Genomic DNA, 144,179 nt, shown 5'->3' with positions numbered 1-144,179 from the left:
CAACCTCCTTGCTTCTAGGGGAAGCCATGGGACCAATTTTTGCCAGTGGAATATGAGCTTTGGTTTTCTGTGAGCAGAGTACCCTCTCCATACTCTCTTCTGCCAGCTGAATGCAGATGACAGGGACGAGGCTTCAGGGAACAACAGAGCCACAACGTCAAGAGCCCATGTCCCTGAGTCATAACACGGAAGAAAATTAATTGCTGAAGAGGAGCACCTGCACTGTATTATTACATGAACAGGAAATAAACTGAGATGCTTGGGGCTTTGTTTCCACAGTCTAATACAGCTGTGTTGCCTCCCTTTCTTGCCTTGGATATAAAGAGCAGAATGAGAAGCTTAAAGCTTGAACCTCTCATGCCCTGGTAAGTTACCCAATGTTGTTAGGGGATTGTTGTAACTATCTCGATTTCACTCCTTCCCCACACCAACTACAGCTCCCTTGTTTTATTCAGCATAACAGAAAAACCAGAAGGTGTCATAAACCCAGAGTATGTTTGTAAACACAGTGTTTTCATGCCTTCTCAAAATTCTTGAAAATTCAGGAGGAAAAAACAGCAGAGCTCTGAGCCTAGTAGCACCTCTCATCTGTTAGCGGCCTCCATTCTAGTCCAACTTATGTTTAGATCTCACTTTCTATTTTATGCCTCCACCTGCTGAATCGCGGCCACCTTTGGTGTGAAACCCAGCACCTGTTTAATGGGCTCGTGAGAGATGACACAGCTGTTTTCAGTAGTAAGCAAAAGCGTAACACACCTGGGAAAAGACAGACAGACTGCAAAGGACAGAAGCTAGGAATTTGAAGAGTTCCCTATACTGCTACTCACTCGGGGACTGTGTCACTGATGTGGGCAACTGGGAGCCATCGCACGGGGCTCCTAAAGGGAGACACGTAGAATGCACCTGGAATTATCTGCCTGAGGGACAGAAGGAGAAAGCATTTACCCAAGAGTAACCATTCCTATTGGTCAAGAGTTGCCCTTTGGGTGGGTAAGACCCCTACACTTCCAGGTTTCACATTCATAAGGACCAATTGTAGGAGGTACACCATGCTCAGGTATCAAAGAGGCCCCATTAAAGGGAGGAGAGGATAGGAGAAGGGGTTCCAGCAGTGTCTGATAGAGACCTCAATGCTGGGAAACGCAGATGGGTCTTGAATCCATATCTTCTGGTACAATGTCGCTGCCCACATGCCCCTGCTCACTTGGGCTGGGGGAAAAAATGCAGGCCTGGGAGTTGGAATATTTCCCTCTGATTCTGGAATTGCTGCTACAGGCTACTTGACCTAGGCAAATCATTTAATATCTGGACCTCAGTTTCCTTATTTCTAACATAGGCATACTGGACTAACTCATTATTTCCCAACATGTGTCCAACGGTAATGTTGCAGAATGTCATTTAACAGGTAGAGCTGGGAAGAAAAGGTTTTCTGCCCAAACAAGATGGTAAATGGAACTAATGAAGTTATACAGGTTTCTTCACTAATGGCTATCTCAGAGTCTTTATCATATATATTACACAAGATCCTTTATTTGAAAAAACATCTCATAGAAGTAGGTTTTTATTCTAATATTTATTAAGCACTTACTGTCTGCCAGGAATCATGCCAAGAATTTATCATATTTTTAAAAATTCATTTATTTTTTAAAATATTTTATTTATTTGAGAGAGAGAGAGCACAAGCAGCCGGGCGGGAGGGGCAGAGGGAGAGGGAGAAGTAGGCTCCCAGCTGAGCAGGGAGTCTGGCGCAGGACTCAATCCCAGGACCCGACTCAGATCATGACCTGAGCCGAAGGCAGATGCTCAACCAACTAAGCCACCCAGGTGCCCAAAATTCATTTATATATTTATTTTTTTTAAGATTTTATTTATTTATTTGACAGAGAGAGAGACACAGGGAGAGAGGGAACACAAGCAGGGGGAGTGGGAGAGGGAGAAGCAGGCTTCCTGCTGAGCAGGGAGCCCGATGTGGGACTTGATCCCGGGACCCTGGGATCATGACCTGAGCTGAAGGCAGATGCTTAATGACTGAGCCACCCAGGCGCCCCCATTTATTTTTTAAAAACAGTATCTGTTGAGCTCCTGCTATGTGTATTACATGGTTCCTGGCACTGGATATACCTCCACGAATAAGACAAAGTCCTGATTTTTACTTGGAGGTAAGATAGAAGAAAGGCAATAAACAAATACATGAACAAAAAAATTGACATGCATCATTTCATCTTATTCTCACAACCACCAGTGAGACAGGAACTTGTAAAATTATGCCCATCTTATAAATAATAAGACTGAGGATTTGCGAGGGTAACATTTAAAATCATAGAGGTAGAAAGGACAGAACTAGGACTGTATCTGCATTAAAGTCTGCTTGAACTATGTTGACATCAGGTGCACAGCATTGGAATACTTGGTGTCCTGGGACTCTTACATACTTTGCCATTGATCCATGTTCAGCTCATGCCCATAACTGCTATGATCTCAACCACTCTGCTCTATTGTCTCTTCCACCATCCTGAAGGTCAGTGCCCTGCAAAATGCCAGTTTGAGAGACAACACACCAGATAGTCTGGAGGAAGGATCTTCCAGCCCTAATGAGACAAGCGCCAGCAGAAGATTTTGCTCAAACACACGGCAGAGATTCCGAACTCAAATGATTGAGAAGTGACAGTATTGCAAAGTACTGCATAAAGTATTGGGAGTTATGCCTTTCAACAACTCTGAATAGGCTTGCATTATTCTCTTCTTACCATAATAATTAATTTTTTTCTCTATAAAAAGTAAATGATGTTGTGGAAGTTCTTGCAACTTTAATAATCTAAGGAGTGACTTATCAGTGATAAGCTGATTTAAAAAGCATATACTTTATCTTGACAGCTTCCTTTGAAGAAAATAAAAAATCCAGGGCCTAATTCTAATGATCCTTCAGTCTGTGATATCACTATCAGAAATAATAAAGTAGGGAAAGGAGGATTATACTTTCTGTGTATGGCCTATTGAAATGGTCAGGATGGTTGAATATTAGAAATAAGAAATATCCTTTGAAGGTATGAACTATTTGTATGTAGATAACATTTTCTTAAGTGCTTTGCTATTTTTACCATTGAAAGACTTCTCTTAAAACTTCATCTAGATCTAATCTGACTAAAACTTCCCAGCCGAAAGGAATTTGAGAGAGTTATAGTTCACATAAAATCTTCACAGTAGATGGAAACATCTCTCTCTCTCTCTCTCTCTCTCTCTCACACACACACACACACACTATTATCTTTAGACAACAAAGTAATGGGATTTGAAAAATGGAAAAAAACAAAAACAAAACAGATTGCTTTTTTGGTAAATTTTCACAGTAAAGGGTCACAAACAATTATAACAACACAAGGTAATCTTAAAAAGATGGGACCTCAATCATCTGAAGCCTTTAGAACCACATCCCCACTGGCGTTGGGATCTAGGAAAAAATATCAGAGAATTGTAGAAGAATAGTGCCTTTTACTTCCACTGACATTCAGTGGGGTCATGCTCTTTAGGTGTGCACTAGGGAAAGGAAAGAGTAGAGAAAAAGGAGCAAGAGAGTCAATGTGTTGACCAACACCATCTGTTGTTATTGTTTTTAATATATCATTTAATAGGGATGAAGCAGGAATCATGTATCTTTGATTTCTAACTGAGATGCAAGTAAAGGTGACTTGAAATGTGTTGGAAGCTGTGCTGGGATAATATTAAAAGCCCTAACACTTATAGGACTCATCATTAACCCCTAAGGCAAGCCTCAAAAACTTCTCTACAAGAAAATATGGTCACCTATGAACAACCTCTTCTGAATAACCAAGGTTTCATCAAACGTGGAATAATTTTACAATATTCAAGTAGATGATCAAGGGAAATGCATCCTCTGTTCTAAACAGGTCATAACGGAAAACTAATTGCAGATGATTGTAAAAAGAAAAGGGCAGGGCATATGGATAGTAAGATATAGAAAAACACTTATGAAGCAAAGGCCATCTCATTAGGTCTTTGAAATTATTGATTCAGGATTCCTGGGCCCTGGTTAAGAGGAAGTAAATGTTAAGCTGTAATTCTCATCGTGCACAAGGAGGAGGCCATTTGCTACCTATACAAGAATTCTTTGGATACTCATGTAAAGTTGGAAAAAGAGAACAAACCCTTGCAAAAGAAACTTTTCCTGTCCTAGTAGAATAAAATCAGAACTGTAGCTGCTTTTTAGCAATTACTGGGATAGTAAAGGTCTGGTGTTCTATTTCAGAGGGGATTTGGTGCAATTATACCCCCTACACTTTGATCACTTTTATCCTTTCTACCTTGCTGTCACCAAGTTTAGCAGCCCCCCCGCCCCGCCGCCCCGGGGGTCAAAAGCCTACCTCTAGTCTGAGATAGCCTACTTTTTCATCAGGATGACACAAACAGAACACCTCCCACTCTACAAGCCTATAAAGGTGATCATTAAAAGGAACTACCCGTAATAGGTACAGGTGGCTAATTTTTCCCTTTATTAATCCATCAAACATATTGAGGAATTCTCATGTCTTTACCAGGCCTTGGGAACACCAAAGTGAATTATACCTTGTCTTCTTTGTAGAGCTTTCAGTTTAAGTAAGTGACAGATAAAGTCAGAGCAAACCACAATATGGTAGTTAATGGGGCAAATACAAAGTCAGGGAGCACAGAGAATCGATGTTTAAGAAGACCGTGGGAAGTCTGAAAGTTTCCCCAAGTTGCCAAGCAATAATGACTATGAAAAGATTTAAGTAAAAATTTTTCTTTATGTACCTTGTTCTCTTGGTGTCCAAACATACAGATCTCCTTTTGGAAGTCTACTATACTTCTTTTCCCTGAATGCTGCCAACTCTTGTGGTGGGTTGGATGACTGGCCCTGAGGACCTATATATTGGTGGCTTATTATGGAATGAATGTGTCTCCTCAAAATTCGTATGTTAGAGCCACACCCCACATGGTGATGGTATTAGGAGGTGGGGCCTTTGGAAGGTTATTTGGTTTAGATGAGGTCATAAGGATGGAGCCTACAGAAATGGGCTTAGTGCCCTTATATGAGTCACAAGAGAGATTATTTCCTCTCTAAGTTCTCTGCCATGTGAGGATACCACGAGAAGTCAGCAGTCTGCAACACAGAAGAGAGCTTTCAACTGAACCTGCCCATGCTGGCACCTTGATTATTGACTTGCTGCTTCAGAACTATGAGAAATAAATTTCAGTTTTTTATCAGCCAGCCAGTCTATGGTATTTTGTTTTAGGAGCCTGATCTGACTAGGACACGGCCTCTTGCTTACCTTCATTTAGTCTTACAGGTCACATTGATTACATGCTGTCTGAATCTTTTTCCAGGCTTGTTACAAAGGCAGTGCTGGGCACAGATCCAACTGAGGAGCTTGGCCTTCATTATTGTCTTTTAACCAAAGCACAATGTCAGCTTTGTCTCTTTTATTATGCTGATAGCCAGCACTAATCAAATTTAACATTTTTGTCTTTCTATTCATTTTCTATAGCTATCATTCCTCTGATACTTCATTACCTACTTCCTCAGAAGAAATAGTTTTTATTCAAGGTGGCAGGGGTGGTGGTGGAGAAGAAGCTGATTGCAAAAGATTTACCCAAGCAGAAATTCACATAAAATCAGTTAATATCAATTCAACAAAAATTGAAGTGTCTATTTTGTGCCAAGTAGAGGCAGTTTAAATTTGGGTTGTATAAACTGACACATATGCAAATAAATGAGTGGATGCAAAGCAATCTACAAATTTAATGCAATCCCTATCAAAATGCCAACAGCATTTTTCACAGAACTAGAACAATCCTAAAATTTGTATGGGACCACAAAAGACCCTGAATATCCAAAGCAATCTTGAAAAAAAAAACCTGAAACTATCAATTCCAGACTTCAAGTTAGATTACAGAGCTGTAGTAATCAAAACAGTATGGTACTGGCACAAAAATAGACACATAGATCAATGGAATAGAATAGAAAACCCAGAAATAAACCCATGATTATATGGTCAGTTAACCTTTGACAAAGGAGGAAAGAACATACAATGGGAAAAAGTCTCTTCAACAAACGGTTTTGGGAAAATTGGACTGGAACATGCAAAAGAATGAAACTGGACCACTTTCTTACACCACACACAAAAATAAACTCAAAATGGATTAAAGACATAAATGTGAGACCTGAAACCATAAAAATCCTAGAACAGAGGACAGGCAATAATGTTCTGACATCAGCCATAACAACTCTTTTCCTAGATGTGTCTCCTGAGGCAAGGGAAACAAAAACAAAAACAAACTATTAGGACTACATCAAAATAAAAAGTTTCTGCACAATGAAGGAAACAAACTTCTCCCTTACAGTAAGATACAACTTACTGTATGGGAGAAGATATTTGCAAATGATATTTCTGATAGTTAGTATCCAAAATATATAAAAAACTGATACAACACAACACTAAAAAAACAAATAATCTGATTAAAAATGGGCAGCAGACATGAACAGATATTTCTCCAAAGAAGACATACAGATGGCCAACAGACTCATGAAAAGATGCTCAATGTCACTATCATCAGGGAGATGCAAATCAAAATCACAATGAGGTATCACCTCACACCTGTCAGAATGGCTAAAATCAACAACACAAGAAGCAACAGGTGTTGGCGAGGATGTGGAGAAAGGGGAACCCTCATACACTGTTGGTGGGAAAGCAAACTGGCGCAGCCAGTCGGGAAAACAGTATGGAAGTTCCTCAAAAAGTTAAAAATAGAACCACCCTACAATCCAGCAATCACACTACTAGGTATTTACCCAAAAAATACAAAAATACCAATTCAAAATGATACATGCACCCCTATGTTTACAGCAGCATTATTTACAATTGCCAAATTCTGGAAGCAGCTCAAGTGTCTATGGATAAATGAATGGATAAAGAAGATGTGGTATATATATATATAATGGATTATTATTCAGCCATAAAGAAGTGAAATCTTGCTATTTGCAACAACATGGATGGAGCTAGAGAGTATAACACTAAACGAAATAAGTTAGAGAAAGACACATATCATATGATTTCACTCATATGTGGAATTTAAGAAACAGAACAAATGAGCAAAGAAAAAAAGAGGAGATAAACTAAGAAATAGACTCTTATTTGTTTCTTTGTTTAGAAAGCACATGAGTTGGGTGAGGAAGATGGGCAGAGGGAGAGGGAGAGAGAGAATCTTAAGCAGGCTCCACTCCCAGCACAGAGCCCCCTGCAGGGTCTGATCTCCTGACCCTGAGATCATGACCTGACCCAGAGACTTAACTGACTGAGCCACCCTAGACCCTTAACTACAGAGAAGATTTTCCTTATCATGATGAGCACTGAGTAATGTATAAATTGTTGAATCCGTGAAACTAATATAATACTGTATGTTACATTATACACCTGAGACTAACACTGTATGTTAACTGTACTGGTATTAAAATTTAAAAGTTAATTAAAATAAAGAAAGAAAATAAAGGAATGGAGGGTCAGATGGATGGATGGCTATGGATGGGAGAAAAGTCAAACAGATTCGGCACGTGCCTGTGCCCTCTAGAATCTCACCAATAGGAGAACAGTTCACACCCCTAGTCGGATATATATGCCCTAACTACAGTTGCCATGTTGTCTAAACCAAGACTGCCAAGTACTGCCGTGCTTATGTGGATAAACTGATAGAATATTTGGAACTGAGATTGCCGGAGAGCTAGGACTGAAGTTCACTTTACCTGCAACACAAAATAAAATCATAAAAGAACAAATTAATTCTGACCAGGAAAAGAGGGATGCCTACATAAAGGAGTCGGTATGTAGGAGGTCTCTGAACAGTGAGCGGGATTGGTCCATCAAGCAACCAAGAAGGACAAAGCTTTGGGACAGAAAGAATACTGTGAGCAAGGGCACAGAGCTGGTAAGCCCATTAATTAGCTGGAGGGTTGGGATTCTGCCCCGAGGTGCCGGGAGATGAAACTCAAGAGAGGGATTGGGGCTGACAGTGAGGGAGTGTTCGCTCCATAGAAAATGAGGAACCATTGATGAAGACGCACTTTAAACCTGACATGGGAAGGAGGGCAAGGGAGTCTGACAACACATCTTAAGCTCCAGAAGACCGAAAACCATGTCTTCTGGTTCAATTCAGTTCCACAAATAAACATTAGAGCTTGAAGGAAGATTAGAAGTGATCTAGTGTCTAGTCCAACATCCCTCAGTCCAAATGAGAAAAATTAATGACTTAAATGACTCACGTAACTACTCAAATGACTCATGCACTACTTAGTGATAAAAGCAAATTCTTGCTTTGCCACTTACTATCTCTGGTTTTAGGCAAATTATTAACCTTTCCAACTCTTAGTTTCCTCATCTGTAAGAGGATGGTTGTTATGATGATTCAGTGATAATATACGTAAAATGTTTAGTAACATGCCGGATATGTAGGAAGAACTCAATATTAACAAAACTTATGGTTAACAACAAAAATAATAACTGTTATCAAAGTTCCCTCATTCTGTCCAAAGCTCTTTTATATATGCCCATAGTGCCCAATCCTGACCAATCATCTGAATCACCCAGGGTGTTTTAGACAGTTATAAATTTCCTGGCCTACCCCAAACCTCCTGAATGTGAATCTTGAGGTGGTTAGGGAATCTGAACTTCTGAAAAGCTTTCTAGACGTTCCTGACAATAAGAACTAGGATTAAAAACAACTGGCCCTATTTACTGTTTTCAAAGTTTATTTGCTTAGTCTTTGGATAAGAACATGGAATTACTTCCCATGTTTCAGTCCTTTAACTGTAGGAGCTAGGGTTGGGGGAAACGGTATTGCACATAATGCTGGGATCCCAGGAGGTTAGAAACACACATCTGTGCTCTAAAGAAAGGAGGGGTTGGACGGCAAGATTGGAAATGGGATATTCATCACTGGTGGAAATGATTAATTATGCCCATTTTGCACATACATTTGCATGCCTCTTAATATAACATATGCAAATACATCTTTAATAGCATGACTTGTTTGCCAATGTTGAATGCTAACTGTAAATAATTTCCTTTTTTTGTAGTGTTTAGGAAACTTCAATATGGCACTTGCTGGCAGACAGTTGCTGTCTCCTGGATTTAGCAACATATTAAGTAATCATTTTAGAAACATTTTTCACTTACTACTAACAGAAGATGTCTAGATAATAATTTGTGAGATAGGTAGAGCAGGAATCATTTAAATTTATGGAAAATTGAAAAAATGTAACCTATAGTTTCCATTTTTTTCTTACTGTTTGCTAATACAGAGCAAAAATAAGCCATTAGGTGTTTCACCCCTTCTTTTAAGATCCCAGTTACTTTTTCTGATGATGTCACCAACAGCCAACAAAATACGGGCGATAGAATAAAGGAGAGAAAATAGCTATGGGCCCTGGCAATCAGTACCTGGAAATACTGATCACTGAATACCCCCTGTTGACATCCCCCTCTTCCTGCCCTCCTTTTCCCCACCCCCAGCTCTCAGTCTATTGTTTTCAGTCTGTAGAAGTTGGCAGAAACACTTGTTCAACCTGCAGATTCCTGGGGCCCCACTTCCAGAGTTTCCTCCTAGACACAGCGTGTATTTGGGGTGGGCCCAGAACTCCGCACTAAGGGCAATGACTTCTCCCCCTGGTCAACCCTGTGATTTTGATATGGACAGTCCTCAGGATTCACTTTGAAACATAGTGCCCTGGGTAATGTAGAATCTCAGTGTGGCTCCTGGACCAGTGGCACCACCATCCCCTGGGAGTTTATCAGAAATGCAGAGTCTCAGAACCCTCCAGCCTACGCAGTCAGAATGTGGATTTTAACAAGACCCCCAGGTGATTCATAGGCACACTCAAGTTTAAACAGCGCTGGTCTAGAGGAGGCATCTTCTTACCTCTTTGCATATGTGAACCTATTTGTTCCCCCCATAGCCTTACCCTCCTAAATTACCTGGGATTTCTGAGTTCTCAAGGTGGGTCCCCACATGAGTCAGAAACTCTGGTGGGGAGGGCCCACCAGTGTGTGTTCTAACAAGCCCTTTCATCCAGGTAATTCTGATACATACTAGAGTTTGAGAACCACCAGCATAGTTAATGTTACTGGCCTGCATTTAGAAATGAAGTTCACTGGAATACTCAGCGTCTTCTGCTGTGTGTAACAAATAGGCCAGTGTCATGTGATATAAGGCAAAACACACAGACTCTTGCTTCATATTGTCAATCCTCCAGAATCAGTTAATCCTGTAATATCTCCTACCTCCTACTTCACTGGTGAAGAGGATGTTTTGACAAATACAGGTGTCGGAGGTGATCTTCTCTGGTAGTAATTAATGAAATGTCAGGATCCGAGAAGAACCTGAGTAGCTGTGTTGTATAATGGTATCAGGGGATAAGTGGCTCAGACAGTTGAGTTTCAAATGAAAAATAACTTCCTGATCCCAAAACCTTAGAGGTTACAAATTAGTATTTTCTGCTTTCCGTCAGCTGATCCAACTGGAACAGCCTGAATGAAAATACCACGGTTGGATGATGCTCAAAAGAGAGCCCCTGAACATGAACTGGGGTGCAATGCGGTGGAAAGGTCAGGGAAATTATGACTGTGACACTGAGCAAGTCCATTTAAGCCGAGTGCATCCACCTTTGTTTCACTCTTATTTGGAACTTTCCAATAGATTGTTAAACTCAATGCCTAACCTAATACCAACTAGCTCTAACTTAGAGGTTTTTGTTTCCATCTTGCCCTGTTCTCCATGTCATCTGTCTTGGGCTCTCTCTGTCTCTGTCTCTCTGTCTCTCTCCCTGTCTCTGGTCTCTTCCTCTCCCTATCTCTTCCTCACTGCCTCTATGTCCTCTGCCTCTGACTCTCCCTAGCTTCCCATCCCAATCTCTTTAATGAAAAGATTCAGGATACCTCCCAGGGGATGGGGGCAGGGGGAGGAGTAGATTGCAATATGGACGAAAGCAGAGAGGCTGCCAATAAGGTTTTTGTTGGTACTGTTGATTACTTTTTCTGCTGTTGGAGACTTGCATGTTATCCTGTTATCTCTGCTCCCCCCCCCTTTTTTTAATTTGTGAGTGTTTGCCATAGATCATTATCATGATAGTTCTCGATGGGACTGGAGTACTAGTTTATCAAAATGTCAGCATAAAGACCAAAAGTCAAGCAAATTTGCTGCAATAAGGAGAGGCTGTAAATTTGCTGTCAGTTAAGAAATCCTCTTGAATTCAAAGTGCAAGCTTAGCTGAAAGCATTTTTTAATAATTGTGACTGAATGAGTGTGAGATTAACCCAGTGTGCATGCACTTTGATCTTGTGCCTTGTTAAATTTCTCAGTTTTAATAATTGGGGCCATTATTTATGCCATGATTTCAGGAGCTAGGCTATCAGGGACTGCCTAAAATATAAAATCAGTTTCATTTTGCTAATTTCATTTGTTGAAACGCACACTATCCCCCTTTTATTCATTTCGAATGTTAATGATGATGTACCCTGGAATAACTTTCTTCTTCAAGTCTTAACTATAGTTTGGTTGAAATACTGAACCATTTTAACATTGAAAATATTTGGCAAATAAGCCTGATAAGAGAAATTTTATGAAAGTCCTCATTGTGTTTTGGATATAAGCACAAAGAGAAGAAGCATGTGGAGAAAGACCTTTATCTCCTTGGAATTTTATGTTTTTCTGCAATACACAAAACAGTGGAGTCACAGCAGACAAAGAAGAAAGAAAGAAAGAAAGAAAGAAAGAAAGAAAGAAAGAAAGAAAGAAAGAAAGAAAGAAAGAAAGAAAGAAAGAAAGAAAGAGAAAGAAAGAAGAAAGAAAGAAAGAAAGAAAGAAGAAAGAAAGAAAGAAAGAAAGAAAGAAAGAAAAAGAAAGAAAGAAAGATTTCCTCAAATCTAATTATCAAAAAGCAATTCCTCTTGCTTGAGTATTTCAATCAACCCATCCCTGAAGCCACTTTCTCAATTCGCCTTCCTGTCTGATGTATGGATTTTTGTGCGTGTGTTATCATTTGGAGAAACCTCTTAGCATATGGTGGAAAAAATGCTGTTTCGCTAATTTTATGTTTTATTTCTTAATGACCTACTTCTCTGCAGCAGCTTTAGTGGAATGGTTTAAGCTCAGTCTGACTTTTTTGAGAGTCCTTTACTCTGTGGCAGTGACTCAGCTGGGATAGAGCCAAGATGTTTACATGACTGTGGTGGGGGAAGGGGGTGGTTACATCGCCTCGACTTTTGCCACTTTTGGAGAGAGCTTACAAATTGTACGCACTCAGAATAAGTGGCATCATTAGTGGGGGTAAAATGCCTTAAAGATATGGAGTTATTTAGAATTCTAGGATTCAGTGAAGAGAGTAAGATAAGGGCTCAGTTGTCTCAGAGAACTGGATCCAATAGTAGTGCTCAACTGTGACCTTGGGTAAATCACTTGACCTTAATTCTTTACCTTTAAATAAAGTGAATATATGCATTTTCCTTTTATTGAAATACTGCAAGTTATCAGGACAGTATTGGCCAAGCACAAAGAAATCTTTTTACTTTAAGACAATTATTTTAGGTGATGTTTTGCAAAAGACTGCTTAACACAGGCAGCTTCAACTTAAGATTCTGCAAATTGAAGGTGCTGTAAAGGATATTAGCTCCTAACTGAAGGGGTCATTGACAGAATAATTATTTCATTTCCCTATAAAGGAAGATAGGCTGGGCTCTTCGTAAATTTGGTCTTTTGAAACTAAAGTTGAAATTGTATGCATAATTTAATCAGTCAGTATTTTGTAGCCTAGATCAAATGATCTTGCTTACATTAATATTTCCATCAAATGTGAATACTCTTGGTGAATCAATAAAGCAAAACATAAGTACTCAATTGAGTTCTTCCTATGTAATCACTATGTTATGCATGGCTGGGTTTCCAGAACTTTGTGCTCCAAAGGTTTATATTTTATTAATTTTTTAAAAAGATTTATTTATTTATTTATTTGACAGAGAGAGAGAGACAGCGAAAGAGGGAACACAAGCAGGGGGAACAGCAGAGGGAGAGGGAGAAGCAGGCTTCCCGCGGAGCAGGGAGCCCGATGTGGGGCTCGATCCCAGGACCCTGGGACCATGACCCGAGCCGAAGGCAGATGCTTAACGACTGAGCCACCCAGGTGCCCTGGATGACCATTTTAATTGAAGACAAAAATCAGTGCCCATAAAACCATTAGGGACCACCCATAAGGAGGTATATAAAGAAATGTTATCTTGGACAAAGGAGATCTTGAGCTGAACCTGGTAGGCTAGAGTAAGGCAGAGAGTGGAAGAGAAGAGATGTTCTGGGCTGAGGGAGTAATAAACCAATGACATGAAGGCAAGAAGAGCCTGCTGCTATGTCTGAACAGTTAGGAGATCACCTTGATGGGTGCTGAAGAGTCCTGCTAGAGCTGAAGAGGAAAAAATACTGCTGGTGAGGGAAGGAGGGTGGGGTGAAGGCGGAACAGCTATCATGTACCAGGCACTTCACATGTGTAATACGACTTAATCCTCACAACCAACTGATGTATGGTTACTACTGTTATCCTCCTTTTATGTCCAGGAAACAGATTCAGGGAAGTTATGTAATTTCTCCCAAGGCTGTAACCTCGAAAATAGTGAGCCAAGCTTTAGAACCCAGGTAACTTTCCTCCAGATGCCATGGTTCTTAACCATATCACTCCACTGCAGTGGTCGAGAATGCAGATTCTGGTATCGTTGCTCTTCTGTCTTTGTTAGCTTATAACTATAGGCATCTATAAATTGAGGACAAGAAAAGTACATCATTTAAGATCATTGTGCTAGGATTATATAAGCTATTGCATGTGGAGCACCTAGCAGTGCCTGGTACATAATAAGGTCTCACTAAATCTTTGCCTATTGTTATTATATCAGAAACAGACTCAAAAGGCCGCCAAGTAGGTAGGAGTTGCTTGAGTAGGCATTAGGCAATTATTGCGGCTTCTTGAACTGGACATTCTGTTATAAAGGACAAAGGACAGGGGTGGCTCAGTCTAAAGAGCAGGTGACTCTTGATCTCAGGGTCATGAGTTCAAGCCTCACACTGGGTGTAGAGATTACTTAATAAATACTTAAATTACTTAAAAAATAAATATTTTTTAAATTTTTTAAAAAATAAAGGACAAAGGACAGAAGGGGAAAAAGGAAGGAAGACTGGAATCAAGGAGGCCTCCACAAACAGACATTCAACAGATGACAAAGTAAGATCTTATTTTTCCCCTAGACACAAAAGTAATAAATATTGATTGGGGATAATTTTTAAATTTCAAAAGAGGACAAGGAAGAAAATGAAAATCTCCCATAATACCATATCTAAGAGATAATCACCATCAGTATTTTGGTATATATCCATGCAGGTTTTTATGTTTTGTGTTTGTGTGTGTTAATTCACATTTTGAATTTATCATATTTACCTACAGTAAAAGTCACACTTTTGGTGTACTGGTCTATGAATTTTGGCTAACACACACTGTTGTGTGATAACCAGTACAATTAAGATATAGAACAATTCCATCACCCTAAAAATTTCCTTTTGCTGCCCGTACTCCTCCTACTGCCAACCATAGCCCCTGGTGACCACTAATCTGTTTTCTATTCCTATCATTTTGTCTTTTCTGGAATGTCATATAGTAGAATTATACAGGATTTAGCTACTTGAGTCTGCCTTTCCTCATATTTTAGAAAATGCAATCTAGTTACTCTTCGCATCCTCATAAAGAAAACAGCATAAGGCATTTCAGATTTATCCATGTGTGTATAAGTTGTTCATTTCTTTTTATTGCTAAGTAATATTTCACTCTATAGATGTACCAGAGTGTATTTTCATTCACCAAAAGGACATTTGAGTTGTCTACAGTTTTTAGCAATTGAAGAAAATCACTGGAAAATAAGTTCATTTCTCTTAGGTAATACCTAGAAATGGGTTAGCTGGATCATATGTTAAGTAAATGTTTATAGGAAGCCAAACTCTTTTTCAGAGTGGCTGTATCACATTTGCATGTCCACTAGCAAGTATAAGTGTTCTAGTTGCTCCACATCCTGACCAGCCCTCTGATCAGTATGATAAGGTTTTTTTAAGCCACCTAATAGGTATGTAGTGCTATATAATGGTGGTTTAATTTTTATTTCCTTATACTAATGTTGAGTATCTTTAGATGTGTTTTTTATCTTTCAATAGAGAAAATGCTATTTCTCCTTTTCCAAATATATACATTTTATTTCTTTTTATTGACTTATTGCATTGGCTAGGACCTTAAGTATGATGTTGAATAGGAGTGGTGAGAACAGATATCCTTACCTCGGTCCTGTTCTTAGGGAGAAGGTATTCATTCTTTTGCCATTGGGTATGATGTTAGCTGTAGGTTTTTTTGTAGATGCCCTTTATTAGTTTAAGGAATTTTCCTTCATTTTCTAACTTGCTAAAAGTATCATGAATAGATGTAGAATTTTATCAGACGCTTTTTTGTAAATATTGAGAATATCATATGATTTTTCTTCTTTAGTCTATTGACTGATTTTCTAATGTTGAACCAGCCTTGCATTCCCAGGATAAATCTCACCGGCCATAATATACTATCATATGTTACATATGTTGTTGTATTTAATTTACTTGCGTGCATATGTATATTTTTGAAAACAAAACAGAATGGCACCATATATACTCATTTGTAGTCTCTTTCTGAAAACTCATATTTTCTTTAAATGTAGAGAAAATGTACATGTTTGCAAAGTTCTTTCTGATTACTTCGAGACGTTCATTTTTATTCTATTTTCTCTTGGTGGAGGAATAAATAGTTTTTATGTGTATTTTGTTTCAGTTTAATTAAATTCAAAACCTGGAATGAGAAACTTCCAACCCACACAAACCAACTCTTAGCTGATAAACTTTGAAAACAACTATTCGCATCTTGACAAAATATGAAGAGAAAACTGCTCTAAGTTTGGAAGGCCATTATAAATGGTGAGAGCAAAGGGATGAACTTAGACCCCTGAAATGCAGCTACTCATCAGGGACCTAGGGAGTCCAAAATTTCTGTTGTATCATAGTTACCTTAAATAACCTGAATATACAACTGACAGCTCTGATGTTTCTGAAGTAAGTTATTTTTCTTTTATTAAACAACACTTGTATAGATAGATATAGATGTAGATATACCTATGCATATACATAGACTTGAAGAGAACATCGACAACTTTTTAATAAATTGTATTCTGAAGTGTTTTTGTTTTGTTTTATTTTGCTTGAGGTATATCTTCCCTGGACAAATAAGTTTTTAAGTTTTTTTAAAAAATAGAAATGTGAATGTTTTCTACTCCAGGAAAAAATGCTTTCAAGACTAATATGCTCTAGGAACCCACTTTAGGCCTACTTTTAGAACTCCAAAATCTGGGTTTTTTCCAAGTTTTCTTTTAGAAAATGCAATTTAGTTACTCTTCACATCCTCATAAAGAAAATGGCATTGCTTTATTTTATATGTGAGACAGAGTTCAAGATAATGGTAAATCTTGCCAAAGGCCTCAAGGACACTAAGTATGAACTTTGGGAGGAGCTATTTTTGGGTTTTGTTTTGCTTTACTGTCTCTCATTCCCAGTCTGGGTTAAGATGGGTCTGGGTCTCTCAAAATGTTTGCACGAGAGGATGAACTTCAATGTTTGCATCGTTTCCCCTGTTTTACACTCTCCTCGCATAGACCACAGCTGAGACTTTTAGAGAAAAGGCGCTTTGGGCAAGTCCAAAGTGGTATTGTCATGTTGCTACTGGAGCTGTCTGTGAGAGCCAAGAAAATAGGACAGAATAAAAAGGAAGTAAAATAAGTCATAGTGAAACTTTCTCCCTCAGAGGAAGGAAAGCAAACATTGAAATATTGCTTTTTCCTGGCTGCTTATTAAAGGGGAAATTTGTCTACTGTGCTGGAAGAGTCTTCTATTCATCGTTCTGTTGATGCAGAGCATCCAAGTCGAGGTTTGTTTTTGTATGCATCACCCATTCTGTTTCTTAAGGTGAACTCTACTGATAGTAAGTATTGAACAGATTCAGCATTTCTCTGGTTGCAAAAGATGTTGGTTTGTTTTAATCATTCAATAATTTATACAGACCAATTTCCCTAAACAGTCTAATTTGAACATGTTTTGCTGCAAAGTCTTCCCAAATTTCTGAAATATATGAAGTCGTTTATATGAGAGTGGAAGTCTTATTTTTGATATGCATCAGTTTGTTTGAAGTAAGATGCTATTTGGATATTTTATGGAGCTGACATAATTTTATCACCTTCAGGAATGTTTAGGTACAGGATATTATAAATTAATTAACTAATATGAAAACCTTGAATTTATAGGTATAGAATTGTAGTGCCACATTATGCAATTAAATACCCCACATTCTATTTTCACAAGTATAAGGTCATTGGTCTAAATTGCAATTATATAATTTCTGTTATGATTGTTGGTGATGGGTATAATTTTACTAGTTATTGCCTAAACAATGGAAGTTGGCTGGGACTCAAATTGCAACAAATGCTTTTCAAAGAAGCCATGCTTCCGTGTCCCTAAATGTATTCTCAATGCTTTTTTATATGAGAAGAGCAAGGAAACTGAATGCTTTTTTCTTTTGTCATTCATTATGATGGGCTGCAATTAATCATAAATATTGCACTGGGAGGTGTAGAAAGCTTTCTTTACTTTCCAGGATCATCTTTCTTGAACGGGATAGAAGGAAACCCTCCAGAGAAAAATAAATGATCATGTTTAGAGAAACATTACATTGACTGACTAATTGGAAGGATAGTGGAAAAATCCCACAGAAAATAGTCCGGAGCCTGTGACTTTTATAGTCAATACTCTTCTTAGACAGAGCAAACATTCTTTTTAATGGCATAAAAATCCATTTAAATTGAAAGTACCATCTGCCCAACCTTCTTATCTGACCACAAGGTCACGAATAACCATTGTCAGATAAGGAAATAATAAAAACGTTTTGTAAAACATAGGATAAACTTGTGTCTAAACAGTAAGAGTGTAATTACAAATTTGGACGTGCTGCCTTTTGAAAAGGCACTTGTACTTTTAGGCAACTAAATACTATATAATTTACTAAAACCTTCTTAGACTTTCCAACTTTTTCCAGTAATTTCTTTGTCTGTTTCAACCACAAGCTTTGAATAAATTGGTGATAAGAGAACTTGATCATTGTCATTCCAAAGGCATGAAGATCTGTGTGAGTGCAGATAACACAGAACCCTACAACTCAAAATAGAAAGGGAAGAGAATAGTGTGCACTATTCAGCTGTGCACCCTAACTCATAGAGATTGCACAGGTTCTTAGGATTTCTTAGCATCTCTACTGGGGCTGAGGAACTCACCAGCCCCTAGAGGTGAGTGGGGAGGTGTAAAGATCCATTGCCGAGGTGCTGCTGGGACATCCCAGGCTTAGAGTGGTCAACAAATTCCTTCCAAGGAACTCCTCTAAGCAGTGAGGTTTTCCCAGTCACAGTGACAGGAGTGAGAATTCAATCTCTCTTATGGCCACATCCCACAAATTCTAGGTAAAGAGTTGCCCCGTCTTCCCCAACGCCTTGCAAGGAGACTTGTCACTTGGAGTGTGTTCAAAGAAGCCATGCTTCCGTGTCCCTAAATGTATTCTCAATGCCAGTGACATTCCTATTGAAAGAATAACAGATTGTATAGGGCAAGTCTTCCATGCTAGTATCAGATTCCCAAATTAATAGTATGGTTTCTGAAGTATTGAATGAAATAAATTCCCTTTAGTACTGCACAATGTAGCATAAATAAAAATGTAAGTTCCTCATTTAAATCTCATTTGAACATTTTACACTGCTTACCTTAGAGATTGTCTCATTACCTTGGCAACTAATAACAGGTAGGCAGAAACAAGCTAACCACTGTAGAGCTGGACCTTGTGGAAACAAAAGAGGCCTTCTGGGAGGTGGTATATCATATTGTTTAAACATGTCAGATCTGAAACTCTGCTGCCTGGTTAAATTCTTAGCCCACCATTACCAGCTATGAATCCTTAAGCAAGTTGCTTAACTTCTTTGGACTTCAGTTTCCTCATTTGTAAAATGAAATATATAATTGTACACACTTCAAAGGATTATTATGAAGATTGACTGAGATCATTCGTGTCAAATTCTTGATAAATTTTAGCAGCCAGTAAGTATTTATCTACTTTGATATTCCTTCTTCTGGCCTTTCAGACACTGGGATTATTCAGAATTATTATTAGTTGGAATTATTATTGAAAATTATTTAGCCTACCCAGATTCTGAATGCCTAAACAATTCTAGAAAAAACTATTTACTCTTTAGGTACAAAAGAGACACATTTCCAGTAAAGGCCTATCTTTGTTTCTCTCAGCGTTGACAGGATATTCTTACACCATAATTATACCCAAAGTTACTGAAGTAGGCCCAGAGACTCTAAGAAATTAGGTAAATGCAAACTTTGCAGGCCAACTAGCATTCTGACAATTTCTGAAAATCATGATTGTAGCCATCCCTAGCCCAATAGGGACATACATACTCTTCTCATTTGTCTTGGTAGAGAGAGCCTTGGAGTTCCACTGGTCCCTTTCAGGCTCACAGAACTGTTTTCTTCATTTTAGAAGATGTATTGTATGGTGACTAACATAACATAATAAAATTTTTAAGAATTAAAAAAAAAAAAGAAGAAGTTGTAGTAAAATGTGAAGGGGGAAGATTCTTGAGCACCTACATAGCCTTGTGCCCACCTGGACTTCGATGGGTTGTCAGTGGTTTGGTTCTGGAGTTCCTATTTTGAGTTATGTGTGGATTAGAGGTTATTGGCTGGCATTTTTTAAAAGCCAGGACAAAAAAAGTTACTTTGGTTTTTTTAGGTCATAACATTTATGAATGTTATTAAAGATTAGTATGGAATATAAAAAAAATTGTTTTCCTTAGAATTCTTGACCTAAAAAAGTAACCTTTTCATTTTAACTCCTGAGTTTACCTTGCAATACAAGTAAATAGACTGTAGCAATGTTATACTCCTTAGCTGCAGCAGAAAACATTCTATCTTTCTTGGATGCCACAAAATCATAAACTGGAGAAGTCAAAGTCAATTTATGAACTCTCCAAGATCGTGCTAAAGAAATCGCTAGAAAATACATAGAAAAGGAGTATTTATCCTTACGATACACACAAAATAATCTCAGAACAATTCCCTAAGTGACTCTACTATGCTATACAGGCTATGTGAGATTATGAATGCAGTGAGTTTACTTAATATGATGCTTTTGGGAATGTGGTATAATTGAAAGCTTTGGAGATAAAACTAACATCAATAGAGTTGAAAAGTACGTTTTTAAAATAAGAGCTGTTAAATTATACTGCAAAATGCTGGAGAAAATATTACACATTATCTAAATGTGAAATTAATGTCTTCCTCAACATTGCTATAAGTAGTGCATCTCAACTTAGTTCATAATTGAGCAAATTGTTTCTTTTGTTTCTGGTGATTCAGATTTTTCCTATAATAATATACCTTTTCCTTATCTCTCTGTAATCAAGTTCTGTCACTAGACTAGGCTGAGCTAGCAAATTAATGCCTCCCAGGAAGGTGTTAAGAAGTCATGGAACAAGGAGGTAAATATCTGCATGATTTTCTGAAAGTGCCGCAAATTTGTCATGATTTTCCTTGGTGAGTTAGAACCATAGCCATTTCACTGGTGCTCCTCTTTCTCTTTTGTAACTTGTGTCTTCATTTATGTGACCCATTTCACTTGTTGAGCTTGTCTCCACGGACACTAACTATCCAATAAGCCACACTTTGGGCATTTTAGAGAGAGAGGGCACATGAGTGGCAGGGGAGGGACAGAAGGAGAGGGAGAGAGAATCTTAAGCAGGCTCCATGCCCAGTGCCAAGCCCCAGTGCTGGGCTCAGTCTCATGATCTTGAGATCATGACCTGAGCCGAAATCAAGAGTTGGTCACTTAACTGACTGAGCTACCCAGGAGCCCTCATGTCTGGGCACTTTAAAACAAGATATAAATCAGCAATTCTTCAACCTGTAGTTTCAATATCCACAAGTGTATTGATATAAATTAAGGGGTGTCTTTAGTTCTTTAAAAATAAGCCCAAAATAGCTCTGAACTTCAAGATGCTACTGAAAATTAGAATGAATAATGATTGTGTAACAACTTGCTTTCTAAGACTAGAAACACTATATACTTGAGGAATTCTTAGTACAGATGCAACTGCCTGATTGAAGAAATTGGTTGCTAAGCAAACAACTGAATTGTCTTAAAAATATAATTTAAGTAATACCTGCTTTCATTTTTGGATTCCATTCCCTTCCCCCAAACCCATGATATTTGGAGACACTGTGTTGATATAAAATTTATAAAGAAAATAGACTCTGCTTCTTTCATTTCACCGTTGAAATGTTTAGGCTTTATAGATCATTATCATTTTAAAAATTGGCTTGCTTCGGCCAAATGAAATCATAGATGTGTGATTTTAGAAACTCTCCTTTTTACAAATAAGGAAAAGAAGTCCCACAACATTTAAAGGCATTGTTTGAGTTTACCCAACTAGTTAGCAACAGAGTTTTCCACCAAGGCCTCTCTCACCAGTATTGTTTTTGTTTTGTTTTTCCCCCACTATACCAGACGACTACTACTATGGCATGGCTGAATCTATCTTATTTTTTTTTTAAGACTTTATTTATCTTTTTGACAGAGAGAGAGAGAGCCCAAGTAGGCAGAGTGGCAGGCAGAGGGAGACAGACAAGCGGGCTCCTCGCTGAGCAGAGAGCCCGATGCGGGGCTTGATCCCAGGACCCTGGGATCATGACCTGAGCCGAAGGCAGATGCTTAACCAACTGAGCCACCCAGGTGCCCCTCTATCTATCTTAGAATAAAGCACGTGACAAGGCAAGGGAATAGTAAACTGAGACTTGGCAGTTTGGGGTAAGGTTGATGACATTGTTTCTTAAAGTGTGGTCTAAGGACCACTTATATTAATTAACCTAGTTGCCTGGTAAAAATGTAGACTCTATCCAGGCCTATTGAAACTCCGTCTTCTGGGGATGGGACCCAGGAATATGCGGTTTAAGCAAGCTCTCTAGGTAATGTTTCTATACGCTACAAGTTGCATTCCATGCACCAGTGATACCCTACATGTTTCACTAGAATCTTATTTAGTATGTTTTAATTTGTCATAATAACATAATTATTCCCATGTGAGAAAGGTGGCATGTTTTGCAGTGGATTCTAAGGTGTAGTGCAGAGGAGTCCTGTGGTGAAAGGGAAGGGCTTTGAGTTTAGTTTCCAATCCAGGCTCTGCCATCTTGCTGTGTGGCACTGGGCCAGTTACTTAACTCTCTGAGCCTCCAGTTTTTCTTCTTTCAATAAGAATAATGCAGCCCTCACAGGATTGCTGAGAGATAATGGATATAAAATGCTTGGCAGGCACTGGGCCTAGTGTTTTCCATGCCTCTTCCCTCACCTTGCAAAGTGGCAATACACGAAATTCTACCTTGTTTCGGACCTAGCTACCATCTGTGGATTGTTCCTGTCCTTTGCCCCTCCCCCTCTCCTCTATGGTTTCCCACCTACCTTCTGGCTATTTCACTGTTCATTAGTCACCTCCACCAGGAAGAAAGGGAAAATAAGAAATTTGACTGAAAGCATCCATTTTCCTCAGATGTTATTACTTTTAGTAAAAGGTTTGGTTTGAGGGAAAGAGGCTGAATCACTGGCCAAAAGAACATTTTTTTGGTTTTCCGAGTTTAATTTACCTACTTTTTAGATCATTTCGGTTCCTGCTCTCATAAAGGATAACTTTACATGTCCTCATTAGAAAAAGTGATTTTAATCAACACTGCATGATAAAGGGACATTTCTACATGAATCATTTTGATTTGTTTTTTTAGGGTAACTGAGAAGATTTGGTTTAACAAAACTCATTAAGATCCTACCTAGAAGGAGCCGGAGTATGAAGTAGGTCAGATTCCATCTTCCTGGTCATGCCCTTCAGGCACTGCTGACAGGAGTTTTTAGCTTGACAGAAGTGGACTGTGTATCTATGGATTCCTAGTTTGCAGAGCTCCTCAGTACAGGACCTAAGGGTAAGTTGCCTGGCAGAGCCTGTGGTCGGGAGTCTTGATTTTCAGGTAAAATGCCCTCAGTTTTTCAACTTGTTTAGAGTTTTCCTCATGAAAGGCTCTGTATTGGGGCTTGGTGTCAGGTGCTTGGTATTAAGTGTTAGGTGCTTGGTGTTAGGCATCCACTAGTTGGAAAGGAGAGCACAGCCTCAGCTATGGGAACTGAGATTCCAGAGCTGGTGACCACACAGAGCATCACACAAAAGTGAGTGTAGCAATAAGGAAAATTTTTCTTGACCATGTTGGTATGTAGTCAGACTCCAGCAGGAGAGAGGGGTGAGGGGCAGGGGCGGGGGAGGGGGGAGTGTCAACTGTCTGGAGGCCTGGTGTTTTCGTCTCCCCATTCTTTTATATATATATAATTTACTTATTTATTTGAGAAAGACAGAGATAGTGAGAGAGAGTACAAGCGGGAAGGAGCGGGAGAAGCAGACTGCCCACAGAGCAGGGAGCCCGATGTGGGACTCGATCCCAGGACCCTGAGATCATGACCCGAGCCGAAGGCAGACGCTTAACCGACTGAGCCACTCAGGGGCCCTCGTCTCCCCATTCCTTACCCATTGCCGGGCTTGGGTCCTGACAGGACATCTGATATTGAACCCTGGCTGACAGATGATCTGGTTGAGATGTGTGGCCTGATGGAACCACTACCATGGCATCTTCTGGTGGCAGGTATTTTTGTCTCCTTTATCCACTGCTCTAATCCCACACCTGAAACCAGGTCTGGCATAGAGTAGGCACTCAGTATATATTTGTTGAATAAACGGATGAATTAATTATGAGAGTTAATAAATGTTTGTTGAAGAAAAGAAAGAAGAAGGGGGGAAATGGGAGAGGGAACTGGTAAGAGGATGATGGGTTGGTTGAGTCAACCTGATTATCTGAAGAGTACCTTTTTCAGATAAAAGAAGATACTTCTTTGGTCAAAGGCATATGAGATTCCTACTACTGGTAGACCCTCCAAATAGTTTTAGGGTCTATTCCTGATAGTACTAATGCTGGTGACTGGTTGGGTTGGGAAAATAACAAAAATGATGATGGATAACAACAGCAGTAGCAACTAACATTTATATAGCCCTTGCACCATGTGGATTATCTTTTCCAATCTGTTTGTAAAACTTGATGAATGATAGAACAAGTCTAATGGCACTTTGCCACAACAGTGTAAATATTTTATATCACATTTTGATATTATATGATAGCAAGGCCATTTAGTCACTGGAATGTGATGTTATAAACAGGGCCTAAGGGCAGCAGGCAAGTTTGGGTTTTCTAAAAAGATACCCTGTGTGTGTGTCTGTGTGTGTGTGTGTACATCTAAATGCCTAAAGCCTACTCAAAGTCATTTTAGTAATAACCTCAATTCTGGAAGTTGGGTTGCTAGGTAAAGCTAAGTGTCATTTTTACCTTAATACCACATCCTTTTATTCCGATCATAGTTTTCTGGGAAGTTTCCAAAACCACAAATGCAAATGACACATGCATCTTTAGAAAATTCCCTTTTAGGAGAATGGCAGTATGCCAACAAAGGTGAAGTATAGAGCATGCTTTTAAAAAGAGCCCCAACTAGGCCTGTATTTTATAGATTTGCTATGTGACCCTTATTTTGTTCTCTCTGCTGCTTTAACACTTTGGCTCTTGAAGGCACTTTATTTAAATTCGGTGAAGGCAAACTGAATGAATGGAACCATTAAATAAATTGTAGAGTCCTCGAGTGTGTCCTCTTTGAAGGGCCATGGGCTTTGGAGGAAGACAAACCTGAGTGGTGTGAATTCCACCTCTGCCAGTGATCATCTGTATGACCTTTGATAACTTTCTTAGCAACCAGAATTCTCCACAAAATAAAGAAGGAAATAACTTCTGAGGATTGTTGTAAGGATCAAGTGGTTAATATACGTAAAAATGCATAGCACATTAACATGGCATATACTTCTCTTATTACCTGGTCTCGTTAACCCCCCTCAGCATCCTGCACAGTGTAGACAGTTTGAATACCTGCACAGCCCAGAACTAGAGGAAATTAAGGAAAAAAAATCAGTTGTTCCTTTTGTGTCTTTCTCCTTTACTTTCACACAGAACACTTCACTTCTGATACTCTGGTCACCAAATGTTTGGGGTTTTTTCCCTACAACAAGCAATTCTCTGGGACATCAGCTGGGTGTCCTGTAATTTAACTCAGTTCTGACACAGTCTACTTGGAGACAATATTTAGATCCCACAGGTTAAGGGATAACTCCCACAAGACAGCTCCCACTTCAGATACCAGTCTCAAGTAGTAGGTCTCCCAGGTTACCCCAAACTTCTGTCTGACTTGTTTTCAAGTTGGAGCTTCCCACTACCCCCTCCTCGGGTTCAATTAATTTGCTAGAGCAGCTCACGGAACTCAGGGAAGCTCTTATATTTACCACTTTATTAAAGGATATGATAAAGGATACGGATAAATGGGGCACTTGGGTGGCTCAGTGGGTTAGGTGCCCAACTCTTGGTTTTGGCTTGGGTCATGATCTTGTGGTCGTGCCCTCAGCTCAGAGTCTGCTTGGGATTCTCTCCCTCTCCACCTGCCCTTCCCCCAGCTCTCTCTCTCCCTCTTTCTCAAATAAAATAAATAAATAAAATCTTTAAAAAAAATAAAGGATACAGATGAACAGCCAGCTGAAGAGATACTTAGGGTGAAGTCTGAGAGGATCCCAAATTCAGGAGTTTCTGTCACTGTGGACATGGGGTGCATCACCCTCCTGATGGGGATATGTTCACCATCCTGGAAGCTATCTGAACCCCATACTATTGGGATTGTGTGGAGGTTTCCTCATACAGGCATGATCAAATATTAACTCCATTTCGCACATCTCTCCCCTCTCTAGAGAAGTGGGGGTGGGGAGGGCTGAAACTTCCAAGCTTCTTTTTTTTTTTAAAGACTTTATTTATTTATTTGAGAGAGAGAGTACAAGCAGAGGGAGCATCAGGCAGAGGGAGAGGGAGAAGCAGGCTCCCCGTGGAGCAGAGAGCCCAATGTGGGGCTCAATCCCAGGACCTGGAATCATGACCTGAGCCGAAGGCAGATGCTTAACTGACTGAGCCACCCAGGTGCCCTAACTTCTAAGCTTCTAATCCTGGCTTAGTCTTTCTGGTAAGCAGCCCCTAACCAGGAGCCATCTAGGAGCCCACCCAGAGTCACCTCATTAGAACAAAAGATGCTCTCAGTGCTCTTGTCACTCAGGAATTTACAGAGGTTTTAGGAGCCCTGTGTCAGGGCCTGGGGACATAGAACAAATATGTATTTCTTATTATAAATCACGTACAAGCCTCAGGGCAGCCCATTCTTTCTCCCATACACTGTTGCAGTTACAGGTAGACATTGTACTCCAGCCCACTCTATGACAAAAGCATTATCTTAAACACACACACACACACACACACAATTTTTTATTCCACTCCCTTCTTAGCTTTCTGCTGCCTCCAGGATAAAGCCTAAGCTCCTTGTTCAAGCGTGTGAAACTTCCTCTCTAGCTCTAGGTCTGTTGACTCACTTCTTGCTGATCCTGATCTGTTTCTTCAACCTTGCCATGCCCTTTTACACCTCTGTGCCTTTGCATATCTTGTTTTTGTTTTTGTTTTTTTTCCAGCCTAGAATGACCTTCTAGAATGCATTCTTCTCCACCTAGGAAATATCCACTATTCCTTCTTTCAAGGTAAAGTTCACATGATATCTCCTCTATAAATCATCTCTGGACTGCCTGAAGCCATATCAGTCACTTTCCTTTATGCCTTTCTGGCTCCCATAGCTCTTTGTTTATATCTTTATTATAACAATGTCATGTAGTAATTAAAAATCAAAGACACATAACAATGCCACTTTCTGGTTGTGTGACTTTGGGCAAGTACTTAACCTCTATTAGCCTTGTTGTCTTCATTTGCAAAATGGAGATGATATTAGTGCCAACTGATGGAGTTATTTCAGATATTAAATGAGATAATCTATGTAAAGCACAGAATACAGTGCCTGGAACATGGTCTTTGTCTTTGTTAGACTGTGAGCCACTTCATTTTTATATCCCCACTACCTAAAACAAAGCCTGAAACATAGTAGGTATTTAATGTATGTTTGTTAGAAGAAAAGAAGGAAACAAGTTACCATTCATCCATTAACAAAGAAAACAATGTTAAACTGTATTTATGAAGAAGGCTCATTAACTGTCTTTTCTTTCACACTTTAGTTAATATTCTTGTATCCTGAAACCTTCAGTTTCAAACTCCAGCTATAAAATGCATGCTCTCTCCTCTCCCAAAAAAGTTTACTAGATGTAATATATAAAAATGACACAGCCTTGGGGTGCCCGGGTGGCTCAGGTGGTTAAGCGTCTGCCTTCGGTTCAGGTCATGATCCCAGGGTCCTGGGATCGAGCCCCGCATTGGGCTCCCTGCTTGGTGGGGGACCTGCTTCTCCCTCACCCTCTACTGTTCCCCCAGCTTGTGCTCTCTTGCTCTCTCCGTCAAATAAATAAAATCTTAAAAAAAAAAAAAAATGACACAGCCTAAAGTCTTCTAGGTATTTCTTAGCTATAGAAACTGAGCCAATACTGTCCCCAAAAAGAGAAGAAAAATTATCTCCTATTTTAAGAATACAAATAAACTGAAATTAAAGAAACTTGGTAAAATGGAAGTCAGATAGGCCATTCAATAGCAGTTCTAGAATCTTCCATTTCTGTATATAGTGTCAACACTTTTATTTCCAGGAAAATTCACTTGCCCAATTATCAATTCTTTTCTAATGAATTGTTAATCAAATAATACTATTGTCATCTACTTAAAATTCAATACCCAATTATTAAAAATGAACACTGTGTTTGGTTTTTTTTTTAAGATTTTATTTATCTATTTGACAGAGACAGAGATAGCGACAGCAGGAACACAAGCAAGGGGAGTGGGAGAGGGAGAAGCAAGCTTCCCGCCAAGCAGGGAGCTCAATGCGGGGCTCGATCCCAGGACCCTGGGATCATGACCCGAGCCGAAGGCAGACGCTTAATGACTGAGCCACCCAGGTGCCCCTGAACACTGTGTTTTACTGCAATGGTCTATTTTAGCCCACTTCTTTCTGTTCACTTAAAAGTTGAGCTTTGGCAGTGGGTAGCAAGATTTTTGAGTTCTGGTGCAGGAGCAGGTATTGACAAATCAATTAATCCAGCCAAGTTTATAATTCACCATTCATAGCACTGCTGATTATTTCTCAGATGCTTTGAAATTTTTTAACACTATTTTTTCTGCAATTTGAGTTCCTCATTTGCAAAAGAGAAGGTATAAATACTTATGTGAAAGTATGATTAAATTTGAAGGTTAAATGAAAAATGTATATAAAACATCTAATATGGTGCTTTGCGTGTAGTAGACACCCAGTAAGTGTTAGTTCTTTCTCATCAGGATTTTGTTTACAACACCATGTTTTTATTCAGATTGTCCTGTTTGCATATGGGTCTACCTTACTCTACTATAAACCCAAGCAAGGCAGGAATTATGTCATACTTATCTTTGGATCCTTAACACCCAACACACTGACCCCTTACAGGTGTTTAATACATAATTATGGAAGGCAGGAAGAAAGGATGGGAGGAGAAAAAAAAGAAGAAAGGGAAGAGAAAGGAACTAAATGCCATGAGTACCATGGGACAAAAATCCCTGTATAGTTATTCAAGTTATTGTGTTTTAAGTATTTATGTTTTACTATATTAATTCTAATAACTCTAAATTACCAGCATTATAAAGAGTATAGTTGAATACTCTTTGATACTTTTGAAATGAAAAAGACTGATACATATCTCCTTTTGTTTTATGGCATTTCATATGAACAAACATTACTGAATGAAAATTGCTTGTCAAAAATGTGACGAATGTGAGATGGGGCTGTGATTTTGATGGCATGTGTCACTTATGCCAGCAAAATGAGGAGCGTCACCATGTTTCAGGGCTCTTATGTGGCACTTAGAAAACCCTGCAGTCTGCAATCTACTCGTTCTGTGACCTAGTCAAGGTGATTTATCATAGATAAAAAGCATATGTTTCATGCCTTTTTAGTGACATGCTTGACACATATTACGAAATGATACAATCTGTACGGTATATAGTCACAGTGCATACCAATCAGAGATGTTATGCTTTGGGGTTACATAATTCACTGTTTGAAAATACCTTATCTGATATCAAGAAAAGAACAAGAAGCCGCTACCAAGATAGTTTTCAGTCTGCTCTAATAGACTTCTAGTACCCTTTCTCTGATGTGTACTGGGGCTCTTAACTTTCTTCACTTTAGGCTTTTTGTTGCATTGCTGTTCTTTTCTCTTGGTTAGCAGTTAGTAAATACTGTTCTCTTTTTAATTTTAAAAACGTTTTAATCATACCAGTGTCAACAACAGAAAAGCATAAGTAACAAATTCCTCTTTGCCATCTCCTTACTCCCTTTCCACTCATTCTATCTGCTTTCCTCCACAGATGGGCATCCTTCCCAACCTTTCCTATGTATCAAATGTATAGATACAGGTACTGTACATACACATACACTTTTGCACATGAATGGGATCCAGCTATATACATATGCTTTATTAAGTAACATACTTTTTTCACTTAATTTGTCTTGGAGATCTTTTCATGTTAGTACATGTAAACAGATCTCATTCTTTCTAATGGTTGCATAGTATTCCATACCATTGTTCTAACATAATTGATTTATCCATTCCTCTTTTAATCAGAATAAGTTTGTTTTCCCTTTTTTATAATATAAATAATATAGCCATGGACATTCTTGTCTATTTATCTCTCCATAGACAAGTCCTAGAAGTAGAATTGCCCGGTTAAAGAGCACACTCTCTTTTGATTGCCACTGAGAGCAATCTATTACAACAGTTAGTAACCATTGCTATTTTTTATTCTTCTCTGTTTTACAGGAGGTTGGAATTCTACCCTTTAACTGATCCTTCAAATATATTGAGATGTCAACACAAAGAAGATTTAGTTTCTTAAACAAGGGGGGAAAGGAAAGACTGTGCCACTAATGTTAATTTAATGAGGGAGTTTAATGATGTGATATTTGGGTTTTCACTGTAACAAGATTCATTTTAAAGTTGAATCCAGTTTTAGTTTTTTTAAAAGATTTTATTTATTTATTTGAGGCAGAGAGAGAGAGAGAGGGTGCACAAGTGGGGGTGAGGAGGGAGCAAGGGAGGGGGAGAAGCAGACTCCCCACTGAGCAGGGAGCCCTATGCAGGGCTCGATCCCAGGACCCTGAGATCATGACCTGAGCCGAAGGCAGATGCTTAGCCAGCTGAGCCACCCAGGTGCCCCTCAGCTTAAGTTTTATATTGATTTTATCATGTGCCACATCTAGGGAGATTTTAACTATTTAAATGGGTAGTCACGTAAAAAAAATTATCTCACGTCATAGATTTGAGGGGTGGGGCAGACAAATATGGGATGAAGTGCTTCTTAGCGTATTAGACAATTGCAGTCCAGTTCTACTGAAACCCTACAAAATGATTTCTGCTAAATTTAATGTACATTTTCTGTTTTGTTTTATTTCTGTCTTTGTGATGACCTGAATGTTTCCATTATTTCCCTTGAATTGAAGAAAGGGAAGCATCTAAGAATTCTGAATTTTTAAGTGTTAAAAATGAGGAATGTAGGCTACAGTTATATGGGTCATGTTTTGAGCTAACTTTTAAAAAGGTAATGGAGATTTCTATGAATGGGGATATATCACAGCCTCTCAAACGGGAGGTTATGAATAATGTTTAAAGAGGATTGAGGAGCTAGGGCTATATTGGATGATGGTTTTTATGGGTTGTTTGATGATGCCTCTTGGACTCCCTCCTGTTTTCTCCCAATTCCCTTCCATACCTATCCTGACTACTATAGTCACAAGCGAAAGTTGACCTTTCTTATCACTTTATTGTTAAGTTTGTGTTGCAGCTTCAAAAATCAGAAACTTTTAAGTGGAAAAGGAGTCCTTGGCCATTGATTCCTTTCTCTTGCCCTGAAGCAATAAAATTCTGAGCTGTAATCTAGTGTAAACACACGTCATCTGTCTTTCCAAAAGATTCCTATTGAGTTTCTTTCACCTTTTTTTGTAATTAAGAAAAGACGGTTGATGAGAATGGAATGATCAAATCAAACTCTTCCCTCTCTATGCCCTTTGCACATGTGCCCATTCCTTGGTCCTTTCTGACTCTACCCATCACTGCAGCTCCTTCTCCTCTTTCAAGCTCTGGTTGAAAGCCTTCCTTGCTACATCCTCACTCCCAGGGGAGAACATTCTTCTATCATGCTTATCACTATAATTTGAGAGGGTTCTGTTTGTCTCCCCTATTAAAGTGAGGATAGGGGATTTGTTTTTTTCTTCATATCTCTAGTACCAAACATAATATCCAGCACTCAATAAATGTTTATGAGTGAATGAATGAACTGACTGAATAAACCAATTGGGAAAATAGTCTGTCCTTAGATGTCATAAATGTATTTCGATCTAGAGGAAGAAAGATGGGTTAGCGGTCCCTCTCAAGTTTCTTCAGTCCATGTTAAAGCAATAATCATCTTACTTAGAATCTTTAAAGTCTTTGTGTAGGGGTGATAACCACTTACTTTGGAAAATGACTACTACATGATTTGGCGTTCATTAATGTGTCAAAAGCCATCATGACAGCATTTGTCCATCCATCATTTGGTAATCTCCTGGATTATTACTTAGCCAATGGAAGTGATTCCAGAGGTTTGTTGTAGAGACCTCTGATCATTTGGACTGGGCCAAACTAATTTATAAAAATTTTAATTTTCAGGGGCATTTGTACCAAGAAATATTCCAAAATTTGTGTGTGATTGTCTTTAGGTTTGATTGCCTTTTTTTTTTTTTTAATTTGTAAGTTGAGGGCAAGAATGACAAGACCTGTATCAAAACAAAATATGTTGTGAAAACTGCTAAACAGTGGTGTTTGGTAAACATGGTGTGTGCTTTTGTAAAAGTGACTAAACTGAAACAGGATTAGCAAAAATTTAGGGTTCAAGATTAGCATAGAAATTAATTTCTGAACAAGCATTTGGTCTTGTTTCATTTAATTGCTTCCTGTGTGATTATGTAAAGCTGAAATTAATTTCTGAACTTTTTTTTAGGCTTGAAACTATAGTCGTGTCTCTCAACTTTTTGTCTGTGTCTAGATTCCCATTTTGTGTCCTCCCATCATGCAGGGGCCAATCAAGAGCCGATTTTTAAAAACCCTTGTGAGTTTCTTTTTTTTTTTTTTAAGATTTTATTTACTTAGAGAGATATCGAGAGAGAGCTTGAGCAGGGGGAGGGGCAGGAACAGGGCAGAAGGAGAGGGAGAAGCAGACTCCCCACTGAGCAGGGAGCCCTACCCAGGGCTCCATCCCAGGGCCCTGGGATCATGACCTGAGCAACATGAGCAGAAGGCAGCCACTTACCCGACTGAGCTATCCAGGTGCCCCACCCTCATGAGTTTCTGAGCCATCCAGGTGCCCCACCCTTTTGCCCTTATTTATCTCATGCAGCACTTTCCAGACTGTATAGGAACCATTCCTTAATCAGTGTATTTTTGAGGAAGATCTTTACCCTGCCAAGCAATCCTGGGCAAGTTTTATGAAGAGACTGCTCAGCAGCCTTGAATTCGCAAGTGCTGAATCAAGAGTGCAAAGCTGGCTCCAGCTTGCAGAGTCAATTTCCCTGAATGCATCCAAATCCACACAGCAGAGTGACTCTGAATGTGGCCAACCCCTTCAGGGGCCTGCCATGTAGCCCTGTCATTCTACTCCATTCAGGATGAGGAGGATAAAAAGAAGGAAGAGTAGAGCTGACAGAAGTCTCAGGGCTACACTCCCTGGCTCTACAGAAGTTTTCTGGGTTTTAGTTCCTTGTGATTTAGGCTCTACTTTCCTCCTTTCCACTGACAGCTAAACCTCTGTCTCTTTATCATGTTTGTCTTGATGTGACCTCTTAGATTCTTACTCAGAATTTTTTATACCTGGGTGAAATGTAAACATAGTAAACCCTTGTTAGACTGGTACTGGTTTGTTCTGGACAGAGTTCTCTTGCTCCAAATTGAAAGCTACTCTTCTTCCAAGTCCATTAGGAGCTCAGCTGTGCTTAAAACATTGGCTACCCCAAGTTTTTTGAAGGAGAAATCTCTTTATTTTTAGACTTCCAGTATTCTAAAACAAAATGTTTTCCAGTAATGAGGCTTTAAAATGATGGTGCAATTACAAATAAAAGTTATTCCTATGGCTACCTAAAATATCCACTGAGAGTTCTAGGTGATCAAGAAGAGGAAGAGATATGTGCATGACACTTATATGTGCATGCTTGTATATAAGGGTGTATTCGTTTTGTATATAAACTTACTTCAGGAAAAACATAGAAGTGTAAAATAAACACTAAAAATAACACTAGAATCATATTACTGAAGAAAAGTAAACATATTGAATAGGTATATAAACATTAAAATGTGACTTGAAAAAAAATATATTTTTTAAAAAGTTGGGGGGGATGCCTGAGTGGCTCAGCCAGTTAAGCGTCTGTCTTGGGCTTGGGTCACGATCCCAGGGTCCTGGGATCGAGTCCCACTTTGGGCTCCTTGCTCAGCGGGGAGTCTACTTCTCCCTCTGCCTGCCACTCCCCCTGCTTGTGCTCGAGTTCTCTCTCTGTCTCTGGCAAATAAATAAATAAAATCTGTAAAAAATATATTTAAAAATGTGACTTGATATTTTAAAATTTAAAAGTGTATTTATTGAAATTTACTAAGGACAGCTCCTAATAGAATTCCACTAACTCATTCACTCTCAAAATTTTCCTGAAAATGCTATTTACAGAAGCAATAATATTAATTATTTTAAGGGAGAGTTTAGCTTCAACATTTGAGAACCATATAAACCCAGATATAGCTGCATTATAATCTTTTAATCAATTCCAATCAAATAGCATAAACTAGAAAAATACTGAGTTAATAGTCATCAGTAATTAAGACAGTGATAATTTTGGTGAAGAAAATCACCTACAGTGATTATTTCAATAACTTACTCATTACTGTGAAGAGAGCATAAACAGATTCTTTTTGCATTCTTTGCAGAAATAATCTCCTAATGACACCTCCATTGTAAACTATGTCATTGACTTACTACGTGATTCTTTGGACAGACTTCATAGTTTCCATCTATAATATAAGGATAAACATGTTGAAACCTAGTTTTGAAGATCTATTGACTAAATGAAATATGAAAAATAAAGCAGTATTTAAGAATAGGCAAGCTGGATATTTATAATGGGTTCACTAAACATAAACACATAGGAATATTGATAAATTTTTTATAAGAACAACTTCCCTAGCATGAAAAGCATATTAATAGTGCCACACATTGACATTTACATCCACGTGTGACATTTAAATCCAGTTGCATATGGTTGTTAAATAAAGGACCTGATATAATCAAGGAAGTTTTAGAGCTCAAAGGATTCTTAAAGAGCAGCTAGTCCAACATCCTTATTTTATGGATAAGAAAATTAAGGTTCAAAAAAGAGAAGACATTTACTCATGTGTTCAGGGAAGTAGTGCAGATCCAGATCTCCTTGGCTAGGGTTGGGTAGTTATTTCTCTTAGAGGCCTTTGAATATGTATGCCAAACACTGTCTGGAAACTTAACACATAGTGTCCCATAGGTACAATATTTCAAAGGTATATATGCCATTGGGATTAACAAAATACATTCATTTAAAAAAATGATAAAGGGCACCTGGGTGGCTCAGTCATTAGGCGTCTGCCTTTGGCTCAGGTCATGATCCCAGGGTCCTGGGATCGAGCTCCGCATGGGGCTCCCTGCTCTGTGGGAAGCCTGCTTCTCCCTCTCCCACTCCCACTGCTTGTGTTCCCTCTCTCACTTTGTCTCTCTCTGTCAAATAAATAAATAAAATCTTTTCAAAAAATGATAAAAAAATTGATGGTAGTTTTTTTTGGTTGTCATTTTGTATTTGTCTCATCAACAGATTCTCAAAATACAAAATATCACATGGAAATCATTGAAAATTTTTGAAGTGAATATGAAGTTTGGGAACCACAACACAATATCCCTTCTCCTCTCTATTAAAACTTGTAATGATTCGGGGTGCCTGGGTGGCTCAGTTGGTTAAGCGACTGCCTTCGGCTCAGGTCATGATCCTGGAGTCCTGGGATGGAGTCCTGCGTCGGGCTCCCTGCTCTGCAGGGAGCCTGCTTATCCCTCTGACCCTCCCCCCTCTGATGTGCTCTCTCTCTCTCTCATTCTCTCTGTCTCAAATAAATAAATAAAATCTTTAAAAAAAAAAAAACTTGTAATGATTCAAAATGTCACAAAAATTGGAAAGGGATAATGATTTCTTTATTTGTTACTATTATTAATACGAACTGAGGGAGCAGAGGACCAGTAGTATTGATGAAAACATGAGTCTGAGACTGATGAAACAATAGAAGACAATAGTAACTCTGATACTGGTATGTACCCCATGCCACTGGGGCATTAGTTACTATACGCTCATGTCAAATGAAAGGTAATCTCCTTGTTTTACACACATGTTAAGATACATGGAACATTTTATTTTAATGGCATTTTTCCCTTGAGAAGAGTACTATCATAGGAATATCTACCTAGCACTTCATCCTGACTTACCAGTGGCACCCCTGACTCTCTCTGTTGTTTTGTTTTTAAAGATTCATTTATTTACTTGAGAGAGAGAGTGCATGTGAGTGGGGGCAGGGAGAGGGAGAGAGAGAATCCCCAAGCAGACTCTCCGCTGAGCATGGAGCCCAACGCAGGGCTTGATCCCACAACCCATGAGATCATGACCTGAGTCAAAACCAAGAGTCAGAAAGTCAACCAACTGAGCCACCCAGGCACCCCCCCTCTCTCTGGTTTTTAAACATCTCTAGAGAAACCTGCAAAACCCTATGGGTACCTAATTTTGACAATCAGCACTGTCAGGTCTTTCTTCTTTTTAACCTTATGGCCGTGTAAGCTCATTTCCTTTTGTTTACTCTTCACTGCATTCTTTATATGCTTCAGAGTAGTTTTCCTTTTCTCAAGCAAAAGAATCCAAGTTACTTCAACTCTTATGGAGCCTATTTCCCACAAAGTAGCACACTCTAAAGTATTTGTATTGAATTGTGCTCTGCGAGTAGACGTGAGCAGCACATCCCTAGAACAAAACACTCTGCCATGAGTCTGCACAAAGGCAGGGTTTGAGAAAATATGCCAAGCCTTTCCCAGATGAAATGAGGACCCGGAACACAGCCCTTATTACAATTCAACAAACCAACTGCTCATTCACAGTCAGAATGTTCTCAGAGTCTCCTCTGCTATTATATTCTGTGGGTTCCATGCTCGCCTTGATGTATGCGCCTCATCCCCATTAACTTTAATGAGTTTTACCGCACATCAAAAGAGACTGACCCATGTATGTGGGGAGCTGCCTTACGCTTTATTTCTCAGGAAACAAGATGCCACAGGGGTAATCTTACGTGGGATAATAGCCAAGGTCTTACTTAAGGCCTCCTTCCTATAGCAGATTCTGTTCCTGTGTCTCTTTGCATTTGAAGTGGTTGGAGTCCAAATAAACTTTTGCATTTAAAAGAAAAACTAAGATTTTTAGGCTAAAAATTTGGCAACCCAGGAAAACATTTTTATTTAAATGATTTGAGAAAAACACACATTGTTAAAGAATTGTGCCTATTATTTGTATTGAATCAACTAATACATGTACAAAATGACATTTTTAACTCTTGAATTTTCTAGATGTGTTTAAAAGGGTTGGTGCTTTAAGTGTTTAACTATATTATAATTATTTTTCTATACTACTATTACTACTGGTCCTCCTTTTGCTACTATTAATATACTACCAAAAGGATTTGCTGAGTAAGAATTCTGCTTTGCTTATCTTAAAACACCTCCCTTTCTCAAAAAAAAAAAAAAAAACCCAAAAAACCTTCATTTCTCACTTTTTGGGGAATGTTCCTGCTAAAAGTTTAGTTACATTGAAGGAAATGGAAACACTATATGAAGGAGGGATGGCTTTTAAGAAATGGAATTTGTGGAATGCCCTTATTTTGGATGAGTTGCAGACTTCCAAATTCCACAGAAACCCAAATAAAAACAGTTATATGCCAGTTAAAACAAGACTTCACTCAGTCTTGGAACAGTCTGTATGTCATTTGGTGGTATGGCACTAACCTAAAGACTGTAAAAAACAAAGCCGCAAGACTACAAAATTGACAATAGAAGAGAAAAATGAGTTGATTCAAAGTGCCTCTAACATTCAGAATGTAAGCCTGAAAAATCCTACACAAAAGTAATTTGAGCAAGTTAGTTGGTTAACTTGATTAAGAAGAAATTATTGCCCATTCAAATTTGTCATTCTTCAGCAGTTTATCTATGTATTTATCTACCCACATACCCACTTACCTACCTACCTAGCTGTCTATGCTTGTCATGTTTAAAATGAGAAATTGCAAATGACGAAGCTATTATAGAATAATAGAGATTGAAAAACTTATTTGCTCTTTGTTAGAAGATGCAAACTATGGGCCTACTTCTAGGGCATGATACAATCCTGACATGAAAATGAGCTCATTGCAAATAGGAACCATGACTTTCATGTTTATATTTCTGATATGAACAATCTTTGGCACATAGTGGGTACAAATTGATGGTTGTTGAATGAGAGGATATATCAAAATAGTATTTCAAAGAGATAGTCTCCCTAAGTTTCAGAACACCCATTCATTGTATTCTGCCAGTCAGTAGAATTTTAAGAAATGTTGTGAATGAGAAGGTATAATTAGTATGTGCAGCATTAAAAAAAAATCCTCTATTTTAAATTCTAAGAAAGTATATAGATATATGAGAAAGTATATATGAGGAAGTATATAGGATGAACATATAAAAAAGTATATATGATGAAAATATTTCTCAGAAAATTACCCAGAGGTAGCTACTGTTAATATTTTTATATATATTTTCCCCGGGCTTAATACTTAATACTTAAATGTATTCATATGTTTTTTATATTTGAACAAATTTGGGATAATACTGAATCTTCAGAATACATCAAACTCCAAATATATTTCATATACAAAATAATAGGGAATAAACTAAAAATACCCTATAACCAACTTACAGTTAATATAATATCACTTTCAAATAATAAGAGTTCTCAGTCAAATTAAACTAAAAGCTAAAACCAAATAAGATTTGGATCAGTGACATAGGGCCAATGAGACTAAGGAGGTTCCTGGATCTCTAGATTGTCAGCATTCCTAAAGTGTTTCCTCTTTGTATGAAGACTCTTCTATTTTTAAAGGACATTTCATCTCAGTAACTTAGGGTATTTATTCTCTATGATTTAGGAGAGTTTGATAGGCAAGTCTTCCCTCTATGCTGCAGGTGTATGTGATAGCATCTGATCTAAAAATATCCTTGCAAATACCTATTATTGTGATGATTTAGCTAAAAATACTTACCTGAATGGTGGGCTGTGACAGCAGATCACAGCGACTTAACTGATGAGATGATGGGGGAAGGTGAAGAGTTTTACCCTAAGGTAAATTCAAAGAATTGTCAGCAGCCTGTTCCAATACAAGGTGAACATATAGAACACTGTCAAAGCCAGGGCTCTTTTATTAGAATTAGGATGACATTTGGGATGCGTACCACAATAACATGAACCCACAGGCCACACCGTGGATGTACACATAGTAAATCAGAAGGCAGGATTGGAACTGTAGTAGCCTCTTTTCTTTCTAATCCCTAAATCACTGTGGCACATGATTTCTTTGGGGCCAAGAAGTTGCCTTGCACTGCAAAATATTAAAAGGCATGGCAGTATTTTGAGGTATCAAATGAAAAGTTCACTTTGAAGTGCTGTAAAATTATACTCCTTTGGCTTAAAAGAGTTAACTCACTTTCAAAAATACTTATAACTGAAATTGAATTAGGCACCAAGGAGAAGAAGATTCGTTGTAGTTACTCACTTTTGATTGGAATGACTCAAAAGTCCTGCTCAAGGTTCACGTTATTGAGATCCTGGTTGTTCTGGATCAGGAAGCTCACTGTTTAATAATTCTTCACCCAGTTTTTCTGATAGAATGAATATTCTCTTTCTAACAACAAAATCAAATAGGATAACTGGCATGAAGCTATCCTGTTTGAATAAGGAGAAATTGGGAAAGAAAGCCTAGAAGACAATGTATTGCCAAATAAATAAACTGGCTGTAAGAATGCCCTAGAAGAGAAAGTATTTTACTCAATGACATTTTATCTTTTCCAACTTTTTGCAAGGAAGTGATTCTTGGGAAGTATTGGGAAATATTAAAATAAAGTCATTATTGCATTAAGAAAAAAATCTTAAAGATTGTTTTCGGAAAATTCAATCCAAGAATTTAAGATCCAATGAGGCTCAACTCAATTATAAGGCTAAGAGCCTAATTAAAAAATGGGCAAGAGCTGAATAGATATCTTATCAAAGAAGAGATACCAAAGGATAATAAGCACATAAGAAATGCTCAACATCATTTGTCATCAGGGAAATGTGAATTCAAACTATAATAAAACATTACTTCGTACCCACTAGAATGGCTATAATAAAAAAGACAGACAATAACAAGTATTGACAATCTAAATGTCAAGATAACTGATGAATGAATAAACAAAATGTGATATATCCATATAATCGAATACTAGTCAGTAATGAAAAAAGAAGGAATTATTGATGCATGCTAACATATGGATGCACCTCAAAAATGGAATAGCATGTAAAAGAAGCCAGTTGCACAGGACCACATAGTGTATGATTCCATTTATATTAAATGTCCAGAATAGGCAAATCCTGAGAGAAAGAAGATTAGTGGTTGTCTGGGGCTGAAGATGGAAATAGGATTGACTACCTGGACACAAGGGAGAAAAGACATAGATTGTTGGGACCCAGTATTGGCTACTTGGATGCTCTGGATTATACTGCTTGCGGGGTATGCAAAGTGATGAATACATTGTGGGAGTATAAAGAACTGTGGTCTTAGAAATCACAGGGTGACATTTTGGCAAAGAAGGTTAAGAGAAGATGACCTTGTAACAAGGATGGGGCAGGTGTGCTCTGGGAAATCCAGAGGTTCAAAGCTAATGAAATAGATTTTAGGAAGGAGTTTTAGATGAATGTAAATTAACTTAGTTTCATCAGGATGAAGGTTTTTTTTGTTTTTGTTTTTGTTTTTCTCTTTGTAGGGAGAGACGAAGTAATGGCCCTAGACAGAACCGATAAGGAAGCCTAGAGTAACAGCTTTGTCCTGGGTGTGGTGGTGGGTATGGGTGGGTGTTAAATTAAGTGTGAACCAGGAAAAAGTGAAGCCTGATTCCTGGACTAATCCTGCAAAATAATTTCAAACTTAATAATGTCAGAGTGGCAAAGGGACAATTTTGTGGATGCAGAAATTTCAGCTCAGGGAACTTCAATGACTTCTGAAGGTCACACAATAAGCAAAACCTGAGATACAAATTCAGGTCTCTTGACTCCCAGTTTGGCGGACTTTCTACTGCAGATGAATTTGTGCCCCAGCATTCCTTTGCACTGTAGTAAGACCATTTGGGCCTCTTCTTTAAACTGGTAATTGATTGTATTGTTTTGAGGAGGATGTAGTGAAGAGGAGTGCTACAAGATAAATGCCCAGACTTAAAACAGCAACCTTCAGTTCCCTGGGGTGATGGAAGCCAAAGGTAACCTAAGTATCAGCAAATCCACATAGGAAACCATCCAAATGGAATACATTTTATCATAATCCTTGTGGTCCAAAGGGGAATACCAGAGCATGTGGAAAGATCAGATCAGCATTACCAGCATTAGAGATACTATCTATTGTCTATACCTGAAAGCTTTTGAACAGAGTCTTAGTGTAGAAACAGGTTAAAAATAGAATCTGTGCCATGAGATCACCAGCAACATAGGCAATACTATTGGCAGGTTTACATAATTAAAAATAAAGTCATTAAATATAACAAAATGTATGTTCTTTGATATATTTTGGTCTGTAAGGCCTTAAAAAAAAAAAGTCATCAAAGACAGGCTACAATCCAGTGGTGGCAATAATATGTTTACCTAGACCATTTCGTTCCATTACATCAGAGATTGCTCAGATGGAACCAGTCAATGCCCAAGGTGGCCTGTAAAAGGCCCAAGAGATAATTAAGAGAGAAGGAAAAGCAGATAGAGATTCAAAAAGTAAAAAAGGAAGAAAGAAGAAACAATCTAAAGTAGGAGTAAGAGGGGGAAAAAGAGAGAAGAAAGGAAATAATAAAAGAGAAAAAATAGATTTATGTGATAGGCAGTTGCTTCAAGACAGTTTACCTCATCCTGCTTTATATATTTTATTTCTCCATTTTCAACACCACTATACTCCAAATTTTTATTGCACAAGAAATAATATGTTTGTTGTAAAAAATTAGAAAATACAGAAAAGCAAAAGGGAGAAAATTAATATTAGCTATAATCCGGCCATCTGGCTTAAATCTCTACTAACATGTTGGTCAGTAATATTGTCATCTTGTTTTCAATACATTTTCTTTCTACAAAAATGGAATCATATTACCTTTATTTCTTTGTAGCCTGATTTTTTTCCCCACAGAAATCAATATAGATATTTTTCTATCTCAAAAATCTATACTTTTAAAATATTTTAAATATTTGTCTGCATTTAAATGTAGTTTTACAAGAATTTGATCTACAGGACACATTATGAATTTTTGCTGCTTTACTTTTACTTTATTACCACGTTTGTAAAATCTCAGAATTTCTAATGTAAATACTTTTTAAGGAGAAAATAGAATTACTTGTGGGTACTAAAGCTAGAAATAAATGAAGCATATGCTATAGTCCTGTGCTAGACTGTGCTGAAGAGAGGGATTGGAAGCCTATTTGGGGAAAGAAGAATATTAATTAAAAAAAATTTTTTTTATTAACATATAATGTATTATTTGTTTCAGGGGTACAGGTCAGTGATTCATCAGTCTTACACAATTTACAGCCCTTACCATAACACATACCCTCCCCAATGTCCATCACCCAACCACTCCACCCCTCCCACACACCGCCCAACTCCAGCAACCCTCAGTTTTTTCCCAGAGATTAAGAATCTCTTATGGTTCATCTCCCTCTCCGGTTTCATCTTGTTTCATTTTTCCCTCCCTTCCCCTATGATCCTCTGTCTTGTTTCTCAATATCCACATATCAGTGAGATCATATGATACTTGTCTTGCTCTGATTTACTTATTTCGCTCAGCATAATACCCTCTAGTTCCATCCACGTCGTTGCAAATGGCAAGATTTCATTTTTTTGATGGCTGCATAATATTTCATGGTATATATATATATACCAAATCGAAACAAGAGTATTATTATTCATCACTATGTAATATATGTGTTTGAAAGAAGTTGTGTGTCCAATTAGAAAAACCACTTTATTATTTGAGAGGCTTTTTGAAGAAAATGCAGAAGCATGGATCGGCAAAGCAAACATTTATCATCTATTTACAGCTTATAATAATAGGGAAAAATAACAAAGCCTTAATTGTGAAGTGATTAGACAGCTTCTCATTGATTTCAGAAACTCTTAATCTGCACCAGTTCTTTACAATGTTCCCTGATGTTTCAGATCCACAGTTATTTTTGCTAGTGACTCATGTTTACCTTTTAGAGAGATGTGACGTGGAGAACTGTGGGTTGCGCTCAGGGAAGGACATCTAACTTTACTTTCACAGGCAAATTCAGGGATTTCTTCAAATGATTTGTATTTTCCAAAGTGATTATCTCAGCTAGTATTTCAAAATATAATCTAAAGCCTTCTGTTAGTAATAAATCCACAGAAATCCATAAAACCTAGAGTGTTTCATATTATTATTATCATCAAACATTCATTGAACTTTCTACTAGCCATGTTCTGGTTATTGTATAGGGCCAAACATTCATTTGCGATTCTTACCTAGCGGGGCTCACAATCCAAATGTGGCCTAAAGAGAGCAGGAATGAGGGGTATTCACAAAAATTATGTTCTTGTGGTTAAATAGTCAAGCAATACGAGTTCCTCTTTCGCATTGTAATGATTTACGAACGACAGTGGTAACAATCTCAAAGAGAGAATTCAGTTAGCAACCTCTGCAATTATTTTTTAGCTTCGTGGGGTTAACCTTATTAGGGTTGATTAAATTCAAGCTGTGATCTTTCATAAAAACTCAATGGAGGGTCCAGATGGCCCAATAATACCTCCTTTTGTGAGAGAAAATAACTTGAAGATTTTTGTCTAACGAAAGTATTTGTGCTGGTGGGACCTGAATGAATTGTTATCCCTTTAAAAGGAGTCTGCATTACAAATAATCTTTATAAAATACTAATTATTCAAAAATAGAGTTCTGCTTTCATTATTTCAGTTATGTCCTAGGACCAGAGTGGCAAGAACATGACATTTTGAAGCTAGACTCTGATACCATCTTTGGGATTTCTGTCTGAAAATACAATTCTGGAAAATCAACAGAACAAGGCTCTGTGGAATAAAATGCCAGGAAGGTCAATACATTACTTTCCTACTGTTCCAGTCCCATGCTCACAATTACCTTAACTCTGGTCAAAATATTTTCTACAGTAACAGCCAAAACATAATTAGCACCTTTTCTTCATGCTGAAAATATCATTGGTAGCCATATAACAAATTTGGAGAAAGTCTTTCAGCACCCAACTCAGTGAATGGTTACTGGGGTTATTGGGTGTATCACCATTTGCCTACTTGAGGGAATAGCACGCCATCTTACTCTGCCTTCTGTCCACCTGATAGTCCTCACTGTATCAGACAGGCAGAAAGAGAGAATTCTAGGCAGGAGGTGGGGGTTAGGTGGGAGGTAGAAATGAGTTGTGAAATTCAATAGGAAATTACACAATAAACAATTGTTCAGTGCTTTGGTTATTTAGCTAATTTGCCTTTGTTATTCTCCAACTTCTTTGTGTATTTTGTCTGTAATCAGGTGACATTCTGAAGTAGTTTGTTGTCCAGAAGCCTGTCTTGTATCAGACAGGCAAAAAGTATTGGTCAATTTTATTATAAATGCAAAGGCCCTTTGGCTTTTCATTTGTTCTTGGCTGAGGCTTTAAAAGCCAAAGTAGTTATGATTAGAGATTTCCAGCAGGGGGTGCAGCTGCTTCTAGAGGGTAAATTCTTTTGAAGCCAAATCACATCCAACATCTGAAATATTGTAGAGCTGGAATTTTGATAACATTTATGGCTGTCATCTCTTTTGATCCTAGAAAGTCCATGCATATTAATACTTTATTAGGATGTGTTAAAGAACTAGAAATTTGTGGAGAATATTTAAATTAAAAACTTAAAATGCCTGACCAAAATCTCATTCTGCTAATTTTTTCAAAGTAAATGACGAACAAAGCTTCGGGTAATTTTAATTATCCAGTACAGCAGATCAAGAGCTTAAATTTTTTATTTTAGATAAGAAGAGTAGATGATCTGAGAGAGCTTGGTAATAGTTACTCCATCTCTCCCTCTCTCTCTCTCTCTCTCTCTCTCTCTCTCGTGTGTGTGTGTGTGTGTGTGTGTGTGTGTGTGTAAAGAATACATTACTTATTTTTTCAAGATTTGTCCTTTTGGGTGGGGAGGGTGGGTGTTTAAAGCCATTTCTTTTTTTTTTTTTTTAAGATTTTATTTATTTATTTGACACGGAGAGAGAGAGACAGACAGCAGGAGAGGGAACATAAGCAGTGGGAGTGGGAGAGGGAGAAGCAGACTTCCCCTGGAGCAGGGAGCCCTACGTGGGACTCGATCCCAAGACTCTGGGATCATGACCTGAGCCGAAGGCAGACGCTTAATGACTGAGCCACCCAGGTGCCCCTCATGTTTAAAGCCATTTCTTTGAAGGCATGGTTCCTGATCAACTTTAAACGATGCCATCTTATTCTTTGTTTTTTGTTTTATTTTTTCCTCTTTATTGCCTTTTATTTGTAGATATCTGAGCATTTTCAAGCACAGGATTTTGGCCCCCGGTTCCCATGTTCACATTTTTATTTGTACATAAAAGTGTATGTTTTATTTTTTGAGAAGAGCAAGTAATATAAAAACAATAAAAATCTGTTAATTTTTTTCATACTGGTAAGCAGCTTTAGACTGTTAGTATTGATAAGGAGCAAAGTTTTAAAGTTCCAGACCCCTTAAGTCAAGATGGATGATGTGGGAGGACTAACAGTAATGTCAGCTACGAAAATTATCCTTTGAAAATCATGGCTTTGTTTGTTACATTTTCTGGGTCTTCATTATGAGAATATGACATTTCAAGTCTTGTTTTTCCTCCAGAATCATGTCTTGATTCTTTAGTATCATGTCGTTTTAAAGGAAGCATCATCGTATAAAGAAGGTGTAATTTTCACCTTATTTATATGATGATGCTTCCTTTAAAAGACCTGATTTATTTGACTTGGGTTTATGTTGATACATGTCCATGGTTATGAAATTTCTGATTATTTAGGAAGTAATTTTTAAAGTGTCTTTAGGGTGGACACTCTATAACACTTAACATTTCAAAGTTGTGACACTGAATCAGCTTACTGTATTTTTAAAGACTCTTAGTACAAAGGTCAAGAAATGCATTTAAATGCATGAGCTTTCCAACCTGCACAGGGGGTATGGGTACTTATGGCATTAGGACCTCACACTGATGGTTCCACTCCCTTTCCCCAATTTCTTCCTCTCCTTTTCTTCCTTCCTCTCTATATTTACTTTGATTGCAAGTTTTCTTTTGCATCCTTCCCTTGCCTATGGTTTGTAAATGAAAGAAAGAAGTGCCTACAGACCTTAACTACTTAACCTATTTGGTACCATTCAGATGCAAGAAAGTGGCTGGAGTAAGGAATTTCAGTGATGCCTTTTTAAAATTAGGGAGGAGTAAGAGACATAAAGAAATTAAACATGTCTCTTCTGCTTTGTCTATTAAGTTTACCTTTGAGAAATATGGACGGTAGAGGGGCAGGAGTGTAGAACCAACTTCTGCTGGAATATTGTGATAGATTTACTGACATATTTTCTGATTTTTACCAAAAGGCAGTTTTTGTTTTTTCTAGTTTACCAACAGGCCGTAAACGTACTTCTGGTTGGCAGCAGCTGCATCATTATAACACAAAAAAAGCAACCTTGGCTAACTTCAGTACCTTATGTAAGATAAGAAATAAAGAATAACTGGAACTTAAAAGATTTTTCATGTTAACTTTACTGATGATGAACTGTTTCCAAGGTAAGAAACAAATCTTTCCCCAAAGAGAAATTCTCCCCCAAATTACTTCTTTTAGACTTAACAAGTTGGGGTAGACTTATGTTTCTGCTCATTCTTTTATCTGCTGGCAACTAATTTTAAGACCTCTCTGTAAGACCGATTCTGATGACCTTGGGAAAGTCACAAGACATCAGTTTCTTCAATGGTAAAAAGAAAGGCATTTTTCTACCGTCCGTCTTTCCTCCACCTTTCAATACCAATGCTCGGAAAAGAAATACACCGAAAGCCCGGTGTACCCCCAAACTTGTAAAATTTCCATGTCTCAAAAAATACTGAATATACTTAAGGTAGGATAATAAAAGCCTGGTTCCTAAGGTTGGGCTGGTGTGAGCCGGCGTCTTTGGGGCCACCCTAAGCCCCTAAATCTTGGTATCTCGCTTAACTTCCATTAAGAACAAAATAAACCACGGGCCTGTCAGCGACCGTGCGGTGTGGACGGAGAAAGGGATTCTTGCTCCCTTGGAGTTTTGCCTTCTGGGTGAGCATGGCACCAGGTCCCGGGCGGGTGATGTCTGTAGTTGGCGAGCGATCCCCAGGCGGAAAACTGGCTGCATACGTAGGAGTAGACATGAGAGCATGTCCCCGCGAACAAGCTGGGACGCATATTTTTCTCCCTTGAATTCTTTAATGCTCAGAGACCGTAGGGGGGTTTATCGAGAATCTTTCGGTGCCCGTGCGATGTTTTGCAACGGCTAACACAATACCAGGTTCCTTTGCAGTATTGTGGTTTGCTCTCAGTTTCAGCCAGAAACCGGAACAGAAGGAAAGGGAGAAAGCAGGGAAGGTTCGGAGACGACCGCGCTCAGGGTTGCATGATCTGCAGCTGCTAAAGCGTGGAGGATGGGACGGAGGAGGAGAATACGGAGAAAGGGGAAAGCTGAGGAAAAATACTCACGCCAATGGGTAAAAGGGAAAAGGTGAGAAGGAATGGAGTAGGAGAGGGAACCAATGGGTGGGAGAGGCGGAGGAAGAAGGGGGAAGGGCAGAAGCCAATGGGGGAGCCCGGACGCGAGCGAGGACGCGGCCCCGCGCTTGCTCCCCTCCCTCCGGCCCGAGCGCTCGCGCCTTCCCAGGCTCCCCGGAGACGAGGGCAGGGGCGGGGCCCGGCCGGGCGCGCGGCGCGGGAGGAGCCGCGAGGTGAGGGCGGCGGGGGCGGGGAATTGTGGGGAGGACGGTGCGGGTGCGCGTGCGCGCGCGCGCGCGCCCCGTCGAGGCTGCGCCGCCGCTCCGCCCCCGGCCGGGTGTGTGGCTGCGCGCGCGCGCGTGCGTTCCGGCGGTGCGCGCCGGGAGAGATGCTGAGGTAAAGTTCGGGAGAGAGGGAGAGAGATCCGTCAGCGCGAGGGAGCCCGAGTGGCCGCCATTACTGAGCCCGGCGCGGCGGCGGGCACAGGGGAAGGGGGGAGGGACGGGGCCGCCGCTGGTGGCGGGAGGGAGGGTGGGAGGGTGGGTTACCCGGCCGCGGGAGCTGTAGGGCTTAAGGTTTCGGGGCGTGTGTGTTGGGAGGGCGGGCGGAGGTGGCTGAAGGGACGCGGCGCTTGGTGAGCGCGCCGGGGAAGAGAGGCGAGCAGAGAGTGGAGGAGGAGGCGGCGGCGGCGGGAGCGCTCCCCAGGAATGTCGCTGCCGCCGCCACCGCCGGCGCCGCTGCCGTTGAGGAGGAGACGGAGGAGACCGACGGTGTTAGGTAGGACCTTGAGATCCCCGCTCCTCTGGGCCTGCCCGCTCTCCCCCTCCCCGACCGGGACCCTCCCGCCACCGGCTGCCCCGCTCGGTAGCCGCCGCCGGTTGTAACCAGTTCAAGGCGCTGGGGCCCCGCAGCCACGGAGGGGAGCCTGGCGCCGCGCTCCGTCCTCGCAGGCCGAGCGGGGAGCGGCTGGCGCGGGGGGGATACGGTCGGCGTGAAGGGCAGAGAGGCCGGGGGAGGGGGCGCTTTCTCCACAGGTGACGCGGCCGGGGTCGGCGGAGGCCTGGTGGTGGCCGGGGATCGCGCCGGCCCCGCCAGGCGTCCGCTCTCGCCCGCCGCCCTCACTTGCCCTGCTCTCCGATGGTACGTGGGGAGGGAAGGTGGCGGTGTCTGTTGGCTGGGTTGCTGCTGTTAACGAGTTCCACCTGGAAGGGGGAGGGGGTGGGCGCATATTCGCGGAAACACAATCTTCGTTGCAAACTTAAGCGCCTTTCAAGGGGATCGGCCCTTTCACTTTTTCCCGATCTCCCCCACTCCTGCTTGGGTTCTCTTCAATTTCCCATCTGCTGCGAAAGCTCGGGGTAGGGTGTGAGAAGTTGCACTGCGCAACCAAAACCCGGAGTCTTATCGGTTGACTGCGGCTGGGTTGAGGCTTTGATACTGAGTTTTTGCGAGAATAACCTCTAGATTCTTCTTCTGTTTCCACTAAAGAAAAGTATCGGGGTGGGGGCGGGGAACCGCGCGGGAGCGCGCGCGCACTTATCCACACATAAATACTCCCTCACACCCTCCCTCTTCAGCGTTATTAGAAATGCGGGTGAGGTGGAGACTGGGTGTAGCTGGCGCCGAAAGGTGCTCGGAAGTAAAGGCAAACTATTAGGACGTTTGGTAAAATTCCGAGAGAGTTGTAGGGAGACGCTTACACTTTTGCCATATGATAGAAATCCAGTTTGGGCTCATGCTTAATAAATGGGAATTTTAAGTGTTTTAAACCTAGACCAAAATAGGCATATAGATTGTGTGTACGCCCATTTTTAAGTTTAAATTCCTAACGAAATTTTGCTTTATTTCCTCTGTGATAGATAGGAAACAGTACCATTTTTTAAAATAGTGAAGTGTAAAACGGTGGAATGCGTCGTTGTATTTACTGTTCTTTGCCTTTGCTGCCTTCTACAGGTGTTGAGGAGGGGTGTGGAGGGGAGGGTTTGCCGTCTTCATTTTAAACATCCAAAACCAATACTCAATTTCAAAGTGGGGGGGGGGGCAGTTATTTGCATTCAGTGCATTTGCATTCACTTCAGGAAGTATTTCTCAAAATCTCCATTTAAAATGGTTCTTTAAGCAAAAATTTGATCCAGATGCAACTATGTGGAAAAATACTTGGTTAAGATACATTAGCAAAATGTGTTTTGGAGATGTTTTACTGTCAATTCCAGTTTATTTGACTTCAGTATGATAAAACTGTATTCTTAATGAGTAGTGTTAGATATACATATTATGTAGGTAACCTACTGGACAGTTTGCAGATTAAGGTTTTATTTCCATTTTAAATTGCTTTCTCACTTTTGGCCTTTTCATCTATCCTTTTCAAATTGACTCTCGTTTCCCCTATCTGTAGTAGAGCAGAGGAAAAGAGTGTTAAGTGTGGATCACCAAAAACTTGCATAGGTCTTAAAGCACTTTATGAATAAACATACATGATTGAAAAGCTGGATATACCTGGGTATTTAACTCTCAAGAAAGGTGCTATTGGGCTGTTGATCTGATTGACTTAAAGCAGACTAGTTAGAAGGACACAGATGACTAGATAACAATTGATTTGGTTGTCCTGTGCAAGCTACTTTTTTTTAACCCTCCTCAGCATGTGTTGTTATTTTACCATTCTTTGTGTACGTTCCTTACAAAGGCTTTGGGGAATGGGTGGGTTACACTTCGCTATAAGAAAGAATTGTCACAGAAATCTGATTATCTTTGTCATTTTAAGTACCCCACCCCATTTAAATTACTTTAGCAATTTAAAAAATGTATTGCAAAATTAGTATCTTAAATTCACATCTCCAAAATGCTTTGAAATCCCTCCACACACATACACTTTTTTCTGTTTGAAAAGCATATTCAGTACACTTACTCTTTTGGAGAAAATAATTATTTTGACTTTGAAAGTTAAGATTTTTTTTTAAAGGAATAAAATATTGTATTTGCATTCTTTTTTTGGAATTGAAGTTGTGGTTAGAAAACAGTTTTGTGACTCAGTTTTTTAATACTGAAGGAAAAGTTCTGTCTCAATTCCACTAAACTTTTTTCAACATTAGCAGGTCTTAAGTAAGGTAAGTGTTACCTTTTAGTATGAAATGGCATAATAGAAAATTTCTTGGTGGCTACAGAGTAAGTTTCAAACTAGTTTCTATACAAATTATTTTAAAAACTCTGTAGAGCTGTAAGACCCCTGATTTTTTTCTTTGCACACCAAGAAGGTATGCAGGTAATATAATTTACTCAAGAAGTGTTATATGGTGTTAGGTTTTAATAATATCTGTGTTCCTAAAAAATGTTTGTAAAATACATTTAAAGTACACCAGGGGAGCTTGGTTTTCTATAATGAATGGTGAAGAAACCTTGATAAAGTGATCCATCATTTGGTGGCTTGAGTAATCAAGCTCCTGTTTGTTCAAATGAAGGCTGTAGTTAATCATTTTCTCAAACCAGGAACAACTATATTAGAAATTAAGAAAAATAGTTCAGTGCTAAGAATTTTTAAGTGTGAACTTTAATTTAATTGGTTTTAAAACTCTGTTGCTTGAACCACTTAACGGATTTTTCCTGGATGGCTTGAGACTTCCTCTGACAACCCAGCAGCTGCTTTTTTTGTTTGTTAAATGTATTGTACTTGAATATAAGAATTTCTTTGAAAAAAGAAATCTGCGCATAAAGGAAACTTTTAAAGCCTCTGCTTTGTAATTCATTAATTCGTATTACCTTTATTTAGCATTTACTGTGTGCCTGGCCGTGGAGATACCAAGATAGAGATTGTGTAGCTTGAGCTTTAGTTGAAGAGGTAGTAACTATAAAGGAGTGAATAAGTACGTACAAATACTAAAAAATGCAGAAAAGGTAACTATTTCTATCAGGTGCTCTTTGGGAATTATTTACAGAATAATCATTTGAATTTGGATGCATTAACTGCAAATAGGAGTTTGAATATAAGAGAGATGGTAAACAAGGTTGGTCTTTTTTTCACTGTATTTTGGAGGTTGACGGTCCACAATACCTTAGATTTGCAGTAAAAATAGATGTTAATGTTTGGTCATGTCTTTGTGTTTGACTCCTTAGAACTATTACTTGGGAATAAGAGTTATGTATAACTTCGTAATTTTAGGGTTAAAATATGATGTGTGTGTGTCAGTTGGTTAGATTCTCAAGCTTTTTTCATCATGAAGAGTTAATGGTAAAAGTAAATTTTCATTTTTCTAGCTTCACACTAGATTTAGCCTATTTTGTTCCTGAACAGTATTTTATTGAGCAGCTAGGGCACTGTGAATAATACAAGGAAATATAAAATATTACTCCCTTAGAAGAGCTTATAGCTTTGTTGGGGAGAGAGCTTGACAATTTAGGAATGGTTGGATACCAGCTCAAGATAGAGTAGAAGAGCCATATAGAAGGCAGGACATACTGATTTTTAAAATCAGTGTAAAGGAATTTAGATAAAGGAGATAAGATTTAGAAGTTGGGGAAGATTGCGATGAGTAAGAAGAAAGACAAGTAAGTTAATGACACTGTGGACCAAAAAGCACGGGGAAGTGAAGATAGATTGGCTGGTGAGGGGAAAATAGGTAAAAATTTAAGAGCATCACTTTGTACCTTTTGAGTGAAATTGAAAGATTTAGGGAAAAGTATTAACACAAGGTTAATAGAAGGAGTGTTGGTGAAATAATTCTTGTGTTACTCTTTATCTTCTTTGTTGTATTTGGCGTTACTAGCAACCTTGGAAAAACTTGTACATTGGTTGTTATAGTTTATTAATTTTCTTCCTGTTGATCATGTATTCTTCCTGATCCAAAATTTTGTTTCTTTCCATACTTACCTTTTCTTACCTTTTCAGAACCAAATAATAATTCTTTTTATTTACTTATTTTTATTTTGATTGCTTGGAGAACTAGTGGAAAATTAGCATTTCTATGATCTGGGGAATTGAAAGATCCAGATTTCTTCTTTATTAACTAAGTAACTAAATGTTTCTTATAAGAGTATTAAATGGTCTCTTAAATAATTTTAAGTTTATGATCTTGAAATTTATGTTACTGATTTTGATGTTGCCTCATTTCATTTCTATATTTTCATTTCTCTTTAGAAATACTGTCACCTGAAACTCAAGTGACACCACCATCTGTTGCTGAAACTGATTAGTTTTTCGTTAAGAAACATTGATTCATTTGTCTTTATTTCTTAAAATTAGCAGCCAGTCACCAAATTCTTTTTCTTGGATTTTTCTTTTCAATTCTGTGGTAGTTCAGGTGCTTTTAAGCCTCCAGGATTTGTCCATCCTTTGGGCTTTGTGCCTCAGCAAATCTAATTTTGTATTCCATTTCTAGCTTATAATGATTTCTTATTGCTTATTACAAGGTCTAACTCCTGCTTGTCCTTGAAGACCTCCTATAGTCATACCTTATATCTTCAGAAATAAACAAAATAGTAAGTCTACTTTTCAGCATGCAACTGTGCTCAACCACTCCACCTTAATCACACACCTGGAATGACTTTTTGAAATTCAAATCCAGTTTATTTTACAAAGTTGATTCAAATCCTTTATTCTCACTGAAACTTAATCTATTCCGGGGGTCTGCAGGTTATGGTCCTTGGACCAGATTGGCCTTCTGTCCTATTTCTGTATATGGCTTTTTAGATTTTGAAATGGTTGAAGATACAACTGAAAGAATAATATTTTGCAATATGTTAAAATAATATGAAATTCAAATTTGTGTTCATAAACACAACCACGGTCATTCATTAAGTATCGTGTATGGCTGTTTTGTGCTGTGACAGCAGAGTTGAATAGTTACTAACAGATACTGTATGAGATGCAAAGCCTAAAACATTTACTGTTTGGCCATTATACAGAAAAAGTTTTCCAAACCCTGATCTATTCCAACTTGCACTGATCTTTCATGTTTTTGAATTCTTACTGCATTTATCAGTTCCATGGTATAGCACATTGCCTTTGTCTTCTCAGTTATGGTGCCATAAAGTTTCTTTAAAAATTTGGGGGGAATTTATTTTGAGCCCTTTTTTTTTTTTTCTTTCAATCTATACCTTCTTTTTAGTCTATATGTGTTCCTGAGATTCTTATCCAACCTCTAATGTTCCCATCAAGAAAATTGTTAAGTCTTACCTAACGTATTTTGTATAATGAAAATAATGATTTTCCTCTGTTTTTTTGTTTGTTTTTTTGATTTTCCTCTGTTATAGCATTATAATCTTGAATGTCAAATCATGACCTTCCCCTTACTTCTCTGTTCTCCAGTGAGAAGACCTCAGATTCTGGAAGGGAGGTGAACCATATGCATAGCACTAGCTTAGTGGACTTCCCTATACTATACCTTTGTACCCTCAAAACCTCTGACATAAAGCTCAGATAGTAGCTAAGCACAGTAAATACTTAGTGGGTTGTTTACATAGGTTGATATAAATGGAATGACCTTTGGTTCTTCTGTTTTCATCACAGAGTGAGGACATGGTCTAGAAAGAGTTTAGAATAACTTCAAGGCTTTGGACATAACACGTTAGAAGATAGTTTTCATTAAATAATAGGGTAGTTAATCTGTTTGGAAATAATTTAGGTCATTGGCTTTTAAATATTTTATGCAGTGAAACTTTTTTTCAAACAATAAATACTTGAAATATCAAAAGATAAAAATGAATAAAAGCAGAATTGTCTTTGTTGAGTAGGGCTTGGGGTGCTCCCAAAGTACTGCCTACTTGGACCCTCCTGGAAGTACTTCCATTGAGCCTTCAGGCTTAACTAATTTGTCTTGACAAGACTTTTGGTCTTGAAAAAAAAAAAACCTCTGGACTTTTATATTAGAATATACTGCTGTACTGATAGTCTTTGGGCCCATAGCATTGTTGTAATTTTTAATTTTGACTACAAATACGACTTCAAGATTGCCTAGTGGTTTAGGATCTGAGTATGGAGATTGACCCATTTAGTCATCAAATATTTGAGTACCCACTGTGTATCAGGCGCTGTTCAGGGTGATGGGAATATGGTAAAACAAATAAACAACTACAACCAAAAAATAGAACAAAATCTCTATCCTAACATAGTTTAATCCTGAATCCTACCAAGATATGCTTTCAGGTTATTTAGTCACTATGTAAGTTGTTGAAATTTTTAATAGATTCTCTTTTCATTCACTTGATTATAGTTTTGTGTAAAGACCGGTTCATAGGAATGCTGTATTTAGCATTCCATTCAGCCTTAAGATTATGTGCTTATGTGGTAGAAAACTTGGTCAAAGACAATATTATGGAATATAATTGACTTTTCTACAGGTATTACATTGTTTTTACTTAGTTATCATGTATGTTAAAATGGCTTTTCTCTTCTAATTTTTCATAGCATTGATAAATTTGTTATTGAGAATGAACAGCATTAAGAAAAGTAATACTATATCAATATTGTACCATATTCATCTTTAGTAATTCATTTGATACTTTTATTAAGCTAGTGTAGATTGCCTGAAATTTTGAAATATATGAAATCTTCAGACTTGGATCTGTCTTTTCTCAAATATTTGTTTATATAGGGGATATTTTATTTGACTTAAAGAAGATGGAACATGTAACTACAAAGATCCTTCTGTGTAATTAGGTCTTGAAAGTGTAATTTCTTATAATATTTGTGATTCTAAAAAATGTTTCAAAAACAAAAACTAGATGGTTATTCTGGCTGAATATATTATAGATCATAGTCTTCATTCTGATGCTTAATTTTTGACTTTTTGGGACCTTGAAATGCATGTGCATTTCCTCCATTAATAGTTTTTTAAATTAATTAATTTATTTTAGCGAGAGCATGAAGGGGGGTGGGCAGAAGGAGGGAGAGAGAATCTTAAGCATACTCTGTGCTGAGCGCAGAGCCCGACTCGGGGGCTTGATCTCACTAACCTGAAGTCACTACCTGAGCTGAAACCAGTACGCTCAGCTGACTTGAGTCACCCGCACGCCCTTCCATTAATAGCTTTAGAAAACCTTTTAGATTAATATAGTACAGTGCTTATTTAGAAAACATAATGTGATTTCCTCTTTTTTTTTGGCCAAAGAATTAAGAACATTTTGATTTTAATATTTGTTAGGACTCATGGATTTATTGAGTAGCAAGTACATAGGAAGCACTCTTGGAGGCTTTTGAAATACATTGGTGAAATAAAAGATTTGTGCCTTTGTGGATCTTTATTAAATATGGTCTGGGGTGGGGAGAAGGATAGAGTTAATGACAAGTAATAAATAAGTTGTATAGTAACATAGGAATTAAGAGGCAAGGAGGGTTTTGGGGGTTATTAGGAAAAGTAAGTGTAAAGGCAGAGACGTGCTGAGGAACAGTGTTCCTCAGTGTGACTGGTGCAGAGTGAGAATGGGAGAATATATGAGAGTAGGTCAGAGAGCAAGATAGGGTTGGAGAAGATAGATCTTATAGTATTCCATAGAAAGGATTTGACTGTGACTTTTAGGAGCCCCTGGAAGGTTTTGGGCCTAAGAATGGGAAGCTCTGACTTAATGTTTAAAAGAAACTCTGGCTGCTCTGGTAGTAATAGACAGGGGAAGAGGAGCAGGAATGGAAGCAGGGAAACTAGTCTGGAAGCCTTTGGAATAATCTGGGGCCAGATATGATGGTGGATGGGGTCAGAATTAGAGCAATAAATGTAATGAGAAGTGATAAATTCTCCATATATTTTGAAGATAGGACCAACAGGAATTTCCTGACAAAGTATAGTAACTTTAAAGTATAGAATCTTAAAATTATAGCTTTTATTTATGAATGTAAGCTTTGTGAGAAGGTACAAAACAAATTTTGGTTTAAGTCCAGAATTACTAAGAATTGATTCTTCCTAGATTCCCTGTAGAACTTGAAAAATTTTCTTTCAGAAAGTCACTTCATGTTATTAAAACTCCATTAAAAGGAGCATGTTGTGTTTGAATGGTTTAGTCACATATCTTAGAAAACTCAGTCATAGATGGCTTCATTTTTAAGACAATTTTAGGGACCAGTCAACAGAATATTGGGCAGATAGTTGCCCTCTCCCTCCAATTCTCATCAACTGTAGTTCTACTCAAATTATACATTGTTGTTAATTTCTGGGAAGGCACTTAATCTAAACATTTCCTTCAAATGGTTGTAAGTTAAACTTAAAGGTAGAATGAGAAACTGCATTGCTGGGGCACCTGGGTGGTTCAGTTGGTTGAGAGTCAGCCTTTGGCTCAGGTCGTGATCCCTGGGGTCCTGGGATCGAGTCCCACATCAGGCTCTGTGCTCGGTGGGAGTTGGCTTCTCCCTCTAGCCCTGTCTTCCCTGCTCCTTCTCTCTCTCTAGCAAATAAATAAATAAAATCTTAAAAAGAAAAAAAAAGAAACCACATTGCAAACTGTTGAAAAGCAGTACTACTGCTTAAGAAAATAAAGATTGGTTATCCAGAGACTCCTTTTAACTGGATGGCTTTGAATAGATCATTGCTACTTTTGTCATGGTTTCTTCAAGGGTAAAAATAGGAGAAAATGAGAACAAGTTACATAAAAGTAAAGTCACATCAAAAATTGGAAAGTTGTATGGATCAACATAATCAAATATTATCATTAAACAAATTTGAAAGGAATTTTCAAATAAATCGAATAGCCTGCATATAGATATTGGCCATTAGTTTATTACTAGGAGCACACACAAAAAAGAGGGGATTTTTTTTTTTTTTTTTTTTTTATCAGTGCAGAAGAAAAACTACCTTGGTTAGTTAATGGACAGTAATTTTGACCTGGATGTTGAGGGCCAGTGGATAATTCATGTATGTATAAACTATCCAGGTGACTGAAATTAAATGCCCTTATAACCTGTTACAGCCAAACTCATGAAAGCTCTCTTTCTCCCATGAGGTGGTAATACCATACTCACCCAAACAAATAGCAAAATGTTTTTGAGGACAGGTGATGACAGTTTTTTCCCTAGTCTGTTGGTTTCTCAAGTTTTTTTAAACTCTGAAAACATTTTTTTTAAAATATTAAAGCTTTGGGAAAAAATTTTTAAAAGATCTTTTGAGTTAAGTAAACTTGTAAATCAGATAAAGCATGTACTGCTTTGATGATTGAGTTGGAGGGAGAGAGCAACTATTTGTCCAGTGTTCTTTTTTACCACCTGTAGGTGAAAGAATTTTCCACCACCATTTGAAAATCACTTTGTAGTGACTCATGACATAAGCTCTGGAGCTGATTTCAAAATAACCAGGAGATAGCCTTCCTGAAAGAAGAACATGGATGTTCCTCAGTGTCTAATTGGTAGTTTATTGTGAATTTGGTGTGAAAACCATAAATGTCACACAGAGTTACCTCATTTTTAATTTAAAGTTTAATATTCATGATTCAGAGCCTGCCACTATCAAATTTATTAGGATGTATGTTGAAACCTCAGTATTAAAATTTATCCTCAATATAATCGTTTTATTTCTCATTAGATAAAAAGCCTTCCAGAAAGGGTAATAACTTCATGCCTCCACTCATCTTCATTTAATTTTAAGGCCCTTTTCTTTCTGTAACTTTTAAAATACATTTTATGATGAGTGTTTTCATTTCTGCTTATACTCTATAACTTAAAATAGGTGTCTCAGTATTCTGAGGTATATGCTGTAGGAGAGCAGGAATGTTTCTTTTAATGTGTTTGGAATAAGCATATATGAGAAATGAATAAAGAAGTGACTGTTAAGGCAAGGGATTAGGTCTGTAGTTAAGAATTTTCTATAATACTCAGGTTCATAGGACTTTGTAATGTTAACTTTTCTATTAACTTTGTGTCTCTTAAACTGGAAGGCAGGGGACAGTCTTAACGTGTCTTTGAATTGCTCTTAGTTTTTAGAATAGATTTTTGTTTAATAAAGAGCTATATGTAGTGCTAGTGTTCATATTGTTTAACATGAAAATTCCCCAGAGTAATCACTAGGTATGTTTTCTTTTGATGTACATCTTAAAGCTTATTGTCTGCAGTTTTCTGCTTTTCTAGTAAGAAGGAAGGGTAGACCTTGTGTTTTACTGTGTTTTCACTTTTTTTCTTAATTGTTGTAGAATCATTGTGCTGTTTTCATGAACTAATTTCATTTTGCCTTTTTATCACTGTGTATGATTTTGTTATCCAGTTCATTCGCTTTGTTTTCTTATCAGTAAATACAAATATTCTTTCATGCAGTTTAGGTAAAGAAAGTTAAACGTGGTGCTAGGTGCAATTACCCAATTTAACCAGATTAAGATTTTTTAGAAGTTCTACTAATGAAAAAGAGTTAATAGGATTGGATGGGACTACCCTAATTTCTTTTACTTCTAATTATTGTGTATATTGCTGCCAGATAAATATTTTTAAGTCACAAGTCTGATCACGTCATTTTTTACAAAAAAAAATCTTTTGACAGCGGGGCACCTGGGTGGCTCAGATGGTTAAGTGTTTGCCTTCAGTTCAGGTCATGATCTCCAGGTCCTGGGATAGAGCCCTGCATCCAGGTCTCAGCTCAGCGGGGAGCCTGCTTCTCCCTCTCCTTTTGCCTCTCCCCCTGCTTGTGCTTCCTCTGTCTCTATTTCAAATGAATAAATAAAATCTTAAAAAAAAAATCTTTTGACAGCTTCACTGGTTCCAAGAATCAAACTAATACAGAATTCTAATACTTCTTAAACTCTTTTTGTTTGCTAGGCACTTAACATTTAAAAAGATGATTTAGTTCTTTAATTTGTATAGATAAGCAGCCCCATTTTATAGATGGGGGAAACCATGACACAAGTGGCTTCAATTTTACTGTTGTCAAAAACTCATAAATAACAGCTTTGAGGTTAGTTCTCTTTATTCATGGTTTTCTACTTGTGTTGCTCCTTCAACATGGGATTATTTTGTTGTGAAAGTGAATCTAATAATGCTTTGTTTGAATATCATATGGCAGGTATTACTAATATTTGTAGTTGAGGCTAATAGAATACACTTCAGAAATACAAAAGTAAATCTGAAATTTTAATTTTTAATATTATTTTACCAGAAATAATAGTCATAATTTTAAATTATAATAACAATTTCTTTAATCATTAGTTGTTAGTATAGTAAATGTATAATTTGAATAGGTGTTTACTTGCAGTTGAGGTCAGTGTAGAAGCCAGGTATTTGGGGGCAAATGATGGTTCCTTTCTTACCTCTTTATTTTTTTTTCTATGTTCTTTATTTTGTCTGGATTGAAGATAATTTTCACATATGTTGATGTACACGACTTGGTATTTTCCCTGTCTTGTGAAATTTTGATGTGGTAGAAATGATGAATTACTTTTAATTCAACCTCAAAAGAGTGTGAAGAATCTAAAAATAAAAACTTCTATAAAAGACTGATTGATTGCTTTCACGTAAATAACCTAAATTAAATTACATGCAACTCTTCAAGGTTATTTCATGTTGTTGGTATATCAAATATTTCTCAAAGATTGTCTCAAATATACAATCTCAAAATTCTTTAGCTTGGTGCTACTCAAAATGTGGTCCATGAGCTTTTTGTAATTACTCTTGAGAGGAAATGAATATAGAAATCAAGAACATTTAGAAATAGTTAGACAGTAATTTTATGTCTCTTGAATCTAATTGGGGTTTAGATTTTTTAAAAAATTTCATTTATTGGGTCTTGCAAATTTGGACTTGCAGATATGAAATAAAAATTGATCCTCCACCTTGATAGTTTGAGAAACATTGGTCTAGTTAAATACTCTCAATATTTGTATTAACTGTCCATGTCTGTTTTCCTGTTTGAAGTATTTGAATATTTTAAATTTGTTTTGGGGCATAAAATGTGATAGATTTCACAGGAGCGTGTTGAAACTTTATGAAAAATTTTATTTAATTGTAAAATCTTCCTAAATTTATATGAGATTCCGTATTAGGGAACAAGCTTTGAGGAACAGTGTAATAGAAAGGTTGTTTTTGAAAGTTGTGAGGGAGTCATTATGGCAACTAGTACATTTGATTATCACCAACATAGTCTAGTCACAGAAGGCAGGAAAATTGAGGGAGGGGGAAAGACTAGTTATTTCTTCAGACTTGTAGGAAGGACTAGAGACAAAATGTACATTTGGTTAGTTGGGGCTTATTTTAAATTTTCTGAGACATTACCTTAAATTATGTGTGTAGTTATTTTAATTGTTAGATTTGTTTTAAATTTTGAAGTCATCTTGCGTTTATAACAGTAAATCATTAACAGTCTTTATGGTGGTTTCCTAAAATACATGTAATATTTGTTGTTAATGTCCATAGTTCTTTCTTATGAATATCTTTAGTGTGTATATAATGTGAAGTGTAATTCGTGATTAAGTTTTGTCCTTTTTCTCCTCTTTCTAGGAAGATGATCCATATGATCTTGAAGACCTTTCTGCACAGAAATGAGGGAAATACAAAGAACCAAATATAGTTCTGAACTTTGGGATCTGTATTTTGAGATGATTTTATTTTCAGAATGAGAAGTATATCTGGCTTTCTTTATGAATGTAGAGACATGAGAAGAGAGTTATGATGGCAAAAAACAAAGAGCCTCGCCCCCCATCCTATACTATCAGTGTAGTTGGACTCTCTGGGACTGAAAAAGACAAAGGTAACTGTGGAGTTGGAAAGTCTTGTTTGTGCAATAGATTTGTACGCTCAAAAGCAGATGAATATTACCCAGAGCATACTTCTGTGCTTAGCACCATTGACTTCGGAGGACGAGTAGTAAACAATGATCACTTTTTGTATTGGGGTGACATAACACAAAATGGTGAAGATGGAGTAGAATGCAAAATTCATGTCATTGAACAAACAGAGTTCATTGATGACCAGACTTTCTTGCCTCATCGGAGTACGAATTTGCAACCATATATAAAACGTGCAGCTGCCTCTAAATTGCAGTCAGCAGAAAAACTAATGTACATTTGCACTGATCAGCTGGGCTTGGAACAAGACTTTGAACAGAAGCAAATGCCTGAAGGGAAGCTCAATGTAGACGGATTTTTACTGTGCATTGATGTGAGTCAGGGATGCAATAGGAAGTTTGATGATCAACTTAAATTTGTGAATAATCTTTTTGTCCAACTATCAAAATCAAAAAAACCTGTAATAATAGCAGCAACTAAATGTGATGAATGCGTGGATCATTATCTTAGAGAAGTTCAGGCATTTGCTTCAAACAAAAAGAACCTTCTCGTAGTGGAAACATCAGCACGATTTAATGTCAACATTGAGACATGTTTCACTGCACTGGTACAAATGTTGGATAAAACTCGTGGCAAGCCTAAAATTATTCCCTATCTGGATGCTTATAAAACACAGCGACAACTTGTTGTCACAGCAACAGATAAGTTTGAAAAACTTGTGCAGACTGTGAGAGATTATCATGCAACTTGGAAAACTGTTAGTAATAAATTAAAAAATCATCCTGATTATGAAGAATACATCAACTTAGAGGGAACAAGAAAGGCCAGAAATACATTTTCAAAACATATAGAACAACTTAAACAGGAACATATAAGAAAAAGGAGAGAAGAATATATAAATACTTTACCAAGAGCTTTTAACACTCTTTTGCCAAACCTAGAAGAGATTGAACATTTGAATTGGTCAGAAGCTTTGAAGTTAATGGAAAAGAGAGCAGATTTTCAGTTATGTTTTGTGGTGCTAGAAAAAACACCTTGGGATGAAACTGACCATATAGATAAAATTAATGATAGACGAATCCCATTTGACCTCCTGAGCACTTTAGAAGCTGAAAAAGTTTATCAGAACCATGTACAACATCTCATATCAGAGAAGAGAAGGGTAGAAATGAAGGAAAAATTCAAAAAGACTCTGGAAAAAATTCAGTTCATTTCACCTGGGCAGCCGTGGGAAGAAGTTATGTGCTTTGTTATGGAGGATGAAGCCTTCAAATATATCACTGAGGCTGATAGCAAAGAGGTGTATGGTAGGCATCAGCGAGAAATTGTTGAAAAAGCCAAAGAAGAGTTTCAGGAAATGCTTTTTGAGCACTCTGAACTTTTTTATGATTTAGATCTTAATGCAACACCTAGTTCAGATAAAATGAGTGAAATTCATACAGTTTTGAGTGAAGAACCTAGATATAAAGCTTTACAGAAACTTGCACCTGATAGGGAATCTCTTCTACTTAAGCACATAGGGTTTGTTTATCATCCCACTAAAGAAACCTGTCTTAGTGGCCAAAATTGTACAGACATTAAAGTGGAGCAGTTACTTGCTAGTAGTCTTTTGCAGTTGGATCATGGCCGCTTACGGTTGTATCATGATAGTACCAGTATAGATAAAGTTAACCTTTTCATTTTAGGGAAGGATGGCCTTGCTCAAGAACTAGCAAATGAGATAAGAACACAATCCACTGATGATGAGTATGCCTTAGATGGAAAAATTTATGAACTTGATCTTCGGCCAGTTGATGCCAAGTCGCCTTACTTCTTAAGTCAGTTGTGGACTGCCGCCTTTAAACCACATGGGTGCTTCTGTGTATTTAATTCCATTGAGTCATTGAATTTTATTGGGGAATTTATTGGAAAAATAAGAACTGAAGCTTCTCAGATCAGAAAAGATAAGTACATGGCTAATCTTCCATTTACTCTAATTCTGGCTAATCAGAGAGATTCTATGAGTAAGAATCTACCAATTCTCAGGCACCAAGGGCAACAATTGGCAAACAAGTTACAATGCCCTTTTGTAGATGTACCTCCTGGTACATATCCTCGTAAATTTAATGAAACCCAAATAAAGCAAGCTCTCAGAGGAGTATTAGAATCAGTTAAACATAATTTAGATGTGGTGAGTCCAGTTCCCATCAGTAAGGATGTATCAGAAGCTGACCTGAGAATTGTCATGTGTGCCATGTGTGGTGATCCCTTTAGTGTGGATCTTATTCTTTCACCCTTCCTTGATTCTCATTCTTGTAGTGCTGCTCAAGCTGGACAAAATAATTCCCTAATGCTTGATAAAATCATTGGTGAAAAAAGGAGGCGAATACAGATCACAATATTATCATACCATTCTTCAATTGGAGTAAGGAAAGATGAGCTGGTTCATGGGTATATATTAGTTTATTCTGCCAAACGGAAAGCGTCAATGGGAATGCTTCGAGCATTTTTATCAGAAGTTCAGGACACCATTCCTGTACAGCTGGTGGCAGTTACTGACAGCCAAGCAGATTTTTTTGAAAATGAGGCCATCAAGGAATTAATGACTGAAGGAGAACACATTGCAACTGAGATCACTGCTAAATTTACAGCACTGTATTCATTATCTCAGTATCATCGGCAAACTGAGGTCTTTACACTGTTTTTCAGTGATGTTCTAGAGAAAAAAAATATGATAGAAAATTCCTATTTATCTGATAATACAAGGGAATCAACCCATCAAAGTGAGGATGTTTTTCTACCATCTCCCAGAGACTGTTTTCCATATAACAACTACCCTGATTCAGATGATGATACAGAAGCACCGCCTCCTTATAGCCCGATTGGAGATGATGTACAGTTGCTTCCAACACCTAGTGACCGTTCTAGATACAGATTAGATTTAGAAGGAAATGAATATCCTATTCATAGCACCCCAAACTGTCATGACCATGAACGCAACCATAAAGTGCCTCCACCTATTAAACCTAAACCAGTTGTACCTAAGACAAATGTGAAAAAACTGGATCCAAACCTTGTAAAAACAATTGAAGCTGGTATCGGTAAAAATCCAAGAAAACAGACTTCCCGGGTGCCTTTGGCACATCCTGAAGATACGGATCCTTCAGATAATTATGCGGAACCCATTGACACAATTTTCAAACAGAAGGGCTATTCTGAAGAGGTGTATGTTGTCCCAGATGATAGTCAGACTCGCATTATTAAAATTCGAAACTCATTTGTAAATAACACCCAAGGAGATGAAGAAAATGGATTTTCTGATAGAATGTCGAAAAGTCATGGGGAAAGGAGGCCTTCAAAATACAAATATAAATCTAAAACCCTGTTTAGTAAAGCCAAGTCATACTATAGAAGAACACATTCAGATGCAAGTGATGATGAGGCTTTCACCACTTCTAAAACAAAAAGAAAAGGAAGACACCGTGGAAGTGAGGAAGATCCACTTCTTTCTCCTGTTGAAACTTGGAAAGGTGGTATTGATAATCCTGCAATCACTTCAGACCAGGAGTTAGATGATAAGAAAATGAAGAAGAAAACCCACAAAGTAAAAGAAGATAAAAAGGTAAGTTTAACTCATAGTAAGTGATGTTCATAAAGATGTTTGTTTTTGCTTTTTAAAATACGTATTTAAATTTTTTAAGATAATGAATTTGACATCATTGAGAACTTAGGATACCTTGTGTCATTCATTAAATATAATTAGCAACTCTTTAATTTTCTGAATATTTTGTGAGGGTGAATTATTTTCATTACTTTTTAAATTGCCTTTTACTTGTGCCTTATTTAGTGTAGAAGTTTGAATTCATATTCTTCAGTATAATCATTCTAGGTGAATATGTTTATTTTCCTAATAGAAACCCAGATATAGAGTGATTTTGCTTTTTTGTTTGTAAGCATTCCGTTTATATCTTTTTGCCTTCTTTGACCTATCAGTTTTGCAAAATTAATTTGATATACCTGTCTCATTCAAGGATATTAACAATATAGTCAAACTTATAATTTGTAATATTGGAAATTTACTAATAGTTCTAGGAATCTCTTTTGTGGATGGTGGTGTTTTGCCTAAAGACATGTAGAAAAGTTTCTGAAGTTTGAGTTGTAGCATTCTGACTAAATAGCAATATCTGTTTTCAGTAGATAGTAATTTACCTGATGGTATTAAGTACTAAAAACTTAAATATGTATGCTAAGTTGTATTTAATAATTTTCATTAGATCTTTATCACAGTGGTACTTTAGCACCTTCACTTCTAGTACTCTTTGACTCTTGAGTGTGCACAAACTTTGTTCAAGATATTTATGGTTTTAAGATGGCCTTCAGCAGACTTTTATTCTCTATATTGATAGTTTCTTCATCAGTTATGTCCATAGTTTTAATACGTTTACTACAGGTACTCTCAACACATGCTACTAGCTAAATATCTTTGGCATCTTTCATACTCAGCCTATTATCACTAGTCCTCCCTACACGTTTTATCACTGCCAAAAAAACTTGAGCATTTTTTCTCAATTTGCTTATGTTATTAATACTACTTACTGCTTATTAACGAAGATAAAGCATTGACAGTCATTCCATTTTAAATTGCTTTTGTGTGTGTGTTATTTTTCCATTTTTGATTGTAAGTCTACTTAATTGTTTTGGTAACTTTCTGTTAAAATTTCAACTTAGAGAATAGTTGCAGGAAGAGTAAAAGGAGCTTTTCTATACCCTTTACTGAGATTTACCAGCTCTTTACATTTTGCCCCTCTTCGTTGATCTGTTTGGTGTGGGTATTTATTGGGGTTTATTCATTTTGAGCCCTGTGAGATTAAGTTGGAGATGTTGGGCTCTTTTTACTGTTAAATACTTTATTTCCTAAGAATAAGAGCATTATCTTAAATAGCAACAGTACAGGTACCAAAATCAAGAAATTTAATGATGATACAGTATTATTATTTAATATACAATCTGTAATCAAAAACAGATTTTGAACGTGTCGAACATCCTTCTCATTAGTTTTCTTTATATCTTCTCCCATTTTTTCCTAATTTTATTTAGTTTGGACAAAAGTGTATATATATTTTTTATTTTTTCACTTAGTTGTATTTTTCCATATTGCTCCATAGTATTTTGATTATACTTTTTAGTCATTACATTTTCCATTGAGCAAGTTGTATTAAAACTGGGTGATTAGGCTTCCAGGTTTTAAATTTTGCTATCATTTTTTATTGCAGTGGCCAATTTGCATAAAAGTTGTTCCTTTTCAGTCATTTCTTTAGGATAAATGTATAGCAATAGAATCACTAGATTGAAGACATGAGTATTCCGATGACTTGATATTTATTACTCTCCTCCTTTTAGTGTTAATTTCTTAACTAAGAGCGCTGTGCAGGGAAGGAATAAGCCAAATTTGTATTTATATTCTGAAATTTTAGCACAGCCTCTGATTCCAGTTAGTTTATTAATAATGTTCCTTGAATTGAACTAAATTTCCTCATACCTGATTTGTCTTATGTAGTCACTTAACTACACACATGGTCCCTGACTTAGGATTTTTCAACTTTATGATGGTGCAAAAACAATAACACATTCAGTAGAAACCATACTTAGAATTTTGAATTTTTATCTTTTCCTGGGCTAGGGAGATCCAGTATAAATACTCTCTTGTGATGCAGGGCAATGGTCGTAAGCTGTGGCTCCAGTCAGCCAGATGATGACAAGGGTAAACAACCATTCTGTTTTTCACTTTCAGTACAGTATTCAGTAAATTATAAGATACTCAACACTTTATTAATAGCATAGGCTTGTGTTAGATAATTTTGCGCACGTGTAGGCTAATGTGTTTTGAGTGCATTTAAAGTAGGCTAGGCTAAAGTGTGATCAGAATGTTAGGTGTATTAAGTGCTTTTTTAATTAATATTTCCAACTTACAATGGGTTTATTGGGATGTAACCCTGTCATAAGCTCAGGAAGATAAGCATTTTATTGATTCTAAAATTCAGCAGGTTTTTTTTTTTATTATTTTATAGCTCCTAAATCTGGATATGTCTAGTAATTGATGACATATGTTAATTAACACAGGATTTTATTCTTTCCTTTTTTTAGAGGTACATAAAATAATGGTGGTATTTACAATCACCTCATCTTAAAGTTACTGACTACAATTTGTCTTTAATTTTTATTACTATTCCACAGAGAAAAATGGGCCTAGATTCTCTTCCTCACAGTTGGAAATGGTTCATATATTTGATTCCACTCAATCTTTTGTTTAAATATACCTCTTTTCCATTTGGTGTCCATCTTTTCCTCACTTCTTTCGAAGTGGTGAGTCGGCTTTGAATCGTATTTATAATCTTTCAGTTGCCTTAACTCAGTAGTTTCAGTTGTCTTTTAGAGCTATTTTAGAATTTCCTTGCACTTCTGTATAACATTGCTTTAATTTTTAGATTCATGTATTATACTTGAATTCTAAGAAAATTGGAGAAATTGTATTTTAGAAGCTTTTACATCTGTAAGTAATTTTTAAATCAGGTGTCACTTAAGTGTTTGGTTTCTGTACCTGTGGTCTTAAAAAGATAAACATAGGTTACAGTGAAATTTCATAGATACTTACAGTGAAATTTCATAGATACAGTTTTGTGTCACAGTTATATTTTATGGCTTTGTATATATGCACAGTGAAATAGCTCACTCCAAGACTAACTTTATTATTTTTAATTTTATTTTATTTAAATTCATTTAATTAACATATAGTGTATTATTACACTATATGTTTCAGAGGTAGAGTTCATTGATTCATCAGTTGTATATAACACCCAGTGCTCATTACATCATGTGCCTTCCTTGATTCCCATCACCCAGTTACCCCATCCCCCCACCCCATCCCCCCCTCCAGCAACCCTCAGTTTGTTTCTATGGTTAAGAGTCTCTTATGGTTTGTCTCCCTCTCTGATTTTGTCTTGTTTTATTTTTATTATATCACAGTTATCCATGGTAGTGTTTTTTAAGCATTACAGAAAGGCTGGAGCACTTTAGTGCAACTTAGTTTGCCTAAAAATTATTTTCATTGTGTCATCTGGACTTCAGTAATTGTCCTCTCATGTTTCAGTTCAGTAAGCGTTCATTAAAAACCTGCTAAACACTTAAAGTCTGTACAGAAAGCTGTTGAAGGATATGAAAAGTTGAAGACATGCATTCCTTAAAGAGCTTAAATGGTAGTTTGAGAGATCGTACCTTGTGCTTGGGGCAGTGTTAAGAAAGTACTACTAGAGCAGTTTAAGGAAGCATAGTGTAATTGTTAAGAGCACATGGTCTAGAGCTAGACTTCTAGGATTTGAATTCAGGCTATGCCACTTACTAAGTGTAAGTGCGTAACCTCTCTGCGCTTCCAACTAGGAAGGTAGAGATAATCATACTTCTTAGGACTTCTTTGAGAAATCAGTTCATATTTATTTACAGCCGTGCCTGACACATTGGTAAATTTGTTAAATAAAAAAGTAAATACACTATTGTGCGATAGTATTGTTTACATATAAATATTAAAAGACTCTAGACAGATTGCCATAGAGTGTGTAGAGTTAATTTCACAAAACTTCATGAAGAGAAAGGTGTAAATCACCACTTTTGGATATTTTGATTGGCTTTGAAGAAGGAGAAAAGATATTTTAGGTGGGGAGAATCATTTGTACAGGGGCATAAAATTGTGACTAAAGTAAGGTGAGAGATGATACAAAACTGCCCTTATTTGGGTATTGAGAAATAGCATTGCATTTATAAAAATCTACTAAACTGAAGAGCTGTTTTAAATCTAAAAACAGTTAGTTAAGCAAGACCAGAGGAGCAGGGAAAGTTGTGTTGGACTTCAGGTTGAAGGTAAGGAAGAGATTGATGTCACGTAGTCTAGGTGGGAAGCTGATGTACATACACAGGGTTTTTTGTTTTTTTGTTTTTTTAATTTTTTAAGTGGGCTCCATGCTGAGCACCAAGCTCAGTGTGAGGCTTGAACTCACAACCCTGAGATCAAGACCTGAGCTGAGATCAAGAGTTGGACACTTAACTGACTGAGCCACCCAGGCACCCCCAGTTTATTTTTATTTATTTAAGAATTTATTTTAAAGTAATCTCTATACTATACCCAATGTGAAGCTCGAACTTAGAACCCCAAAATCAAGAGTGACATGTTCTACCAACTGAGCCAGGTACCCCTACATACTCAGTTTTAAAATTATAGGGGTACAGAGACCAAATGAGAAATCAGTAAAGCTGTAAGTTGATTCTTTAAGAAGGCTAGAAAAATAGATAAATATCCTGCAAGATTGATCAGAAAAAAAGAGAAGACATAATTAAATACTGAGAATGAAAAAGGAAACATAATTATAGATCAGATTAAAAAGAATAGAATACTGTCAACAATTTAATGTCAAGACATTAGAAAGTATAAACAAAATTAACTCCTAAAAATATGTAATTTACCTAGACAAGAAAGCTCTGAATAATCCTGTAACTATTAAATAGGTTGTAGTAGTTCTGTCCTGCACAAAAATCATTTTCCAGAAGACTTTTCAAGGAACCGGTCATTTCAGTTCTACAAACTGTTTCAGCAAACAGAAGGCAGGAGAATACATTCTTTAATTCATTCTCTGGGGGCTCCTGGGTGACTCAGATGGTTAAGCGTCTGCCTTCGGCTCAGGTCATGATCCCAGGGCCTTGGGATCGAGTCCCACATCGGGCTCCTGGCTCAGCGAGGAGCCTGCTTCTCCCTCCCTTTGCCTCTCTCCCTGCTCTTTCTTTCTCTCTCTCTCTCTCTCTCTGTATCTCTGTGTCTCAAATGAATAAATAAAATCTTAAAAAAAAAATTTAATTCATTCTCTGAAGTTCTCTAGTCTTAATTTCAGAACCAGACAAGGATGGTATAGGAAAGGAAAATTATAGTCCTGTTTTACTTAGGAGTGTATATGGAAGAATCCTAAATAAAATACAGATCCACAGACCATTGACTGCAATTTTGAAATCCAACAACTTACGAAAACCAAGTTGTTTTTGTTTTAACTTTGCAGCATAATCTGATTTGACCTGTTCTTGATGGCAGAATCTGATTTGAGGCTATTTTTAATCATTATTTATCTTATATAGAGTAAATATCTGTACAGTTCATTGCAAAAATATTAGTGTATTTAAATAACAGAGTACTGACCCGCAATTTAATGGGGTTACATAATTGACATTTTTTGTACTGTATGTTATGACTAATGTCTAAAAATTTCCAAATTCTAAAACCTGTTTTCCTCAAGGGTTTTAGGTAAGAGATTTTGGCCATGTAATAGCAAAAAACATGCAACAACAATATATGAAAGGCACTTTATAATTTAACAAATGCATAGAAAACTATGTTGTGAACAGATGAGAACCTTAACTTGAAGAAAGGTATCTACAGATAAACAAGTGAAATCTGCAACAAATATCCTAAATGGGGAAATGGATTCTTTTTTCAACCTGGAATGAGATAATGTACACACTGTCACCACTTTATTCAGTATTATGTGGAGATCCTACTCAAAGCAGTAAGATAGGAAAAAAGTAAAAGCATAAATATTGGAATGGAGGAAACAAAATTGTCATTATTGGCTGATGTGATAGTTTATGTAAAAGCCGAAAAGGATCTACAAATAAATTATTAGTAGATAGAAAAGTTAGCAAAATAGCTTGATATATGACAGTAACCAAAAGTCAATTGCATCTCTATATATCAGCAATAAAGAACTAGTAAAAATAGAGAAGGTATCACTTAAAAAAGCATGGTAGATTATCCAGTGCCTGGGGTATTTTAACATGTGCAGACCACTATGTAGAAAGGTAATAAAAGTATTGAAAGACAGTGAAAAAGATCTGAATAAATGGGGAACTCTAGTGCCTTCCTATCCATGAATATAGTGTATGATGAAGAAGTCACTGCTCTTCAGACTGATCTCTGGATTCAGTGTTTCATTCAAAGTGTAATTTCAGGTAATTTCACAACGGATTCTAACCCGTATATGGAAAAGTAAAGAGCCTAGAATAGGACACTGAAGAAGGGCAGAGGTGGAGTGGTGGTGATGGTTATATTTGCTTATTTTATCAGATAATGTAAACCTTTGGCATGTAAGACTGGTATTGCCACAGAAATAGGCACATTGACCAATGGAATTGAATAGAGCACCTCAAAACATACAGTCTTCTGGTTTGGAGCTGTTATTCCAACATGGTACCCATATGGGGCTCTTGGAGTGTGGCTAATCTGAATTGGGATATGCTGGTCTAGAGAGTAAGGAATGGCCTCCCTGAGAAGTACCATTTTAAGTCAGATCTGATGGGTTAATAGTACTTAACTAGGGGGGGCGCCTGGGTGGCTCAGTTGGTTAAGCGACTGCCTTCGGCTCAGGTCATGATCCTGGAGTCCCTGGATCGAGTCCCGCATCGGGCTCCTTGCTCGGCAGGGAGTCTGCTTCTCCCTCTGACCCTCCCAACCCTCCCCCCTCTCATGCTCTCTCTCTCTCAGTCTCTCTCTCTCAAATAAATAAATAAAATCTTTCAAAAAAAAGAAATAGTACTTAACTAGGGGAATAGTTGGGTGGATGGAAGAATATTTAGTGCTGAATGAATAGTGTTCATGTTGTAAAAGGGAATGTGATATGTTCTTTAAAGAGGACACTGTGGGTGGTCATTAATCTAATGAAGGTACTGGCATACCTTCTGTAAAGAGCCAGATAATAAGTATTTTAGGCTTTGCAGGTAATACAGCTTCTGTTACAACTGCTCATATCTGCTGTTGCAGTACCAAAAAAGCCATTGACAATATGTAAACAGATGAGTATGGCTGTTTTCAAAAACAGGCAGCAGGCTGGACTGGGTCCCTAGGCCATAGTTTGTTGACACTTGTTCTATGGGAGAGAGTAGTTCAAGGAAGAGTTGGGCCTAGACTTGGACCTTTTTAGCTCTGTTAGACGTTTTTGTTATTTAGCTTTAATTTGCAATTAGACAGTGGATGGATTTGAAATCACTTGGTTTTAGTGTGGAGAATTGGTTGAGTGATGGAAGACTAATTGGCATACTAGAGTAGTCTAAATAAACCATGATGAAGGCTTTGAGTAGTTGTAGTGGGGAGGGAGAATGGTGGCAGTGGAGAAAGTGAGATGGATTTGAGAGTACTTAAAATCCCTAAGATTTGATGATGTATTGTGTGGGGGAAGAGTGAGGATGGTGAATGAGATATGAAAGATACCTTCTTGGTTTTAGCTTATGCAGCTTCAACAGTGATGATGCTGTATATGATGTAGAACATTAGAAATTTACCAGGTTTGGATTTGGGGAGTGGGAATTAAAACTTGGGCTTTAGAGTTCAAGTGGAGATGTCAATTTGGCAGTTAGATATACCATTCCTCACAGGAGAGGTCTGAGTTGGAGATACATATTCAGGAGACAATGAAGTAGAGGTGGCAATAGATGAAATTGACTTAGGGTGAGAGTACAGAGGAGTGCCTGCGAGCCTTGAGGGACTGCCAGTGTTGAATGGCCAAGTAGTAGTAGAGATGATCTTTAAGAACAGTAGGTAAAGAATAATAGTAACACTTAACTCATTCTGAGCTGATCTCTTCACTTGTAAATGAGTGATTATAGTATTTGAAATTGTGGTAGAAATCAGAACTATGTGTTTCAAATGCTTGGCATGTAGCAGTACTTAATAAATGCTACTGTAGTATGTATCAGGCCTGAAATATCCCTGTATACTCTGGCTGTATTTCACAACAGTCCTTTGTCCCATTATGCTGGATTCGTTTCTGGACTTATTTTTAAATTAAATACTCTTAAGAATTCTGAACCTGACTTTATGCATTTTCTTTGCTGAGAGGAAGGGTCATTCTGTTTACCTTCATTCTTTGATTCCAAGATGGGAGCTATAGTCCAGGAATCTTTACTCAGATTTCTTAACACCTGGAAAATCTTAACTTTGGGACCCTAGTGGCATCTAACGAAGGCTCAGAGATCTGTTTCTCTTAAACTGGGCTTGTCATTCAAAGAAGGCTTTACACTTGATTGTCCTTTATATTTCAAAATGAGTTTAGTGTTAGTTATGAAATCCAAACCTGGTATGACATTTCTTGATTGCAACCCATAGGAATTGTTTTGTTTAAACCATACACATAAATATTTCTACATAAATGAAATCTCAAAAAATAATACTTGCTGCTACTGTGTATGTTATTTTGATGTTCTAGTCCATTACAGTGAAATGAGGGGATGCTGGTTGTGACCTGCTGAATTGATTTCATAACCTGCAGGTGTTTGAAAGTGCTTTAAGAGGAAGAACTGAATGAGAAATTTGAGTTGTATTGATAAAATTGCCGGTTTTTAACACACATTCGATGAAATGAGGTATAAGTGTGTTTAATCCAGTTTAGTTTCTCTTCAGTATCTATTTCAGTGCTCTTAGCTTGATTCAGACAGGAAATAGTAAGATACTTGGTGAATTTTATGGTGCATTAGAGTAAGTTGGTATTATGATGATTTTTCATTTTTAGCTTCTTTTAAAATTGTTTTTCTATCTTCTAGGTCCTGAATCTTTTCCTTCTCTTATTTATATTAGTGACTACCAATTCCTATTTTATTTTCAAATGTTGCTTCCAGTCCATATTCTTTTCTCTGTTTTACTGCTTCCTTCTTACTAAACCTGACTCTCAGATAATGTCTTAGAAGATTCTACTGCTGTAGCCACTATAACAGGGTTTGGGGAAGAATACCAAAATAGGTATGTTACCTTCAAAACAAACTGTGCAGAGATAGATGTCTATATGTATATATTGAGTCACAAAATGTTAATTTGATATTAGTAAATAGTGGATTGATACCCTAATATTAATTAGTATGGTAGATCATTTAGAATGTAATAAATCTTAGGTTTAGAATTATTTGACTTCTGACTTCTAGAATCTCAGTCTTTGTTAAGTAAAATACCTTTTAAAAATATTCTTAAACAGTGGTGACCAAAATTTTCTGACTGTTCATTCCAGATACAAAAGTAATGAGATCTATGTCTGTATTGAACTGTTGTTTGTCTGTATCAGAATGCATAAGTTACAGGGTAAGTTTGCTTTTCATTTTTAGTGTATATCATTTAACCTCTTGACAGTTATTTGATGGACTGTCAGTGTTCACATCTGAGAGAAAATCTTTATAATTAAGGCTAAATAAAAGTTGGATGTTAAAAAGCTTACTGTAGAAAGAACAATACTTGCAGATCAGATACAGATGGAGGTAAAGGTAGACTTTGTTTAGTGAGCAAGGTCATTTAACAGTCTTGAACTGCTTGAAAGTTTCAGATTTTCTGTTTTTTACCTATTCTGGGAGAGTACCTTGGTTAGATTTCTTGTCAGTTGACAGAGTATCCGTTAGATCCATCATTGTCTTGCAGAATTTCCTTGGGGAAGAAAGAGTGTGGGTCACTCTTGTAAAAGCAGTATGTTCAGAAGAATGAGAAGGTTGCTTTCCCACGCTCCTCAGTCAGCATCTTTCCCAGCCTGTTTACCTTGAGTTGGGTCCTATATCCATTCCTAACCAGTAAACTCTGGCCAGAGTAAAATTTATGATACTGAATGTAGGCCTGAGCCTTTATCCCTAGAGCTCTGGGTGAAGTTGCCTTTCCCCCAAATTGGGGTACTTTCTAAGGGATGAAAACCATTATATCTGTTACAAGCAAGATTTATAATTAATTTTTATGGCCTGGTATGTTATGTTGACTCTTGTCAGTTGAAGTCAGTATGAGTATGTAGCTTTTGTTGTGGTGACAAAAGAACCGTTTATGTGGGTGGTTTTGTTTGTTTGTTTGTTTTTAGTAATTACCATTTATTTTAACTTAAGGAAACTATGATTTTACTCAATGAGCATCCTACTGAATGTCTGCTGTGCCTGAGCACTGTTTGAAGCTAAGAATACAGAAATGAATTGGTTGTGGGCTCTGCTCTCAAGGAATTCAATCTAGTAAAATGATTTTGTTGAAAATTAAACATTTTATATTTTCAACAAGATTTAGCAAAACTTCTGGTTCTTTCATATCTTTAATCTCAGTTGGAAAGCATTTGGTGAGGTGTTCTTTAGTAACCGTTTCACTTGCTTTCTTACTAATTGGCTAAATGGGTCTATGCAATTGATTAGTTATGGCGTTTCTAAAATTTCTCATAAAGTTGGTGGCATTTCTGATGTTGGGTACATCAATTTATGGTGTTATATGGGTATGGATATATAAGGTGAGTATTTCTGTTTATATTTTTCTATTTCTTTGAACTTGTTCCGTACTGTCCATTTGACCATGATATAGTACTTTTCAAATTCAGATTGAAATGTAACTAGATGGTCAGTTTTTAAAGTATATTTATTTTACTCCTGTGTTCTAATGGGGCTTAATTTAAATGGTGTGCTTGTTTTCACTAACTTAAAAGCGAATGTAAATTTCTTTGGTATGGCTTTCTATTCAAACTTTCTTAGCTTTCATAGCAGCGTATTTTGAATGTCTCGCAAAAACTGACATACCACAAATATTGAAATCACTCTTCTGCAGCACATTAATTATAAATGTTAGAATATATTAATATATCAAGGAATCACTATCCTGTAACTTAGAATATTCTTATTATAATTTTATATCAATGGACAATTGTTACTATTTCCAAGACTTACAGGTAATTTTATTAGGGTGGTCAGTTTTATGTACTCCAAAATTTGGCATACTACAAATTGTCCCACTTAGTCCTAGAAGAGTTTTTCTACAATAGGTATAGTTTTATGATTTCTAACTCCGTAATGTTTTCTTGTCATCTCAGCTGATGTTGTAAAAGAGTCCTCAAGTAAATAGGGCTTAATTTATGACTGTGAAAAGAGAAGCCCCAAAAGGACTGCTTTTTAAAAGTAGTAATTTTTGTTATTTCCAATATTTAGAACAAAATATAAGTGTGTGACAAAAGTGATCTTGTGATTGTATCTAACTTTGTCCAAATGGAAAATACATCTTGAATACTTTGTACAAAGTAATTGTTTTGAGCTTCAGGGGAAGTGGACTTAGCCTTTGAAAATTTGAAGAAAGGTTTGGGTTTTTTTCCCTGGAAAAATGTACATGCACAAAGTTTTACTGGAGTTTTAAGGGTTTCATATACTTTCTAAAGCTGCGGCCTCTGGCTTAAGAATCTCTGTTGATAATGAGGAAGGAGGAAGAGACGCTGAAAATTTTTTTCTTTCTCTCTTGATCCTCTGATTGGCAATCATTAGAGTAACAGAAAGTACTTAACAGATTAGTTGTGAAGCGAAGAGAAAATCAGTGGTTTTAAGAATGAAGTGCTGGGTGTAATAGAAAAGCCATTTTCATGTTGAATATACTTAAAAATATATATCTGGGGAGACTGGGAGGAAATCCACCCATTATTCATTTGAATAGCTAGATGTTTTGCTAGAACCCTCTCTAGATGATTACATGTTTATTTTTTGGTTGGTGAAGTTGTTAATGACATTAATAAAATACCTGTCAAGTAGATAATTTATGTTGGAACGCTTTATAGGGAGATGGCATCTTAGAGATGAATCAGTGCTAGAACCAGTTTGTCTGTTAGTATTTACAAGAACCCAGACCACATTTATTTACCCTCAGTTACTGTCTCTTTCCTCTTTTCACCTAGTGTTAGCTTAAAGGGTGTGAAAGCCTTCATAACATCCCTGATTTCCAAAGTTGGACTCTCAGTCAGTACCTATAGTTTTTATAGACTTTTTATGGAGTCCTGGCTCCCATTAAAGGCTTCTTTCTTATACGGATATAAGTGTGTGCTCTGATGTAATACTTACTCCTCTCATCTAAAGTAATTGCTTTGTAGTAGTTTTATCGCTTTGTAGTTTAATAAGTTTTTTCTTACTACACTATTAGGTTTTTGAGGGCAGTTAAAATTATCATTCATCTTTGCGTTCCCTACAGTAATGTTTCTCAATCTTGAGTTATGTATTGACCTTTTTTAAAGTTAAAATTATCAGACTTTCCAGAAATCTATCTGTAGCTATCTCCCAAACTTGAGTTCTTTGTCCTTGTTTTTATTAGCCTAGCACAATCGTTCTCAACCAGGGTCAGTTTGGCCCTCCAGGGAACATCTGGCAATGTCTGGAAACATTTTTGGCTGTCACAACTGGGGTAGGAAGTAGCTAGTGGTAGCTCTTGGGTAGAAGCCAGGGTTTCTGCTAAACATCTTAGCAATTCATAGGTGATCTCCCACAACAAAGGATTATACAGTCCAAAATGTCAATAATACTGAAGTTGAGAAACCCTGTGTAACAGAATGTGGTCTTTAGGGAAATTCCTGTGAGATTCTAGAAGTCAATCATATAAGACATATTTGTACCTGCTCATTATGAAAGACAGGATTTTCCTCATAGGTCATAGAATTTACTTCCCTCTCCTTATCATGATTGGATGAGAATGTATTTTCAGGAAGGAGCTACTGTGGGCCAAAGCCACATGCTATTGCTGTTTATCTTACTTGGCTGATCTTTATTCTGCTGTAAAATACGTTGATACATTTCATTGTCACAGTCTTAGTTGAAGTTGTCATAACTTCTTCCTTGGATTATTGTGATGATTTTTTTTTTAAATAGTAATTTTAATATGAGATAATTGTAGATTGACGTGCTGTTGTAAAATAATGCCAAAAGATCTCATACGCCCTTTGCCCAGTTTCCCACAAATGTAGCATCTTGCAAAACTAGTACAATGTCACAACCAGGGTATTGACATTAACACGATTCACAGATTAACTTAGATTTCCCCAGGTTTACTTGTCATTTGTGTGTGTGTGTGTGGTTCTATGCAATTAATCACATGGGTAGGTTTGTGTATTGTTCTATGACCCAACAGATCTCTTCCGTTGTCTTTTTATAACCACACCCTCCCCTTTATTACTATCATTCATAACCCCTGGCACCCACTAATTTGTTTTCCATTTTGTCATTTTATAATTTTGCCAGTTCTAGAATGTTATATAAATGGGATCATACCATATGCAACTTTGAGATTGACTTTTTTTTTTCCAGCACAATTTCCTTGAGATTCAGTCAGGTTGTTGCCATAAGTCATTAGTTTGTCTCCCTTTTTTGCTGAATAATATTTCATGGTGTGGGTATACCACAGTTATTTAACCTGTTGAAGGGCATCTGTTGTTTCTAGTTTGGGGCTATTATGAATGAAGTAGCTCTGAACCATAAAGTACATATTTTTATATAAATACAAGGTTTCATTTCTCTGGATTAAATGCCCAACAGTGCAATTACTGGGTCATTTGGTATTTGCATATTTAGTGTTATGAGAAACTGCCAAACTGTTTTCCAGAGTGTGTATATCATTTTAGATTCCCACTAGGAATGTGTGGTGGATCGTTTCTCCATAGCTTCACTAGCGTAGGTGGTGCAGTAACTTAAGTTTCTTTGTCTCCTGTTTACCCTTGCTTCAGACTATTCTTTTATGTTGCTTTCTGAGGGATAATACTAAAATAAAGTGCCTAATCTCTCTTCCTGTAAAATATATTTTGTAGCCCCTGTATAAAGTTCAAATTTCTTAGGGACCTGCCTAAACCCATTGGCAATGTGGCCCTTACATACATCTCTACCCACATTGTTAATTCCTGTACATTACAGGTATATGGAAATAGATGTAAAATAGATGCAGAATAGTAGCAGTCTCAGAGCTGTTGTGACAGTTAAGATTATACATGTAATATTATCAAGTACCTAATATACAGTAAGCAATAAATGCAGTTTCTAGTGATTTCTGAGTGCTTATGTTTTCATATGGTAGGGACCCAAATGTTTAGATACAGACCAGATTCTTTCTAAATTCTGAAATATCCCTGACCTCCTCTCTTCCTTTTTAAGTTCTAACTTTTGAAGTCTGGTTTTAAGCCTCGCATCCAATTATTTTGGCATTTAATCACATACTAGTTTTTTTCCTCCATAGTATATTTGAGAGCATTAACATTGCTTCCACTGATTTTTGATCATGCACAATATCTAGCATGATGCTATGCACGTAGTGCTCAGTTCTACACACTATCAGAAGTGCATCACCAAACACTAGCAGATAGTCCAAGATGGCAGAGGAGTAGGAGACCTTAGTTTCGTCTGGTACCAGGAATTCAGCTAGATAGCTATCATATCATTCTGAACACAACCAGAGACCTAAGAAAAGAATAGCTGCAACTCTACAAGAAAAATGACCACTTTCTGTAAGAATGACAAGACAGAAAAACTCACTCAAAGAGAACAAGACGCAGTACTGACTGCCAGGGACCTAATCAGTATGGATGTAAGTAAGATGTCAGAACTAGAGTTCAGAGTAACAATTATAAAGATACTAGCTGGGCTTGAAAAAAAGCAGAGAAGACATTGGAGAATCCCTTTCTGGAGAAATAACTGAAATCTAATCAAGTCAAAATCAAAAAGGCAATTAATGAGATGCAATAAAAAATGGAGGCTCTAACTGCTAGGATAAATGAGACAGAAGAGAGAATTAGTGATACAGAAGACAAAATGATGGAGAATAAAGAATCTGAGAAAAAGATAACTACTAGATCACAGGAGGAGAATTCAAGAGATAAGTGATACCATAAAGTGAAACATGATTAGAATAATTGGGATCCCAGAAAAAGAGGAAAGAGAGGGTGGTCAGAAGGTACTTGGAGCAAATTATAGCAGAGAACTTACCTAGTCTAGGGAAGGAAACAGGCATTTAAGTCCAGGAGGCAGAGAGAACCCACCCCCCCAAAATCAATAAAAGCAGATCAGCACCCTGACATAGACATTATATTAAAGTGAATCTTGCAAATCCCAGAGACAAAGGGAAAATCCTGAGAGCAGCTCGGGACAAGAGATCCATAACCTACAAGGGTAGAAACATTAGACTGGCAGAAGACCTATCCACAGAGACTGGGCAGGCCAGAAGGGACTGGCATAATATATTCAGAGTGCTAAATGAGGAGAATATGCAGCCAAGAATACTATATCCAGCTAGGATGTCATTCAAAATAGGAGGAGAGTTCAAAAGCTTCCAGGACAAACTAAAAGAGTTAGTGATCACTAAACCAGCCCTGTAAGAAATATTAAAAGGGATCCTTTAAGCAAAGAGAGAGCCCGAAAGTAACATAGACCAGAAAGAAACAGAGACAATATACAGAAACAGTCACTTTACAGATAATAAAATGGCACTAAATTCATATCTTTCAATAATTACTCTGAATGTAAATGGGCTAAATGCCCCAATCAGAGACACAGGGTATCAGATTGGACAAAAAAGCAAGAAATGCTGTCTCCAAGAGACTCATTTTAGACCCAAAGACACCTCCACATTGAAAGTGAGGGGGTGGAAAACCATTTATCATGCCAGTGGATGTCAAAAGAAAGCTGAGGTGGCAATCCTTATATCAGACAAAATAGATTTTAAACCAAAAACACTAATAAGAGATGAAGAAGGACACTATATCCTAATTAAAGGGTCTTTCCAACAAGAAGATCTAACAGGTGTAAATATTTATGCCCCTAGCAACCAATTACATAAGCCAATTAATAACAAAATTAAACACATCGATAATAATACAATAATAGTAGGGGACCTTAACACTCCCCTCACTGCAATGGACAGATCATCTAAGCAGAAGATCAACAAGGAAAGAAGGGCTTTGAATGACACACTAGACCAGGTGGACTTCACAGATATATTCAGAATATTCCATCCCAAAGCAACAGGATACACATTCTTCTCTAGTGCCCATGGAACATTCTCCAGAATGGATCACATCGTGGGTCACAAATCAGGTCTCAACTGGTACCAAAAGATTGGGATCATTCCGTCCATATTTTCGGGCCACAGTGCTTTGAAACTAGAACTCACAAGAGGAAAGTCGGAAAGAACTCAAATACATGGAGGCTAAAGAGCATCCTACTAAAGAATGAATGGGTCAACCAGGAAATTAAAGAATTTTAAAAATTCATGGACACAAATGAAAATGAAAACACAACTGTTCAAAATCTTTGGGATACAGCAAAGGTGGTCCTAAAAGGAAAGTATATAGCAATAGAAGCCTTTCTCAAGAAACAAGAAAGGTCTCAAATACACAACCTAACCTTACACCTAAAGGAGCTGGAGAAAGAACAGCAAATAAAACCTAAACCCAGCAGGAGAATAGAGATAAGATTAGAGCAGAAATCAGTGAAATACATGGAAGAAATACAAACAATAATAACATATTATGAGCAACTATATGCCAACAAATTAGGCAATCTGGAAGAAATGGATGCATTCCTAGAAATGTATAAACTACCAAAACTGAAACAGAAATAGAAAACCTGAACAGACCCATGACCAGCAAGGAAAATGAAGCAGGTATCAAAAATGTCCCAACAAACGAGTCCAGGGCCAGATGGTTTCCCAGGGGAAGGCTACCAAACATTTAAAGAATTAATACTTATTCTTCTGAAGCTTTTTCAAAAAATCAGAATGGAAGGAAAACTTATAAACTCTATGAGGCCAGCATTACCTTGATCCCAAAACCAGACAAAGACCCTACCAAAAAGAATTACAGATCAATATCCCTGATGAACATGGGTGCAGAAATTCTCACCAAGATACTAGCCAATAGGATCCAACAGTACATGAAAAGGATTATTCATGACCAAGTGGGATTTATTCCTGGCCTGCAAGAGTGGTTCAACATCCACAAATCTATCAATATGATACCCTACGTTAATAAAGGACAAGAACAACACGATTCTCTCAATAGATGCAGAAAAAGCATTTGACAAAGTGCAACATCCTTTCCTGATTAGAACTCTTCACAGTGTAAGGATAGAGGGAACATACCTTAATATCATAAAAGTCATATACAAAAGCCCAGAGCGAATATCATAGTCAGTGGGGAAAAACAGAGCTTTTCCCCTAAGGTCAGGAACACGGCAGGGATGTCCACTCTCACCACTCTTCTTCAACATAGTACTGGAAGTCCTAGCCTCAGCAATCAGACAACAAAAAGAAATAAATAAAAGGCATCAGAATCGGCAAAGATGAGATTAAACTCTACTCTTTGCAGATGACATGATACTCTATGGAAAACCCAAAAGACTCCACCCCAAAATTGCTAGAACTCATACAGGAATTCAGCAAAGTGGCAGGATGCACAGAAACCAATGCACAGAAATCAGTTGCATTTCTATACACTAACAATGAGACAGAAGAAAGAGAATATGAGGGGTTGATCCCATGTACCCAAAACCATAAGATACCTAGAAATAAACTTAACCAAAGAGGCAAAGGATCTGTACTCAGGAAACTATAGAACACTCATGAAAGAAATTGAGGAAGACACAAAGAAACGGAAAACCATTCCATGCTCATGGATTGGAAGAAAAAATATTGTTATGATGTCTATGCTACCTAGAGCAATCTATATATTCAGTGCAATCCCTATCAAAATACCATCAACTTTTTTCACAGAGCCAGAACAAATAATACTAAGATGTGTATGGAACCAGAAAAGACCCCGAATAGCCAAAGGAATGTTGAAAAAGAAAACCAGAGCTGGTGGCATCACAGTTACGCACTTCAAGCTCTGTTACAAAGCTGTAATCATCAAGATAGTATTGTACTGGCACAAAAACAGACACATAGATCAGTGGCACAGAAGAGAGAGCCCAGAAATGGACCCTCAACTCTGGTCAACGAATCTTCAACAAAGCGGAGAAAATACCCAGTGGAAAAAAGACAGTCTCTTCAGCAAATGGTGTTGGGAAAATTGGACAGCCACATGCAGAAGAATGGAACTGGACCATTTCCTTACACCGTACACAAAAATAGACTCAAAATGGATGAAAGACCTAAATGTGAGACAGGAATCCATCAAAGTCCTAGAGGAGAACACAGGCAGCAACCTCTGACCTTGCTGCAACAACTTCTTGCTAGACACATCTCCAGAGGCAAGGGAAACAGGCAAAAATGAACTATTGGGACTTCATCAAGATAAAAGGCTTTTGCACAGCAAAGGAAACAGTCGACGAAACCAAGACAACCGAAAGAATGGGAGAAGATATTTGCAAATGACATATCAGATAAAGGACTAGTATCCAAAATCTATAAAGAGCTTATCAAACTCAACACCCAAGGAACAAAGAATCCAATCAAGAAATGGGGAGAAGACATGAACAGGCATTTCTCCAAAGAAGACATCCAGATGGCCAACAGACCCATGAAAAAGGGCTCAACATTACTCGGCATCAGGGAAATACAAATCAAAACCACAATGAGATACCACCTTACACCAGTCAGAATGGCTAAAATTAAGAAGTCAGGAAACGACAGATGTTGGTGAGGATGCAGAAAAAGGGGAGCCCTCCTACATTGTTGGTGTGGAAGCAAGCTGGTGCAGCCACTCTGGAAAACAGTATGGAGGTTCCTCAAAAAGTTGAAAATAGCGCTACCCTGTGATCCAGCAATTGCACTACTGGGTATTTACCTCAAAGATACAAAAGTAGTGACCTGAAGGGGCACTTGCACCTCAGTGTTTATAGAAGCAATGTCCACAATAGCCAAACTATGGAAAGAGCCCAGATGTCAATTGATAGATATATGGATAAAGAAGATGTGGTTTGTATATACACACACCCACAAACACAGTGGAATATTACTCAGTCATTTAAAAAAAGTCAAGTCTTGCCATTTGCAACGGTGTGGATGGAACTAGAGGGTTACTATGCTAAGCGAAATTAGTCAATCAGAGAAAGACAATTAGGTGATCTCACTCCTGTGTGTAATTTAAGAAACAAACAGAGGATCATAGGGGAAGAGAGGGAAAAATAAAATAAGATGAAATCAGGGAGGGAGACCAACTGTAAGAGACTCTTAACTATAGGAAACAAAACAGGGTTGCTGGAGGGGAAGGGGGCAGTGGGATACTGGATGATGGACATTAAGGAGGGCATGTGATGTAATGAGCACTGGGTATTATATAAGACTGATGAATCACTGACTTCTACCTCTGAAACTAATGATACATTATATGTTAATTAATTGAATTTAAATTAATAAAAGAAGGTACATCACCTTATATCCAAATGAATTCACATAGAGTTGGCTGTTTAATTTTTCTTGTAATTTTATGATGTGTAATCATTATTTTGTATGAATCCTAATTTTATTAGGTTTGGATGCTTAAGTTTAGGCATACCTACATAGTGACTCCCATAGATACGAAGAATTTGGTATAATGAAACTTTCCATAGACTGGTAAATAAACCAACAAACAGTACTTTGTGTATTTATTAACAAATCTTATATGGTAAAGCCTTTCTCTGGTTCCTGTTTGTAATTTTGTGTGTTTCTGTTAGTGTTTACGGAACATGTGTTTATCATGTGCTAGGTATTTTGCCAGTACAGGTGCCAAAAAGGGGAAAAGTGGACAGTTTCTACATAATATTTTGGAAATCATACCAACAGGACTTCTTATGCAATTGCTGTGGAGAGTAAGGGAAGAGGGAAAATCACGATCAACTCCTAGATTTATGGTCTGTGCAACTGGGTAGATTTACTGAGATATTGAAAACTAAGGGTGAAAGGTTTCAGACCAGAGAAAATCAAGACATCTATTTTGTGCTTTTTATCCAGGTGTATGAATCTGGTACTTAGAAAAAGAGGTATCAGGATTTAAAGGATTTAAAACTAGGGATTAGATAAATTCACCTAAGGGTGTAGAGTACAGTGAGAGAAGAATGGAGGGCTCAGGATTGAGTTTGGGTAAACCAGGAAGGGTTGTTGGCAGGTGAAACTGAAAAAGGAATCCTTTGAGCAAAGAGTAATGAAATGGGAGCCAAGAGAGCAAGTGGTTAAGGAAAGTTAGTAGTCAGGAAACAATGTTTCTGAGAGCTCAAGAAGGGTGAAGAGAAATGTTTCTTTTTAATTTGATAGTGTAGAAGTATCTGATCTTGACAAGCAGTTAAATAGAATGGAAGAGAAAGCCCAGATGGAAGTAGGTTGAAGAGTAAATGGGATGTGAAAAGTAGATAGTAGATATAGATGGCACGTCCAAGAAGTTTTGCTGTGAAAGGGAGCAAGACACCTGAAACTAACGTATAACATTCTATGTTGATTAACTGTCATTAAAAACTTAAAAAGCAAGAATTGGGGTAATAGCTAGAGGTCAACGTGGGATCAGAGGAGGGTTTTCATGTTTGTTTTTAAAGATGACAAGTATTAGAGAGTATTGATATGTTCAGAAGAATGGCCCAGGGGAGGGAAAAATTAATGTTATAGGAGAAAAGGGATAGCGAATAGGGGTAACTCTATAGTTCAAAGCATTTTGCCTTGAAGGTAACTCCAATTTAACATTGCTCTTAAAAAAATAATAAAAGTCATTACTTTTCCTATCCTTTTATTTTCAACTCTTAGGAGTCCCTTTGCTTAAATGGCATGTGTTTAGTTGGGTTTAGGGTTTTTTTGTTTTTGTTTTTTAAGATTTATTTGTCAGAGATAGAGATACAGAGCACAAGCAGAGAGAGCAGCAGGCAGAGAAACAGACTCCCCACTGAGCAGGGAGCCCGATGTGGGACTCAATCCCAGGACCCTGGGGTTATGCCTTGAGCCAAAGGCAGACACTTAACCAACGGAGCCACCCAGGTGTCCACTAGGTTTTTTGTTTGTTTTTAAAGATTTTATTTATTTATTTGAGAGGGAGAAGGAGAGAGCAAGCAAGAGCACAAGCAGGTGGAGCAGGAGAAGCATGTCAGCAGGGATCCCAACTTGGGGCTGGGTCCCAGGACCCTGAGATCATGACCTGAGCCAAAGGCAGATGCTCAACCAGTTGAACCACCCAGGCCCCCCTAGTTGGGTTTAGTTTTGTACCAAGTCTGAGAATCTTCTTTAGTTGATCTTACTCCGTTTATATTTATTTTTGTAAGTTTCAGTTTGCTTTAGTCTTGTTTTATTCCACTTCAGTCGGGGGAAAAAAATGTAAGAAAGAAAAATGAAGAAACAGTTTGTGTGCTGCTTATATTTATCATTAAATATATTTTGAACCTCTGTTTCAGTTTATCATTCTTACCTCTCCCAGTAGTCTTGTCATGATACTCGGTCATGCATTAGCATAATTACATGATCTCTTATTTTTTTCCCCTTCTCTTTTAGGGTATATTGAGGCCTTTGGTTTTGGCCTATTATCAAATTAGTTTTACATTTTGTAGCTTGAGCCACGAAATTATAGATGCTATTTTATTATATAGCCATACCGTGGTAATTTAGAATTAATTCTATGTGTAACTATAAAAAAATGTTCATTCTTTCTTCCATAGCACAAATTCTCCACATATAAGCTCTTTATTATCAATGATGTTTCATCATGTGTTTTTTTTTTTCCAGAAGGAGTTTGTGCATTTAGTATTACATATTTGAGAACTTTAAAAAAATCTATAGTTGCTTGTTATGCACATCCAAATTGACATACTAGCTAAGTAAAGAATTCTTGACAATTCTTTCCTATGAATATCCCTATAGATGAATCTTCTGACTTCCCAGTTTTCCTGAGAACTTTAAAGCTAGCCTGATACTTTCCCTCTACTGTTTGTTCTTGATTTCTTCTGCTTGGATGATTCTAAGATTCTTTGAAGCTTACTGAGTTGAATATGATAGGTCTGTAACTTGATGGTTCATTCCTGTTTGTTATCTTTTTTAGTACATGATGAGATCATTTAATCTACATATTGGCGTTCGTCATTTCAAGAGACCTCAAATACTTTTGTTCTTTGCTCTTTTTTATAGGCAGTATTCCAGATCTTTGGCGTATGTTGATGAACAAAGCAGATAAAAATCCCTGCCCTTGTGTGGAGCTTAAATTGTAGTAGGAGACACCAAGTAATAATAACAAAAATAATAATACATAAGTAAAGAATGTAGTCTTGTAGGTAGAAACAGCAGTAAAAGGTATTGGGAATACTGGACAGGAGCTAGAAGACAGGGATTAAGATTACAGTTGTTAATAGGGTAGTCACTATAGGTCTCATTGAAATGGTAAAGCGAACAGCCAATATAATAAAGCCCTAAGTCAGGAGCATGCCTGACTGTTAAAACAGCAAGTAAGCCATGTGGCTGGAGGAAAGGAGTAAATGATGAAGAAAGTAGAGGGAAATGAAGTCGGAATACAAAGAGGCAGAGTTCTAGGCATGCTGATTATATATGGCTTTGTAGGCTGCTATGTAGGGAGCCTCTGTCATTCTGGCTGCTTTATTGAGAATGGTTTGAGGGGATAGTGGTAGAACAAGGGGGGGAATGGATTGAGCAGTTGATGTAATAATGTAGATGTATGAAATGATAGCTTTAAATAGCTAGATTCTATATCTAATACATTTGTTTGATAATTGGAAGTAGGGTATGACAGAAAAAGAGGGATCAAGGATAACTCCAAGATTTTTAGCCTGAGCTACTGAAATGAAAGGATGGAATTGTCAGCATGCGAGATGGATAAGGCTGCAGTTGGGGAACATTTTAAGGAAATCATCAGTAGTTTAGTTTTGCACATGTTAAAGATACATTTCTTAGACATTCAAGTGAAGATGTCCAGTAGAATGTTTCAAATGAGTCTAGAGTTCAGGAAAAGAGCTGAGCTGTAAGTGTTGGGTTATCAGCAGATGGATGACAAGATGAAGAGTGTGGGTAGGTGTTGAGAAAAAAAGATGGTCAGGGACTGAGGCCTGGGGTTTTCACAGCATTACAAGGATGGCTAAGAGGGACCAGCAGAGGAGACTAGTAAGGGGAGAGTGAGTGAGGTAATAGAGGTGGTGTTCTCAAAGTCTAGTGAAGAAAGAGTGCTGAAAGGTCAAGTAAGATGAAAGTTGGGAACTATTGCAAAACAATCATTGGTGACCTTAATAAGAACAGATTTAGTGGAGTGATGAGGGTGATAGACTAATTTAAGTACATAAAAGAGGGAATTGGAAATATCTAATATATATATGACTTTCGCAGAGTTTGCAGAAGGGAGTAGCATTATGGGGCAAATAGCTAAGGAGAGGAGGATTGAGACTTCTTTTTAAAATGGAAGCAAAAGAGTATTTTTTGGAACGTGTCATAGGGAATGATACATACAGTAAAGGGGAACTTTGATGCTCTTTTTCACTTTATTCTGATCTTTACAGTTATATGGAATCTTACTGAAGAGATTTTGATTTCTTTAATGAATTTTTTTCCTCCAGTTTCTTTACATTTTGCTTCCTGTTGTCTCATTTCTTTGAGAGAATACCAAATTTTCTTGTTTCCTGGATTGGCTCTTTGAAAGCCTCCTTAACTACTCTTTTTCTTCAGTTTGTTCAATACGAAAGAAGCAGTTGAGGTATGTTTTTTCAGTGTTATTGATTACAGTATTTTATTTGAGGATGTTGCTTAGATGCCCTCCCTTGTATTGCTGATACTACTGGATTGGGAGGGCAGTTTTTAGAAAGCTATTTACATACCGTTTCCTGATCCTGTTTTCTTATACTAATGGTAGTTTTTAATGTCTGCTGAACACTTAATTGATAACACTGTATACATTATTTGTGAACAGGATGCTTATTTTACTGTGGATATTCATTTGCAGCTGACATGACATGAGATTTGCCTGAGTAGCCAGAAAAATAAGACTGGGCATTTGCATTTAAGCAGAAATAAAGATAGTGTTACTGAAGTATGAATCAAAAGTTGGGTTATCATAAATCAGATGTTTTCCTGCTGGCATAATTTTTTAATTGGGGGCTGCCATTTCTGACAATGCTTCTTCAAAAGTTATGGAAGTAATTACCAAGTAACCATACTCCTCATCCTTTCTTGCGTTTCAGAGAACCTTGATGGCATTTTATAGCAGTTGTAATCATCTAATCTTAGTTTAACCTAAAAAATTCATTTTGAATTGGTATAAATATGTATAGCTATAGATCAGCAACTCCTAACTAAGGGATGTATATCAGAATTATGTAGAGTTTTTCAAAATCCACATATTTTAAAAGAACTCCCTGAATTCTGATGATTAAGAACTATCACTATTAGAAAAAGAGATTGTATACATTTTTATTCATCATAAAAGCTAATATAGGAATCTCTAATCCCAAACTTACTCTGCGTAGAATATTCTTTTATAGGGGCGCGTGGGTGGCTCAGTTAAGCGTCTGCCTTTGGCTCAAGTCATGATCTTGGGGTCCTGGGATAGAGCCCCACATCGGGCTCCCTGTCCTCAGGAAGCCTGCTTCTCCCTCTCCACTCCCCTTGATTGTGTTCCCTCTCTCGCTGTCTCTCTCTGTCAAATACATAAAATCTTTTAAAAAAAAAAAGAATATTCTTTCATATCAGTGCCAGTTAGTAGAAAAATTAATAAAAATTTATAAAATCACAAAACTTTTTTTTTTCCCCTCCTAATATATATGACTTGAGCTGTCAGAGCAGTTCTTTGTTAGTAAATTATCCCTTTAGAGTTTGCCAGAAATTCCATACTACAAGGCACTTAGCCTTTCATTACCTTAGATTACTAGCCCTGAATCTTGGTATAACCACAGAATTAAATAATTTGCCCTTGTAATTTTATAGACCTTGGGAGATGTTCCCTGAGCATAAGCCAGAGAATCTACCTTATTTTATTTCCTTGTCTTCACCCTCCCAATTTTAGTCAAGTATTCAGTGCTTACTAAAGTTTACACTTCTTTTTTTCCTCTTTCCTATGATCCCAAGGATAAGGGTGGAATGTTTTCAGAGTCATCTGAGAGTTTAGATTGATTCCTAAAAGGCAGTATTAAAAAAAAGGATTTCTTAAGAGTTAAAAGAAGATAGTAGGAAGGGAAAAATGAAGGGGTGGGAATCGGAGGGGGAGACGAACCATGAGAGACTATGGACTCTGAGAAACAAACAGGGTTCTAGGGGGGAGGGGGTTGCCTGGTGATGGGTATTAAAGAGGGCACGTATTGAATGGAGCACTGGGTGTTATGCGCAAACAATGAATCATGGAACACTACATCAAAAACTAATGATGTATGGTGATTAACATAATAAAATAAAATTTAAAAAAAAAAGTTGACTGGAACATTTAGGACCAGCTAGCTTACTTTTCTTGTAACTATGTTCTTTAGGTGGCAAAGATCTATTAAGATCTTTTTATCATTTCATTCCTGTTGCTTCTGTCATAGGCCAGGCATTGCTTTTTTCATTAGTCTATCTAAGTGTAATCTTTTTCATTGCTGTATTATCTCTTTAATGAAATAACATCCATCTTTGCCTCAGTTTTCAGTTTTCTAATCAAATTTTGCAGCTGGTAGTTTGCAGGCTAGAAAGCACCTTAATGTTCCTGAGAAAGAGGACTCAGCCACTATCCTACCTAAGTGTCTTCATTTCCACTTCCTTGCATATTCCGGTTTGGTGGTGGTGGTGGTGGTGGTGGTGGTGGTGGTGGTGGTTGTGGAAGGATTATTTAAGGAGTAAGGATCCACACTACTTGACTTGGTGGGTTTAGGTCTTGAGCCAGATCAAACATTCTAGTGCTTTGTTGGCAACATTCCAGAGACCTAGTTATATTATATGTGATCTGTACATATCAGGGTTGTATATAATCCATATCATTGAGAGCATTAAGAAATTGGATTTCATGAGCTCTGGAAGTTTGCTGGGTGGAGCAGCCTGAAATTGAAATGAAGAAAGGACTTGGTTAATTATTCAAGATAGCTGGAGACTTGGAAGAATACATTGGGGGATCTATGGGGGATCTATCCAAAGGAGAGACTCCTCCAGAAAGAATGGGAAATTAAGATGGGTATTACTTTAGGCATAGAAAGCTCTCCTGCCCTCCCTCTCTTATTCCCCCCCTTTTCTGAAAAGAAATGGTATGCTTTTATCCTATTTACAAATTAATAATGGTACTTATGACAAATTTGAATAGCTTTGTGATTTATCAGAGAAAATAAATTTGTAGATAAACTGAAAAGGGAACAATAAAAATGCTCTAACATCTTTGAATTTCTGAAAATTTACTCATCTTCCTATATTGTAGAGATTCTCAACTAGGAATGTATAATAGAATTATCTTTGGAAATGCTTAAAATATCCTACTCCAGAAAAATTGACTCAATCTCCTCAGCAGTTGAATTCTAGACAGTACCTCCTTAGGTTTTTGAGATGTTCACTCCCTGGTTAAGAACCCATTTTCTCCCAGTGCTAGATTGAAGTTAAACTCTGAAAATTAGTATTTCATTTTGTTTTTACTATTGTGAAACTGTTTTATCTGTTACATAAGAAACCTATCATAACATTTAAGGAATAGAGTCAGTAGATAGGAAGAAACTGGGAAAATAAGGGACAAATTATGCTACTATTTAATCATAGTTATGATTTTAAATAGATAATTTGAAAGTTTTCAATTTTTTTAAGTCTAGTACTATTTTTATTACCCATTTTACACATGAATTTTTAAATTCCATAACAATATTTATAAATGTATGAAAGGCTTCTTGTTTGAGATGTTACTCTTTATTCAGCAGCACTATCTTGATGTGTTTTATATGGTTTGAGTTGTATTTTTAAAGAGTGTGCAGATAGCCTCATTATTTTGAAAACCAGCCTGTGTCATGTTTACTTTGTCCAATGTAAACTATTATCTGAGGGCTGGACTAGTAAAATTTGAGGAATAAAGGTAGAATATTATCATGTTTCATAGTATAATCAATAATTAAAGCTATATTATGTTCTTATAAATATAGCTATGCACAAAAACCTCACTTGGACCTGCCCCAAAGACCAAATAGAATTAGTAGACTACACATAAACTGAATTGAGCATTGCTTACTCCCAGCTTTTCCTTTGAGTTGGCATTGAAAAATGATCTTTTCTAATTTCCCTACCTATCTAGTTTCCTATTATTTTCCAAAAGGAACATTTTAGTCAGTTTTTTTCTCTGTTCACAGTTTGTTTCTTTCCATTGCTCAAGTTGTTGTTTCTAGCAGAATTTAATGGGATTCCCATATTGGTGGTCGTTTAGGTTGGATGTGGCTTTTAAATACTTCTTTTGATGCAAAATATGTGTATTTACATTGCTGAGTACTAATGTTATTCTGAAGAAAATTAATTTTAATAGTTTTAACTTGAATATGTTTTCTTATAGCAGAAAAAGAAAACTAAGAACTTCAATCCACCAACACGTAGAAATTGGGAAAGTAATTACTTTGGGATGCCCCTCCAGGATCTGGTTACAGCTGAGAAGCCCATACCACTATTTGTTGAAAAATGTGTGGAATTTATTGAAGATACAGGTAGGATAGAAGTATTATTGCAAGAGATTTAATTTAAAAGTTCACTTTTGCTATACCAACAGTTTGTCAAATGCTCATGATTCATAAAAGCTAAGTTTTGAAAGAGGTGTATAGTTCTCCTTAGGATTGATTGTCTTGAGTATTAACTCTAGACATAACTATCAGATACTTGATAAGCTTTGTTGTTAACCATTAATGCTTTTGTTGGACTTCTTTTTGATAAATGGATATGTTGAATGCTAAAATGTTACTTCCCTTATTCCGGAATTTAGAATAACTTGATTATTAAATTATGCTACTATTTAATCATAGTTATGATTTTAAATAGATAATTTGAAAGTTTTCAATTTTTTTTAAGTCTAGTACTATTTTTATTACCCATTTTACACATGAATTTTTAAATTCCATAACAATATTTATAAATGTATGAAAGGCTTCTTATTTGAGATGTTACTGTTTATTCAGCAGCACTATCTTGATGTGTTTTATATGGTTTGAGTTGTATTTTTAAAGAGTGTGCAGATAGCCTCATTATTTTGAAAACCAGCCTGTGTCATGTTTACTTTGTCCAATGTAACTATTATCTGAGGGCTGGACTAGTAAAAATTGAGGAATAAAGGTAGAATATTATCATGTTTATGTGCATTTAAAAACATGAGTTAATCATGAAACCTCAGTAATTAAATGGACTACAAAATGTAATAGTTTGAAAACATGAACTAATTCCATCTTAACTTTATTTGTTCTTAATGATCTTCTTTGGTAAATAAGCATTGTTTAAAAGACAAAACTAGGATATCTGTCCTGTCTAAAATGTCAAGCTCATTTTTACTTGGATGTACAGTTCTATACCTGTTGGGTTGTCTTTTTGGTGAGAAGTGCTGACTTTTAAGTTTTAATAAAGGAGTAGAATATGGGACAATAACTATTATCCACTAGTATTATAGTTGAAATAGCCTATATCTTCCCTGTTCCGTTAATAAGTGTTAATTTATAGAGCCTACATTTGGATATACTCTTTTTTTAAAGATTTTATTTATTTGCCAGAGAGAGCCACAGTGAGAGAGGGAACGCAAGCAGGGGTAGTGGGTGAGGGAGAAGCAGGCTTCCCGCCGAGCAGGGAGCCTGATGTGGGGCTCGATGCCAGGACCCTGGGATCATGACCTGAGCTGAAGGCAGACCCTTAACGACTGAGCCACCCAGGCGCCCCTGGATATACTCTTAATCATTTGTTTTTTTCCTTCAGCAAAGTGTATTTTAGCCAAATTTCTTGTCTATATTTCTATCCGTCTTTAGCATAGTAGAAGTGCAAAGGTCCTTAAAATATTAGCTTTCTGCTTTGAGCTTAAAGAACTCTCATTTGCTTTAGTAAATAATTTGGCTTTATGGATATGACTGAGGAATTAGGAAGTATTTTTCTTTAGTAATTAGAAAATAATAAAGTAATGTGTTTTGTACATTTATTTTTATAATTAAAATTCCCATTTCTTGAATATTTTCGAGTTGAGTGATTTGGTATGAGGAAAATGAATGAATTCCAAGTGTAAGATAAAATGAAATTCTACCCCAATTCTTAGCATAATTTGAATTAATTCAGTTAACTGACAGGTAATTTATATATTTAAGTGCTTTGTTAGAAGTGTACTGAGGTACCATAAGACCATAAGAACATATACAAGATAAAGCCCAGCTCTTGTGTGGTGGTAGTGGTAGTGTATTTGATTTACTGATTAATGCTGATGCGTTTTAGCAGAAAATTCTCAGTTGCTTGAGTTCAGTATTGAATTCTCAATATGCACTTGTAGCACAACCATCTTTTGAAGGTTTTACTTATAATGTAAATATATATCAGATACTTATATTTAAAAGTCGTACTTTGTTGTTTGGAGATCCATAGACATAGTGGTGTAAATGAGCAGTCCTTTTACTGTTAATAATCAATCAACAGGCCTTGTTTAAAGGACTAAACTTTGGGCGCCTGGGTGGCTCAGTTGGTTAAGCGACTGCCTTCGGCTCAGGTCATGATCCTGGAGTCCCGGGATCGAGTCCCATATCGGGCTCCTTGCTCGGCAGGGGGTCTGCTTCTCCCTCTGACCCTCCCCCCTCTCATGTGCTCTCTCTATCTCATTCTCTCTCTCAAATAAATAAATAAAATCTTTAAAAAAAAAAAAATAAAGGACTAAACTTTTTAAACAACCTTGAAGAAGCCATTATGGTAGTTTTAAAATTCAACTTCACTGATGATTTACATACAGTGAAATTCACCCGATTTTAATTGTGCAGTGAGTTTTGATAACTCTAGTCATTTAAACACCACCACAGTCAAGATAAAGAACATTTTCATCCCCCAAAAAGCATGCAGTGTTTCATCATGAAGTATAATAATGATAGCTAGCTGTTGGGGGTTTTTGTAGATGCTGTTTATGAGGTTGAGAAATTCCCTTCTATTTTTGTTTCCTTGTATCCAAAATGGATGTCAATTTTGTCATGTGATTTTTCTTCATCTGTTGAGGTGATCATATGGTTCTTTTTAAAGTCTGTTTATATGGTAAATTATATTAATTGATCTTCAAATGTTAAAACTAAACTGCATCCCTGGGATAAATACCACTTGGGCATAACATTTTGTCTTATATTTTGCTGGATTCAGTTTATTGAAATGTTAAGGATTTCTGCTTCCTGAGGGATATTGGTCTATAGTTTTCTTTCCTTGCAGTGTCTCTTTCTGGTTTTGGTATCAGAGTAAAACTGGCATCACAGACTTGAGTCTGTTTTCTAAAAAGTTTGTACAGAATTGGTAATATTTATTAAATTTTAGTACAATTCATCAGTGAAACTGTTTGGACCTGGAATTTTATTTATGAGGAGGTTTTTAACTGTGGATTAAAATTTTTAAGTAGATACAGGGCTTTACAGATTTTTCATTTCTTGAGTAAGCATTGGTTTTTTGTGTGTCTTTCAAGGAGTTTATCCATTTCATCCAAGGTGGCATAAGCTTGTTTATAAAATTCCTTATCAGTGTTTTAATGCCTATAGCATCTGTAGTGATGTCTTCTCTTTTGATTATGTATCACTAATTTGTGTCTTTTTTCCCCCTCATGAGATATTTATCAGTATTACTGATCTTTTCAAAGAACCAACTTTTGGTTTTATTGATTTTTGTTTCCTGTATTTTGTCTGTTTTTTAATTCAGTGAATTCTTTTAATTCTCTTTTTTTCTGCTTCATTTGGCTTTATAGTGTCTTAAAGTAGAAGCCTAGGTTAATGATTTTGACCAATCTTTACTATAACATTTAATGTTAACTATTTTCCTCTAAGCATTATTCTAGCTGTATACCACAGATTTTGATATGTTTACATTTGCATTCAGTTTGGAATACTTTGTAATTTCCCTTTTGATTTCTTCTTAATTTAACTCATTGGTTATTTTAGAAGTATTTTATTTCCTTATTTTTTTAAGATTTTTATTTATTTGACAGAGAGAGAGAGAGAGAGACAGCGAGAGAGGGAGCACAAGCAAGGGGAGAGGGAGAAGCTGGCTTCCTACAGAGCAGGGAGCCCAATGTGGGGGCTCGATCCCAGGACCCTGGGATCATGACCTGAGCCAAAGGCAGACACTTAACGACTGAGCCACCCAGGCGCCCCTTTTATTTTATTTTTTTTAAGATTTTATTTATTATTTATTAGAGAGCACAAGCAGGGGGAGCAGTAGGCAGAGGGAGAGGAAGAAGCAGGCTCCCCACCAAGCAAGGAGCCTGATGTGGGGCTCAGTGACCTGAGCTGAAGGCAGACGCTTCACTGACTGAGCCACCTAGGCTTCCCAGAAGTATTTTATTTCTAAATAATTTCCAGATATCTTTGTTACTCATTTCTAGTTTAATTCTATTGCAGTTGGAAAACAAGCAGTTTGATTTTACTGTAAGTTTATTTAGATTGTTTTATATCCCAGAATATACTCTGTTTTGAAGAATGTTCCGTGGGACCTTGAATGTTTTATTAAGCTGTTGGGGTGAAGGGTTTTTTTAAATGGGAGTTAGATCACGTGACGTTCTTTAAGAAGTCTCAGATCCTTCCTGATTTTTTTTGTTGACTTTTTTTTAAATTACTTATAGAATACTTTTGAAATCTGCCATCATGATTATATGTCTTTCTCCTTTTTAATTCTGTTAGGTTTTGCTTCATGTGTTTTGAAATTCTTTTAGTTGCATATACATTTAGGATTATGTCTGCTTTATGAACTGAGCTATAATTATAAAGCATTCTCTTTATGCTTTATAGTATTCCTTCTTAAGTCTACTTTGTGTAATATTAACATAGCCAGTGGTATTTTCCTTGAGTAATGTTTGTGTGGTATATCTTTTCCATCCTTGTAGCCTATTTGTATCTTTATATTTAGTTTAGCTTCTTGTAAGCAGCATATCATTGGGGTTGATAATTCATTTCTGTTCATGGAGTGTTTATTAGATCATTGGATTTTTTTATTCATTTATTTGACAGAGCACAAGTAGGCAGAGTGGCAGGCAGAGGGAGAGGGAGAAGCAGGCTCTCCACTAAGCAGGGAGCCGGATGCGGGGCTTGATCCCAGGACCCTGGGATCATGACCTGAGCTGAAGGCAGACGTTTAACTGACGAAGCCACCCAGGCACCCCTTAGATCGTTGGTTTTTAATTATCAATATGATAGGTTTTAAATCTCCCATCTTGTTTTTGTTTTTGTCCATGTGATTATTATTCCTTTTTTCTTCTTTTCCTGCCATCTTTTGGATTAATTGAATATTTTAAAAATTATGTTTTACCCCAAATTTGGGTTATCAGTTCTATCTGTCTTAAGTCTTTTTAGTGATATGCTAGTATTTGAAATACATATCTTTAATCACAGCTCATTGTCAAATATTACACCACTATAATGTAGAATTTAGAACCTAGTAAGAGTATATTTAACCTTCCATCCCTTGTTCTATTGTTGTACATTTTAATTCTGCAATTTTTAAAAAATTTCAGTATAGTTAACATACAGTGTTATATTAGTTTCAGGTGTACAGTATAGTGATTCAGCCATTCCATACATCACCCAGTGCTCTTCAGGACAAGTGCTGCACTACTTAATCCCCATCACTTATTTTACCCATTTCCCCACCTACCTCCCCTCTGGTAACCATCAATTTGTTTTCTATAGTGAAGAGTCTGTTTCTTGGTTTGTCTCTCCCTTTTTTTTTTTTTCCCTTTGCTCATTTGTTTCTTAAATTCCACATATAAGTGAAATCATATGCTATTTGTCTTTCTCTGACTTATTTTGCCTAACATTTAATTCTGTCTATGTGTTGCGTATGGCAAAATTTCATTCCTTTTTATGGCTGAATAATATTACATTTTACATCTGTATCACTACTTTATGAATTCATCTGTCAGTGGACAGTTGGGCTGCTTCCATAATTTGGCTATTATAAATAATGCTGCAATAAGTGTTGGGGTCATGTACCCCTTTGAATTTGTGTTTTTGTATTTTTTGGGTACCCAGTAGTGCAGTTGAGGATTATAGGGTAGTAGTTCTTTTTTTTAACTTTTTGAGGAGCCTCCATGCTGTTACAGGGTGGCTGTACCAGTTGTCATTCCCACCAACAGTGCACATGGGTTCCTTTTCCTCCACATCCTCATGAACACTTTTTGTTTCTTGTGTTTTTGATTTTAGCCATTCTAACAGATATGAGGTAATACTTCATTATAGTTGTGATTTGCATTTCCCTGATGATTAGTGATGATGAGCATCTATTCGTGTGCCTGTTGGCCATCTGTATGTCTTCTTTAGGGAAATGTCTGTTTATGTCTTCTGCCCATTTTTTAACTGGATTATTTGTTTTTTGGGGTGTTGAGTTGTATCAGTTCTTTATATATTTTAAATACTAACCCTTTATCAGATATGTCATTTGCAAATATTTTCTCCTATTCTGTAGGTTGCCTTTCAGAACAATTTTGCTGCTGTTTCCTTTACTGTGCAGAAACTTTATTTTGATGAAGTCCCACTAGTTTATTTTTGCTTTTATTTCCCCTGCCTGAGGAGACATATCTAGAAAAAAGTTGCTACAGCTGATGTCAAAGACATTATTATTACCTGTGCTCTCCTAGAATTTTTATGGTTTCATGTTTCATATTTAGATCTTTAATCCATTTCAAGTTTATTTTTGAATGTGGTATAAGAAAGTGGTCCGGTTCCATTCTTTTGCATGTAGCTGATAAGTTTTCCCAGCACCATTTGAAGAGACTGTTTTTCCCATTTGATATTCCTTCCTGTTTTGTTGAAGATTAATTGACCGTATGATTGTGGGTTTATTTCTGGGTGTTTTATTCTGTTCCATTGACTTATAATTCTACAGTATGTTTTAAACATCATAATACATGTTTATAATTTTTGCTTTAAACAGATAATTATCACTTTTGAGAGATATTTTCTTTCAAAAGAAAGATTTATAAATCGTTTTATATAATGGCTTTAGTAAAATATAATTCACATATTCTGCAATTCACCAATTTAAAATGTACAATCCAGTGGTGTTTTAGTATCTTCACAGAGTTGTGCAGCCATCAGTGCAACCTATTTTTAGAGCGTTTTCATTAACCTCAAAGGGACCCCCCATACTCATTAAGCCGTCACTCCCTATTACCCACACCCACCCACCCTTAACTTTCTGTCTCTATTGAGTTAACTGTACTGGTATTCTGTGACTGGCTTCTTTAATGTAACATTTTCAGAGCTCATCCATATTATAGCATCTATCAGTACTTCAGGTTTATTGCTGAATAATTTTCCATTGGTGAACATTTGGCTTGTTTATACTTTTTGACTATTGTGACTATTGCTTCTGTGAATATTCTTGTATAAGTTTTTGTGTGGACATGTTTTTCACTTGAGTATGTACCTAGATATGGATTTGATAGATCATATGGTAGACTATGTTTAAATTCTTTAGAAACTACCAGACTATTGTCCAAAGTAACTACCATTTTACATTCCCACCAGCAATATATAGGAGTTCCAGTTTCTCCATATCTTTGCTAATATTTTCCTTTTTTTTTTTTTATTATAACTACCCTAGTGGATGTGGAATGATACCTCATATGGCTTTGATTTCATTTCCTTGAAGACAAATGATGTTATGCAAATTTTCCTCAAGCAGACTCCCCACTGAAGATAGACCCCCTCGTAGGGCTCGATCCCAGGACCGTGAGATCATGATCTGAGCTGAAGTCAGACACGTAACTGACTTAGCTACCCAGGGGCCCCTGCCCATTTTTAAATAGTTATTTATCTTACTGTTAAGTTTAAAGGCTCTTTATATATTCTGAATACAAGTTGCATTTAAGTATGATTTGCAAAAATTTTTTCCTAAAAAACATTCCTTGATGTTTTGTGCTTTTGAAGCACAAAAGTTGGAAATTTTGATGATGCCCAGTTTTTAAAGATTTTTTTCACTGTGTTCATAGGATCATGTCTAAGAAGGTTTTGCCCAATCCAAGGTCACACAGATTTATTCCTGTATATTCTTCTAAGAATTTTATGGTGCTAGTGCTCTTACATTTAGGTCTGTGATCCATTTGAGTTTTTTTGTCTATGGTGCAAGAAAAGGTTACAGCTTGCTTCTTTTGCATGCAGCTCTCCATTGTCTAAGCACGATATATTTATCCTCTGTATGTGATGTGTTCTCCTTTCTCCCTCAACTCCCAGATGCTTTTAAAGTTACTTTGTTTTTTAGCAGTTTTATTTAAAATGTTCCTTAGTGTGTGCTTTAAAAAAAAAAAAAAAAAAAAAAAACACTTGTGCTTGAGGTTTCTGGAGCTTCTTGCATCTTTTTGGTTTATAATTTTCAAATTTGTAAAATTTGGGGCCATTATTTCTTGAAATATCTTATTCCCCCTCTTATTTCACCGTACTTCTGCTTGTAGGCTCCCAACTACATGTGTGTTAGACATCTTGAATTTGTCCCACAGCTCACTAAGGCTGTGTGTTTTGTTAAGCCTTTTTTTTGTTCTGTGTATCATTTAGATTACACTGTATATCTGTTCACTGATTTTTTTTCTATACCGTCAAATCCAGAAGTTCCATTTAAGTCTCTTTTATTTGTGTGTCGTTTTTCTACGCATAATTTGGTATTTTCCTTTACATCTGTGAATATACTTAAAAAAATTGTAATAGCTGTTCTAAAGTCCTTTTTTACTATTCTGCCATATTTCATTTCTGGATCTGTTTCTGTTGATCTCCTAATTATGAGTAACTTTTCTGCTTTTTTGGTGGTTTTGATTTGATGTCAGACATTTTCAATTTTACAGTATTAGGTGGTGAGTTTTCTGGTGTTCTTTTAAAGAGTGTTCAGTTTGTTTTGTCATGTATTAATTATTTGTGAATCACTTTGATACTTTCTAGGCTTGTGTGTAAGTTTCTTTTGGTGGATCCAGAGTAGCTTTTATTTTATTGTTTATATAGAGCTAAAATAACATAAGGACTTGACCCAAAGCCCTGTATATTAAAAGGTCTTTGAGAATAGAATTTGAACTATTCTCTGCCCTGGACTGAGGAAGTTTCCTCTCATACATGTGGAGTATTCAACCAAAGATTTCAGGGACGTTTCTGCACATCTCTGAGGCTCTTTTCTCTGTGTAACGCTCCCTCTTTTTTGGTATTCTACCCCACAGATTTTGACCTTCTCATCCTTTCTGAACTCCAATCTCCTGCCTTCTCAACTCTGGTAGACCTTTGTGCTCTCTTGGGATTCCACCTCTCTGCACTACTGTCTAAAAACTGTTTCCAGGCACTGTAATTCAGACAATTTAACTTAATTTGCTGCTTTTCCCCCATAGATCACTGTTGTTCAATGTCTGAAAACTTTTTTATATAATTACTCCAGTTTTTAGGTTTTTACTATAGGAGAGCAGTTTCCATAGCATAGCAGTTAAGTCCTTCATGGTGGAATCAGATGTCCGTATAGCAATTTGTATAATAGTACTGTATAATAGTTGTGCTAAGGTAAAGTTGGGAAATGACCCTTGAAGTATAAGTTTAAGGTAGGCAAAAAGGCAATGTGGAGGAGAGACATTGTAAAGAAAGGGAATGATAGGCTTCTCTCAGGAATTAGTATGATAAACCTGATAGATAATGAGGTTGAAAGAGGACTCAAAAATGCTCCTCATATTGCTGGTAGGGTAAATGTAGGTATACCATTAATGAAAACAGAAATTGAAGTATGAAAAGCAGAAATGGCATTTTGATAATGGATTCATATTATGTACATGTTAAATCTTTAGGTGCCTGTGGGTTATCCATAAAAAGCCCCAAGACTCCATTGAATGTATGGCTATGGATCTTTGGAAATGGCTTAATCTTAAGATTTTGGTAATTGTCATTATATAGATATCAGTGTAAGCTATGTGTTGATGAAATTTGGGTGAATATACAGAGTGAGAAGAAAAGTTCAGTGCAAATAGGCTATACAAAAGAGTAGGCTCAAAAACACCAGAGAGGAGAAAAATTTTAATAAGGAAGCATCATTATCAGCACTGAATATGAAGAAGTCAGGTGACTTAGAATGATACTTTTAAAAACATTTTTGTTGAGATAAAATTCACATGACATAAAATTTAGCCATGTAAAAATGTACAGTTCAGTGACATGTAGTGCATGTACAGTGTTGTGCAACCACCACCTTATCTAGTTCCAAAGATTTTTATCACCCTAAAGGAAACTATACCCATTAAGTAGTTAGTCCTTTCCCTTTTCCTCCCTTGGCCCAAGACTCTGGCAACCACCAAGCTGCTTTTTGTCTCTGTGTATTTACTTACCCTGAATACTTCATATATATGGAATCATACAATATGTAACCTTTTGTCTGGTATCTGTTACTTTGCATAGTATTTATCTTTGTTGTAGCATGTGTAATTGTATGGATTTACCACATTTTGTTTATTCATTGATAAGTTGGCGGACGTTTAGTTTGTTTCCACCCTTTGGCAATTGTAAACACTGCTGCTGTGAACATTCATATACAAACATTTGTTTTGAGTACCTGTTTTCAGTTCTTTGGGGTAGATACCCAGGAGTTGAATGTTGAGTCGCGTGGTAATTCTGTTTATCTTTTTTTGCGGAGCTGTCAAATTATTTTCTACAGTGGATTCACCATTTTATATTTCCACCAGCAGTGTACAAGAGTTCAAATTTGTCCACATCATTGGCAAATTGGAAGAGCAAAATAAGATTATCAGCAGCAGGAGGTGCACCGCCAACAAATCAGGAAATTGAAAAACTATAAAATGTAGGAAAAAATACTGCAAAATTGCAAAGACTCTAACCCAGGAATGCCTAGATAGATTCTGAAGATAGCACACCTTCAAAACCAGAGAAACCAGGAATTATAAATTAGTCTCTTAAAGAATTTCTTTAGTTTTAGTAATGTTGTGTCTAGCAGAAATTCCTTGAAGTTTTCTGGTATATTAATAATAATACTTTTTATCGTTTCTGGCTCTGAAATATATTTTTATCTTTTAGCAGGAACATTATCTTCTTTAAGTAGCTAGTCATTCGGTCTTAAGTAATGCTTTTTTGTTATTGTTGTCGTCATTTGTTTTTACATCATTGCCTTAGATGATAATCTTCATGAGAGTAGGGACCCCTAGGTCCTAAAATCCATGGCTGTGGCACATATGAGTAAGTCCTTACTTAATGAATGTTTAAACAGTTTTTTCCTAATAACTGATTATTTGTCCTTGTGACATTAGTTATACATGAATAATATTTCAGTCTTTATTTTCCAAACTACAGTTAGCATTTATTGTTTTTCATACAAACACAAAGACTGCATGATGATTGCAAAAGATGAGAAAACGGAGACATATGTGCTCCAGTGAGACTTATAATAATAATTTAAATGTATAGCAACTGAATAATTTGCATTATGCTTAGCCCCACTAAGTTATATTATCATAAAAACACAGGTTTTGCATTTTAATAATAATGGATGAAGGTGATACACAATGTGTAAGATGATCTCTGGTTTTTCTTTGGAAAGAGACTATTCTTAAGTGAAAGCTATTTCAGATGCTTCCTTTTTAAGTTAAATTGAAACACGAAACTGTCATTTTTGTGGTTGACAACCAGATGATGTATACATAGATCTCTTGTTTAATGATGAAATTCCTGCAGGAAAATAAATGTGCAAGTCTGAAGAGACCCTAGCCCTTAATCTTTTTATTCCTCAGGTGAAATAATATACTTTGCTAATATAATAATCAGCTTTTATGGAATATTTACTATTTGTACAATAATTTTTAGTATGATATAAAATAACTTTGTATATTCATGTAATTTTCACACCTGAATGAGTTGTATGTACAGTTACTGTATCTGTTTTACAGAAGTAGAAACAGGCTCAGAGAAATTAAGTAACAGATCTGAGGTCACACAATTGGATTCTAGCTCCACTTACCATTACTGCTTACAGATGACGTTTGATGAGAGTTGTTTTATTGTTGTTGAGGAAAGGAATTGTCTCTTTCATTATAGCAAGAAGAAAGGCACAGATAAGTCCATAAGAGGTAGAATGAAAAATGAGTTGTGATTTTATTATGATCAAGAGTTAAGGTTTTCTTTTTGTATATATTTTTACCATATATAATATACCTTTAAACATACATAGCTTTTTCAAAAGGGGATAATTAAAAATAGTTTTATAATAGTTTTAGTATATGAGCAACATCATTCCATGCAATAAGATAGTTGTCTTTGGAATTACCTTTTATGACTTACCATATTCTAACATCATTATAGTTGTGGTTTATTCAGTTATCCTGTATTTCTGAACATAAGTCTCCAAACATTCAATGCCAGCAGTTATCCTTTTATATGTACATTTTTATATGCTTGTATTTTTATTTTTTCAGAAAAATGTTTAGATGTGAATTTTCTATGTCCAACCCGAAGTGGTGGAAAGTATGTACCATAATAAAAATAGGCATTGTTGAATGTGACATACTAATTACCCTAGCTTGTTCAATGTGTGACCTTGAGAAAGTCATTTCACTTTTCAAAGCTTGTTTATCTTTTACATAAGGCCTCTCGTCAGTTATTTTGAACATGGGATGAAAATGATATATGTAATATGTTTTTATTAACTTTATTTTTTTTAATTTATTAAGTAATCTCTGTGTCCAACGTGGGGCTCAAACTCATGACCCTGAGATCGAGTCGCATGCTGTACCAATTGAGACAGCCAGGCACCCCTTCTTTATGAACTTTTAATCATTATAGTAAGGAAAGTAACAAAATGAAAGATTGGAGAGCTATTGTTATTTTTTCTCAAATAGTAAAGATTTTGTGGCTGGGAAATATAGTGACATGTTTTATTTTTTATTTTTTTTTAAGATTATATTCATTTGAGAGAGAGAGAGCACAAGCTGGAGGGGGGGGAAGGGAGAGGGAGAAGCAGACTCCCGGCTGAGCAGGAAGCCCAACTCCAGGACTCTATCTCAGGACCCTAGGATCATGACCTGAGCGAGCCAAAGGCAGTCGCTTAACCGATTGACCCACCCAGGTGCCCTAGTGACAAAATAATAAACATATCTTTTCCACCCCCCCCAGTGGAATTTTAAGATACTGTTTTTGATTAAGAAAATACTGAAAAAAGAAAAGAAAATACTGCCTTTAGCTTTATTATTCCTATAATAGCCTTTGCCTAAAATGTTATTTAACACTGCCCGAAGATTCTTACTGCATTGATGTTAGTTCACCCCCCCCTTTTTTTTTTTTTTTTAAGATTTTATTTATTTATATGTCAGAGAAAGAGAGCACAGGCAGGGGGAGCGGCAGGCAGAGGGAAAAGCAGGCTCCCCACTGAGCAAGGAGCCGATACAGAACTTGATCCCAGGACTCTGGGATCATGACCTGAGCTGAAGGCAGACACTTAACAGACTGAGCCACCCAGGCATCCCAATGTTAGTTCATCCTTATAAGCTTGATATATAGATAGATTTATTTTTTTAGAGCAATTTTAGGTTTATAACAAAATTGAGAGGAAGGTATATATTCCCATATATTCCTTGCTCCCACATATGAACCCCACCCCCACCCCACGTTACCAGCATCACTCACCAGAACACTACGTTTTTTACCAATGTTCAGCCATTAATGTATCAAAATCACCCAAAGTCCCTAGTGTACTTTAGAGTTCACTCTTAGTTTTATACATTCTATGGATTTGGACAAATGTGTAATGACATATCCATATTATAATAACGTACAGAGTATTTTCACTGTCCTAAAAATTCTCTGTGTTCTGCCTATTCATCTCTCCCCCACTCTCCCTTCCTCTACCCCAGGCAGCAGCTATCTTTTTTATTCTCCATCTTTTTGCTTTTCTATGGTATATAGTTGGAATCACAGAGTATGTAGGCTTTCCAGATTGGCTTCTTTCACTTAGTAATATGCATTTTAAGATTCTTCCATGTCTTTTCATGGCTTGATAACTTAACTTCTTTTGGGCACTTAGTAACATTCCATGTTTGGATGTGCTACAGTTTTTTATCCATACACCTAGTGAAGGACATCTCGGTTGCTTCCAACTTTTGGCAATTATGAATTAAAATGCTATGAACATAGTCTGCAGATTGTTGTGTGGATGTAAGTTTTCAACTCCTTTGGGTAAATAACAAGGAATACAATTGCTGGATGGTATGGTAAGAAGATGTTTTGTAAGAAACTGCCAAACTGTCTTCCAAAGTGTCTACCATTTTGCATTCTCACCAACAGTGAATGAGAATTCCTGTTTTTCCACATTCTTGCTAGCATTTGAGTTTGTTAGTGTTATTTTTTTTTTTTAAAGATTTTATTTATTTATTTGAGACAGAGAGAATGAGATACAGAGAGCATGAGAGGGAGGAGGGTCAGAGGGAGAAGCAGACTCCCTGCCGAGCAGGGAGCCTGATGCGGGACTCGATCCCGGGACTCCAGGATCATGACCTGAGCCGAAGGCAGTCGCTTAACCAACTGAGCCACCCAGGCGCCCCTGTTAGTGTTATTTTAATAGGTATGTAGTAGTATCTTACTGTTTTAATTTGCAGTTTTCTAGTAACATACTATGTAGAACATATTTTCATACTCTTATTTGCCACCAGTATATCTTCCTTTATGGTGTCTGTTAAGGTCTTTGGCCTGTTTTGTAATGGAGTTGTTTTCTTATTATTGAGTTTTAAGCATTCTTTGTATATTTTGAATAACAGTCCTTTATCAGATATGTCTTTTGTAAATATTTTCTCCCAGTCTGTGACTTGTCTTCTAATTCTCAAAATACTGTTTTTCACAGAACAGAAATTTTTAGTTTTGATGAAGTCCAGTTTATCAATATTTCCTTTATGGATTATATCTTCAGTGTTGCATCTAAAAAGGCATCACCATACCCAAGGTTATCTAGGTTTTCTACTGCTATCTTCTACTTATTTTATAGTTCTGTTTTATATTTGAGTCATTTAGTTTTTAGATTTATATTCCCATTTTGAGTTCATTTTTGTCAAGGGTGTAAGGTTTATACCTAGATTGGTTTTTTTTTTAATGCAGATACATAGCTTTTCACCGTTTGTTGAAAAGATTATCTTGTATTTGCCTTTGCTCCTTGGTTAAAGATTAGTTGACTTTATAGGTATCTGTTACTAGGTTCTCTGTTCTGTTCCCTTGATCTGTTTCCCTATGTTTTCCTTAATACCACATCATCTTGTTTACTGTAGCTCTGTAGTAAATCTTGAAGTTGGGTAAGTGTCAGTCCTCCAGCTTTGTTCTTCTCTCCGAATATTGTATTTGCTTTTGAGTCTTGGCCTCTCTGTATAAAATTTAGAATCAGTTTGTTGATATTTATAATAAAATTATTTGCTGAGAATTTGATTGGATTGCATTGAATCTGTAAGTCAAGTTGGGAAGAACTGACAATGTTGACAATATTGTGTCTTCCTATCTGTGAACATGGAATATCTCTTCACTTAGTTCTTTGATTTGAGTTTTATTCATCAGTTTGTGGTTTTACTCATGCAGATCTTATACATGTTTATTGAATTTATACTTAAGTATTTCATTTTGGGGAGTGCTAATGTAAATGGTATTATGTTTTTAATTTCAAATTCCACTTGTTCACTGGTATATAAGGAAAGTAACTGACTTTCATATGTTAACCTTGTATCCTGCAACCTTGCTATAATCACTTATTAGTTCTAGATTTTTCACCTATTGATTTTCTACACAGATGATCGTGTGATTTGTTAAAAAAAAAAAAAAAAAAGATTTTCTTCCTAATCTTTATGCTTTTGATTTCCTTTGCTTTATTGCTTTGGCAAGGATTTATAGTATACTGTCAAAAGGCATGGTTCGAGGGGACATCCTTGCCTTATACCTGATTCAAGTTTCTTACTGTTAACGTATGTTTGCTGTAGGTTTTTTTTTTATAGTCTTTATCATATTAAGATAGTTCCCCTCTATTCCTAGTTTGCTGAGAGTTTTTATCATAAATGAGTGTTGGATTTTGTCAGATGCTTTTTCTGCATATTGATATGATTGTGTAATTTTTCTTTAGTCTAATGATTTAATGGATTGTTTAATTGGTTTTTGGATATTGGACTAGCCTTTCATACCTCGGATAAATCCCACTTGGTCGTAGTACATCATCTTTTTTAAACATTTTTTTTTATTCAATTTGCTAATACTTTGTTGAGGATTTGTGCATCTGTTCATAATAGATACTGGTCTGCACTTTTATTTTCTTACAATTTTTTGTCTGGATTTATAAGCTTTTACCATATGAAAAATCGCACTATACTCAGCTTGAGATTGATGGACATGTTACTGCATCCATTGTTTCAAGACTCAAAATAACTGGCCTGTTGAACTGCATACTGCTTCATATCAGGGACAGTGTATTTTAGGTCTTTTATCACATGCATATTCTAATACACTGCACATAGTAGGTGTTGTATTAAGGAATATTAAATCCTGCTTCAAATCAAAACACATCATAGTACGTCTCCATATGTTCATATCTTTTCTGCATTTGTGAATAAGTACACTTCAATAAGATATAGCTGTCTCATTTAGTGTTCATCTCATTTATGCATATAATCTGTTACACATTTTGTTTTAGGCTTGGGACATCACATCTAAGAGAATGACTCCTAGATCTCTTTCTCACACCCCAGCGTTTTCCTTTATTCCTGACTGCCTATTGAACTTTTCTATTTGGATGTGGTATCTTGGGATTTAAGATTAAAATTCAGTTCATTTTCCCCCAAGCCACTTCTCTTGATTTCCTTTTTTCTGATAGTGCCAGTTTCTTTTTCCCAGTTACCTGGGCAAAGGTATTTCATTAATCTGACTCCTCTTTCACCCTTCGTGCCCACACACTATTAATTGCTCAGCCTTAGCCTTTCTTAGTAGTATTTTTCTTCTGTTTTCCAGTGTCACTACCATATCAAGATCTCTTTTTTTTAATCACATTTACACTGTTACTGCTTCTAATCCAGTTGTCTCCCTACCCCCAAATGTGTCTTCTACTTAAAAATATTGAGTGCTTAGAAGGAAAAAAATAAAGTTAAAATCTAACTTAATTTTGGGGGCGCCTGGGTGGCTCACTCGTTAAGCGTCTGCCTTCGGCTCAGGTCATGATCCCGGGGTCCTGGGATTGAGCCCCGCATCGGGCTCCCTGCTCAGCCAGGAGCCTGCTTCTCCCTCTCCCACTCCCCCTGTTTGTGTTCCCTCTCTCACTGTGTCTTTCTCTGTCAGATAAATAAAAAAACCTTTAAAAAAAAAATCTAATTTTGGTTGCAAGAAACCAAATGCAAAAAATACACTTAATTGAAAGGAAAATTATCTCTGGAAGCCAAGAGATTCTGTCCCCAGTGGACTAGAATCCTGGTAGTAGTATCATCTGTTTTTCTGTGTCCTTTTCTCTCTGTAGACTTACCTTGTCTATTTACACATCCTATATTTTTATGTCTTAGTTTGAATTACATGCTGAGCCTAACCAGGTATCTTTGAGTCCCCAATTCCAAATTCTCAGAGAATCTGATGAGTATAACATAGCATACTGTACTGACCAGTTTGTTGATTTAGCATTTCCAAATAATCAAATTTAATTTTTTAAATAACTGATTAATATAGAATGTTTTATTTTGTCTAAATGCATGTTGCATTGTGCAGTTTTCTTGAAGTATGATTTTGCCTTAATACTACTACTTACCCATGTACCTCCCCATGGTTTTTATCTTTCTGTCAAGCAGTAAGAATGTATTTTAAAGATTTTATTTATTTATATTAGAGAGAAAGAGCGTGTGTAAGTGGGGGAAGGGGCAGAGGGAGAGAGACAATCTCAAGCAAACTCTGTGCTGAGTGTGGAGCCCACTTCAGGGCTTGATCTCATGATCCTGATGAGATCATGACCTGAGCCGAAACCAAGAGTCCAGACACTAAACCAGCTGAGCCACCCACGTGCCCCAATAATGCATTTTTAATTGTGTAACATCTACCTTGAATAAGTTTATATACTACCACCAATTTTGATTTTTTTTCCCCACATGAGCTTTTGAGGTTTTTTTTTTTTGAGGTAAAAATCACATAACGTATAACTTAACCACTTTAAAGTGTACAATTCAGTAGCATTTAGTGTATTCATAATGTGTAAACCTCACCTCTAATTAACTCCAAAATATTTCTCTCTCCAAAGGAAATCCTGTACCCATGATGCAGGCAGTCACTCCTCACATACCACATTTTGTCTGTCCATTCATCCAGTGATGGCTATATGGGTTATTTACATTTTGTGTCTCTTGTGAATAGTGCTTTTATGAAGATTTATATACAAGTATTCCTTGAAAAGCTCCTGGCATGGAGCCCAGTGCAGGCCTGGATCTCACAACCCTGACATCATGACCTGAGCCCAAATCAAAAGCTGGACCCTCAACCTACTGAGGCCCCCCAGGCACCCCTGGCCATTATTTCTTCAGATATTTTCCTTTCCATCTAGGAAGGCCCTTGTGCATATGTTGGTAAACTTGATGGTGCCCCAGAAATCTCTTAGGTTTTGTCCATTTTTCTTCATTCTCTCAAAATAGATAATCTCAACCCACCAGTCTTTAAGTTCACTATTTCTTCTACTGCAGATAAAATCTGCTCTTAAACCTCTCTAGTGAATTTTTTTAGAATTGATTGATTTGTGAGCGCACACATGGAGAGAATCTTCAAGCAGACTCCCTGCTGATCAGGACTCAGTGCCATGACCCATGAGATCACGACCTGAGCCAAAACCAAGAGTGAGACGCTCAACTGACTGAGTCACCCAGGCGCCCCTCTGTAGTGAATTTTTCATTTTCTTTATTCTAATTTTGAGATCCAGAATTTCTCTTTAGTTCTTTTTGTAATTTTTATCTATTTATTGATACTCACTATTTGTTGTGATTGTTCTCCTGGTTTCTTTCAGTTCTTTGTTAATGCATTTTTCTAAACAGTTGATTTAAAGTTTTTGTGTGATGCAAAGACTGGGTTTCCTCATGAACAGTTTCTGTTTATTTCTCTTGTTTCTTGGGTGTACTATATTGTTTATTTCTATGTCTCTTAAAATGTTGTTGAAAACGTATTTTGGGGTTTTGAATATTGTGGTATCTCTGGAAATCAGATTCTCCTCCTCAGCAGGGTTTCTCTTGTTTATTGGCTATGTTTGCTGGTTTGGTGACTTTCCTAAAATACTGTTGTAAAGTGTGTATTTTTTGTCATTTGTGGCCACTGACGTCTGTACCCCATTAGATTAGTGGTTAGCTAGTGTTTTGACAGTTTGTTTAAATGCCTGAAAGTCATTGGAAAAAGTCCTTTCCAAGTCTTTGCAGATTTTATTGGGGCATCTTTCAACACTTACCCAAGCCGTTTATAACTCTGCCTGAGCCTTCACTTCCAGCTTGAGCAGAGCCTGTGGTCAGCCTAGAGATGAAAGTTTCTAATCTTGTCAGGCATTTTCTGAGGATGTATCTAGCCCTGGGCATGCATGTGGACTTCTTGATTCCCCAGTATTATGTAGGAGCTTTTTAAAAGCTGTAATTCTGCCAATGTCTCCCATGCCAACATCTTCCATCACAGGCTTTCCCTCCCTTTGCTTGTCCTGACTGTTGTCTCCTGCTCCAAATTGCTACAGCTAATACTTGTGCCTTTAAATGCCAGTGAAAGTACCTCACCCCTGGGGACACTTCAAGTTGAGTGAAACACAAGCAAGCCCTTGTGCTGTTCATCTGGGAGACAGGTGAAAACCTATCACCACATTTCTTTGAGAATAAGATCTCTGTTGCTCCCTCTGGCACTTGAAATCTTTGCCCAGAGCACAGGCTGCATCATTATGGTCGTTGCCAATCTGAAGTGTAGGGGTATGGTAGATGGACAGTTAGAAGCTGCTTTCTTCACCAAGCCTTTTAGTGGTTGTGATGATTTTTTTTTTTTTTTTTTTTTACCAGATTTCAGAGTTCTGCAAAAATTGATTCTGACACTTTTTGACAGCTCATTAGTTGCTTTTCTGGGGGGAACCAAGCCCTGAAATTCCCATCTCCATCTCTTACTGATGCCATTCCCCATGGACATATTTTTCTAATTTATGGGTTATCTACATACCTTACTTTGTAATCTCTTTTATGATTTAGGATTATTTCAACCCGAAGGTGTACAGAAACAGTCTGTGAAACTCTCTGTTTTATATCCTGTATTAGCAGTTCAGATAGACCATTTTCAGATACCAAGAACTTTGTACAGCACAAGGGTTAGGTACTTTTCTAACAAAAGAAAAAAAAGAGGATACTTGGTTAAAAGTTATCATTCAAAATTTCTAAACTTTTATATTTAGTTTTGGAATTTTGGAATAGATTTCTAATGCCTTTATTGTTTGAAGGCCCACGATAGATATTTCGGGTGATTTAAGTCCAAGTTAAACTTTGATAATTCACATCTAGGTAAGTGAGTTAGGGGTGTTTTTTGTTTGTTTATTGTACATCATTTAGTTATTAGTGAATGGAAGGCAAGATTTTTAGCATGTATGATTAAGTACCTTAAAATTTTTATTTAGCGAGAAATATTAAATGCTTATCACTATGTTGGTGGTTGTCAACCTCAGCATTATTGACATTTTGGGCCATTTAACTCTATGAGAGGGGCAGTCTAGGATATAATTTAATTTAGGTGCATTGCATTTAGTGTTCTTTTAGTCTTTTAAAACCCCTTTAATTCAAAAGAGTTTTTGAAATTATCATCAGACCTTTAGCCACTAGTTTTAGTCTTCATTGATTTTTTTTTAAATTTTTAAAAAAGATTTTATTTATTTATTTGAGGGAGAGAGAAGGCATGAGAAGGGAGAGGGTCAGAGGGAGAAGCAGACTCCCTGCCGAGCCGGGAGCCCGATGCGGGACTCGATCCTGGGACTCCGGGATCATGACCTGAGCCGAAGGCAGCCGCTTAACCAACTGAGCCACCAAGTCACCCTTCATTGATTTTTTAAATTTCTCCTGTGGTTATTGGTTGACATTTCACTATACAAATGAACTACTCTTTCTTCCTCAATTTGAGTTTGTGTGATGCTTCCTCATTATTAGATTTGAATTACATTTTTTTGTTAGAAATACCACCAGGGTGATATGTCTTTTTAAGTACATCATATCTGTTGAGACAAAATGTCAGTTTGCCCCAATATAGGTGTTATTAATTTTGATTATTTGGTGCTATATCTACCAAACTTCATCACTGAAGTTAAAACTTTAATTTATTAATTTTTTGTTTATATTGTTATGGATTCATTCATCCTTAATATAGTCAATGGGTTATAATCCATTAATGTTTTTATATATTTTGATATTCAGATCATTGTAACTTAGTCTCCTTCATGGCTTCTGTGTCCTTTTAAGATATGTCCCCATAATTCTAAGTACTTTTTCAGTTTTCTGGCACAAGATGCACCAGGCTTGGCTTATACTTTTTCTGATTGAACTTTGGCATCAGCCTTTGCTCCAGATTGCTCTGGTTTGTTTCGGTAAAGAATGGTATTTAGAAACCAATATTGGGGCTGTTTATGGACCATCTTAGCAGAAAAGGCTAGGAAAGCTCAGAAATATATGTCTGTATGTATCTGTACTTACTTCTTTAGCAGTCTATTAAAAACCATGAATTTTTGCTGTTACTTTCAATTTCAGTCTAATGCCACAACGTACATTTAATTCTATTTCCTCTTATTAGTAATTTCCTTCTCCAACAGTGGGAATCCTTGCTCCTTTTATTCTCCGCGTATTTACTAATTTGCTCAAGTCTGGAATGTGCAAAAGTCTCCATTACACCCTAGATTTGAAACCTATTAAGTAGAGTTCAGTAAGTGGCTCCCAGTTTGTTTGTTTGTTTGTTTTTAATTTTTAAGGTCCAGTTACATAGAGTGAAGTGCACCAAACTTAAGGGTACACTTAGATTGAGTTGAGACAAATGCATACCCCTGTTTCATCCACATACCTGTCAAGAGACAGAACATTTTCATCATCCTTTATGTCTGTTCCCAAATTAGTTTTCCAACCACCCAAGATAACCTCTTCTGATTACCCCATCCCCCACTTATAAGTAAGTACTACCTGTTTTAGAACTTGATATAAATGGAATCATACAAAATAAATTATTTTGTGACTGGTTTCTTTCATTCATTACAGAATAATTCTTGTTGTGACTATGTCAGTAAAATTTTATAACATTTAAAAATACAACTTTAGCCATGAAACTTTGTCATTGGATTTTTGCTCCCTTTTATGTTCATAGATTTCTGAGTATTAACTTTTCCTCCAGCATGAGATAAACTTCATTCTTTCCTATTGTGTATTCTTTGTAAAGACTAAGATGCTTGGGTGGCTCAGTCAGGTAAGCGTCTGCCTTCGGCTCATGTCATGTTCCCCGAGTCCTGGGATCAAGCCCCCCATTTGGCTCCCTGCTCAGCGGGGAGCCTGCTTCTCCCTCTCTCTCTCCTACTCCCCCTGCTTGTGATCTCTTGCTCTCTCTGTCAAATAAATAAATAAAATCTTAAAAAAAAAAGACTAAAGTAATTCTAATAACTAGGTAGGAAAGTAGAAGGAATTAATAATACATTGTCCCGTGCAAAAGCTGTGACATTGGTCAAGGAATGTTTGAAATAATCTCCTTTTTCATTGATTACTTGTTTTGGGTTTTTGTTGTTGTGGTGGTGGTATTGGTGGTTGTTGTTACTCCTGTAACGAGAGTACAATAAGAGTACAATGCCTTATCAAATTGAGTTTCTTTTAGAATGCTTTGAGGAACTTCCTATTGAACATAGAGAATAGCTATAGACTTTTGGCCAGTGACATATAAATGTTAGATCTTTTGTTATTGTCTACAAGTCCCTGGGGCTTTTCTTTTTTCTTTCTTTCTTTTTTTTTTCTTCTCCAGTATAATTTCTTTATGTTGTTTAGACTCTGTAATTTCTATTGATTTATCTTCAAGGTCTGTCTGGTTCTGTTACTTCTTAGTTCTAAAATTTCCAGTTCTTATTGTATTTCTGATTTTTTGCTGAAACTTTCTATTTTTTGTTCCTAGTGTATTTATAATTGCTTGTTGAAATATTTTATGATAGCTGCTTTAAAATCCTTGTCAGATCAGGGCGCCTGGGTGGCTCAGTTGGTTAAGCGACTGCCTTCGGCTCAGGTCATGATCCTGGAGTCCCTCGATCGAGTCCCGCATCAGGCTCCCTGCTCGGCGGGGAGTCTGCTTCTCCCTCTGACCCTCCCCCCTCTCATGTGCTCTCTCTCACTCTCTCTCTCTCAAATAAATAAATAAAATCTTTAAAAAAATAAATAAATAAAAAAATAAAATCCTTGTCAGATCATTCCACAACTGACGCCTTTGTATTGGTGTCTGTTAATTGTCTTTTCTTATTCATGTTGAGATTTTCTTCATTTGTGGTATGATGAATGATTTTAGCCTATTATTGTATCCCAGGCATTTTGGATATTATGCTATGAGATTTTGGATCTTCTGTTTTAGTAGGCCTCTTCTGACACTGCACAAGCAGGGAAGGAGAGCTGCTTCATTACTTCAAGTTGGGGATGGAAGTCCGGATGCCCTACTTGGTCTCCATAGGGTTCTACTGACACTGCCATGGTGGGGAGGGTAGTTTCCCTCTTTTGTCAGGATCTAGTCTCCATTCACCTCTAGTGACATTCCAGGGAGGGGAAGGGGTGCCTTTCTTACTGCTGGGCAGAAGTGGAATTCTAATCTCCCTACTTGGTCACAACTGATGTATGTGAGGAGTGGGTTTCATGGTCTTTGGCTAGAGGAGGGCAGTTATAATAAAAAATGTTTTGTTTTACTTTCTTTTTTTGTTTGTTTTTGTTTGTTTTGTTTTGCTTTCTAAGGCCACATATTTCACTAGAGAAAGCAGGTTTTTCTTGTTGTGGTTGGTTTTCTGTTAGTTTTTCTTTTTTGCCTGTGCTTAGTGAGTGGTATTTCTGGGTTGCAGGCTTCTGTTGCCCAATCCAGTATATATGAGGCAAAAAGAAAACCCAGAGAACTCACTGTCCTATTGTTCTTCAAGTTCCAGGGTCCTTAGATAGCTTACTTTCTCTCTACCAGTCTTTTGACTTTCTATATATTATGCTCAGGAATTTTAGCTGTATTTGGTGGGAGAAATAGGGAGAAACTTGTCTTCTCATTTTGCATGGAACCTGGGTGTCCTAAATGGTTAAACAGAAAAAGTAGTCCATTGAGAATTTAAAAAGAAATGCTCAAAAAAATTAAATTCTTAACAGTTTACCACCATATTTTTGTAAGTCACTAAGATGTACATAAACTTAAGTATATTTTTTGTTGTAGATAAGTATGTATGTATAAAAGCTTGTATATTTCTTTTTTCTTTTAGGATTATGTACTGAAGGACTCTACCGTGTTAGTGGGAACAAAACTGATCAAGACAATATTCAAAAGCAGTTTGATCAAGGTATGGCATATAAAATAAAATCATTTTAAAATTATTTTCCTTATTGATATTTCATGGTGGGAAGATTGATTTTCTAAGGATGTGGGATTTTGAAGGGAAAGAGTTTTGAAACAGGATTAGAAGTATGTGATAGAATAAATACCACAGTCAGGAAATAGAAAAGCTATAAATCCATTGCCAGAATTAGAAAAGCAATAATAAATTGACTTATGACATACCAGCATCTTTGTATAGCAGAGAGAGTACTTATTTAAAGATGCAATTAAAATTTTATTTCATGCTGTAGGGCCAACTAACCATTAGGAATAAAAACAAAACAGTTCCCTACTCAGAGTAAATTCTGTAAGAAATCAAAGTTTTAAATACGAAAAATGAAGACTGAACATTATGGAGAAAAAGGAGTGAATATTTTTATAATCTTAGAGTATGGAAAGGCCTAAATTTGATACGAAACCTAGAAAGCATACACAAGATAATAAATTGGACTACCTAAAAATGTAAAAATTCTGTGTGAGATAGTGGATAAAACATAAAATCAGGAGACAAACTATAAACTTGAGGAAGTTATGGAATATTATCTAAGCTAGATAAGCAGTTCACATCAGAAGAAAGTGACCAACCAAGTTTATGAAAATATGCTCTGTCTCTATGATTTGTAGATATAAATATTAAAGCAAAAAGATTTGGTTTTTATGTGTTTATTATCAGCGAAAAAGATTGTTGATAGAGTATAGACAAGCAGGTATGTTGCCTTTTGAGAGGCAATTCATGTATATCTATTAAAATTCAGGTATCTTTGCTAGAGAAATTCCACTTACAAATATTTATGTTACAAAAGTCTTAGTGTAAGCTTACAAAGATATACTTGAAAGGGTAGTCATTGCAGCATTGTCTGAAATTTTTTAAAAAGGAGAGGGCCTACCCACTGTGCTTATAAGCAGACTACTAGATAACCATGTAAAATAATGTAGATTTGTGTGTGTTGAAATGGTAAAATGTCAGTTGTTGAGTGGTGTGTGTGTTTTCCTTGCTTTAAAAGTATATTGTATATATTGTACTTAATTTTTTAAAAACATTTTGTTGGATAAACTGAAACTTTATAATACCAGATTTGTGCAATTTCCCTTAAAATAATGAAGGAACGGGTAGTGGTCAGTACTAGGCCTCTTTAATTAGACTGCCTGCTTTTATTTTCTGGTTCTGCCACTTACTGTCTTTGTGCCATAGGGGAGTTAATTTTTCTTAATCCTAACTTTTTCATATTTAGAATGGGAGTGATTAGAGGAACTGTGATGAATAATGAGATAATGAAGAGTTTTCTGTATGACCATATTAAATATTCTTCAGATAGCTAGTTACAAGGAATGTAGCCTAATAAAATAAGCTTTAGTATATAAAAGTGTTTATCATAGTATCTTTAATGTTTTTAAATGAAATCCAAATGTTCAGTAATAAAATATTATGTATATTGTTAAATCTGGGGGAATATTTTGTGGTCATTAAAACTATTTAGGGCAAAAGTTTAATAATGGGTTAAGGATATATGTAGGTTCTTAGTACTAGTCTTTCAGCTTTTCAGTTATATTACAATTAAATGTTATCTAGCACACAGAAAAGTTAAAAAGTTGCTTGTGAAATTTTAATGATCTTAGGTAATGCCTTAAAAATGAAATCCAGTATAAAATGTATGATTTGTCTGATTTATTTTTTTAATAAGTGGGAAACAGCTGAAAGGAAATATGCTAAAATAAAGTATAAACAGTGATTGTCTCTAGGTATGGGGTAATTTTTTTCTCTTGTTGGTCTGTGTTTGTACATTTTCCATCAAAAGTATCCATTGTACTTGTAAAAGGAAAATATTGATTCTTTTAATAGCAGATTAACCTTATGATACATCGTTAGTATTTTCCAGTCTTTTTTTAGTCAGAATTTCACTGATAAGTGTTGAAATTAAAAGTATTTCATATAAAAAATTAAGCATAAATTAGAAGGTGTAACTCAGATTTGTGTGCTTAATTCCTGTCTTTTGTCTGTTTTCTTATTGCCTTTTTAAATAGCTTATATAAACAAAATATTTTAAAAGATAGATGTTAGTGAAAACTAATGTTCTTCAGCATACTAATAAGCCTAACAGCATTTTTTGTTGTGATAGAAGATGCTTCTTGCTTGGTTCTCTCTTTCCTTATGTCAGGCAAACTTAAAACAGTGGGGGAGGGATGTATCACCCTGTAAAGAAACATGGCTGATGAGAAGATTCTAAAAATTTGGATCTACAAGTACCTGTTTAGCTTACTTCTCTTACAATAAATCAGAATTTTATTTTATAAATTTAAATTTAAATTTTTGTCTTGTAGATCATAATATCAGTCTAGTATCAATGGAAGTAACAGTAAATGCTGTAGCTGGAGCTCTTAAAGCTTTCTTTGCAGATCTGCCAGACCCTTTAATTCCATATTCTCTTCATCCAGAGTTATTGGAAGCAGCAAGTAAGTTATAAGCCTCCTTTTTTGGAGAGGGATGATGATGGTGGGTTTTATATATTGATTGCTATGTGTTAAAATCAGTCTCGCACTAGAACATGTAGCTAATAAAAATTTAGCTTATAAGACTCTTTCTTAAATGTATTTTCCTCCAAATAAATAAAATCAGAATCTCGGGAGTATTCCCCAGGAATACTTAGGTTTAGCTGGTCTCTCAAGTGACTCAGTGCTTCTAGAAGTTTGAAGGTCACTGTACTAGAAATTTGAGATTTACATTTTTGATTCAAACTCAAAGGCTTTTTAAGAAAATTAAATGAACTCGTCAAATGAATGTATCTGTAATGTATTTCCGTAAAATATTAACCTGTGTATGGTATTAAACGTGTATTTAAATTTTTTAAAGTCAAATTAACTTTCGCCTCGTGTCTTCAGTCATTTTTTGAAAAAGGTAGGAAAATAAATACTTAGTATTTTTTTTTTTTCACTGTCTCCGAGTCACTTAGACCTCTGATTAGCTTTATTTGCAGAAAGGCTGTTGTAATAGATGATAATGTATTTAGCAGGTTCTTTAGAATATTTTGTTTTTGTTTACCTATCCTAATGTGCTTCAAACAGATTGTTCATTATCTTTTACAATAAGCAAACCGGGAAGCTTTATCGAATATTTATAAACGTATGAATTTTAACAGATTTCTCTCTAATTTTACAGAAATCCCAGATAAAACAGAACGTCTTCATGCATTGAAAGAAATTGTTAAGAAATTTCATCCTGTAAACTATGATGTATTTAGATATGTAATAACACATCTAAACAGGTATTTTTATTTTTTGTTTTTGCAAATGCACTATAAATTTCATTCAAACTTCAGACTTGATAAATTCTGAGAGAAAAGGAGGCAAACTAATTTAAACATACAGTTCAATTTTGGTTCTATTTTTTCCGGATTTTTAAGATATTTCATCAACTTGTTTAAAGAAAGGTGTTGTATGACTCTTTTAGTACATTTAATGATTACATGAATAGTATAATAGGTACATCTCCCCTGTTTTTTATTACTGTTATTCTTTAATAGTTCTCTTCTGTAGAATCTTGGAATTTTAGGTATGAAATAACTCTTAAATAATTAACCAAATCAACCTATTTGAAGTTGGAAAAATTGAGTTTAAAGAGGGAAATTATATGGTCAGTGTCACATAATAAGTGACACATCTTATAAGTAGAACCACTGTTTCATTTGCTTTTTGTATCACACTGTGTTACTTTTGTATATCTTGCCTGTTTTGTTTGGATATAGCCCACACAGTGAAATTTTTATCAGAAACTTAAATTCATCTTATTATCTACACTGTTAACCTGAAATGCAGGACATTAATCCTGTATTAAAAGCCCTAAGTATGTTAAGCTTGAAGTTTATTCTTTTTTCTAAAATGATACTACTCACAATGCCATTTCTTAAGTGAAAGTATTGTATAATAGCTTAAAGCTCAGACTGTTGAGTCAAACAGGCTTGCTTTTGAAACATTTTTATTCTGCGACTGTAGGCAGATTACTTACCTTGCTTAAGTCTTCATTTTCTCAACTATAAAAAATGAGAAAAATAACACCTCACAAAGTTGTTCTTGGGACTAAACAATTATTAGTATTTGTGCTTATTTTTTCAAAAGTCTATTCATAATATTTTTTAGTGACACTTTATGAACTGAAGTTTGGGGTTTTTTTTTAACTACACCAGTGCTAAAACCTAAGTATATTTCAGTTTGTACCTCTTAAAAGAGAATATTAACCAGTGTTTAAAGTTTTATTTTTGCACTCAATGTAGTATAAAATTATATTAACATTTCTGGTAACCGTTCTCTGAAGTCTCCCTCCTTGAGAAAATACCAGCATACTAGTATTAACATATAATTAGTGGAATATCATCTTTTGAAAATTACCATACCAAGTGGTTTTTGATATGATAACAGATGTGTACATGGTACTACCAGAACTTACCCAATATGGAGTGTAAGGATGGTTTGTGAACATATTATTGTCTGGCCAGATTAAAGTGCTGAAGTAAGAATTGTACTTCATTTAAAAGAATAGGGAAAAAAGACAAAAGGAAAAGCATGTTCAAAGAAACACAGTGCTAGCCCACAATCAGTATTATTTTAGACACTTTCGTGCTTGGCTTCAGTAATACAGCCACGCAACAAAAGCATATATGATGGGTTGAGGAATAGCCGAGGACTTCGTGATTCCAGTAGAGAGAAGGATAGACAGGGTTAAGAGGTAAGGTCAGAAAGGGAAGAGAGACAGTGCGAGGTCATATAGGACAGTATTCACACAGAGTGTAGGCTTAAAAGCTTTAATCCTCAAAACGTTTTACTGATAAGGAAGTTGCTTTATGGGTGTATGTCACTAAGCACATTGTTGACTTCAACTGACATTTATGGGGATGTGGGGAATTAGACTTTGTCTCAATGAAAATAGCATTGCATGCCAGTTACTCTTAATGGTAGATGGACTACTGGAGAGTAGAGCAGAGAAATAACATCATCAGACTTAAATTTTAAAAGGACTGTAGTAGGACTCTGTAGTTAAGTATAGACTGTAATGGGAACTCTGTGTGCCAGATATTCTTACAAAGGCTAGGGACATAGCACGTGAATAAAGCAATCACTCATTTCATGGAACTTAAATTCTAGTATAGGAAATAAATGAGAAATAAATATATAATGGATGATTGACAAATTGCAAAAACTAATCCATAGAGTTACTCTTTTGCTATATTCTCTTTCACCTTCCATATTCAGTGAGTTACCGTGTCAAATCCATTTTTTCTCCTCATTTATTTTCCTTTTTGTTCCTCTGCCACGGCTTTAGTTTAGCCATTATCATTTCTCATTTAGGTAACTCTAGTTTCTTTGTAATTAAGCTCTCTCCATGCCAGTTTTCCTCTTGATCCTCCTTTGATTGATGTCAGAATGATCTTTCTATAAATATATCTTTCTGATTGAATAACATCCTATATCCTAAAGAAAAAACTGTTTAAGTGGTCTGGTTCTAACTTCTTCAGTTATACCTTTTTTCCATTTCCCCCAAGTACACATCAGGTAACTGTATTAAACTAATAGCACTTAACCAAAAGTATCAATTTGTGCCTGTCTGTCATTACATCTTAATGTGACTGCCTCAGTTCTCAAAATGCAGTCCTCAAACCAGCAGCAGCAGCATCACCTCAGAACTTGTTAGGAATGCAAATTATCAGGTCCCACCCCAGAGGTAATTATCAGTCTGTGTTTTAACAAGCCCTCCAGGAGGTTCTGATAGACACTGAAGTTGAGAACCATTGTTTTGACTGAATTACCCTTCCTACCGTTTTACCAAATGCCCATCACTGTTTTTTTTTTTTTTTTTTTAAGATTTATTTATTTGAAAGAGAGAGCACATGAGAGGGGGGAGGGTCAGAGGGAGAAGCAGACTCCCCGCCGAGCAAGGAGCCCGATGCGGGACTCGATCCCGAGACTCCAGGATCACGACCCAAGCGGAAGGCAGTCGCTCAACCACCCGAGCCACCCAGGTGCCCCCAAATGCCCATCACTCTTAATTCATACATCAAACATTACCTCTTCAAAGAAGCCTTCCCTGGCCACCCTCATCTCTTATTTGGAACCTTTCTTTTACAATTTTTGACCCAGCAATTAGACCTGATGCCCATACTCTCATGTCTTTCAACTTTAAGGTTTTTTTCTTTTCTTAGAATCTATACTTGCCTACTGCATAGAAACACCTGAGTAGGCCCTATATTTTAACAGAAGGTTAATTTTATTCTAAATATTCTAATTTTGACTCTTAACAGATAGTAATAACTTTTACCATAGAACACATATATTTAAGGCACATATTTTACCTCAGATGAGCAATTCCTATGGTTGGGGAGAGGAGATTCTTTGGTTTATATTTAAAATACTTTGATGTGCAAATTTAATTATGAGATTTTCCCACTACCTTGCATACTGGGCTATTTCTTTATGTGTGGAATAAGAGGGTCAGCTAAGATTCTTTCTCAATTTAATAATTTTGAGTTATAATTCAAGATTTGCCTCTTATGTTTCTTGTTTCTTACAGATAATGATAGAAGTGCTTGCTCACATATTTAAAGAACTAGATGTAAATCTGTTAATAACGTATGATCGATCATTTGTAAATTATTATTAAATCCTAAGAATTTTAAGGTGGAATGTGTTTCTGTGAACTTTTGTCTTTCAAATTAAATTTGTAGCAAGGTACAAATACTTAATGATTGAAAAAATTATTTTTTGCAGTAGTAGAAACTAATTTTTTTGTAAGTTGAAAAGCCTCTTGGTTGGGGCATTATGATAGAGTAATTTTTCTAAAGCTTGGTTTTTCCAAGGTTCAAAGAGATGGCATACCATAGTTGTCTCTTCATCTCTCGTAATAGTCAAGGAATTTGTATATGCAATTAGAATTCTCTGTTTCTGTTACCAGAAACTCATTAAAATTTGTCACGTGTTCTCTTTACTCTGAGAAAAAGGTGTGTGTTTTTTTTTCCCCACACAAATTAAGGAGGCTTCTCTAAGTAAATTATAAAACCGCTGGGTACAACAATTTTTTTTTTTTGAAGACTATCTTTGGTTCTCCTAAGAAATGGATTTTACTGCTGTCTCCTGTTACTGGAATGTAGTTGAACATCTTAGAATGTATAAGAAGAAAAATGTTTTAAATTTGAAGTTAAGATAAAAGGTTTAAAACTAAATCATCTGAGATCTAGGATACTTAAATTGTCATGAATTTTGATTGGTTTCTAACTGTTTTTTCCTATCATAATTTCAGGGTTAGTCAGCAAAATAAAATCAACCTAATGACAGCAGACAACTTATCCATCTGTTTTTGGCCAACCTTGATGAGACCCGATTTTGAAAATCGAGAGTTTCTGTCTACCACTAAGATCCATCAATCTGTTGTTGAAACGTTCATTCAGCAGTGTCAGTTTTTCTTTTATAATGGAGAAATTGTAGAAACTGTGAACACTGTGGCTCCTCCACCACCTTCAAACCCAGGACAGTTGGTGGAACCAATGGTACCGCTTCAGTTGCCTCCACCCTTGCAACCTCAGCTGATTCAACCACAGTTACAGACAGATCCTCTTGGTATTATATAAGTAGGAATTGATTGCAGACAGCCTGAAATTGACAAAAAGCAAATCTAGGCATGCATGTTTCAGGGTTTAGTAGTATACTTGATTTTTCCTTACAGGTAATTCACATTCAGAATGATGAAACATTTTCTCTTTGAACTATATGGTGTTCCTTACTCACTTACATTACAAATCTAAGACCATGTGATAAGCATGACTGGAGAGGTTTAATTTTTATAAACAAAAATAGCTATAAAATGCAAAGCTGCTGTTGCATGCAACCTTATTGCAATCAGTATATCATTCCTGTGGCATTTTCTGTCACATTATATTGTGAATAAAATTTTTCTATAGAAATTAAATGATTTAAAAACTCACATATATGAAACATTTAATGCTTTTCAGCCTGCCTTATGGCTGATTTTGTTATTTGGTGTGCTAATTTGGGCAATTTAATTTACATTTTAGCAATCTGTGTAGATAACAAAAAGCCCAGTTAAGTATTTTATAATTTCAGGCTACTTATGCCATGCTTGGGATGTTGTTTGAAAGAAAGAAAAATACACTTAACATATTTCTGCACCTTCATCTTCTAAGTAAACCTGTGGATGATTTGATGAGGGGTAAATGAACATATTTCTTGTACACGCATACCAAGGACATACTTGTGGCTAAAGTGAGTTGATAATGTTGTGCAAAGGATAGTTGTCACCAGCTCATTTCTTTATGGTCCATAATGAAATAAACATCTTGTATACTGTTAATTCTGTAAACAGATGCATGTTCAAAAGATCTATGATGGTCTTGTAATCTTAATCTAATATATTTTAGATATTTTAATTTTTTCCCTCTTGGGAAATACATTTAGTATAGTGTAGAAAATACTTCATGACATTTTCATATAAGGTTATATAACTTTTCATACATAAACATGAAATTTGTTGTAGAAAATTCTTTAAACCAAACATTTTAATCTAGGACTTCAATTTAATCTGTTCCTTGAATCTATTTTTATGTGGCCCTTTAAAACATATCCAAAAATCCATTGCTAATATAGCAATAAAAATACTTTGGGTACTGACAGCCTCTTTGGAGTATGTATATATAAAATTGCAAACTTGTATTCATATTCTTTTCTGTGATATGTTGTACTAAAATCAAAATGCTTTTGCACCATTTTTTAAAACAGTTTTTTCTTTTGACGTTGGTACCAGATTTGCTGTAAATGACTGCTGCTTTGGGGGTTAAACATTTGGTTAGTGAAGATACAACCAGAACACTAAATTATGGATAAAAATTTCAGAATAGGTGGCATAGGTAAATATTTTTAGGCTTCATTCAGAATTCGTTTATTATCAAACCATGCCATTTTTTTCTGGAAAGAAAAAAATGCTGTGTTTTTCATTGTTAGGTTACATTTTTCTGTAGGAAGAGGAAATTCTTTGGTCCATGTTGTAATCTTCATTCATACTGCAATTTTAAGGTTGTCTTATGTGTATTATAGTAAATAGATGATTTTGAGATTCAAGGCTCCTAAGAGTTTGATTTGCTCATTTTTCCCTAAAATAAATACTGTCTTTCCCAACTGTTATGTCCTAGGTATTATACTTCTAATTTTAACTTCAGAATCAAGATGTCAACATGAACCAGGCTGCTGTTGAAGTACATGTATATTATAAATTATCTTACTTGTGTTATACTCTTATGTGTTATTATCTTTTCTAAGAAAACAAAGTCCCTATTATTCCTATTGCAAAGCACACAGGAATTAAGAAAGTACAGTAATTTTTAAAAAGAAAAATCCGGTAAATGTAGTATTCTTAACTTGTTCTATATTACTTAATAACCTATTGTCTATATAGCTTTAATTTATAGCTGTCAGTTTAACATTGGCATGTCTGGCAAAGAAAATTAAACTTTAAGAGTTTTATAAACTGTTTCTAGGTTGCTAAAGAATTTATTTTTCTACTATATATGGTATAGACAAAGCTCAAAACTATGTACAGGAAAAAAGCCTGACTATTTCTTTTGGAAGTAGGCTGAAAAGAGAATTTTCAGAACTGTTCTTGTCTTCAGTTCATTCGGTCATGACTTTGCTATTGTAATATGTGAATCCCAGTTTATTTAAGCTATTCTCTTTTATACTATGTTAATTTAACTTTCATGTACATTTAGTACCATTTTGTTTAGCATTTACCATTTTCCACATTAACTACCTTACACCTTCCCCAAAACTTACCTCCACTTTTCTATGCATTCTATAATTGATTTGAAAACCTTTGTAGGGCTCATTTAAAATTCTAAATTTGGTTCAATTAACCTGTAGGTTACAGTTAATTGAAAATTAAAGTACAGTTTAAAGCTCAGTCTGTTACACTGAATTGATTGCGTTTGTTTTTGCCAAGGGTTTAGATATGTTTTTAATTATCAGAAAAATAATTCTAAGAACAGAATAATATAATTAAACTTTTTCTTTGGTAAGTTACTGGAAGGTTTCACTGTTTAGGGACATATTATATAATGAGACTTAAAGGATGAAAAGAATATTAGATAGTCTCATAATTATGGGTAAATATTAAGGCATTATATTTTACAATTTTAAATAAAATTCCATCCTCACACATGTTGCCATTGTTTCATTTAAGCTTCAGTGCTTATAGTTATTACAATATTGTACTCAACAGTGTCTAGATTAGCAATATAAAGAAGCATAGTGGTACTCCTTTTCAAATTTTTAGTAGATTTATTGGAAGACAAATTCTATTCAACAGACAGACACTAGGATACACAAATAATTTTAGAACAAAATTCTAGGCATAATACATTTCCATTTGAAATAGTATTTGTTTAGTAGTGCTTTTTCCCCCCTAAAATTTACGCTGTATATACTGTAGGTAACAGCAATCTAACTTAGCCAAAAAGCATCTTTTATTTTCCATACTGTGTGTAAATAATGTAGACCTTTTTTCTGAGGTACTGGAATTTAATTTCTAATATCTCTTAGATATAAACAAAAGGGAACAATTGGAATAAGAATTTAGGCCTTAGCTTCCATGGTGATTTTTAGTTTTTTATACAGTAATGTGATGCTATTTGTCAACTGGATATAAATATATATATATAATTTTAAAAAGTCAGAAGTGCTTTGTTTCTTTGTTTATAATTAATGTAATTTTGTGCTTCACCCACAGGATGCTGCAGTAAATTAAATATCAGTGAAGCTTCTGTATAAAGAATGCTACGAATAAAACATTAAGAAGCTATGTAATTTTAAGTTATAGTTGCCTCTAATTTTACCATTTCATTGGTAAAAGCCTTTTTTCTTGGCGTAAAATAAAATAAAAATAAATTTGTCAATATGATGAAAGTTTTATTAGGGAGCTATATTATTGAGCTTTTTACTATACCATGAGAGGAGATCCAAAATTCGTTTTGGATGCATACGTACTGGTGGAGATTCAGTTTTTAAATGTTCAGGAAAAGATGGATTGCTCAGATTTCTGACTCAGCTGTTACCTGAACCTGAATTTTGAGCTGCGGCTAGACATTCTTTTGAGCCCCTGGAAAGATTTTGAAGCCTATTCTAGTTTATTAGCAGAGCTGCTGACATTGAAGAATATACTTTTGTTTTCTCTTCATGGATTATGAATATTAAGCCCAGCTTTATGGATGTGTGTTCTCAGAACCTATGGATCTGGTAAAGTTTGTTTGACTTTAATCTTTTTGTTTATCTTGAATTCAGTCATTTTAATTAATTTTTAGGTTGAACAATTTCTGATTTGTTTCAGTGCTTTATAGGTCTTAATTTTTTTATTGTATTTGAACTCTTGGAATTCTCAGCAGCCTTTTCAATTTATCAAACATCTGGAAATAAAATTTTCCAAGATGTAATAGGAGAAGGAATTACTCTTCAAAATTGATTTCTTATGGTAACATCTGTGTATAGTTGAGCAAACTGTACAAGCATTAATAGCTGATGCCCAGTATCCAGCCATTAGATAGCCAGGTACCATGATCTTTTTAAAGTAGTTAAAATCTAATTAATGAACTTTGGACAAAACATTAACCTCAGTTGAACCTTGTCATCATCCTATCAGCGTGATTCCATTTATCCCCCCCACCCCATATTTTATTTCTTTGTGGGTAGGTGGGTCTAGGTGGGGGGAATCCACAGTTATCACTTAAATCTTAAAGTATTGAATATTAGTCTTAGAGAAATCTTTCAGGCAATAGGAACGATTTTGAAAAGCTAATCAGTGATAGTCAAAGTTAAGATTTCGGTCATTACTAAGTTTAATGTATAAAATTATAAAAATGCAGTGCTAGCAGTTTAGGTTTAGTCATTTTACAAATAGTCTAAGACCTGCAGTATACACACTGAGTAGTTGTCATGGAGTTTGTGGGAAGAACATTTGTATATTCCCACAGTGTAGATTTTCTGTTCAATTTTATTTGCCTCACATGGTAAAAATGATGAACAACTTAATAATGGCTCTCCTGTTCTGAAAGTTTGCCTCATTTTTAGTTAAGATTCTATTAGTGTTGTGACCTGTTTTTTCAGATTTATTTCTATTCTGTATTAAATCTTACTCTAATACAAGTGATGTAGGCTTAACAATTGACCTATTTATTCATTGCTTCACTAAATCATCCAAGTTACTTGTAATTAGGTATCTACTCACAAGATCATTTTCTTGTGACCTTGAACTGAATGTTTTGTCCTAATCATTTAATATGTTTTAGATGCTTGCCAGTTTTTAAAAGAGCTTACCCATTTTAAATTTGGAGCTCTGGGTTTTCTTTCCCTTTTCTCTAGATTTTTGGTGTTTCATTTTATTCAAATAAATGTCTTTGTAGTTGTTCAGTGACGCCACCTTATATTTATTACTCTAAAATGATAAGTAAAATTAGAAGCATTCCATACTATCCTTGCTGCTGTTATTAGCATAGGACCTAGGTTATTTTAAATGCAGGTGAAAAGATTTTAAAAACAAAAACCCAAGCTATCTGAGAGAACATAACCTTTGGATACTCTCTCAAATTTACTTCTTGGAAATTTCATTTTCAGCTTTTTCATCTTTGTTGGTGCTCAAAGGTACAGTTTGCTAAATGTTTTTGGTTTATAGAGAGAAACCATTACCAGTGATACCTTTTTCAAATACAAACTAAAATGCTTTATCCAATTCTTTACAAAATGACGGTTGTGAGGCACCAGTCTGGATCAGTCGGTGAAGCATGCAACTCTTGATCTTAGGGTTGTGAGTTCAAGCCCCACATTGGGTGTAGAAATTACTTAATAAAATCTTAAAAAAAAAAAAATGGCAGTTGTAAATTACTTAAAATCCATTTAAATTATTATTTTCATGGTGTAGATCAAGGTGAGTGAACTTTTTCTGTCAAAGGACAGATGGTAGATATCTTACCATATGATCTCAATTCTATTGTTGTAGTGCAAAAAGAGCCATAAACAATATAGAAATAAATGAACATGACTGTGTTCCAGTAAAACTGTGTCTACAGAAAAGATGCAGCTGACCAGATGATCCCTGGCATAGATTGTTAGTAAAATTCAATCTTCCAAGTTTCCAATTATGTGAAATAATTACGATAGATTAACTCCAAATAATATAGGTCAAAGTAATATTTTAGAGAGGGTGATGATAATTGTCCTCTCTTTTAGCACCCTTTATTCCCAAAGGGTATTATCTTTTTTAGTTGTAATAAAATAAATGAGCTATGTGGAATAGTTCTTTAAAAGATCATAATAAGTTATTAAAACATTACATCCAGTGTGTAAGATTGGTGATATAATTGTATATATCAGAATTGAACTACTTTCACAGCTTCGCTGCCTTTTTTTTTTTTTTTTTGAGACCGAGAGCATGAGCAGGGGAGGGGCAGAGGGAGAGAGGATTCCAAACGGGCTCCATACCCAGTGCAGGGCCCGATGCAAGGCTCAGTCCCATGACTCAGATCATGAGCCAAAACCAAGAGTTAAGGGGGAAAAGACATTTTAAGCGGACGCTTAAGCGACTGAACCACCCAGGCATGCCCCGCCTTCTATTCTTAAAGATGACTTGAAGTAACCTATATATATATTTTTTAAAAATTTAGAGAGCGAGAGCAGGGAGAGTGGCAGAGGGAGAGGAAGAGAATCTCAAGCAGACTCCCCGCTGAGCACAGAACCACAGGGCTCAATCCCATAACCCTGAGATCATGACCTGAACTGAAATCAAGAGCTGGATGCCTAACCAACTGAGCACCCAGGTGCCCCTTACAGTAATATTTTTAGTGGTGGTCATTGCATCTCTACAAACTATACATTAATCGTGAGCATACTTAAGTAAATTTTGACATTACTGAAATGATTAATATTTTTACTAACCCTAAAATACCAAAATCATGTCTATAATAGATCTGGAAGTATGCGACCACTATTTAATGGATACTCTTTTCAAAATGTAAGTTTATGCTTCTGAAATCTTTTTGGCTGTTTTTAGTCTATTTAAGTGCCATCTGAGGTGTATAGGCAGCAAATCTTAATTCAGACAAATTCAAGCAAGTTTCTTCAACTAAGAATAACCTTAGAAGTTTTAAGAATGTGCTGGCTTTTGAGTATTTTTCTCTTTATAGCCATGGTTTCCAAAGAATCACTAGTGGGAACTAGTTAAGCTATCCAGAAGCCATCCAACTATACACATCTCTGAGGTGCAAGATTAAGAGATTTATTCCCGGTTATGTGCTTATATATTCCATCTGGGGAAGACAAAATGGAGTTTCTGGGAAAAAAAGTTCATATGAGAAGGGTTCATTAAGTTGAAAAAGCCTTGGCATTCAAATTTAAACTTTGTATCAATATGAAGACTTGATAGTTACTGAGCAATTCTATGACCATAAGTTGTAATAAACCAGTCAAAACTAAACATTTTAATGGCAAAGATCTGGGCATATTACTAAGGAAACTTTTACTGTTACTTCTTAGAAAATCCAACTGTTTATTTTTATTTTATCTATTTGGGGGCGGTAGTGAGAGCATGACAGGGGAGAGGGTCAGAGGGAGAAGCAGACTCCTCGCCAAGCAGGGAGCCCGACGCGGGACTCAATCCCAGAACTCTGGGATCATGACCCAAGCTGAAGGCAGTCGCCTAACCAACTGAGCCACCCAGGCACCCCAAATTCAACTGTAAAATGTCTTCTCCCCCTTAACTCTTTGTGAATAAAAAGGTTCTATCAAAGAAACAGGAAACTGATGATAAAAGGAATTGGAGGATATAGAGTGATTTGCACTGCAGAATGTGTTCAGTGTTGTAAATTTATATATTCCGAGTTTTCCAAAAGTCACCATCTTTTCTACCACTTTTTTAATTATTTGCATTACCAACACTGTAGAGGTTCAGTTTTTCACATGAGAGGATGTAGCTCACTTCAGGTCAATAACACAACCATCGAACACTCTATTAGGCAGGATAATTTTCAAAAGCCGTATTTTTAAAGGCAACAATGTGATGTGGAAAGGAGGTGTACACTAGACTCAATCCTGTATAGAGGGGAGAAGTATTCAGAGCTTAGTGGAAGATCACGAACTCTTACACTCCAGTTTACTTTGTAGAAGCTGGCTTAGTGTGGGCATCTGGATTTGGCCCAGGTAAAGGGCCATGTTAGGGAAGGAGCAATCAGCTGTGCTTTTACTGATTGCATAGGGCTGGAGTGACAAAATTGGAGGCTTGAAAGCCTTAAAAGAACAGCCAGTTTTTCTACGTTCTATGTTGAAATTTGGGCAAAAAAGCTAAACTGAAAATTTCTCAAAGGCGAAACTGAATCCCTTGCAGTCTTTCAAGGCTGAAGAAGCAAAGGTCCACCCAGTTTCTCAACCAAAAACTTTCTAGGCTTGTACTCTAGGCACAGGGATGAGTTTGGGCTAAATCTTACCAAAAGTCTGCCTAACAAAGCAAAGGGGGATCCCCTTTTCAAGAGGAAGAAATTGTCTTGGAGCCTCTACAGTTCTTTTATACACAATATCCAGCACACAGTTTAAAGATTACTAGGTGTGTGAAGCAAGAAAATTATATGACAGGTAAGAGGGAGAAGAAATGTATGATTGAATCCAAATTATCTAGGTTGTGTAAAACTATGACTTTTTAAAAAACTGATTTAATGTGAAAGAAAATGGAGAGGGTTGACATGAAATAGTGAAGTTTTTCATCAAGGAATGATTTTTGTTTGAAAGGACCTCTAGTGAAAAAAATTAACTTCCTAGGTGAGGGGCCCCTGGGTGGCTCAGTCCATTAAGCGTCTGCCTCTTGATCTTGGTTTGGGTCTTGATCTCAGGGTTATGGGTTCAGACCCCTCACTGGGCTCCACGCTGGGTGTGGAGCCTACTTAAAGCGGGGAGAGAACTCCCTTTGATGAGGTAACTGTTCATTAGAAGAAAAGATTAGTGAACCAGAAGACAAGATTTTCACTGGATAATATCAGGATATGTTCAAAATGTCTGACATGTACTTTGGAGTCATGGGTCGGGGGAGAGTGATTAGGGCAGAAACAGTGCTTGAGGTTATGGCTAGCAAGCAGTTTTGCAAAATTGATGAAAACCCACGAATTAAAGTTCAGCCAATACCAATTAAACAGAGCTAAATATTTGAAACTATGCCCAGATACCCATGGCAAAGTGCTGAAAATCCAAGACGGGCCTTATTTTTAAAGCAGCTAGAGAAAAGACACTTTAATTACCTTTAGTGGAGCACCAATAAGACTGACAGTTGATATCTCAATAGAAATCAACAAGGACAGAAGACAGTGGAATGACATCTTTAAAATGCTGGCAGTATGGGGATGAGGGGGAGCAGTATCTGCCAAAGAAAAGGTCCTTCTGGAGTAAAGATGGATCTAGACAAAAGGTAAGGTACTTCATCACCAGTAGGCCTTCAATAAATAAAAACCGAGGAAAGCAGAAGTAGTCCTGAGAGAGTTTACTGTTGTCATTGAGATTTCCAACTGTAGTTCCTGAGAGACTGATCAATGAATCAAGTTCCTTCTAAAACCCACAAGGTTTGTAGGTTTTGGTGTCTCAGATGAAAACAGCCTGAGAGCTCAGTCCTGAGACTAACCCACCTCTAATAGCAACTCTGATCGGAACTTAAAAGACAGCCCAACCTCTTTCAGGCTCCTGTGGAAAATAGAGTTGAGGATATAGGCCAACATGAAATAAAGTAAGAAAGACCTTGCCCACCAATCAGTATTTAGATTCCTTTGAAGAATTCATAAGAATTACATGTGTACAGAATGTAAGCAGGTCTTCATTCAGAAGCCATTTGAACATCAGACCATTTGTACTGGAAAGAAACATGGTAACTGGGAAATTCAAGTCACACACAATGGTTGAATATTTGCAACCATTCAGAACAAAAATCTTAATACATGCATTAAATATGTAGAGACATTTACCAAAAGGCATAGCACTAATGCTCACACTGGAGAGAAATCCATGAACGTACTGAAATTTGAAAAGGCCTTCACCTGTTAAGTCTTGGTTGCACTTCAGAAAATCCACACTGGCAGGAAGTCATTTGAATGCAATGACTGTGAAAAAGCCTTCACCAGAAGTCACAATTCTTGTGTACATCAGAATTTCGTACTGGAGAGAGACTGTATTAGGTACTGCGTTTGAAAGTCCATCAGCCTCAAGTCAAACTGGCTTATTGAGTGATAGCTCCCAAGATGGCCCCTGATGCCCTGGCTTCTGGTGTTGTGACGTCTTTGTATGGTCCCCTACATTCTACCAAGATTGGTCTTGTATGACCAGTAGCAAACAGCAGAAGTGATGGTATGTTATGTCCAAGGCTAGATTATAAAGGACTATGGTTTCCCCTCTTGGGCACCCACTCTATAATGATGAATGAGCTTGGAAGCTGATTCTTCCGCCCCCAGCTGACACCTTGAATGAAACCTCACAAGATAACCAGAACTAGATCTATGCAACCCAGATTCTTGACCCTCAGAAATGTAGTTAAGTGTTTTAAGCAGCTGAGTTTTGGGGGTAATTTACACAGCAAAAGATAACTCATACAGTTGCACATTGAAGTTCATACTGGGGAGCTATCTTATGAATGCACAGTTCGTTTTCTTCATTTCCAAGTCACAACGCCAAGTGTATCAGAAAATTCAGAGTGAAACCATATATATGCAGTGAGTAGGAAGACACTAAGTGCTAGATTAAATTTCAGTATCAGAAAACTAACTGGAGCGGAGAAACTGTTTTTATAAAATAAGAGCACCTTCATGGAGAAATCTTGTTTTAAATACATGTCAGAGAATGTACTGACCATATAGTAGCTTCTCCAGAAAATACCACAGCAGCATCAACAGATTGACAAAGGAGAAAAAGTGCCTGTGTATGTGTGTGTTAGGCCTTCCCCAACAGATTGATCTGACCATAGTACCTGAGTCACTGTTGGTGCATTTAGTGGGGGAGAGGCCTTGGCATTAGTTTGCAGTATATATCAGAATTCATAAACGAAACAAAATCTATATTTAAAGTGAGAAAGCTTCTCACAGAATCTGATGAAATTGCACATTATAGATTTTATGCATCTCAGAAATTATATGGGTATATTTGTGAGAAAAATTCTGAGGAGAACATCTGAGAATGTGTTGAGGAAAGGGCATCTTACTGCACTTTTCTTAAGGAATAATTCATAGGAAAAACTTGCCAGTTTGATTAGGATGTGGACTGGAAAACTTTATAAAGGGTCAGTTGGTAAATATATTTTTTATTGAAATACAGTTGACAAACTGTTACATTAGGAGATGGTAAATATTTTATGCTTTGTAGCCCAGGAGGCTAAAAGCAAGGATATTCCGTAGACACGAAAAAACAAAATTTTCTATTGACAAAAATTTTAAATGTCATTATGTTACAAATTAACCATTTCCAATTAAAGGTTGTGTGGAAATTCTACAATCACATGGTTAAATAGATTTTAAAATTAATTTCCTTTGCAAGTCCATCAAGGTCAAAAACTGCTAAAATTATAGTGTAAGCTTGCAAAGTACATCTAATACAAATTTGGAATTGAAAATTTTTTTTCATTTTAATTTCTAATAGTACAGAAAATGTATAAAGCAACTTGAGATTTGCTTGTGATTCAATGTTAATTATCATGAAATGACCACTGCTTTGCCTTGTAATTTTAGGTTGAATTCAATGAGAAACATCAAGTCAGCAACAATAAGCTGATTTTGAAAACAATTTAGTGTTCAGTAATGGTGGTTGGGGTGGGTCCTCTAATTCAGAAAAATTTCAAATCCTGGCCCTGACAAATTCATGAAATTTATAATAGATAGATGTGTAAAAATTGATGAAGTCCACCATTGATACTGCTCATTTAATAACACATGATAGGTTCAAATATTTTCTGTAAAGGACCTGCTGTTAAATAATACAATGAATAACCATGAATTTGAAGCCTTTACATTGCAAGAGCTTGATAAATTTGTCCAACAAAGCTTTCTGTTCTACACCTATATTTTACCACCATCAGTTGTAAGAACAGATTCTATTTAAGGTTGTATTGAACATTTTCTCAACCTTCTTTGGTTGGTTCACAAAACATCCATAGAGGTTGTTTAGTCAGTTCAAACTCAGCATTGACTGAGTAGATAGTAACTGAGCAGTATTGGTAAGATCTGCGACTCAAGGAAAACCACTTGGAATTCTTTGCATTGTTTTTAAATGGATGTTACCTAGTGTTCTAAACTAAGCAATTGTTCTCACCAAAAAGCTAATAGTCTTCAACAAGTTTCCTCTGCACACATTTCTTTGGCTGCTATAAACATGATTTCATTAACTCACCACATGTTATTTCTACTGTGTCTTCAAGAAAATTGAAGAGGAGCATTGTGTCATCTAATTCTATAATGCCAGTGTTACCCTGATACCAACAATTTAGCAAGTTGAAACAAGCAATATACAAAAAGGATAATATGCTATGACCAAAGATGCAGGATTGCTTTACCATTTGACAATGAATTATAAAATGACATCAGTGAAATTGGCACAGTAGATAACTCCAAGGGCCATCCCTCCAAAAAAGAAAGATAAATCAAGCATTTTATGTGAACATAACACATGAAATTTGAAAGGAAAGGAGCCAAACTTAGTTATACAAGTTTATTTTTTTTTTACCACAGTTCCCACCCTTATGCTACATTTGCCTTACAGAAAGTCAAAATCCTATATAGTTAGAATGTAAGTGGGATTTCATGATAACAAGAAGGTATTTCCATTTATAATAATGCCAGGTAATATCATTTGGACCAATCCTCTAGCTTAGGATACCTAGGGAAAAAATGGACAAATTTGCTTCAAAACATCAATATGAAGACCATCAGAAAAACTAACAAGATCCTGGCTTGGCTCAGGGTTCCTGGCTGGCTCAGTCAGTAGAGTATGCAACTCTGGATCTCAGGGTTATGAGTTCAAGCCACACATTAGTTGTAGAGATTACTTTAAAAAAAAAAAAAAAAAAAAGAAGGAGCTAACAAGATAGTGAAGGATTACAGCCAGCAATAGGGCGAGAAAAAAATGGCAACATAGATAAACCTGCTTTTGGCCTCCAATTATTTAGGAGGTAACTGAGAATCTGAATAATGCTTCTGATGGCCTTCTATAGTTCTAGATGGGCAGGAATTAGATTTCAAGACCTCAAAGTGTTTCTACAGTTTTGCAAATTTGATGTCTTACACAAAATAACAAGATGTGTACAGACAGCATGAATTAAAACTAACAACACAGACTATATGCTAAGCCCAAGGAAATAAATGTCAAGAATTTCAGCAGATGACTACAAAAGCACAGAAAAATACCAAGTGGAAGTTAAAGAACCCAGAAATATATTAGCTGAATTTAAGGACTCAAAGGATTGGCTTATAGAAGATTAGACACAGCTGAAAATATAATTCATGAATTCCAAGTGGTTAATACAAAATAGAATAAAAGATTGAGAACTGAAAATATTAAAGTATAGTAAGAGGAAAATCTTTTTTTTTTTTTTTTAAAGATTTTATTTATTTATTTGACAGAGAGACACACAGCGAGAGAGAGAATACAAGCAGGGGGAGTGGGAGAGGGAGAAGCGGGCTCCCGGCTGAGCAGAGAGCCAGACATGGGGCTCCATCCCAGGACCCTGAGCCGAAGGCAGACGCTTAATGACTGAGCCACCCAGGTGCCCCAAGAAGAAAGTCTTATCATAAATTTAATTGAACTTTCCAGAAAGAGTAGAGATAGTAAGAAGCAATATATGACTAGATAATAGCTGAGATCTTTCCACAACTATCAAGACCATAAACAATTGATTAAAGGGCTGTGAATCAACGGAAAGCAGGAAAATACATACCAAAGCAGATAAAAATAAAACTGAAATTAGACTGAGAATTAGACAAAAGCAACAAGAGAAAAAGGATCGAAAGAGTACCACTTAGACTACAAGTGGCTTTCCCCCAATCAAAATATTAGAAGCCAAACAACGTGAAATATCTCCCTAAAATTCAATAGCAAAAAAAAAAAAAGCCTTTAAGAATAAAAGTAAAAGACATTTTCAGATGAAGTAGAAAATGCTCTTAAAATGAAATACTGAAGACTGTTTTTCAGGCAGAATGAAACTATCCCCAGGTGAGTGTTGATATGTAGGAAAGAACGAAAAGCAACAGCAATGGTAAATATGTGGGTAAATCTAATGTTAAGTAAAAAGTGTAACATTGAAGCCAATGGAAAGGTGGAAAAATGGAATAATGCTTAAAAAGAGAAAAGGAAACAAATAGGACAAAATATATTATGATACATTTAGATCCAAACATATTAAGTACATTGAATTTGAAAAATTAATATTCTAAATAAGTGATATGGGAAGTCAGACTGGATTCAGAAAATGACAAAATCACATTTACAAGGGCCACACCAAAAATCATAAGGATGGGGCGCCTGGGTGGCTCAGTCAGTTAAGTGGCTGCCTTCGGCTCAGGTCATGATCCTGGGGTCTTGGGATCAAGCCCCACGTCTGGCTCCCTGCTCAGCGGAGAGCCTGCTTCTCCCTCTCCATCTGCCTGCCACTCTGCCTACTTGTACTCTCTCTGTCAAATAAATAAATAAATAAATCTTAAAAAAAAAATCATAAGGATACAGAAAGATTAAAAGGAAAAAGATGGTATTATAAACAAATGAATGTCAATATATTTGAAACTTTGAGTGAAATAGAAAAATTCCCCCAAAGCACAACATATTAAAACTTACATGAAAGGAGTAGGAATTGCTAATAGTTTGATATCTACTAAAATGAATTTATAACTTCAAAGTTTACATGCATTCATAGGCCCATATAGTTTTGCTGGTGAATTTTACTAAATAAGGAAGAAATAGCACAAAATTTTTATAATGTCTTTAGTAGAATTGAAAAAGGAAACACTTGAATTGATTTTATGGGGTTAACATAATCTTGATAAGTAAATTCAACAATGACATAGGGCACTATTATGTATATAAGTGAAAAATCTTAAATATGTTTAGCAAGATGTTAAAAGGAAAATACAGAATTGGTTTAACTTTCAAAAATCAGTCACTGTAATGTGCATTTATAGAACAAGAGAAAAAGTATATGACTATGTCAATAGATAAGTATAAAGCACTTTATAAAAAAGACATATCATGCAAATACAAAGAGCTGATGTTGCCATACACTGTCAGACAGTAAAATGTAAGGTAAAAAGCATTACTAGAGATAGAGAACACTTAATAATGATAAAGGTTTAATTCAGCAGGAAGAGATAGCAATTCTAAATTTGTAAGCACCGAGTAGCATAGCATTAAAATACATAAAGCCAAAACAAATGTTAGAAATACAAGGAGCGCTAGATCTCCATTATCCAAGTAGATTAACACATGGAATAAGCAAATTAAATAACAGTAAAGGTATCAAAGATTCAACATGATAAGCAAACATGACATAAAGGGCCCATATTAGATACTGCACCCAATAACTGTAGATAATTACGTGAAACTACTACAAAATTGAATATATGCTGAACCACAAAGGAAATCTCAAATTTCAAAGATTAAAATCATATAGAGTTTGTTCTCTGGTTATATTAAAAATAAGATAAAAGTTAACAGCAAGATAAGAAAATCCCTTAATGTTTGGAAATTAAGCATATACTTGTAAAAAAAAGTTCGTGGGTGAAAAAGAAAATAAAAAATGGAAATATTTTGAACTAAAAGATAATGAAAACATCAAATCTTGTGGTATGTTGAATTGTGGAGATTTATGGCTTTGCATACATATAAACAGAATTCATAGTTTGAATTCATGTATTAGGAAGCCTAAATTATCAGCAGGGAGAAAAAAATAAAAACTAATGAAGTAGAAGAAAAATGCACAGAGTAAATCTTTAAGAAGATATGAGTTGTGAGGAGGTTTGAAAAGAAATAAGCAGTGCCTATATTTTTAGAAAGGCCCCTATGACAGCACATTCAATGGTACTGGAGGAATCTGTGATGGGAAAAGACAATGTGGAGTTTATGGAATTCCCCAACAGGAGAATTGCAACACAGACTCAGGGTTTTGGAGCAATCCACACCATCTCCTATATAGTATTATATACGGTTCAAGAAGTCCTTTGTATGCTTCTGCACCCTGGAAAAGAGCATGACCATGACTATCAAGTAAACCATGTGGCCAGAACTATCTAAGATAAGGTAGGTTCTGTCAGATCTGTCAGGTCATAAAGTCAGATGGACCCAGCAGCAATCTATCATAAGATGGAAGTGGTACATCTGTGATTGGGCATGAGTGCCAGAGGATCCAATTAAGTTGCACAAGCAAGTAGTCCTTTCCCTCCTATCTCATCAACTACTGTTGCCCTAGTGTCTCTTTCTCAGTTAAAAATCATGTCCATATGGCAGCCATGGAAGTGCACTGTTCAAATCTTTCAAGAATTGGGGCGCCTGGGTGGCTCAGTCAGTTAAGCAGCTGCCTTGGGCTCAGGTCATGATCCCAGGGTCCTGGGATCGAGCCCCATGTCTGGTTCCCTGCTCAGCAGGGAGCCTGCTTCTCCCTCTCCCTCTGCCTGCCACTCTATTTGTGTTCTCCCTCTCTCTGTCAAATAAATAAAATCTTAAAAAATCAAGAATTGCCTCTAGGATTGCAGTCAATTGAACGTTCTCAGCTGCTGCACTCTCAGAATTCACTACGACATTTAAACCCAAGACATACTATTCTTGGGCACCTATAGCCAATGATCAAGTAGTGAGGGGGTGTGGACAGATATTAGGAGCTAGACATTTCTGTATTCACCAAGAAAGACCCTGTGGCCTTGCATTTTATAAGAATGAGGAATGTTTTGTTTTGTTTGTTTTTAAGATTTTATTTATTAGAGAGAGAGAGCTGGGAGTACAGTGGGGGAGGGAGAGGGAGAAAGAATCTGAAGCTGACTCCGTGCTAAGGGCTTCAGATCCCACGACCAACCGCAAGATCATGACCTGAGCTGAAACCAAGATTCAGAGCCCCAACCGACTGAGCCACCCAGGTACCCCTTGGCTGTCAGGAATGTTTTTATGAGAGGGACACCAGTATTACAGGGTGTTTATTGGTGGTTCTTCTCATCCACAGGCTGGGGATGATAGTAGGAGAGGTGGTCACAGAATTGAGCTCATTCATAGCAATAGGAATGATGGCATCTCAAAGCAGGTAGCACACTCAACTGCCAGAAGCCACAGAGCCATACTTACCATAATGACCTGCAAGGTTGGAGAGATAGCCATAAAGGCTTACCCAGGAAATTGTGGAGATAGGTAATAGAACATGGCTACCCTCTGGGCAAAAGAGATGAACATTCAATGATGGTGCTACTTAACATCTAAAATACTCTTAAAGAGCAAGTGTGGAGAAGCAAGAGGCCAAGGGCAACCTCTCCAATAAAAGTTAAAATCCCTTGTTCAGTTCCCTGAACTGAGCCAGTATTCAGACCCAGAACCAACTCACTAAAATGTGAACAGATCTCTAGGAGGAAAGACCCTACAATATCCCAGCAAGTTTATATTAGAAGATCTCCCTTGTAATTTCCTAAAATGGCCTAGGCTATTTAGGTAGGTGATTGATTGTACACTGGGGAAAATGGAGGATCTCACATTTTGAGGAATATTAGACACAAGGTCTGAGTTGATGTTTGATGCCTTAAGACCCCTTTGTTAGGATGGGGGGTATATCGGGGCCAAGTAACAAGAGGAACTCTGTCCAAAGTCCAGCTTATAGTGGATACACTGTTTCAACAGACCCCCATAGTGGTTATTTGACTGATCCTAAGTGTGTAATTAGGATTGACATACTTGGTGATTGGACTAGCCCTCATGTGGTCCTTGGCCTGTGGAGTAAGATTTCTCATATAGTGAAAAAGCCAAGATATGATCCTATCTTCAACCTTTAGCGAAGATAGTAAAGAAAATACATTATCTCATCCCAGAAATGGGAGTGGCAGAGATTAGTGCCACCTTTAAAAATGCAAAGTGTGGTAGTCTCTATCAAACCTCTATTTAATTCACTAGTCTGGCTCCTGAAAAAAACCAGGTGGATCCTGAAGAATGACTGTAGACTTACTAAGCTCAACCAAGTAGAAGCCCTAATAACAGCTATTATGTTAGACATGATAGCATTGTAGAGCAGATTAGTAAGTCTTGTGATACATATTATGTGGGCATTGATTTGGCAAGAATGAGACTATATCCAATTAAGAAAGAGAATCAGAAATATTTTGCATTCATGTACAGCAGACAGTATTCATTTACAGTTTTACCTTAAAACAATGTCAATTCTCTTAACATCTGCTATAATGCATTTTGAAGAGATTTGAGTGTCTGGACATCGTATGGAACATCACTTTGATCCGTTCTATTGATGTCATGCTGATCGGGCAGGATAACTGAAAGATAGCTAGTATGCTGGAGTCTTTGATAAGATAATATATTCCAGATGAAAGAGATAAACCCAATAAGGAGCAGGGAATTCTCACTTCAGTAGAGTTTTTAGGAGTCTAGTGGTCAGTCTGGATATTCCCTGCAAAATAAGAGAAAATTGCTGCATCTTGTATCCCATGGAAGCACAGCACCTGGTAGGCTTCATGCTCTGAAGGCAACATATTTTACACCAGATTTTCTCAATTTTGGCACTGCTGGACCAAATAATTCTTTAGGAGTTGTATCGTGCATTGCAGGATGATTGGCCGTATTCTTGGCCTCTACCTAAATTGATGCCAGTGGTACTCCTCCTACTCTAGTCATGAAAATAAAAAATTGCTTCATACTGCCAAGTGTGCCTGGGGAGCAAAATCATTCCTGGTTTAGAACCATTGTTATATACCTAGAAATTTTGCTTTGACCCACATACCGAGTGACAGGGAAAACTGCCAGATTTCCGAGTGGTCCGAATAGCAAAGAGTTCCATAGAAGGTACAGGCTTTGGTATATGCAACTCTGCTACTTGGGCCATACTATCCAGTAGACCCTATGGTGTTGGAGGTATCAATAGTGGGAAAGATATAATGTAGAGTTTATAGAAAAGTCTTGAAGGGATGATTAGAATTCAGGTCCCTGGAGTTTTGGAGCAAAGCTATGTCATCTGGAATATAAATTACTATGTCTTTTGAGAAATAGCTACGGGCATGTTCCTGGGCTCTGGTAGAGAAAGGAACAAGCAACCATGGACACCAAGTGACCATGCATCTGGGACTGCCCATAATGAGTGGGTTCTGTCAGACCCTTAATTCATAAAGATGGGCAGGCCCAGCAGCAATCTACTGTAAGAGAGAAATACTATATTTGGGCTCATACCCGAGCGACTAGAAAGCACAAGGAAGGTTTTAAGCAAGTAGTTCAGCTCCTTGTATTACCCACCACAGCTCACATCTATGGCTGAAGAGGGGCCTCCTATGACCAGCTGAAGGAGAAGAAAAAAAATACACAAGCATGGTTTATAAATGGGATATTTCAGTAAGTGGGTACAAATTGATAATAGATGTAGCTACAATATAACCACCCATGGGAGTGGTCTTGAAAGACAGTGGTATAAGAAAATGTTCCAAATGGGTAGAACTATGAGTGGTGCTCCTGGTCATTCAGTCATTTTTGTAGGAGAAGTAATCTGAAGTGAGAAAATCTATGGACATACAGGCAGTGGTGAATAGCCTGGCAAGCTGGTCGAGGGGCCCAAAAGAGGAAGGACTAGAACATCAGAGATATGGAGGTCCAGGGTTGAGGCATATAGCTGGGATTATGGTATTGGGTATGAAATATGAGTATTTTTTTCATACTCCATAATAATGCCTATCAGAAAGCATTAACCATGGAAGAAGACTGAACAACCAAATGGATGAAATTACTTCACCAGTTGATATCAGCCAGCCTTAGTCATCCATTACCCCAGTGGCACAGTGAGCTCATGAGTAGAGTGGTCACTGTGAAGACGTGGGCACAATAGCGTAGCTCCCATTTAAAGCTGACCTGGCTATTGATTTAGCTGACTCAGCTATTCCGAATATCCAATTCGTAAGTGAGAAATAGCAAGGCTGAGTCTCTAGTATGGCACTATTTCTTGAGGAGATAAATCAGTGACTTGGTAGTATATTGATTACATTGGCTCCTTATATACGTATGGTCCTCTGGAAGGGCCCAACAGTTCATTCTCACAAGAATAGACAGCAATTCCAGGTATGGGTTTGCCTTTTCCCATCCCCAGAACCTATGCAGCATCACAATCTGGGGATTTATAGAGTACCTGGTCAAGAGTCATGAAATTCCACATAATACAGCATCCAATGCAGAGATTTACTTCACAGTAAAAGAGGTGCAGGAGTGGGCCCATGACCACGGAATACACTAGTTCTATCTTGTTTCACACCACCCAGAAGCTACTGGTCTGACAGGCTTTCTCTGCTTATTCTGGCTCCCTCTTCTCTTTCTCTTT

At 36.6% G+C, this 144,179-nt stretch overlaps 1 protein-coding gene across 3 annotated transcripts; it reads left to right on the top strand.

Annotated features, from left to right (window-relative positions):
* Positions 1 to 47,842: 47,842 nt before the first annotated feature.
* LOC118002902 (rho GTPase-activating protein 5) lies at positions 47,843 to 127,444 on the top strand. Of its 3 annotated transcripts, none has more exons than XM_034993511.1 (7): positions 47,843 to 47,899; positions 60,891 to 64,778; positions 92,392 to 92,539; positions 116,478 to 116,555; positions 118,910 to 119,041; positions 119,745 to 119,850; positions 123,873 to 127,444. In XM_034993511.1, exons 2-7 carry the CDS (start codon positions 61,059 to 61,061, stop codon positions 124,198 to 124,200), a joined length of 4,512 nt encoding a protein of 1,503 aa, XP_034849402.1. In that variant the 5' UTR covers positions 47,843 to 47,899; positions 60,891 to 61,058; the 3' UTR covers positions 124,201 to 127,444. The 3 variants fall into 3 exon arrangements, with proteins under 3 accessions (XP_034849402.1, XP_034849403.1, XP_034849401.1); XM_034993512.1 differs by lacking the exon at positions 47,843 to 47,899 and adding an exon at positions 48,066 to 48,280 and having other exon boundaries at positions 92,395 to 92,539; XM_034993510.1 differs by lacking the exon at positions 47,843 to 47,899 and adding an exon at positions 48,066 to 48,280.
* Positions 127,445 to 144,179: the final 16,735 nt, after the last annotated feature.

The sequence above is a fragment of the Mirounga leonina genome, unplaced genomic scaffold (assembly GCF_011800145.1).
Source record: "Mirounga leonina isolate KUSES-001 unplaced genomic scaffold, KU_Mleo_1.0 Mir_85, whole genome shotgun sequence".
NCBI lineage: Eukaryota > Metazoa > Chordata > Mammalia > Carnivora > Phocidae > Mirounga > Mirounga leonina.
The sequence above is the reverse complement of the archived record's forward strand: the minus strand, read 5'-3'. Positions and strand labels throughout refer to the sequence as shown.

Excerpts from the sequence above, each read along its gene's own strand:
- LOC118002902 (XM_034993511.1), top strand. The coding sequence starts at position 61,059 with ATGATGGCAAAAAACAAAGAGCCTCGCCCCCCATCCTATACTATCAGT. Across the intron at positions 116,556-118,909 it reads TCAAAAGCAGTTTGATCAAG|ATCATAATATCAGTCTAGTA; the intron begins GTATGGCATATA and ends TTTGTCTTGTAG. Across the intron at positions 119,042-119,744 it reads AGAGTTATTGGAAGCAGCAA|AAATCCCAGATAAAACAGAA; the intron begins GTAAGTTATAAG and ends CTAATTTTACAG.